The sequence below is a fragment of the Dendrobates tinctorius genome, unplaced genomic scaffold, assembly GCF_039654945.1.
Source record: "Dendrobates tinctorius isolate UK_male_01 unplaced genomic scaffold, ASM3965494v1 ptg000044l, whole genome shotgun sequence".
Classification (NCBI taxonomy): Eukaryota; Metazoa; Chordata; class Amphibia; order Anura; family Dendrobatidae; genus Dendrobates; species Dendrobates tinctorius.
The window spans coordinates 34,104,382-34,248,560 of record NW_027361712.1 but is presented as its reverse complement, the minus strand read 5'-3'; the positions used below and the strand labels follow the sequence as shown (position 1 = coordinate 34,248,560).

Sequence of the window (144,179 nt, the reverse complement as noted above, 5' to 3'; positions counted from 1 at the left end):
GTCACCCCCCATTCCTGTTGGATCAGCGCTCCCCTCGCCTATCCTACAGTGTAGTGAGAGAAGGATAGGAAACTTTCAATTTAAGTATATTAGAAAATATTTTATGTGACAGAGCAGGCAGAGCCAGCAGGTCGGTGAACAAATCAAAAGACCTTTATTGGGACTGTGGAAATATAACACCAAACATAGATCTGGTTCCCTAGAGTCTGCAATATGGCCACAACAAAAGGAAAAAATTTGGGGGAGGTGGGGTGCCACTCGGTAATCCGACGCCAAGGAAAATGCAACAATAGTCCTTAGACTAGTTCCTCAAATCCAGCAAGGTGGGCAAGACATCACAATCGCACTTGGCATTTGATCTCTGATCTACATTAGTCCATACAATGGCACCAGGAACTGGCCGCAGCAACAGATCCTAGCCCTTCACAAGACATATCGTCAACTACCAAACCAAACATGTGGCTTATTGTTCTACATCTCTTGTGATCAACCGCATGGTTTAGCAGAGGTACTTGCACCCACCCCCTTAAACATTTGAAACAGCAAGCTCAAATGATGAAGAAGGGTTCAATAAGCCTAGTCTCCAGCCTGTCTGCAGGGCTGTGTATCAGGGAAGTGTGGTGAGCACTTGGAACCCACAAGTGTTTTGCTAAAGTTTATAATGTCCAGGTGTGCAAATATAAAATCCTATTTTTTTTTTTTTTTTCTCACAAAAGCAATCCCCAATTTTTAACTTTCTCAAAGGGAACAGGAGAAATTGGACCCCAAAAGGTGTCCAATTTGTGGGGAAAAAACTGTTTAGGCACACGTCAGGGCTCGAAAGGGAAGTAATGACGTTTTGGAATGCAGACTTTGATAGAATGGTCTGCGAGCGTCATGTTCGGTTTGCAGAGCCCGTAATGTGCCTAAACAGTAAAAAAAAAACAAAAAAAAAAAAAAACCTACAAGTGACATCATTTTGAAAACTAGACACCCAAGGAACAAATCTAGATGTGCCCCCTTTTTGGAGCTAATCTATTTCCTGTAAAGTAAATTAGTAGTGCATGAAGGTGTGGTACAATTTGAAGCAATCCTTCATACACAGGCCAGGCTTTTCGAGGCCGCTGTCGCATTGATAAATGGTGTCCTTGCGTATTCCCCTTTTGTAACACACTCGGCACCTTTTTTGCGGCTCACCTTTTCTTCCAGTTGGTGGGACCACCCCCGGAAAATGCTGACCTGGTACGATACGAGCACCTTCAGTTCCGGAAGTACTGGGGCCCGCTCCTTCCGGAGTGCCAAATATCAGGGCTTTAACCACTACCTCCTGGAACTGAAGGTACGACGTATCGGTGAGGCGTGCACATCGTGACATCAGTAAAGCGTTGAGCATTGCCATTTGTACCACACCTTGGCCTTTCTCAAAGCACTGTACGGTTGGAGGAGTTGATCGGAGAGATCAATGCCCAGCATGTTTTCGTTGTACCCCAGTACACAGTCTGGTTTGCACACCTGTGTAGAGGTACCCCATATAGTGCTGAAGGCGCTGCCATCACAGTGTATGGTGGTCAAGAGAAGGACATCCCTCTTGTACTTGACCACCAGCAGGTGGTTGCTGCAATTGAGCTCTGCTGTCATCCCTTCTGAGCATCTGCCCAAGTAGTGTTTTTGGGAGGTCTCTCTGATTTTTTGCAGACAGTACCACAGGCTGCTTTACCTCACGCAGAGAGGGATTTGAAGAGTGGGATGCTGGTTTAAAAGTTATCAGTGTAGAGATGATAACCTTTATCCAGTAGTGGGTGCACCAAATCCCACACAATTTTCTCACTCACTCCCAGGACAGGGGGGCAGGTGGGTTCAGTAGATCACATAATAAAATGAATGGTGTCAATCAAAAGTCCAACTCGTCCCGCAAAAATTAAAGGGAATCTATCACCCCTTTTTTTTTCGACTATGAGCTGCCGGCACTGCCATCAGGCGCTTATCTACAACATTCTGTAATGCTGTAGATAAGCCCCCGATGTAACCTGAAAGATAAGAAAAAGGAGTTGGATTATACTCACCCCGACGTCCGGTCCGATGGGTGTCGCCGTCCGGTGCCTCCCATCTTCATACGTTGCTGTCCTCCTTTCTTTCCTGTCGTGGCTCTGGCGGCCTGTTGAGGACAGAGCAGTGTCCTGCAGTGCACAGGTGCCATGAGAGGTCCGGCGCCTGCGCACTTCAGTATTCTGCTCTGCCCTCAACAGGGCAGAGCAGTGCGCCAGAGCTGGAGCCTTGACAGGAAGGCAAGAAGAGGATGGCATCGTATGAAGATGGGAGGCGCCAGACCGGACCGCCCTCCAGTGAGTTTAATCTAAGTCCTTTTTCTTCTCTTTCAGGTTACATCGGACGCTTATGTACAGAATTACAGAATGCTGTAGATAAGTCCCTGATGTCGGTGCCGGCAGCTCATATTCGAAAAAAGGGGTGACAGATTCCCTTTAAACCCTCATATGGGGATGGAACAATAAAACCGTGGAAGGAGGAGAGGAAAAAACAGAGAATCGCATAGTCGGGAATGGATTAAAAGGCGTCTGTCAGCACAGACTGTTCATGTACAGGCTTTCTGTGCACCCTTTGGGTGGCCAAATATGTAAGTGCACCTTCCCATCTACTTGTTTTCTCTCTCTACTCCACATCTTCTTTGATGGACAGCTCAGGCATTTAAGATCCAGAGAAAGGTGAAGATGGAGTGATAACAAGTAAATAGGAAGGTAAGGCCCCGTTACACGCTTCAATGTCCCAGCGATCCCACCAAGGATCCGACGTGGATGGCATCACTGGGACATAGTTAGCTGATCGCTGGTGAGCTGTCACATAGGCATACTCGCCAGCGATCAGGACCAGCAAGCACACTGGTATCCAGGGTAAACAGCGGGTAAGTAAGCGACGCTTAGTTACCTGCTGCTTACCCTGGATACCAGCTGATCGTTGGTCTCTCGCTGTCACACACGGCGATGTGTGCTGCCCAGCGGGAGACCAACGATAGATTTATGGCCCAGACCATTAGGCAACGATTAACGATCAGCTAACTGTTCGTTGATCGTTGCTACGTGTCACACGCAACGATGTTGTTTTGACATCGCTGCAACATCACCAAACTGGTGACGTTGCAACGATATCATTCACAATATCGTTGCGTGTAACGGGGCCTGTACACTTGATTGTTTGTTTGGGCACCACAGGGGAGCACTGAGCACCTGTGCTTGGTTTGAGCAGTGATTCTGTGCTGACAGTCCTTTTAAAGGATTCTGCAGCTTATTTGCATCTGGAGACAAGGAATCGTGCCTTGAACATGTTCAACTGACGTTGTATATTGTAATAGAAAGTTTCATAACTGTTCAGTAAAGGACGGATGGCATTATCTACAATATAACAAAAAAAAAATCTTCAGCATATTAAAAAGAACATTTTCCATTTTTTGTCATGTTGATTACTGATCTTTTCTTTTTTGTATGATAGACAGATGTCTCCAAGAAGGGTTTACCACCATGTGATGCAGTTGTAAATCTCTCGGGAGAGAATGTGATGAACCCCCTGAAGAGGTAAGACATAAAACAGAGGATTCATATTTGATTCCATGATAAATTTCTCATAAGCCTACTATAAATGGTGCACATGGCTAAACAGTCATTACTTGAATGGGGCCACGATGCTATTCCCTGTATAGGAGAAAGCTGGTCCGCCATTGTGCAGTGGAAAGTCAGTGTAGTTGCTGCTGTGCTATCACAGTTGGAAAAATAATTAACAGAATTTATGGTGTAGTAATGAACCCAGAGTCGAAAATCTGTATATTGGGAGTTATACCAGATCTCCCTGAGGTGAATCCAGTGGCAATTGGTATGGCCAGAAAACTGTATATTACAAGAAAAACTGTTGCTGCTCCCTGGATACAACCTACTCTGCTATGAAATAGTGACTTTATTAACAGAGTAAATGGGTTTTATACATTTTAGTAAAAAGAATTTTTATAAACAAATTTGATATTTGGGGTCTTTGGATCAACACCACAGGTTTACCATACAGAATCCTACACTTGGAAAATACTTTTGCCTCTCTACGCTAAACTAACTTTCCCTTTCTAGGCTTGTAATAAACAGTCAAACACGTAAGAAAAAAACATAATGAGAAAATACCCTGCAGTAAATAAACAGCAATAGATCATGAAAATAATATAGGGTACTTAGTTAACATAATCTTGATTAAAAAGAAAAAAATGCAAACGTCATCCCTTTACATCACGGTGACCCTTACCATTTGTCAAGTGACGTGCATGTGGGTAAGGGCTGAGGAGGATAGACCCAGCTAGTGGACACTTAGCCATGAGGAACTAAATGAATGCAATGTCCAGCTCAAAAAAATAAAAAATAAAGCAGGCCACACCTTTTATATGCAAACAAACAAAAAAACCTAAAGAGATGAACTGGAATATCAGTTGGTGTGCATGCAGCATGTAAGTGCATGTTCACACTGGCCACTAAACAGACAAAAACCCAGGATAAAAGTGATAAACAAATGCCCTGCAGTAAATAAACAGCAATAGTGCATGAAAATAACATGGCGTGCTTAGTTAACATAACTGTTTAAAACAAAAATGCAAAAGCCATCCTACCACATCACAGTGACCCTTTTCGGGTCAGTCCTAACCTCTAATATTAAAAGCAAATATCAATTGAAGTGTGTGTGTGGATAAGGGCTGAGAAGGACAGACCTGGCTACTGTGCACTCAGTCCTTATCCACACGCAAATCATAGTGTACAGTAGCCAGGTCTGTCCTTCTAAGCCCTTATCCACACACACTTCACTTGGCAAATGGTAAGGTTTTGATATTAGAGGTCAGGTCCTTCCCGAATAGGGTCACCATGACGTGGTGGGATTGCTTTTGCATTTTCTTAATCAACATTAGGTTAACTAAGCCCCATATATTATATTTTCATGCACTGTTTTTTGTTTATTTACCTCAGGGTCTTTGCTTATGTTTATATCTTGGGTTTTTGTCTGTTTAGTGGCCAGTGTGAACATGTGCTTACATGCTGCATGCACCCCAACTTATATTCCAGTTCATCTATTTAAGTTTTTTGTAATAAACAGTGTGAATGCACACTTGCTGGACTGCAAATAACTTTTGTTCACATGTTGAATCAGAGAGATTACTTTTGGTCGTATTTGCACATAGATAAACGTCAATATAGTATACAGAAGATACTCTTTAATCCGATATAAGAACAGTTCCAGGACTTGTTTTTTTGGAAGGGAGGTTGTCTTTTCATGTGATTTATTCGGGGAGATGTTCCCCGAGGTTGTAATTATTTGAAGAATGTTTAATAAAAATAATCTGACTAAATTAATAAAAATAAATGCTCGGATAAAGGTAAAGTAATTAAGGCTAAAGTACAGATGAAATCAATAAATTAGCAGAGAATATAAGTAACAAAATAAAGCAATGGTTTAAGCAAAGGCTGTACAAACATAGAAAATACAAAATATAACCTGCAGGTGATACACCAATACAACCAATTAAAATCTGGATAATTACGAAAAAGAGGAAAGGTCAGCTCAGCCATCAATGCAATGTAATGCAGAGGAAACTTGCAGTGCTGCAAATCTTGAAAGAAGGGAGGAAAAAAAATTCCAGCATCTAGTTCTTCATAAAAAAAAAAACACTTTATTGTAAGTAAAATTAAAAAGTTGCAAGTCTAAAATCCAACAATTTACCAGCAAACGCGTTTGCAAAGCAATGTCTAAGGAGGGGGGTCCAAAACTCGTTTTCTTGTAAATTGTTGGCTGTTGGACTTCCGACTTTTTAATTTTACTTACAATAGTGGTGTTTAGTTGTTGTTGGGGGGTGTGTGTCTGTGTGTGTTTGTTTTTTGTTTGTTTTTTTTGAAGACCCAGATGCTGATATTTTTATTTTTTTTTTTCTCCCTTCCTGCAAATTGAAATCAGGGGAACAGGCAAAGATAAGTGCCTGATGGTAGGAGCCTCACACATATTGCTACCACAATGTAGCTTCTTATTTCAATTGACTGGATTGAAGCATCACCTGCTGGCTATCTTTTTTTATTTGCTATCTTTGTACAGTATTTGCTTAAATCATTGCTTTATTTCGTTACTTAGCAGAAGATATAAAATTATTGATTTTCATCTGTACTTTAGCCTTATTTACTTTACCTGTACCCGAGCCTTATCTTAATTATTTTTTAGTACAGATATTTTTGTTCAACTATGGGGATATTCTCGCTTATACCTACTTGTGCCTGATGTTTGGGGATTTCCCATCCCTTCCTGCATCTCCCCTGGCTCACTCCACATTTGATCCCATCACAGAAGAAGTCTCCAGACTCCTCTCGTCCGACCACATGCACTACCGACCCCATTCCCTCACATCTCCTTCAGTCTCTCCAGTCGTCACAACTCACCTAACTGCAATCTATAATCTCTCCCTCTCCTCTGGCATTTTCCCATCCCATTTTCCTTCAAACACGCCATCGTTACTCCATTACTAAAGAAACTTGCTCTCGACCCATCCTGCACAAACAACTACAGACCAGTCTCCAATCTCCCCTTCATCTCTAAACTTATGGAGCGCCTAGTTTACGCCCGCTTTAACCGTTATCTCTCCACTCACTCCCTTCTAGACCCTTCACAGTCCGGCTTCCGCCCCCTACATTCGACTGAAACGGCACTCATCAAAGTGACCAATGACCTTCTGACAGCAAAGCGTAACGGTGACCACTGTCTGCTCATTTTTCTCGACCTCTCTGCAGCTTTCGACACTGTTGACCACCATCTCCTACTCTCTAGGCTCCAGTCACTAGGCATTAAGGACACTGCTCTCTCCTGGTTCTCTTCCTATCTTTCTGGCCGCTCCTTCAGTGTTTTGTTCTCTGGCTCCACGTCCTCTCCTCTTCCTCTTGCTGTCGGGGTACCTCAGGGCTCAGTCCTTGTCCCCCTTCTCTTCTCTCTCTACGCAGCCCCAATTGGACAGTCCATCAGCATATTTGGCTTTCACTATCATCTTTATGCTGATGATATACAACTATATACGTCATTCCCCGACCTTACCCCCACTGTACTACAGAACGCCAGTGACTGTCTGTCCCCAGTCTCCAACATCATGTCCGCTCTCTGTCTGAAACTCAACCTCTCCAAAACTGAACTTCTTCTGCTCCTGCCGTCTACTAACCTCCCTAAATATGACATTTCCCTCTCTGTGGGTGGTGCCACAATAACACCCCGGCAGCAAGCCCGCTGTCTGGGTGTTATGTTTGACACCAATCTCTCCTTCACATCCCATATACAATCTCTTGCCCGCTTTTGCCACTTATACCTAAAGAACATCTCTAAAATCTGCCCTTTTCTCACCATGGAAACAACAAAAACCCTCACTGTAGCATTGACCCACTCCCGCCTGGATTACTGCAACGCTATTTTAATTGGCCTCCCCATTACTCGACTATCCCCTCTCCAGTCCATACTTAATGCAGCAGCCAGGGTCATCTATCTGGCTAATCGGTACTCGGACACGTCTGCTCTTCGCCAGTCCTTACATTGGCTGCCCATTCATTATAGGATCCAATTCAAAGTACTTGTTCTCACCCACAAAGCTCTCCACAGTGCAGCACCCCCCTACTACATCTCCCTCATTTCTGTCTATTGGCCTAACCGACCGCTGCGCTCTGCAAACGACTTTCGACTAACCTCTGCACTAATCCGTACCTTCCACTCCCGACTCCAAGACTTCTCCCGCGCTGCGCCAATCCTCTGGAATGCTCTACCCCAAGAAATTAGGACTATCCACAATTTGCATAGTTTCAGGCGCTCCCTCAAAACACATTTGTTCAGAACGGCCTATCACGTTCACTAATCAAAATCATTCTATGTGTAAGAGTGAATGGGTTACACATGCACAATCTCCATCCATACCTCACTCCCTCGAGATGGCTGGGCCATCATTGTAAATACACCATTGTAAATACACACCTGTACTTTGTATCTCCCCCACCCCATTGTAGATTGTAAGCTCTCACGAGCAGGGTCGTCTTATTTTGCTTTATTTATTGTATTGTTAACGTTGTTACTTATGACTTGTGTTTTGAAACTGTTAAACTGTAAAGCGCTGCGGAATATGTTGTCTATATAAAGATTATTATTTCTCTGGCTTATTATATCCATCCCATCCCTGTCTGTCATGTACAATTGCAGAAACTGCTGACTCCAAATTGTTGACCTATGCCAAACTACAGCTGCGATTAAAGACATAAATTTAATAGATGTACACTAGTAGGTTAAACAAAACATACCATGGAAACCTGTCCTGGACACTTGTCAAACTACAGTACTGGGCACCACTGCCGTAGGTGGCCCAATGGAGAACAGTTGCTATTGACAAGAGTGTGAGCTGTGGCATGGAATGGAGCTGCCAGGCATCAGGGGTGGCTTGTTGTACTAGGTCTGCATGTCCAGTCTGGTCTGTTGGTGGTTTCCATTCCACCCCACCCCCACCCCCAGAGGCGCGTGTGTGTGTGTATCCGATGGTGAGAGAACAAAGCGGTGCTTGAAAGTGAGTAGTAGGCATACAGTGATCGCTGAGAGACAGTGATTATTCTTTTTTTTTTTCCCCTCTTCGCTTTACAATATATTGAGATTGTTGTGTAAGGCTGGGTTCACGTCGCGTTATGGCACTGTTTTTAATGCATCCGTTACATAGCGACACTAACGCTATGTAACGGATGCATTAACGCATGCCAAATTCGGCATGCGTTAGCGATGATGCTTTACTTTGTGACGCACCCTCGAACGCGGTCTACCGCATTTTAGGGTGCGTTAGGTCTAACGCACAGAGAATGGACTCATTCGCTGTGCATAGATCTGTATGGCTAACGCATGGTGGTAAAATGCTACCATGCGTTAGCGCGTACGTTAGCGCTAGGGGTTAAAAAGATGTAAAAAATGACATCCGCGTTAGCACATCCGTATAACGGATTTGTTAAACAGATGCCTCTAATGCAATGTGAACCCAGCCTTTGAGCCTATGTATTGTCGGACTGTATTGTTCTTTTTTTTCCTATTTATATTAAAAATGAACTGTTAACATCACTTGCACTTGTCAGTGCCTCCCTTATAAGGATACCAAATTTATGTAGGGTTTTCTTTTTTTTTTTTTGGGGGGGGGGGGGTTTGATTTTGTGAAGGATAAGGAATACTGATGAGCGAATGTGCTTGGATAGCTTGTTATGCCCAAGTGTTATCTCTGTGTCTCTGATGTGCTTGAATAATATGTTCGAGTCCCAACGGCTGCATGATTCGCGGCCTCAACACATTTATTTTATTTATTTATTTTACTCATTTATATAGTGCCATTAATTCCACAGCACTCAACAGACATTATTGGCGCTGTCCTCGATGTCAAAATCTAAATTCAGTATGTCTTTGGAATGTGGGAGGAAAACGGAATACCCGGAGGAGACCCACGCAAGCATAGGGAGAACATAGTACAGTACATATGCATACCATACCATACGCATTTGTGTAATTTATATCCTGGCTGCTGCATTCACACACATCCACCGCCTTGGCATTAACTTTCTAACTCCATCCATATCGGCCCCTCACTCCTTTCCTCTCCTATGTATAGCACTCACGCTCTTTTCACATTGCTAAATTGCACAGATCCAGTCAGTCTGACCATTCAACATCAGAGACGCTTTCACAAATCACTTAACCATCTGCTCACTCTTTCTATCCTCCACCTAGTCGCAGGAGACATTGCTCCCAACCCTGGTCCCCCATGTTATAGAAAGCCAAACCCCCCCAACTGCTACACTCAGAAACCCCTCTAATCTTATTAATATTCCCTGCATGTCTTCTGTCTCTCTTAATTGTGCCCTTTGGAATTCTCGCTCAGTGTGTAACAAACTCTCCTTCATTCATGACTTCTTCCTTTCTAATTCTCTTAACCTTCTGGCTCTTACTGAAACCTGGATTCAGCAGTCAGACACTACCGCTGCTGCTGCTCTTTCATACGGGGGACTACACTTCTCTCATACCCCAAGATCAGACAATAGAGCAGGTGGAGGCGTTGGTTCTGCTCCCATCACCAAAATGTACCTTTCAGGTTATCCCTAAAGTACCCTCACTTGTCTTCCCTTCTTTTGAGGTCCATGCCGTCAGACTCTACACCCCCTTCTCCATGCGAGTGGCGGTGGTATATCGTCCTCCCGGCCCCTCCCATCAGTTCCTGGATCATTTTGCCACTTGGCTTCCACATTTTCTCTCCTGTGACATCCCTACCCTCATCATGGGTGATTTCAACATCCCCATTGTTCTTCCCCTCTCCCCATCTGCTACTCACCTTTTATCTCTAACCTCCTCGTTTGGCCTTTCGCAGCTTACTAATTCTCCAACGCATGAAGACGGAAAATCCTTCGACTTGGTCTTCTCTCGGCTTTGTGCAGTGGATGATTTTGCAAACTCCCCTCTCCCGCTGTCTGACCACAACCTTCTTTTATTCACTATCAAGAACTGCCAGGCCGCTCAGGTCACCCCCACTGTCCATACTTACAGAAACATACAGGCCATTAACACCCAGAAACTTATGAAGAACTTAGAACTTGCAGTCTTCATTGGCCCCTATCTCCTCCCTCTCATGTCCTGATTCTGCATTGAAGCATTACAATGAAACACTTCAAAGTGCCCTGGATGAATTTGCACCTCCTATACATAGAACACCACAACACAGAGGGCGACAACCCTGGTACAGCCTGCAAACACGTTTCCTACAGCGGTGTTCCAGGTGCGCCGAACGTCTGTGGAGAAAATCCAATCTACACGAAGATTTCATCCATTATAAGTTTATGCTTAGAACATACAACACTGCCCTTCACCTCTCAAAGCAAACCTATTTCAACACCCTTATCACCTCACTGTCCAATAACCCTAAACGTCTCTGACACTTTTCATTCTCTACTCAACCCAAGAGTACAGGCCCCAACCACGGAGCTTCGAGCTGACGATCTGGCCAATTACTGCAAAGAAAAAAATTGACCAGATCCGACAAGAAATTATCTCCCAATCACCTCATACCATGCACTGTCCTCCCCCACTGCATCTAGCTCACTCTCTGATTATGAACCAGTCAGAGAAGAAGTAGTAAGCAGGCTCCTTGCATCTTCTCGCCCAACCACTTGCACCAGTGACCCATTTCCATCACATCTCCTCCAGTCCCTTTCCCCTGCTGTCACCCCTCACCTAACTAAAATATTTAATCTCTCTCTCTCTCTCTCTCTCTCTCTCTCTCTCTCTCTCTCTCTCTCTCTCTCTCTCTCTCTCTCTCTCTCTCTCTCTCTCTCTCTCTCTCTCTCTCCTGGTTTCTTTCCCTCCTCATTTAAGCGTGCCATCATACATCCACTACTTAAAAACCATCCCTCGACCAAAACTGTGCCGCTAACTATAGACCTGTCTCTAATCTTCCCTTCATCTCTAAACTCCTGGAATGCCTGGTCCACTCCCGTCTTATCCGCTATCTCTTTGATAACTCTCTTCTCGACCCTCTCCAATCCGGTTTCCATTCTTTACACTCTACTGAAACTGCTTTCACTAAAGTCTCTAATGATCTACTAACAGCTAAATCAAATGGTCATTACTCCATGCTAATTCTCTTGGATCTCTCTGCAGCATTCGACACTGTGGATCACCAGCTCCTCCTCACTATGCTCCGTTCCATTGGCCTCAAGGACACCGTTCTCTCCTGGTTCTCCTTCTATCTCTCTGACCGCTCCTTTACTGTATCTTTTGCTGGTTCCTCCTCCTCTCATCTTCCCCTTACTGTTGGGGTTCCTCAAGGATCAGTCCTAGGCCCCCCTCCTCTTCTCTTTGTACACTGCCCCTATTGGTCAAACAATCAGTAGATTTGGTTTCCAGTACCATCTCTATGCTGACAACACCCAATTATACGCTTCCTCTCCTGACATCACGCCTGCCTTTCTAGAAAACACCATCGAATGTCTAAACACTGTCTAACATCATGTCCTCACTATATCTGAAACTGAACCTGTCAAAGACTGAACTCCTTGTGTTTCCTCCCGCTACTAATGTACCTATACCCAACATTGCCATTTCCGTGTGTGGTTCCACTATTACTCCCCATTACTCCCCAGCAACATGCCCGCTGTCTTGGGGTCATACTTGACTCCGAGCTTTCCTTTGCCCCCCACATCCGATCACTGGCTCGCTCTTGTTATCTGCATCTCAAAAACATTTTCTAGAATTCGACCTTTTCTTACTTTTGACTCTGCAAAAACTCTTACTGTTTCTCTTATTCATTCTCGTCTCGACTATTGTAACTCTCTTCTAATCAGTCTCCCTCTTACCAAACTCTTCCCCCTCCAATCTGTCTTGAATGCTGCAGCCAGGATCATATTCCTCGCCAATCGTTACACCGATGCCTCTACCTTGTGCCAGTCAGTACACTGGTTACCCATCCACTCCAGAATCCAGTACAAACTTATTCCCCTCACCCACAAAGCTCTCCATGGCTCAGCACCACCCTACATCTCCTCCTTTGTTTCAGTATACCGTTCTGCTGATGACCTGAGGTTAGCATCGTCAATAAGCAGAACCTCCCACTCCTGTCTCCAAGACTATACACGTGCTGCGCCAATTCTTTGGAATGCACTTCCCAGGTCAATACGATTAGTCCCCAATCCCCACAATTTTAAGCGTGCCCTGAAAACGCATTTATTCAGACTGGCCTACCGCCTCAACACATTAACCTAATCTATCCCTGTGTGGCACAGCCAAAAGTTTTACCATAACCAGGTTCCCCGTATCATGTTCCCACGTGCTTTATGAATCCATTAGCCCTCTGTAGTGTCTGTACTTTTACACACTTAACATTATGGCTGGTCCATACAATACAATCAGGGCAATTGTTACCACCCACCTTTCGTGTCTACCTTTTTCCTCATAGATTGTAAGCTTGCGAGCAGGGCCCCCATACCTCTTGGTATCTGTTATGATCTATGTGATTATTACGGAGAAAGAGAAAAAGCAGGATGACACTCACCGTTCATGTGAATCAAAAAGAGCCTGTTGAAGCGTATTGAGCGCGAAACGGCTGTTGTCCGTCTTCCAGCACATTGCTCCCGTGCCTATGCCTTGTGTATGTGAAATAAAGTGATTTGATTCACATGAACGGTGAGTGCCATCCTGCTTTTTCTCTTTCTCCACAACGAAATGTTCTGTTTTTTCAATATGGGATTGAGCACCCGTTCCAAGTGGGATTAAGGTGTTTTTTATTAATGTGAATAATATATGTGCAGATATTCAGAGTATTTTTCCACACAACGGTGCTGGATATCTATTTTCTCAATATGCGATTATTGTTATGCTGTAATGTCTATCGTCTGTACAAATCCCCTCTGAAATGTAAAGTTCTGCGGAATATGTCGGCGCTATAGAAATAAAATGTATTGTTGTATCTTGAAGACTAAAATAATAGTATTTTTGTACTAGATGGACAGAACAGTTCAAACAGGAAGTTATTGGCAGCAGGATTGAAACTACTCGCATTATTTCTCAAGCTATTAGCAAGTCTCCGAACCCTCCGCACACTTGGGTGGTACTAACTGGAGTTGGTAAGTTAAGGTGTTAAAACACTACAAACATTTTCCCACCTGAGAGCGATCATGCTTATTACTTTCTATCTACCTTTTTTGCTCTTCATCAAGGATATTATCCAAACAGTAATACCCAGCAATATTCTGAAGATAGCCCTGGTGGCAATGCAGACTTTTTGTCCCGCCTTGTGAGAGACTGGGAGGGTGCAGCCGAGCTGCGTGCTACGGAGGGCAAGTCAGTCACCCAGCTGGTAAAAGTACGTACAGGTAAGACAACTATTTTTTTTCAGATGAACTTTGAAAGCAATATAGCATATCGAATCCACAGGCAAATAGATTCTGCATACTTTTTACAGTGTTGCGAAGGTAGTTTGACTTTACTAATTTAAAGGGAATCTGTCAATAGGATTTCAATCCCCCTAACTATTTATATGTGCATGTAGCGCTTTTAACCCCTTAAGGACCAAGCCACTTTGTAGGTTAATGACAGTCTTTAATTTTGAAATCTGACCACTGTCACTTTATGTGGTTATAACTCTGGAACGCTTCAATGGATCCGGCTGATTCTGAGATTCTTTTTTTCGTGACATATTGTACTTGATGTTAGTGGTAAAATTTCTTCGATATAACTTGCGTTTATTTGTGAAAAAAAACGAAAATTTGGCGAAAATGTAGAAAATTTTGCAATTTCCAAACTTTTAATTTTTGTACCCTTAAATCAGTGATGTCACACAAAATAGTTAATAAATAGCATTTCACACATGTCAACTTTACATCAGCACAATTTTGGAGAAATTTTTTTTTGTTTTTTTTGTTAGGAAGTTAAGGGTTAAAAGTTGTCCAGCGATGTCTCATTTTTCCAACATTTGAGGTGTTTGGGGGGTCAATATAACAGAAAATACCCAAAAGTGACACCATTCTAAAAACTGCACCCCTCAAGGTGTTCAAAACCACATTCAATAAGTTTATTAACACTTTAGGTACTTCACAAAAATTGAAGCAATGTGGAAGGAATAAATGAACTTTTTTTTCCGAAAAATTTTTCTAGGGACACAATTTTTTCTATTTTGTTAAGGGTAGCAGGAGAAAATGAACCACAATATTTGTTGTGTAATTTCTCCTGAGTACACCAATACCCCATGTGTGAAGGAACACCAATCTTTAGGCGCACGGCAGTGCTCAGAAGGGAAGGCACATCATTTGAGATTTTGAATGTTAAATTGGCTGGAATCGAGAGGGGACGCCATGTCGCGTTTGCAGAGTCCCTGATGCTGACCATATTTTGGAAACTAGACCCTCCCAAGCAACTTATCTTAATGTGTGATGAGCACTTTGAACCCCCAAGGGCTTCACAGAAGGTTATAACGTAGAGCCATAAAATTAAAAAATCATATTTTTTCCACAAAAATGATCTTTTCACTCCCAATTTTTATTTTCCCAAGGGTAATAGGACCCCAAAAGTTATTGTGCAGTTTGTCCTGAGTACGCTGATACTCCATATGTGGGGGTAAACCACTGTTTGAGCGCATGGCAGAGCTCGGAAGGGAAGGAGCGCCGTTTTGGATTGCAGACTTTGATGGAATTGTCTGCGGGCATCATGTTGCGTTTGCAGAGCACCCGATGTGCCTAAACAGTAGAAACCCCCCCCCCCCCCCCCCCACGTGACCCCATTTTGGAAACTAGACCCCCAAAGGAGCTTATCTACATGTGTGGTGAGCACTTTGAACCCCTAAGTGCTTCACAGAAGTTTATAACGTAGAGCCATGAAAATAGTCATTTTTTTTTTTTCCAAAAAAATGATCTTTTTGCCCCCAAATTTTTATTTTCACAAGGATAACAGGATAAATTTGACTCCCAAACTTGGTGTGCAATTTGTCCTAAGTACTCTGATACCCCATATGTGGGGTGAGAACCACTGTGATCGCCTTACTGCGATCTTTGGGAGGCAGAATGAGCAAATCTAAAAGGTGAAGAATTGGTTTTATTTTTTACGCCGTTCCTCTTGCGGTATTAAAGAATTTTTTTTGTAAGAAATTTTTGCATCGCCGTATTTTGAGAGCTATAATTTTTCCATATTTCAGCCGACAGTCATGTGCGGGCTTGTTTTTTGTGGGACAAGCTGATGTTTTCATTCGTACCATTTTCGGGTGCACAACGTTTTTTGATCGCTTTCTATTCCTATTTTTGAGGAGGCAGAATGAACAAAGACCAGCAATTCAGGATTTTTTTTTTTCCCCCTCCGTTCTGCATGTGGTAAAATTGATAAGGCAGATTTAATCTTTGGGTCAGTATGATTACAGCGATACCTCATTTATATAGTTTTTTTATGTTTGGCGTTTTTTACACAATAAAAACTTTTATAGAAAAAATTATTATTTTTGCATCACTTTATTCTGAGAGCTATAACTTTATTTTTCCGGTAATGGAGCTGTATAGCGGCTTGTTTTTTGCGGGAAAAGATGGCGCATTAAGTAATACTATTTTTATTACCATTTTTTTTTTTATCGTGTTTTTTTCCAAGCGGTATGATACCATTTGGAAAAAGCATAATTTGCTACTTTTTTTTTTTTTTACGGCAGTTAACTAGGTTGACACTTTTATAGATGGGATTTTTACGGACGCGGCGATACCAAACGTGTATTTTTTTTTGTTCCCCTAAAAAATACACTTTTATTTTTTAATTGTTTTTTTTACATTTAAAAAAAAAAAAAAATTTACCTTGTCCCTTTATGGGACTCGCTTTTCACTGTCATTGCAGGTATAATATATTGCAGTGCATTATGCCTATGCAGAAAGCTGAGACCATGCTGTGAGCATGGTCTCAGAGGCTTTTCATAGCTGGATGACCCGGGGGTTGTCGTGACAACACTGGGTCATCATGGCTGAGATCGAGCCCCGTGATTATATCGCGGGGACGCCGATCTGAGGCAGAGGGAGCCCCCGACCCTCTGCCTCCCCACCAACCCCCCCCCCCCCACCCGAGAACACTGTGAGCGCAGCAATCAGGAGTTTAGCAGCCAGGGTCGGCACGGACGCCACTCCTGGCTGTAAGTGCAGGAAGCTCAGCGCACTAGCAGCGCTGAGCTCCTGCACTGACTGGGCAGGAGGAGCTGAAATTTCAGCCTCTCCTGCCCGCTCATGCTGTGATCGGTCAGTCAGATTGACAGATCGCAGCGTTCTGGGTGCAGGGACCGACTGCAAGGGTCCCTGCACCCCTTGCCGTGCCTCTCAGCTGTCGGCACTGAACTACCACTGCGTGTAACTACTGTCTACATTCAGTGGTAGTTCAAAGGCATGACGGGCATACCCGTCATGATGCGGGAACTGACATCCTGCCATGACGGGCTATGTCCGTCAGTGGACGCTAAGGGGTTAAAGAATCCAGCAGTACCTTTACATGACCAGTCTGTTCCATTACTGTGAGTTCAGCATTTGAATATATAGGCAAAAATCAGGGCTATGGTGATTTGAAGACTCTGCCAACTCCATCTTTATTCCCCACCCAGCACCACCTCCTCTTGCTTGATTGACTACTCCTTTGTCTGAGTTCACACAGCATAGAGGCTTTCATCAAGCAGAAGGAGGTGGTGCTGGAGTGACAGAGGCTTCAGATTTACAAAAAGTTCTTTCTGGACTTGTCTAACAAAGAGCTATATAAGCATATAAATAGTTTTTTGGGGGGGATAAATCCTGCTGACATTCCCTTTAACAAGTACCATGCACAATAATTTTTATGCTCTGGAATTAGGAGTGAAAACGACCTACAATGAACACAGGATGACATCTAACAATCATTTTCTGTTTACTAGGTGCAGTTTTGGGTCGAAATGGTGGTCCATTTCCAATAATGCTGTGGCCCTTCCGGTTCTGTCTTGGTGGTGTTCTTGGTTCTGGAAAGCAGCCATTTCCTTGGATTCACATTGAAGATCTCTGCAGACTCTTATGTTACACTATTGAACAGGAAGGAAAAGTTGGTAGTATCCTGAATGCCGTGTCACCCTCCGCAGTTACAGATACCAATGCTGACTTCACAAGAGTCCTTAGCAAAGCACTGGGACGCCCTGCTTTCCTATTCACTCCAGATTTTGTTGTGCATTTGCTGTTTGGGAGTGACAGAGCTCCAATGCTGCTTGAGGGTCCGCGAGTAGTTCCACAAAAGACCCTACAAAGTGGATTCTCCTTTCTGTATCCAAACCTTGACTCTGCACTTGCTCAACTTTTGAGCTAAAAATGTAAATAAAAATAAGTCAAAGTTGAAAAACCAGTGAGACATTGAGCATACTTTCTATTGTAAAGCCTTCTGACATATATAACAAGTATGTTTATTAAAAATCTAAATTAATAAACTAAGTGGATAATTATAGGCAGCATCAATTGGAATAATTATAAATATATTTACTTAGAAAATTGGTGTCTTTTTTTTTTTTTTTTTCAATACCTATTTCACCTGCTATGTAATTGTGGGGGGGTGCGGCAGTGTCGGAGGAGCCGGTCACAGGAAGCAGGTGCTGTCGGCTGTTGCTAACACTGTGCCCGCTGTTAAAGAAGATATTCACTGCTCCACATGCCCATAATCCCTCCCACCTCTATGCACTGAAGCCAGTGCTGAGAGGTGCGATAGACTATGGAAGTGGAGAGCAGTGAATATTCATTCTCTTTAATAGCGGACACACACGTGATCCCCCAGCCACTACAGGAAGAGGCTCCTGTGGTGCCAATTGCGCAGGTTTTTAGGGTGCCAACCTCCGCTGTTAAGTAAGGTCGATCTCTAGTGTAGAGTTTAATAGGGAAAGTATGCTAGATTTAGCACATCTTTCCAAAAATTCTTTGTCCTTATTTGGTCATTTTCCCTCTTGTTTATGGTCTGCTGCCCTTTCCTGGGTTGAATTTGTGCTGTTGTCTCTGGCATTTATATTTATAATTAAAATAATTTAATAGGGAGTTATTTTCTTTTGTGACACTTTCTTGATTACTACCTAATTCTGACCCCATTGCAGAAACTGAGTAATATTGAATCACTGCCATCCCTCTGGGTTTGGGAGCTCTATATGTTGCTGCATGAGACCCATTTATTAATATTGGACAGGTAGATTGTGTGCCTGTTATTTCTTAAATTTTGGGCAAATAAGGTGTCATTTTTTGCATGCTTTATAACCAATTGAGCTGCGATAATCGTCGTTTATATGGTCCAAACTGCAGGACCTTTGGTGATGTCAGCGTCACGTGATTAGTCATGTGACGTCGTTTGAACCGCAGATCCGTTCTCTTGTGCTTCAGAAACTGAAAGCGTGCGCTCCGAAGACCGGAATTGGTCATTTGAACCTCAGGAAGCGCGCAACTGAGAGGATACATGAGGTAATAGAAGCTGCACAGTGCAGTAAGCATACCACTGTTCCGTTTTGTGGCCTTGAGCCGTATCAGCGAGCAACAGTGCCTGAGGGGATATGTTGACCCCTACACATTGCCCTATACTCCCCTGAAAAATATAGGAAGAAACACGTCGGGAGTGGCGTTGCCTTCTGTGATGTCACCACCTGATGGATTTAGTGGTCCTTTGCAAGAAAATACGGGGTGAGATTATTCCTTTTATTGGGTCCTAATGTCTGCAATATATTTAATATGGGCCTATTTCCTATTGTATATATTTGGGTGCTGGTATATAGTTGTAATACTGTTGTAAATATGAAGTTTATTGTGGGCAGTTTTTCTATTAGGATGCTGGTTTGATGGCTTGGATATAATCAGTATGTTTGATGTTTTTGAAAAATTGAATGCCCTGAATTGAATATCTTCCCTAATATTGGGTATAATCGGTTGAATTGTGCTGCATATGCCATATAGGTTATATTATACAGTTAGGTCCATATATATTTGGACAGACAACATTTTTTTAATTTTGGTTCTAGACATTACCACAATGAATTTTAAACAAAACAATTTAGATGCAGTTGAAGTTCAGACTTTCTGCTTTCATTTGAGGGTATCCACATTAAAATTGGATTAAGGGTTTAGGAGTTTCAGCTCCTTAACTTGTGCCAACCTGTTTTTAAAGGGACCAAAAGTAATTGGACAGACTAAATAATTGTAAATAAAATGTTCATTTCTAGTACTTGGTTGAAAACCCTTTGTTGGCAATGACTGCCTGACGTCTTGAACTCATGGACATCACCAGACGCTGTGTTTCCTCCTTTTTGATGCTTGGCAATTCAAGAATATTATACTTCTTTGCTTTAATAAACTCTATGGTTGCTTTGGCTTTGTTTTGGGTCATTGTCCATCTGTAGTATGAAATGACGACCAATCAGTTTGGCTACATTTGGCTGGATCTGAGCACACAGTATAGCTCTGAATACCTCATAATTCATTTGGCTGTTTCTGTCCTGTGTCACATCATCAATAAACACTAGTAACCCAGTGCCACTGGCAGCCATGCATGCCTAAGCCATCACACTGCCTCCGCCGTGTTTTACAGATGATGTGGTATGCTTTGGATCATGAGTTGTACCACGCCTTCGCCATACTTTTCTCTTTCCATCATTCTGGTTGAGGTTGATCTTGGTTTCATCTGTCCAAAGAATGTTCTTCCAGAACTGTGCTGGCTTTTTTAGATGTTTTTTAGGAAAGTCCAGTCTAGCCTTTTTATTCTTGATGCTTATGAGTGGCTTGCACCGTGCAGTGAACCCTCTGTATTTACCGTATTTTTCCGACCATAAGACGCACTTTTTTCCCCCAAAATTTTTGGGGGAAAGTGGGGGGTGCGTCTTATGGTCGCAATATACTAACCTCCGCTGCGGTGGTGGCAGCAGGCTGTGCTCCAGTGCAGGGGCGGCGGCTCCGCCGGCATCTCCTCGCAGCACGGAGGACCCCGCACACCCCTTGCTGGCCGCCGCCATGTTGCCGTGGCCTCCGGGAACATGGCCGCCGGTCCGGGGACGGCGCATGCACGGGATCAGATCTCGTCCCGAGATCTCGTTGCCGAGATTTGAATCTCGTCCCCCGAGAACTCGGGACGAGATCTAATCCCGCGCATGCACCGTCCCCGGACCGGCGGCCATCTTTCCAGCGTCCATGTTCCCGGAGGCCACCGCAACATGGCGGCGGCCAGCAAGGGGTGTGCGGGGGCCTCCGGGCTGCGAGGAAATGCCGGTGGAGCCACCGCCCCTGCACCGGAGCACAGCCCGCCGCCACCCTCACCCCGCAGAGCCCACCTGCCCCAGCTCAGCACAGCCCACCTGCCCCAGCACAGCTGCCCCAGCACAGCTGCACAGCCCACCTGCCCCAGCACAGCTGCCCCAGCACAACCAACCTGCCCCAGCACAGAGCCGCCACTGCACGAGCCTGGACCACTGAATGACCCCTGTGACTACTCCTCCACCTGTGCCAGATCCCTTCCCAGGTAAGCTGAATTCGGACTGTAAGACCGACCCCCATTTGACACATTATTATTTTTTTCCCAATTTTCCTTATGAAAATTGGGGTGCGTCTTATGGTCCGGTGCGTCTTATAGTCCGAAAAATACGGTACTTTCATGCAGTCTTCCCTTTATGGTAGATTTTGATATTGATACGCCTACCTCCTGGAGAGTTGTTCACTTGGTTGGCTGTTGTGAAGGGGTTTCTCTTCACCATGGAGATTATTCTGCGATCATCCACAACTGTTGTCTTCCGTGGGCGCCCAGGTCTTTTTGCATTGATGAGTTCACCAGTGCTTGCTTTCTTTCTCAGGATGTACCAAACTGTAGATTTTGCCACTCCTAATGTTGTAGCAATTTCTCGGATGGGTTTTTTCTGTTTTTGCAGCTTAAGGATGGCTTGTTTCACCTGCATGGAGAGCTCCTTTGACCGCGTGTTTCCTTCACAGCAAAACCTTCCAAATGCAAGCACCACACCTCAAATCAACTCCAGGCCTTTTGTCTGCTTAATTGAGAATGACATAATGAAAAGATTGCCCACACCTGTCCATGAAATAGCCTTGGAGTCAATTGTCCAATTACTTTTGGTCCCTTTAAAAACAGGGTGGCACATGTTAAGGAGCTGAAACTCCTAAACCCTTCATCCAATTTTAATGTGGATACCCTCAAATGAAAGCTGAAAGTCTGAACTTCAACTGCATCTGAATTGTTTTGTTTAAAATTCATTGTGGTAATGTCTAGAACCAAAATTAGAAAAATGTTGTCTCTGTCCAAATATATATGGACCTAACTGTATATACCACTTTTGGCGCAAGATAGCGCAGTACAGTCATGGCCAAAAGTTTTGAGAATGACACAAATATATTTTCACATGATCTGCTGCCCTCTGGTTTTTATGTGTGTTTGTCAGATGTTTTTATCACATACAGAAATATAATTGCAATCATATTATGAGTAACAAAAGGTTATATTGACAGTTAGAATGAGTTAATGCAGCAAGTCATTATTTGCAGTGTTGACCCTTCTTCAGGACGTCAGCAATTCTCCCTGACATGCTCTCAATCAACTTCTGGATCAAATCCTGACTGATAGCAGTCCATTCTTGCAAAATCAATGCTTTTATTTTGTCTGAATTTGAAGGTTTTTGTTTGTCCACCCGTCTCTTGATGATTGACCACAAGTTCTCAATGGGATTAAGATCTGGGGAGTTTCCAGGCCATGGTCCCAAAATCTCTGTTTTGTTCCCTGAGCCATTTAGTTATCACCTTTGCTTTATGGCAAGGTGCTCCATCATGTTGAAAAAGGCATTGTTGATCGCCAAACTGCTATTGGACGGTTGGGAGAAGTTGCTCTTGGAGGACATTCTGGTACCATTCTTTATTCATGGCTGTGTTTTTAGGCAAGACTGAGAGAGAGCCCATTCCCTTGGCTGAGAAGCAACCCCACACATGAATGGTTTCAGGATGCTTGACAGTTGGCATGAGACAAGACTGGTGGTAGCGCTCACCTGGTATTCTCCGAATAAGCCGTTTTCCAGATGTCCCAAACAATCGAAAAGGGGATTCATCAGAGAAAATGACTTTACCCCAGTCCTCAGCAGTCCACTCCCTGTACCTCTTGCAGAATATCAGTCTGTCCATGATGTTTTTCCTGGAGAGAAGTGGCTTCTTTGCTGCCCTCTTTGAGACCAGGACTTGCTCCAAGAGTCTCCGCCTCACAGTGCGTGCAGATGCACTCACACCTGCCTGCTGCCATTCCTGAGCAAGCTCTGCACTGCTGGTGGCTGATCCCGCAGCTGAAACACTTTTAAGAGACGGTCCTGGCGCTTGCTGGTTGGTCTTGGGCGCCCTGGAGCCTTTTTGGCAACAAGGGAACCTCTCTCCTTGAAGTTCTTGATGATGCGATAGATTGTTGACTGAGGTGCAATCTTTCTAGCTGCGATACTCTTCCCTGTTAGGCCATTTTTGTGCAGTGCAATGATGACTGCACGTGTTTCTTTAGAGATAACCATGGTTAACAGAAGAGAAACAATGATGCCAAGCACCAGCCTCCTTTTAAAGTGTCCAGTGGTGTCATTCTTAATCATGACAGATTGATCTCCAGCCCTGTGCTCATCAACACCCACACCTGTGTTAATGGAGCAATCGCTGAAACGATGTTAGCTGGTCCTTTTAAGGCAGGGCTGCAATGATGTTGAAATGCGTTTTTGGGGATAAAGTTCATTTTCTAGGCAAATATTGACTTTGCAAGTAATTGCTGTTAAGCTGATCACCCTTTATAACATTCTGGAGTATATGCAAATTGCCATTAGAAAAAATAAAGCAGTAGACTTTGTAAAAATATTTGTGTCATTCTCAAAACTTTTGGCCATAACTGTACAGTTGTATGATTAAGCACTGGTTTGCACTTTACCTTGTTTGCATGTCACAATTTTTGTGTATTAGTGACACACTCATGAGTTTTTAAAGAAAAGGGAATTTTTTTAAAGAGTTTGATCAAAAGTTATATTTTACTTCCAATTTGCTATATTTTGTAATTCTAGTTTAGAGGATACACCCACTGCTTTTTTCCAGGTTCCACCTAATATTTTCTAATACCAGGTCTTGTCATAATATAGCATTCAAATTTTTTTCCTTCCAAATCTGCGTTTGTTTTTCTTTGTTTTTGTATTTTTCTCTTTTTTTTTTTTTTTTTTTTTTTTTTTTTCCCTTGTCTCAAACAAATTATGTGGTTTTATCCCTGCTTTGATGTCAGTGAGTGAGTCAAAGCATTACTTTGGTTAGGTAACCATAGCCTGTATACATACTTCTGCTATTCTATGTATGTTTATTTGGTTAATAATAATTTCCTTGATATATGGTAGAAACATTTTTGTGCCTTTCTGTGTTTTTCATGCTTTTGCTTAAGTCTTTCTGTCTCCTGGCCATTATAATTTGGATAATATGTGCACTTCACTGCATGCATTGCATTTATCCTATTACCATTATGTGTGTTCCTGTCTCCTCTCCAGCCACAGGTTCCAACTTATGGGTGATGATTTTATGTAGCCTATTTTGCCTATTGTAATTGTCCTTTTGTTTAGACAATGTATTTGTTGGATTGCTACACTTATGCCTCAGTTAGCCTATGATTAAGGGTGTGTATAGACCTGAAACTCGTCAGGTACGAGGCCTCGCCTTTTAATGTTTTAACTACGTTTAAAAAAAGAATCCATTTTATCCCTGGATGGTTGTGCTGGAATCTATCTCCATTTATGTCTATGACAAAGACAGATTTCACGCCTCATATTTTCAGCACTGTCCCAAATGGGACTATTCTCAACCTGCACAAATTCCTTATCCTACTTTTACCCTAATGCTGAGCTGCTGCCGTATGTGACCCTATTGCTGCACCTGCTGTGTGGTTCTCTGTGCCCTCTAAATTCTAAAGCAATGTTATAGAATATAGGAATGCCAGGTGCAAGTGCCCTAGAAAACATTGCCTACATTTTGTTCCCTAGAAAGTAATAAAACCCTCTGTGTGCCTCTTTGACAGTCACAGTAACAATAAGTGTCCATTTTACATTAAATAATGTCACCTATATAAGCAGACTCTATTATAATGCACCCCCATAGGCAGACTATAGTATAATGCACTGCCCATAGGCAGACTCTATATAGTAAAAATGCACTATCCCCTATATAGGCAGACTCTATATAATATAATGCACCCCCATAGGCAGACTAAATTGTATAATGCATTCCCCATAGGCAGACTCTATAGTATAATGCACTGCCCATAGGCAGACTCTATATAGTAAAAATGCACTATTATTTATTGTTATAGCGCCATTTATTCCATGGCGCTTTACATGTAAGGAGGGGTATACATAATAAAAACAAGTACAATAATGTTAAACAATACAAGTCATAACTGGTACAGGAGGAGAGAGGACCCTGCCCACGAAGGCTCACAATCTACAAGGGATGGGTGAGAATACAGTAGGCGAGGGTAGAGCTGGTCATGCAGTGGTCATGTACTATCCCCTATATAAGCAGACTCTATATAAAATAATGCACACCCATAGGTAGACTCTATATTGTATAATGCATTCCCCATAGGCAGACTCTATATAGTAAAAATGCACTATCCCCTATATAAGCAGACTCAATATAATATAAAGCACCCCCCAAAGGCAGACTCTTTAGTATAATGCACTGCCCATAGGCAGACTCTATATAGTAAAAATGCACTATCCCCTATATAAGCAGACTCTATATAATATAAAGCACCCCCCAAAGGCAGACTCTATAGTATAATGCAGCCCCCCAAAGGCAGACTCTATAGTGTATAATGCACCCCCATAGACAGACTATAGTATAAGGCAGGCCCCATAGGGAGACTGTATATAGTATAATGCACTCTCCATAGGGAGACTATATAGTATAATTTAGCCCCTTAAAAATAAATACATCCAATACTCACCTTTCTTCCTCTGCTCAAAACGCCTGCTCGTCTCCGGACAGCAGGCACCGTATAGAGACGTCAGACGCTGAGAGGGGGATGATGGGAGAGGGAGCGTAACGATCCCTCTCTCATCTATGTGGTCAGCTGTATTGGCATCTAGCCTCCTCTGCCCCCCCCCCCCCCCCCCCCGGTAGCTACGCTACTGTTCTGGGGAGAATACATGTTTGGACCAACTCTGATGACTTACTAGAGAAGGCCTCAGATAAGAAAAAATCTGTGTGAGCCAAAGAACTTTATAAAGTGAGATACTGTACTTTTGGCTTCCTCAAGAACAACACCTTCAAGACAAAGAGTATAGAAAATCAGGTCAATGGAGTTACCCAAAAGGAGGACGGGGCAAAAATATTTCTCTCCCAAAATCATCAACAGAACAAGCCATGACACCAGAATGGTAGGAGGTCGTTTATTTTAAAATTCTTCTACGTATGGCACATTTTTCTCAAACCTATGGATCCTGAAATGGGTCCAAGAGGAAGTAAAAGTGGAATTTTCCTTTTATCTTCCACAAAGGCTGAAGATAACTTACCTCTGTTCACCAAAACTATGAAACGCCCTGATGTCCGCTCAACAAGGCTTACTGTCTTCGGGAGTAATCTGCCCAGTTTCAGAAGCAGGGGTCATTACTCTCGGCTTTTCCTTATGAAAAAAAAGTGGTGTCCACATTGTGTACCGGAGGTTCAAGATGGAGTCCAGCAAGGTGACGGTACCCTTGATAGGACAAAACTTTGTCATAGCAACCATCAATTTAAAGGACTCTTATTATCATGTCCCCATCCATCCAACCTACTGGAATTTTCTAAGGTATGCGGTTACCCAGGGAAGATAAGTACTGCACTTCCAATTCAACGTCTTACCGTTCTGAATATCGTCGGCACCTCAAATCTTTACAAAGATCATGGCAGATCATAGCTTTCATCAGGAGAGAAAATATCTGTATAATTCTTATCTCAATGACTTCCTACGCGTGGCTCCATCCATACTAATACTCAGAGAACATCTACAAACAATCCAGATTCTGACATCCTTAGGATGGCTGGTGAACCATCAGAAATCAGACATGGTCCCATCCACTACAAAGACCTTAAAAGAAATTGTAATTGAATCCTGGACACAAACATCCTTCATAGCAAAAGATAAATAGATCCAATTAAGATCCATTATAACCTTCCTGCGAAGCCAAAAATTGGTATCAGTAAGATTTGCGATGTCAGCTCACGGCTCCATGACAGCATGCATCCTTATTGTCCCACCAATCAAAAATCTTCCCCAGGATCCAATCTGCCACCTGGACCCTGGAAGACTGTGTCTGGCTGCTTGGCTTCTTAGATAGCTATTTTAAAAACTAAAGGCCTCTCAGCCATTCCCAGCCTCCAGAACAGTATAAAGCTAGTGACAAATGCCATATATCATAAAATATGGAAGACCTTTGTGACTTTTGATGTGCACCTAATCCTCCAGACCCTTGTCACCCAGACATCACCCAGATCCTAGACTTCCCGCAAGAAGGTCTGGAAAAAAACCTGAAACCTAGCACCCTCATGGTTCAGTTTGCATCCCTAAGCTCATATTTTGACCAGAGCCTAGGTGAAAAGGTTCATGATGGCAGCTTACAGTCTACTTTCCGCATTGACCAATCTAATCCCATTCTGGGACCTAAATATCGTCCTTAAGGGTCTGACGCTACCGCCATTCAAACACTTGTACTCGATTGAACTGGACAGTAGATGAGCTTCAGGCCCTCTCAATCAATGAACCCTATCTGAGAATTCTGTATGAAAGACTTGTTCTCCTTCTTGCCCAAGGTGGTCTCAGAGTTCCACAGATCACAGGAAATAATTTTTCCCTCCTTCTGCCAAAATCCAGCAAATAATAGAGTAAGAGTTCCAGTAAGTGATACTTCATTTCCTCCAACAAACACAATCTTGGAGGATAGATCAGAATCTTTTTATCCAGCTCTATAGCAAGAATAAAAAAAAAAAACATTAAAAAGCACTATTGCTGACTAGATCAAGAGAGCAATTTGAGAGACATGTTAAAACCAGAACTTCTGGCCCCCAGAAAAACTTGCTGCTCACTCCACTAGGGCCATTTCTGGCTCTTGGGCGGAGAAGGCCAGCACTTCCATCGGAGCAGCTATCTGGTTCTCAGTCCAAATCTTCTCCAAACATTATAGGCTTCCTAAAGGTACTGTCACACTTAGCGATGCACCAGCGATTCCGCCCAGCGATATGACGCGGTCAGGATCGCTGGGCGGGGGTCGTTGCTTACCTGTCAGACGAGGCGATCTGACGTCCTCCCGCCCGCGTCCACTCGTCGGCGCCACAGGAAGCCCAGCAGGAAGCTGACGACGAGAAATGGTCCAGGACGTTCTCGCGCGATCAGCGATAATCAGCGGGGGAGCCGGTCGGAGGTAAGTATCAGACATAGCAATAGCGATATTGCTAACATCACAAAACCAGTGACGTTATAGCGATATTGCTAGCGATATTGCTTAGTGTGACAGGCCCTTAACATTAGTCGTTGGTATTCTTCCTGTGATGATATCGTGGAGGGTTATTGGAGAAAATATAGTTAGTCTTACTGGTAATTTGGTTTCTAATAACCCTCCACGACAGTATGGGTAACCCTCCCTTTTCTCGTTATCTCTTGTATTACTTTCATTCCGGTGATAATAAAAATATTTTTTGAAACATTCATACTCTTGTGGTCCTTTTAGAAAAACACAGGCGAAAGGATGAGGGAGGGGCTATTTGACCTCTTTGTGCTTCCTGTCTCTAAGGTGGGGTGACATCCTCCTCCTGTGGTCGTGGAGGGTTAGTCGAAACCAAATTACTGGTAAGGCTAGTTTCACACTAGCGTTAGGAGGCGTAGCGCACGGCCGCCGTGCAGCTCCGCCCCCTCTGGTCAGCTCCTCCTATGGGCGCATGGCGCTGCATGCGACCTGCGTACCCCATCGTTAGCATTGGGTACACAGGCCGTGCGCTGCGCCTCCTAACGCTAGTGTGAAACTAGCCTAAGTCTAATTCCATTTTCTCAGACGAGTGCTATCCATGATTTTCACGGATAGCACTGATATTCTATGTTGCTGTGCACATATCTGATTTTTTTTTTTTTTTTTTTATCAGACCAAGTAGCCCATGGATAAAATTGGATACATCACATTGCGGTCTAATTTTCACTAACTGGCAGAATAGGGAAGTTGAAGAAACTTCTTTATATTTTTTTTTTTCCTTCCACCTCTGAGGAAAAACTGATGCCACTGACCAAACTAATCAGACCGGTTTTCTCGAATGTGGAGAAAACGTTTGTGTGAAACTACCCTTACACTGAGGCTGAGTTATTTATATTATCAAAGGATTATATGATCAAGTCTGTTTGGGAGACTAATAATTATCCTAAAAGGAGATATTCAATTATTTTTTAAAGTGTTTCTGAAAATGTAAAAAGTAAACAAGTTTGCTGAATAAAAATGACTTCATTTGGGAATTGCCCCTCCTTTCACCCTATAAAAAATGGCATATATTTTTATAGTTCGGTATGTTTCAGATGCAACAATACTAAATATATTGTTTATCCTGCATGACAAATTTCATAAGAAAGTACAAAAATAATGCCAGAATTGCTGTTTTTGATTCTCACCAGACAAAAACTGAAATAGCGGTCAAAAAATCATATCCAAAAAGATACCAATAAAACTATGCTGCATATGCAAAAAACAAGATGTTATGTCTCTCAGAATATTACAGTAACAATTATTTAAAGGCCTCAGAAAATAGCAACAAAATCATTTTTCAAAAAAAGTGGATTTTTTGTTTAAAAATAATAAAATCTATAAATTTGGTGTCAGTATTTTAATTAGCCAATATTTTGTTGTTAAACATGATAAATGTAACATATCAAAATGAAACTATTTAATTGTGATTTTGCCTTAATTATGTAGATCCATAGAATAAAGTAATCACTATTATTATTATTTGCGCAGCATGATGAGTGGAGTGAAACCTAAGCCAAAAGCAGAATTGCTGTGTTTCTTCTATTTCTCGTCCTTAGGTAATTTTGTTATGTCTGCCATAAATGACACTCCTACTGCAAAAAACATGTTTTCATAAAAATATGTAGAAGAGAAAATATAAAAAATTATGGCTCCTGGCCATTAAGGGGTTAATAATGTGCTATCTAGTAACTGAATTCAGGCTGATGTAAGGTTATTTTTGGAGTGTTTTTGATGATAAAATATTTCTGCACCTATTATTTAATAGGTGCAGAATCGAGTGTGGGTGTCAGCTAGTGTGCAAGCTCTGATTGTGGTCATTTAACCCATCTGATGCCGCTGCCAGTAGTGACAACGACATAGAGGACCATCGCGCTTCCATCACGACAACGCAATGCGTTGGCCGCGAGGTCGTTCAGGGAATGTGGCTTCGCAGTGCGTGCAGAGAGCAGGGCCTGAGACGCCCCCTTCCCTGCCTGTCAGATGCTGCTCCGATATTCTGCATTGCAGAACATCAGATCAGCGATCTGATGATATACAGTAATATCCCATTCTGGGACAATGTAAAAAAGTTTAAAAAAAAATATTAAAAGTGTAAAAATATTTTTACAAAATTCCCCAAATAAAGAAAAAAAAAGAAACAAATTTATTTTCAATAAATGTATGTAATTAAAAAAAACAATAAAATTACACATATTTGGTATCGCTGAGTCCGTAACGGCCCGTTCTATAAAACTGTCAACGTCCCTTCAGTGAACACTGAAAAAAAAAATAAAGCATTGTTTTTTCTTTTTTTTTGTCATCATATCGCCGAACAAAAAGTGCAATAAAACACGATCAAAAAGACTATAAACATGGTACCACTGAAAACGTCATCTTGTCCCGCAAAAAAACAAGCTATCATACAACTCCATCAGCAGAAAAATAAGTTATAGCTCTCAGAATAAAGCAATGTAAAAATAATTATTTTTTCTATAAGATAGTTTTTATTGTGTAAAAGCGCCAGAACATAAAATAAATATATAAATTGGGTATCACTGTAATTGTGCTGATCCGAAGAACAAATCGTGGAACGGTATAAAAAGCAAAACAAAAAGCAATTCCTGAATTGCTGTTTTTTTGGTCATTTTGTCTCCCAAATATCGTAATTGGAAAGCAATCAGAAAATGTCATGTGCCCGAAAATGGTACCAATAAAAACGTCAGCCCGTCAAGCCATAATAAGACTCTGACAGCCAAAATAGGGAAAAATTATAGCTCTCAAAATATGGTGATGTAAAAACTAATTTTGCAATAAAAAGCGTCTTTTAATGTGTGACAGCAGCCAAACATAAAAACCAGATATAAATCTGATATCACAGTAATCGTTCCGACCGAAAGAATAAAGATGCCATTTCACTTCTACTGCAGGAGGAACGTTGTAAAAAATAAATAAAACCAATTCTTCACATGCTGCTGATTTTTTCATTCTGCCTCCCAAAGATCGCAGTAAGGCTGTTCGCACATTTATCCTGCGCTCTGCGCTGAGTGCTTACACCGGAGCATCTGTGTTAATCTCTAAAATATGTGATTCAGACAGAACCCTGGCTGAAGATTCCATATAATGAGGCACTGTAGACACCATGGGACCTTTGATCTGGCGGGGTCCATCTTTTTATAATTGTATCAAAGTACCGTTGGCAGGGCTGCCACTAGGAATTTCAGGGCCCCATACAGGCAAAATTTTTGGGGCCCCCTTCAAACTCCACCCCTCGAACCTTCCACAGTCCCACCACCCTCTCTTGGAAAAGCTCCACTTCTGCACCACATCCTCACCAATCACACATTTACAGTTGCCTTCACCACATACATAGCCAGCAGCTTTTTGTTTTGGCCAAAGGATTTTTTAATCCGCCACCACGACAAGGTAGACTCTTTCGGCTGGGTGCTACTCTACTGTAACTTACTAAACATTTGTTAAAATATCCGATACAATTTAGGTATATTATTTATTTTTCAATTTTTAAAATGACCAATAATATCACAAGGGTTGTACCACCGCTACATGACCAGACCGCATATAACCACTGTAATAGCCGTCAAATACCACATACAAGTAACAAAAACCTCCACACCATGACCAGACCCCATATTACCATCGCATGGTGAACAATAATAACACATACAAGTAACAAATACCATAACGCCATGACCAGATCACATATTACCCACCACAGTGACCAAATAATAGCACATACAAGGAACATATACCGCCACACCATGACCAGATCACATATTACCACCACATAGTGATGCTACAATACTGATCATTAATATAAAAAACAATACTAATGCCATTATACACAGGAGATCTGTACTTAGTATACAGTGTCTGTGTGCAGGTAATACAGTGATCACCGGTGACATTATACACAGGAGCTCTGTATATAGTGTCAGTGTACAGGTAATACAGGGATCACCAATGACATTATGCACACGAACTCTGTATATAGTGTACAGGTAATACAATGATCACCAGTGACATACACACGAACACTATATAGTGTACAGGTAATACAGTGATCATCAGTGACATTATACACAGGAGCTCTGTATACAGTATATAGTGTAAGTGTACAGGTAACACACTAACTTACCGGAGATGTCTCTGGTTGAAGTCCTTCATCTTCGCTTTTCTTCTTCATCTAGTTCAGACCACCATCACTTCTTCCAGTCAGGACTCGTCTCTGCAGGAAAGAACACAGTTATCTAGAGCACATTCCCCAATTTTTCCACAACATCTACACTACACCAAATTAACATAAAAGCGACTGTCGCCCTACACAGTAGCAGGACCTCTCCTCCCCACACTGAAGACAGTATCCTCAAAAAAAAAAATTCTTTAATTATTATTATTTATTATAGCGCAATTTATTCCATGGTGCTTTACATGTGAGGAGGGGTATACATAATAAATACAAGTACAGTAATCTTAAACAATACAAGTCACGACTGGTACAGGATGAGAGAGGACTCTGCCCATGAGAGCTCCCAGAAGGGATGGGTGAGGATACAGTAGGCGAGGGTAGAGCTGGTCGTGCAGCGGTTTTGTGGATTGGTGGTTGCTGCAGGTTGTAGGCTTGTTGGAAGAGGTAGGTCTTCAGGTTCTTTTTGAAGGTTTCCATGGTAGGCAAGATTCTGATATGTTGTGGTAGAGAGTTCCAGAGTTTGGGGATGCGCGGGAGAAATCTTGTATGCCATTGTGGGAAGCGGAGATAAGAGGGGAGTAGAGAAGGAGATCTTGTGAGGATCGGAGGTTGCATGCAGGTAAGTACCGGGAGACAAGGTCACAGTTGTATGGAGGACTCAGGTTGTAGAAGGCTTTGTATGTCATGGTTAGGGTTTTAAACTGGAGTCTTTGGGTAATGAGGAGCCAGTGCAGGGATTGACAGAGGCCGGGGAATAGCGGGGGGACAGGTGGATTAGTCGGGCAGCAGATTTTAGAATAGATTGGAGGGGTGCAAGAGTGTTAGAGGGGAGGCCACAGAGCAGGAGGTTGCAGTAGTCAAGGTGGGAGATGATGAGGGCATGGAGTAGGGTTTTTGCAGATTCTTGGTTGAGGAATGTACGGATCCATGAAATGTTTTTGAGTTGAAGACGGCAGGAAGTGAAAAGGGCTTGGATTTGTGGTTTGAAAGAGAGATCAGTGTCAAGGATCACCCCGAGGCAGCGAGCTTGTGGGACTGGAGAGAGTGGGCAGCCGTTTACTTTAATGGATAGGTACGTTGGGGGGGGTCACGTGAGATGGGGGAAAGATGATGAATTCTGTTTTGTCCATTTTAAGTTTTAGAAATCTAGCGGAGAAGAAGGATGAAATAGCAGACACACTGAGGGATTCTGTTTAGTAGGGAGGTAATATCTGGTCCAGAGATGTAGATCTGTGTGTCATCAGCATAGAGGTGATACTGATAGCCATGAGATTCAATAAGCTGTCCGAGGCTGAAGGTGTAAATGGAGAAGAGCAGGGGCCCTAGGACTGAACCTTGTGGGACTCCGACAGAGGGGCGTGGTGAGGAGGTGGTGTGCAAGTGGGAGATGCTGAATGTCCGGTCTGTTAGGTATGACGTGATCCAAGATAGGGCCAAGTCTGTGATACCAAGAGATGAGAGGGTCTGTAGTAATAGGGAATGGTCCACTGTATCAAAAGCAGAGGACAGGTCCAGGAGGAGGACAGAGTATTGTCACTTGGCCTTGGTGGTTAATAGGTCATTGGTGACCTTAGTTAGGGCAGTTTCAGTGGAGTCGTGTGGCTGGAAGCCAGAATGTAAGCGGCCAAGGAGGGAGCAAGAAGAGAGATGGGAGGACAGTTCAAGATGTATGTGTTGTTCCAGTAGTTTTGAAGCATAGGGGAGAAGTGATATAGGGCGATAGCTAGATACAGAGGATGGGTCAAGAGAGGGCTTTTTGAGGATCGGTGTGATTGAGGCATGTTTAAAGCTTGAGGGGAAAACACCAGTTGTTAGTGATAGGTTTAAGAGATGGGTTAGGGTTGGGATGAAGACTGGTGAGGTTTGGGATAAGATAATCCTTTAATTGAAGTGGGATGGGATTGGGTCAAGTGCACAGGTAGTGAGATGTGATCTTGAGAGTACAGTGGAAAGTCGAACTACTGTAATAGGGCAGGGCAGTTAGGAGGAAGGCCTCTGGAGGTTGTTGACCAAAGCTGTGTCTCATATCAATCTCCTTGAAAAATGAGGCAAAGTCTTCAGCTGAGATGAGTGGGGAGGGAGGAGGTGCTGGGGGGCAGAGGCGAGAATTGAAGGTGTTGAATAACTGTTTAGGGTTGTGAGACAGGGACGATATGAGAGATGAGAAGTAGGTTTGTTTTGCTACAGCAAGTGTGGTCTTGAAAGTAGTGAGGGACTGCTTGAATGCGATGAAGTCCTCATTGGAGTCGGATCTTTTCCATCTCCGCTCAGCAGCCCTGGAAGCTCGCCTCAGTTCTTTCATCAGGCTGGTGTGCCAGGGCTGTCTGTTGATTTTGCAAGCTTTGGTATGTGTGAGAGGGGCAATTGATTCCAAAGCTACAGCTATTGTGTTATATAGAGCGGCAGCGGCATCTGCATTGCTTAGGGAACTTAAGTCTTTAAGAGAAAGAAGGGATTCAGACAGTAAGTGTATATCAAGGTGTTCAAGATTTCTGCGAGGGTGTGCAAGTTTGTGGGGTGGGGATTGTGGACCTGGAGAGGAGAGGGAAGAGAATGTAAGCAGGTTGTGGTCAGAAAGAGGAAGAGGTGAGTTAGGCTAGATAGGGAGCAGAGGCGGGTGAAGATGAGGTCTAGTGTGTGGCCATCTTTGAGTAGCTGCAGAAGACCATTGAGTGAGGCTGAAGGAAGAAGGAAGGGATAGAAGTTTAGTGGCAGCTGAGAGGGAAGTGTCAATGCGGATGTTGAAGTCACCCATGATAATAGTGGGGATGTCAGTGGAAAGGAAATGAAGTAGCCAGGTGGTGAAGTGGTCAAAGAAGGTGGTGACTGGCCCTGGGTGGCGGTAAATGACAGCTGGTTGGAGGGGGAGTAGATGCACACAGAGTGCACCTCAAAGGAAGTGAGGGTAGCAGAGGGTGGCAGTGGGATTGGGGTGAAGGAGCAGTAATCTGACAGGAGAAAACCAAATCCTCCACCATGCTTGCTGCTGGGGCGGGGGTTGTGGGAAAGGTGGAATCCACCATATGAGAGTGCAGAAGGAGAGGCTGTGTCAGAGGGGGTGAGCCAGGTTTCGGTGATGGCGAGGAAGGAAAGTTTGTTAGTAATAAAAAGATCATGGATAAAGGAAAGTTTGTTGCAGACAGAGCGAGCATTCCACAGAGCTCCTGTAAGTGGGACTGGGGAAGCTGGGGCCGGGCAAATGGGTATAAGGTTGGCGAGGTTACGGAAAGTGATTGAGCGTGGATGGGAGGTCGAAATGACTGTGGGAATGTGGTGAGGAGGGCCAGGATTTGGAGAGATATCACTGGCAGTGAGGAGCAGCAGAGAGAGTGTTAGCAGGTCGGAGCAGGAGAGTGCATGAGGGGGCTGTCTGTGTTTGGAGACAGGATTGTATGTTGAGAAACAGATCTGAAGAAGAGGTGAGATGGATGCGGAGGATTGAAGATGAGATGAACAGTTCCTTGCTTGGTGTAGGAATCAGGGGGTTAGTGGAAAGTGAAGGATTATCACTTTCAGAGTGAAAACAAACATTGTTTACAGTGACTATCCAGTTACCTTCAGTTCCCTTCTGGTTCAATTCTGGATTAATTCATATCATCTCACACTTTTAAGATACACGCTTATAGGATGCACACTGCAGACTAAAGTCTTGGCAGACTTGTGCTATGCAATATATGTGCTACAAAGTGCAGAGAGGAGTGGTCTGTGCTCATCTTGGTCAGACAATTAAGAGTGGACCAGTTGCATATGATCAAGCCAAAGTAAACAAGGTCATAAATAACACTGGGGTAAAGCAGGGGGTTAGTTGAAAGACATACCGAGTGAATATTAGGAGCAGAGGTAAGAAGTCTGTGTGGAAAGCCGAGTGACGTACCTGTAGGGAGAACAGATAAATGACATGTAGGTTAGAGTGTGATGGTGGCAGATGGCAGGGCACAGTCTGGATACATCGTTCTGGATTAATTCATATCATCTCACACTTTTAAGATACACACTGCAGACTAAAGCCCCTACAGTAGTAATATCCCACATCCTGGGCCCCACATGTCCTCCCATTCTGGACCGCACGTGTCGACCCATTCTCATGTTTCTCCATTTTGCCCCATAGTCATCCATAATAATGTAGTGCAGCCCCATAATATAGTGCACCCCCATAGTATAGCGCATCCCATAATATAATGCACCCCTATAGCAGTATAATGCACTCCATAGTATAGTGCACTCACATAGTATTATGCACCCACATAGTATAATACACCCACATAATATAATGCACACCCATAGAAGTATAATGCAACACCATAGCAATATAATACACCCCATAATATAATGCACCCCCATAGTATAATGCAGCCTTATAGTATTATAATGCACTCCCATAGTATAATGCAGCCCCATAGCAGTGTAATGCACCCCATACTATAATGCACTCCCATACTATAATGCACTCTCATGCCAGTATTATGCACCCCCATACCATGAATGCACCCCCACACCATGCCTTTATAAAAAAAAATGTTTCTCCTCACCTGGTGAGCTCCAGTGGGGTCCTCCAGTCAATGCATCTGAGGCATGCAGGGTTGTTCTGGCATATGACAGTGATGTCATACGCCGGCGATGTGCCCGCTGACGTTAGCTACCGGCCTGTGATTGGCCAGCGGCTGTTATAAACTTTAACTGCCCGTGCCTCTGAGGACGCACGGTGTTATGATTAGGCCACCGAGGAGGATAGCTGGGGAATAAGCTAGGCAACCAGAAAGGTTGGTAACTTAGCGGATTGCAGGCCCCTAAAACTAACAAAACAACTAGAATTAGCCGTGGGACATACCTACGATGCCATAGACGCCTCGGCACAGCTAAAGAATTAACTAGGCCTAAAACAAGAAAGGGAAAAGCTGCCCTGGAGTAGAACCCCAAAGGAATAGATAGCCCCCAAACATATATTGCCGGTGAGACAAGATGAGGCACAAACACAGGCAGAAAATAGAGTAAGCAAATGATGGGGCCCAAACTGTCTAGATAGGACAGGAAAGATACTGTCTGCAATCATGCAAAAAACCCTAAGAAAAATCCAACACGTTTGATATGCAAAAATACTGAGGCCACACGACCTCTCCCCCACTAGATCAGAATTCTGGTGTGAACTGGAAGCAAAACAAAAGATACTGATATAACATGGGATTAGCAATACTGAACAGACTGACATAAGCTGTGGCATATGGAACGGGGTCCAGCACCGGTCACAGCAGGGAACAACTTCATTGTGCATACACATTAACTTACTTTCTCAGTTCAGACTCCAGTTTTTTTATTCATTTCATTGTGCATTCTGTGCATATATGGGTGTGACCGCCCTCTTTCTGAGCTGGGAAAACCATATTGTCTGGCCTATGCTTTTACTAGTGGTTCAGTCCCTCGATCCTTGTTCACATTCATGTCACTTGGCAAGTGGAAAGGGTTTAAATACTAGTGTTAGAACTGTCCCACAAGGGTTGCCTTGATGTGGCGGGATGGCTTGTACATTATTTTGATCAAAATTATGTTTACTAAATACCCTTATTATTACCTTTATGCATTATTTGCAGTTTATTTTTTAATTTAGGATATTTGTGTTTTTTGTTTTTGTTTTCCACACAGCAAAGCAGAAAGCAGAGAAAGGCAAAAACTGAATCAAATGCAAAAAGATTCCAGCAAACAAATAACTTATCTGAATGATGCAGGACCAAGCAGGGGGCAAGCGGACTTCAAAATGCACAGGAAGAAAACCAAATCACCAGCAACCACTGAGGGAAACTTGCTCACTTAAATCCTCCCAGTCTGTAACACCTGACCTCCAATTATTCTCTTCAGGTGATTGACTTCTGTCAACCCGACCAGCTCCATTACTCACAGCAACCACCAGAGGGAGCCCAAATTCAGAAGTCAGGTCCAAAGTGTTCACAACAGCACGGGCAGTTACTTGGCAGAATCCTGCTGCTGGGGCCCAATGAGCAGAACAGAGGGGTCCCGTTGCAGGCCCCCTCTGCTCATCGGGCCCCATACGCCAGTAAGGGCAGTGCACTTCTGAAAAGGACACCACTGAATAGAGGCCAGATCAGGTCCAGAGTAACTTTGCTGCCTCTTTATAGTCAATGGATCCATCGGGGGTTTCAGTTGTCACGTCACTCTGAGATTTAGATGCAAATTCCAATGTAAGTGCTTAGCGTAGATCATCGGACAAATGTGATCATGAATGTTATGTAACATGTCCCCAATACAAGCTTAAACTCAATCCACAAAAAAGCCAATCCCTCACTCAGGTCCATCATCTGTTAACGGAAAAATAGAGGCTTCCATGTTACTGGTAGCACAAAGGCTCTAGAAAAGCGAAATTGCTCCTCGTCCCCCAAAAGAAATTCGGCAAATTTTCCACTCCCAAATCCAAATGCCCCCACCTCCCTTCTGAACCCCAGTGTGCCTAAACCACATTTAGCGCCCACATGTTTGGCATTTCTGTAGTGATGAGAGCTCGCCTAATTTACAGGTCACTACAAGAGCAGTTTGCAATTTTTACTGCTGCTTGGTTCTGGAAAACACCAATGAAGTAAAAATTGTCACTACATCTGTAGATAAATTCCCAAAGGGTTATAATTTCCAAAATGGGGTCACTTGAGGGGGAATTCTGCTTTTCTAGCACTTTGCGGATTCCGTATAAAGAGCCGCTAACTATTCTAGGAAAATCTGCGTTCCAGGAGACAAATAGCGCTCCTTCCCTCTTGAGTCTCTCCGCATGGCTAAGTTGTACTATACAGCCACATATGGGGTATTGCCATGTTCATTAGAAATTATGGAACAAATATTGGTGCTATTTTTACCCATTTCTCAGTATGAAAATGTGAAACTTGGGGCTAACACACAATCTTGGTGGTAAAAATTTAAATTATTTTATCTTCACGGCTCAATGGTATAAAAGTGTGTGACACACCTGTTGTGTCAATATAATCACTGCACAACTAGACAAATTCATTGAGAGGTTTAGTTTGTAAAATGGAGTCACTTATGGGAGATTCTGCTGTTCTGGCACCTCAGGGGCTCTACCCATGTAACATGGCACCCTCAAACAAGTGTAGCAAAATCTTCACTGTTAGGCTAAGTGCACACGTACCGGAACTCTCGCGGAAATTACCGCGAGAATTCCAGAATTCCAGTCCGCGGAAAAATCGCATTTTAAATTCCCGCGATTTTCCCGCGGAAAAACTAGCATTTTGCAAGCGTATTTAGCTTGCAAAATGCTAGCGTTCTCCAAGCGATCTGTAGCATCGCTTGGAGAACTGATTGACAGGTTGGTCACACTTGTCAAACATAGTGTTTGACAAGTGTGACCAACTTTTTACTACTGAGGCCGCCTATGCAGCATCAATAGTAAAAGATAGAATGTAAAAAAAAAAAAAAAAAAAATGGTGTTATTCTTACCCTCCGACGTCCCGCGCAGGCGTTCCCAGTAATCCTTTGCAAAAATGCCCGCGATGACGTCAGTTCTCGCGGGATCGCGACGTCTCGCGGTTATTCGCGATGACGTCACGCGAATGACCGCGAGACTTCGCGATCCCGCGAGAACGGACGCCATCGCGGGCATTTTCGCAAAGGACTACTGGGAACGAGAGCGTGAAGAGAAGCAGGAAGACTGCGCGGGACGTCGGAGGGTGAGAATAACAATATTTTTTATTTTAAATTCTATTTTTTACAGGGATATGGTACCCAAAGCCCGGAGGACAGTCTCCTCTCCTCCGGACCGTGGGTACCATCCGCAAATGTTCTGCTTACTTTCCGCATGGTGGGCACAGCCACATGCGGAAAGTAAGCGGAACAATGCATTCCTATGGGTGCGGAATCACCGCGATTCCGCAAATTAATGAGCATGCTGCGGTTTTTACCGCGAAGCGATTCCGCCGCGGTAAAAACCGCAGCATTAGTACAGCATTGCGGAATCCCATAGGAATGCATGGGATGCTTATTTTTCGCGTTTTCGCGGCAAAATCGCGCGGTTAAAACTGCCGCGGAAACGCGAAAAAAACGCCACGTGTGAACTCAGCCTAATATAGCGTTTCTTCCCTTCTGAGCTTTGCACTGTGCCTCAAAAGTAGTTTTCGATGACATATGGGGTATCGGTGAACTCAGGAGAAATTGCAAAACAAATGTTGTGGTCCATTTTCTCCTGTTACCCTTATGAAAATTCAAAATTTGTACGTAAAAAAGTTTTTTGCTGGAAAAGTGATTTTTTTTTTTTATTTTCACGGTTTAACATTATAAATTTCTGTGAAGCACGTTGTGTTTCAAGGTGTTCAAAACACATCTAGATAAGTTCCCAAAGGGGTCTAGTTTCTAAAATAGTGTCACTTGTTGGGGGGTTCCATTGTTTAGGCACATCAGGGGCTCTCCAAACATGACATGACGTTCGCTAATTATGCCAGCAAATTTTACATTCAAAAAGTAAAATGGTGCTCCTTCCCTTCCGAGCCCTGCCGTGTGCCCAAACAGTAGATTTCCCCCATATACGGGGTATTGGCATGCTGAGTAGAAATTTCGCGACAAATTGTTGGTCCATTTTCTCCTGTTACCCATGCGAAAGTAAAAAAAAAAAAAAAAATAGGTCTAAAGGAAAATTCTTGTGAATCTGTTCCAGCCAAAACTGCGCTCCAGAATTCAGCTGATATTCCTTCCCTTCCGAACACTGGCATATACCAAAACAGTAGTTTCCCACCATATATGGGGTATTGATGTACGTAGGTCAAATTGCATAACAAATTGTATGGTCCATTGTCTCCTGTTACCCAAGTGAAAATTAAAAATATTTTTTAATTTTCACAACTCAACGTTCTAAAATTGTGAAGCACCTGTGGGTTTAAGGTGCTCACAATATCTCTAGATAAATTCCTTGAGGGGTGTGGTTCCAAAATGTCACTTGTGGGGAGTTTCAATTGTTTAGGTACATCAGGAGCTCTGCAAACACGACATGGCATCCACTGTCTATTCCAGCAAATTTTGAGATCCAAAAGTTAACAGGTACTCCTTCCCTTCCAAGCACTGCAGTGCATACAAACAGTAGTTCCCCCCCCACATATGGGGTATTGGCATGCGCAAGAGAAATTCTACAACAAATTTTGGGGTCCATTTTCTCTTGTTACCCTTGTGAAAATTAAGTATTTGAAGCTAAAGCAACATTATTGTGGGAAAAATGTATTTTTTCAATTTCACAGCTGAACATTATAAAATTCTGTGAATCACCTGTGGGTTCAAGATGCTAGATGAATTCCTTGAGGTGTATAGTTTACAAAATGTGGTCAGTTGTGGGGGTTTTCCACTGTTGAGGTACATCAGGGGCTCTCCAAATGCGACATGGTGTCCTCTATACAGTTGTGTGAAAAAGTGTTTCACAATCCAAACATACAGGGCCCTGTGTAAAAAAAAAAAAAGTGACCCCCCCCCCCCCCAAAACATACATTGACTGTGGTTTATCACATCTTTGGGAAGCTGAGTTCAAATTCCCTAGCCAAACCTTCACGGGAGTGGCTGGCCGACCAAAATTGCCCCAAGAGCGCAGCGAGGCCTAATCTAAGAGGTCACAAAAGAATCCACAACAACAACCAAAGAACTGCAGGCCTCATAAAGGCTCATCTCAGTTTTGCCAGAAAACATCTTGATTGATCCTTAAGACTTTTGGGAGAATACTCAATGGACTGACAAGACTAAAGTTGAACTTTTTGGTAGGTGTATGTCCCATTACATCTGGCGTAGAAGAAACACGGCATTTCAGAAAAGGAACATCATGCCAACAGTAAAATATGGTGGTTGTAGTGTGATGATCTTGGGCTGTTTTGCTGCTTCAGGACCTGGTGCTGTGGTAAATGGAATCATTAATTCTGCTGTCTATCAAAAAAATCCTGAAGGAGATTGTCCGGCCATCTGTTTGTGACCTCAAGCTGAAGCGCACTTCGGTTATGCAGCAGTACAATGATAAAAAACACACTAGCAAGTCCACTTCTGAATTGCTTAGAAAAAACAAAATTAAAAGTCCTGACCTTAATCCGATTGAGCTGCTGTAGCATGACCTTAAAAAGGCGGTTCATGATTGGAAACCTTCCAATGTGGCGGATGTACAACAATTCTGCAAAGATGAGTGGGCCAAAATTCGTCCAGAGCGTTGTAAAAGACTCATTGCCAGTTATCACAAATGCTTGATTACAGTTGTGGGATTTTTCAAAGCGGATTTGAGTGATGTCGGCGCAAACCACGGGAACATCATTCAAATTACATGGGTGGCGACAACTGTGACTGAATGAAATGAAGCACACCCCTATGACCAAATGAACAGGTATAATCTAACTATATAAAGTGTTTTTTAAACATTTTTAGACATCCGTTTTTAATGAAAAAGCGTGTTCGTGATGCACATTGCATCACTAACAACGCACTGGGGACAATATACATGCTAAAAAGGACATGACAGGTTCCTTTTAAGAGTAATCTTTAGAAAACCTAAAAAGGTTATTTTCAAAGAAGGAATTCTCTTGTACCAACAAAAATGTGTGACAGTGAATATAATTAGGTGGATATGAAATAATGAAAATAAAAAACAACTGAGAAGCTGAACTGAAACAAAAGATAGACTGTAAGGAAATGAATTGCTAGGTGTGGAGATGCCAAGAAACAAATCTAGTAGATAGCATACTGGGAGTTTTGCAATCTTCTGGAATAAACATAATGTTGCGAAATACTGTTTTTACCTTCATGACCAGACCAAATTTTACTGAACACTGTCACTTTATGTGGTAATAACCCTTGAATGCTTCAACAGATCCCACTGATTCTGAGATTATTTTTTCGAGACATATTGTACTTCATGGTAGTAGAAAAAAAATTCTTCGATATAACTTGTGTTTATTTGTGAAAAATTCAGAAATTTGGTAAAGATTTTGAAAATATTGTAATTTTCAAACTTTTAATTTTTATGTACATTTAGTCCTTCCTGAAGAAGAATATCAACATTTTTTGGAAAAAATATGGATATGGTCAATTTGAGGAGCGCTAAGGCTATAAGGTAGATTTACCACCTGGAGAAGGTAGCGGTCTGCTACCGAAATGCGTAGTGGTTTAATAAAAGGTTTGTTCACAACTAATCTATTGCAGTGTGCTTTATAGCCTTAGCGCTCCTCAAATTGACCACATCCATATTTTTTCCAAAAAATCGTTAATATTCCCCTTGTGGGAATGTGGGTGGAGCAGCTTGGGGCCATAGAGACCTGTAGTGATGTCACATCCTGTGAAGTGGTATCACGTGACCGGATCTTGGACCCACATGACCAGACCAGGAAGCAAGCACAGCACAGGAGCGGTCCCGGAGCAACTCAGCAGGGGTGCACGGAGACGCCCGCTACCGAGGTTGTGCAGTGGTGCACAACCCTTCCAGGTGAGAGGCTAATCTCCCCACCTTTCATTGAAATATCCCCACTAGATCACCAGGTACTTTTCATGCTGCGATCTTCCATGTTCATTGTCTTCCTGAAGATGAAGTAATTATATACTTCAAAACGTGCCGAAATAAACCACCTCATTTTACCTGGGATATACGTCTCAATTTTGTCGGTAGTGCGGAATCTGTCCACCCACTCCTTTACACGATAGTTAAAAAATAAAGCAGCCTCTTCCAGGTAGACAAAGGTATAACAGGACAAAACAGAAACTAACAAGTCCATTTAACACACGGGCTCAGCAGTTTAAACATGAGTCTTTTCATCTCAGACTCCAGCAGTTTTGTTAATTCTAGATTCTTTTAAGTTAGTTCCATAACAAAAAATGCTAACCCCCCCAAAAAACAAACAAACATACAAACAACACAAACAGTGTTGGATTACTCCTCCTGGCCTCTTTCTCCTACATCGCCACGTCCACCTCCTCCTCCACTTGGACCTACATCTCCTGGCTCTAGATTGCTAGTTTTAGTTTTGTTAATAGGTTGTTTTAAGTCAGTTCCATTTAAAAAAAAACAAACAAACAAACAAACACTAATAAAGGAGAAAAAAAAAATGCAAAAACAGTGTTGGACTACTCCCTTGACTCTTCCACCCACTGCACTTGGACCTCTTCCTCCTGCTTCAAGATTAATATTTATTTCTGCTCTACTTAGCGTAGGGACAGGACACAGCTGTAGTGAGGGACAGTATTAGGTTTTGTGAGCGCGCAAAAGGCTCTCTGTGTGTACTCTGTACCAGTGTCTGTGATAGTGCTGTCATACCCAACATTTTCCTAATCTGCAACTGTCTGTGGGAGTCATGTGAATCAAAACTAATTTTTCTACTCTTATGCACTTGTGTCTGTCATAATACTGTGCGTACCCAGAAGTTTTTATAATCTCTAACCATGTCAGTGGGAGTCATGTGTGTCAAAATACATTTTTCGACTCTTGTGCACCCATGTCTGTGATAGTACTGTGCTTAAAAACAGTTTTCTAATCTGCAACTGTGTTTATGGGAGGACTTTCCATAAAAAATACACTTAAAAACACGAGAGCATCAAAGAATGGTTGTAAACATCAAGTTCTTGCTTTTTACCATCTTGTGTTTCTTATTGTTTCAGATCGGTATCATCTGCTGACAATTAGTGCTCACTCTGTTCACCTACATACCTTCCACAGTCCACAATATACTAGCTACTTTTCATACATTCCTATACAGGTTTAGAATTTTACGGCGATCAGTAGGCCAAAATAAAAAAAAACTGCAATCCAAACTGCCTGATTTGACCATTCTCAGGGTCCCGTTTCACTTAACGACGCACCAGCGATCCCGACAACGATACGACCTGGTAGGGATCGTTGGTGCGTCGCTAAATGATCGCTAGTAAGCTGCCAAACAGGCAGATCTCTTCAGCGATTCAGCAACGATCCAGCGATCAAACACAGTGATGCACGCTGGCCAGCGGGACACCGACAAAGAAAAAATGGCCCAGGACATTCGAGCACGATCAGCGATATCCAGTGTGGGGGGGAGAGCGGTCGCTGCTGAGTGTCACATGTAGCGAGATCGCTGTTGCGTCACAAAATCGGTGACGCATCAGCGATCTCGCTATTTGAGACGGGGCCTTCAGTTTCACTGTACCTTCAGTGTGTACCCGGCAGTCCGTGGTACAGGGCCTTATTTTCAATTTTTTTTAATCCAATCCACAAACTTTAATTCATCCCAAAATTTGAAGAATTTTAAGAATGAGAAATCTGCATGACTGCTGCCTTCCTTGGATGTGCTACCTGTTTTTTTTTTTTTCAGGCTCACTCTCCAGATTCAAACCCTGATTCACTGTACTCCAATGACAACATGTAAAGGAACCCATATGGCATGAGAGCATGAAGGGGTGGTAGGAAGGGAAAGCGGCTAGCTGTGCGGGCAGGTCCAGAAGCAGCAGTCATAGAGAAAAAAAACTCTTGCACGCCAAGGATGAGGTGAATGGCCTCCAGAAGACACCACGGCCGTCCTGTCTCGTCAATCAATGCACCCAAGGCAATGCACAGGGTTGTTCGGGAGAGGGGCAAGGGCGTGGGGCCCTATGCGGTGCCTCTGTCAGGCTTAGACCTGCCTCCCATGCAGGGGTCCTTTTTTTGGGATTCTATATTAAGTCATTTCCCTATCCAACTTTGTTTACAGGCCACTTGTCCTGCTCTTACCCCCATTTTGCTTACTTTTGTAGTCCCCTAGCTACAACCATTTTATAGCCATTTTAAAGAACCAAAGTTCAGGTCACCATTGATTTCTATGGGGTTCAGGTTTGGGGTCAAGTTCAGATACTGAACTTAACTTCGTCCTCCAATTCGTCCGAACCCGAACATCCAAGGGTTCGCTCATCCCTACTGCTAAAACTACATTTCCCAGCAGTTTCTTTCAGTGCTGCCGACTACCTCCCCTGTGTGTTCCTGACAAGAACCACTTCTCTGATTTATCATTAAGCTAATTTCATTGTAGAATTCACCTTATGCTTCTGTGCACATTTTGGTTGTCTACAGTAGCCTGCCTGACAGATTTTATTTTCTGGCATCTTCAACAGTATAGCTGCCTGTGTTTTTGTTAGCTGGTATACAGCAGAGCTAATCTCTCCTGCATTTCTCTGCAATGGGGCTGGTTGTTATTAGTCAGTGCAGAGCTGTGTTTGTTGAATACTGTTGACAGATCCGTAATGTGAAACTCCTCTAAGCCTCTCTATAAATAGCCCGATGTTGCACTATATCACTCCTTTCAGGTCTATCACTCTTCTCTGCTCCTTTATGTACCACTCCATCCCTCAGTACATAAATTCTCCCAGCACCTATATACACAGCCCCATCTTGCAGTATATTACTCCTCTAAGCCTCTGTATAAATAGCCCGATCTTGCAGTATATCACTCCTTTCCGTCCCATACTGCAATATATCACTCTTCTCTGCCCCTCTACATCCAATACATCACTCTTCTTAGTTAATAGCACACCATACACACCGCTGCTTCCTGGTATGATATCACATGAGCAACTATGTTGTAGACATGACCCAGTGCAGAGCTATGTTGGCAGCAAGTCAGAGACTGGACTACGCATGATCAACAGGGAGCACTGGAACTACAGCAGGACAGTTGGAGGGTAAATGGAGCTTGGAAGACATCCTTCTGGGGGTTATATATGCAATATGGGGCAGATTTAATACTGAGCTTTATTGGCACAAATTAATAAATACAGTGGGGAAAAAAGTATTTAGTCAGCCATCAATTGTGTAAGTTCTCCCACATAAAAAGATGTGAGAGGCCTGTAATTGACATCTTAGGTAGACCACAACTATGAGAGTCAAAATGAGAAAACAAATCCAGAAAATCACCTTGTCTGATTTGGCAAGATTTATTTTGCAAATTATGGTGGAAAATAAGTATTTGATCATTAACAAAAGTTCATCTCAATATTTTGTTATATATCCTTTGCTGACAATGACAGAGGTCAAATGTTTTCTGTAAGTCTTCACAAGGTTGCCACACACTGTTGTTGGTATGTTGGCCCATTCCTCCATGCAGATCTCCTCTAGAGCAGTGATGTTTTGGACCTGCCACTTGGCAACACAGACTTTCAACTCCCTCCAAAGGTTTTCTATGGGGTTGAGATCTGGAGACTGGCTAGGCCACTCCAGGACCTTCATATGCTTCTTACGAAGCCACTCCTTTGTTACCCTGGCGGTGTGCTTGGCATCATTATCATGCTGAAAGACCCATCCACGTTTCATCTTCAATGCCAGAAATCTTGCATGTTTTTAGGTGACGTAATACTTATTTTCCATTATAATTTGAAACCTAAATATTGCATATCAGACAAGGTGATTTTCTGGATTTGTTTTCTCAATTTTGACTCTCAGGCCGGGGTCAGACTTGCGAGAAACTCGCACGAGTCTTGCTTCTTAATACCCGGCACTGCCGCCGGCACTCGGGACCGGAGTGTGCAGCTGCATGTATTTCTATTCAGCTGAGCGCTCCGCTCCCGAGTGCAGGCGGCAGTGCCCAGTATTAAGATGCGAGACTCGTGTGAGTTTCTCGCAAGTCTGATCACGGCCTCATACTTGTGGCCTACCAATGATGTCAATTATAGACCTCTCTCATCTCTTTAAGTGGGAGAACTTGCACAATTGGTGGCTGACTAAATACTTTTTTCCCCACTGTATATGAGTACATTACTATAAGATCACATTGTGATTTGGGGAATAACCCTTTAATAGCACACTTTGTTACTGAACTGTAGACTATAGTCAAGGAAATGAATATAAAAACTTAATATAATTTAGAAAGATTATTACTTTGGAAAATCTTACACTACAAAAGTTTTCCTTTTAGGGTATGTGCAGAGGATCAGTAAACGCTGTGGGTTGGATACTGCATACTTATGCAGCAGCCAGATGTTACAGCATAGTGGATGAAATTTCAAGAAATCCCTTGCCCACTATGCTTCCAGAGATGCCCACAAGAGAAATTTCATACATACAATGTATTGGACGCGGTTCAGTGAACACATGCGGATTCACCTGCGTTCAATAGACGGCACCGCTTTGGACTTAGCAAACAGGTGCTGCGTCCAAAGCGCTGCTATTACCGGATTATGTACACCCCGCCTTATACAGTGCCTACAAGTAGTATTCAACCCCCTGCAGATTTAGCAGGTTTGATAAGATGCAAATAAGTTAGAGCCTTCAAACTTCACACAAGAGCAGGATTTATTAACAGATGCATAAATCTTACAAACCAAAAAGTTATGTTGCTCAGTTAAATTTTAATAAATTTTAAACATAAAAGTGTGGGTCAATTATTATTCAACCCCTAGGTTTAATATTTTGTGGAATAACCCTTGTTTGCAATTACAGCTAATAATCGTGTTTTATAAGACCTGATCAGGCCGGCACAGGTCTCTGGAGTTATCTTGGCCCACTCCTCCATGCAGATCTTCTCCAAGTTATCTAGGTTCTTTGGGTGTCTCATGTGGACTTTAATCTTGAGCTCCTTCCACAAGTTTTCAATTGGGTTAAGGTCAGGAGACTGACTAGGCCACTCCAACACCTTGATTTTTTGCCTCTTGAACCAGGCTTTGGTTTTGTTGGCTGTGTGCTTTGGGTCGTTGTCTTGTTGGAAGATGAAATGAAGACCCATCTTAAGATCCTTGATGGAGGAGCGGAGGTTCTTGGCCAAAATCTCCAGGTAGGCCGTGCTATCCATCTTCCCATGGATGCGGACCAAATGGCCAGGCCCCTTGGCTGAGAAACAGCCCCACAGCATGATGCTGCCACCACCATGCTTGACTGTAGGGATGGTATTCTTGGGGTTGTATGCAGTGCTATCCAGTCTCCAAACGTCACGTGTGTGGTTGGCACCAAAGATCTCGATCTTGGTCTCTTGGTGCACGCTGGCCAGCGGGACACCGACAAAGAAAAAATGGCCCAGGACATTCGAGCACGATCAGCGATATCCAGTGTGGGGGGGAGAGCGGTCGCTGCTGAGTGTCACATGTAGCGAGATCGCTGTTGCGTCACAAAATCGGTGACGCATCAGCGATCTCGCTATTTGAGACGGGGCCTTCAGTTTCACTGTACCTTCAGTGTGTACCCGGCAGTCCGTGGTACAGGGCCTTATTTTCAATTTTTTTTAATCCAATCCACAAACTTTAATTCATCCCAAAATTTGAAGAATTTTAAGAATGAGAAATCTGCATGACTGCTGCCTTCCTTGGATGTGCTACCTGTTTTTTTTTTTTTCAGGCTCACTCTCCAGATTCAAACCCTGATTCACTGTACTCCAATGACAACATGTAAAGGAACCCATATGGCATGAGAGCATGAAGGGGTGGTAGGAAGGGAAAGCGGCTAGCTGTGCGGGCAGGTCCAGAAGCAGCAGTCATAGAGAAAAAAAACTCTTGCACGCCAAGGATGAGGTGAATGGCCTCCAGAAGACACCACGGCCGTCCTGTCTCGTCAATCAATGCACCCAAGGCAATGCACAGGGTTGTTCGGGAGAGGGGCAAGGGCGTGGGGCCCTATGCGGTGCCTCTGTCAGGCTTAGACCTGCCTCCCATGCAGGGGTCCTTTTTTTGGGATTCTATATTAAGTCATTTCCCTATCCAACTTTGTTTACAGGCCACTTGTCCTGCTCTTACCCCCATTTTGCTTACTTTTGTAGTCCCCTAGCTACAACCATTTTATAGCCATTTTAAAGAACCAAAGTTCAGGTCACCATTGATTTCTATGGGGTTCAGGTTTGGGGTCAAGTTCAGATACTGAACTTAACTTCGTCCTCCAATTCGTCCGAACCCGAACATCCAAGGGTTCGCTCATCCCTACTGCTAAAACTACATTTCCCAGCAGTTTCTTTCAGTGCTGCCGACTACCTCCCCTGTGTGTTCCTGACAAGAACCACTTCTCTGATTTATCATTAAGCTAATTTCATTGTAGAATTCACCTTATGCTTCTGTGCACATTTTGGTTGTCTACAGTAGCCTGCCTGACAGATTTTATTTTCTGGCATCTTCAACAGTATAGCTGCCTGTGTTTTTGTTAGCTGGTATACAGCAGAGCTAATCTCTCCTGCATTTCTCTGCAATGGGGCTGGTTGTTATTAGTCAGTGCAGAGCTGTGTTTGTTGAATACTGTTGACAGATCCGTAATGTGAAACTCCTCTAAGCCTCTCTATAAATAGCCCGATGTTGCACTATATCACTCCTTTCAGGTCTATCACTCTTCTCTGCTCCTTTATGTACCACTCCATCCCTCAGTACATAAATTCTCCCAGCACCTATATACACAGCCCCATCTTGCAGTATATTACTCCTCTAAGCCTCTGTATAAATAGCCCGATCTTGCAGTATATCACTCCTTTCCGTCCCATACTGCAATATATCACTCTTCTCTGCCCCTCTACATCCAATACATCACTCTTCTTAGTTAATAGCACACCATACACACCGCTGCTTCCTGGTATGATATCACATGAGCAACTATGTTGTAGACATGACCCAGTGCAGAGCTATGTTGGCAGCAAGTCAGAGACTGGACTACGCATGATCAACAGGGAGCACTGGAACTACAGCAGGACAGTTGGAGGGTAAATGGAGCTTGGAAGACATCCTTCTGGGGGTTATATATGCAATATGGGGCAGATTTAATACTGAGCTTTATTGGCACAAATTAATAAATACAGTGGGGAAAAAAGTATTTAGTCAGCCATCAATTGTGTAAGTTCTCCCACATAAAAAGATGTGAGAGGCCTGTAATTGACATCTTAGGTAGACCACAACTATGAGAGTCAAAATGAGAAAACAAATCCAGAAAATCACCTTGTCTGATTTGGCAAGATTTATTTTGCAAATTATGGTGGAAAATAAGTATTTGATCATTAACAAAAGTTCATCTCAATATTTTGTTATATATCCTTTGCTGACAATGACAGAGGTCAAATGTTTTCTGTAAGTCTTCACAAGGTTGCCACACACTGTTGTTGGTATGTTGGCCCATTCCTCCATGCAGATCTCCTCTAGAGCAGTGATGTTTTGGACCTGCCACTTGGCAACACAGACTTTCAACTCCCTCCAAAGGTTTTCTATGGGGTTGAGATCTGGAGACTGGCTAGGCCACTCCAGGACCTTCATATGCTTCTTACGAAGCCACTCCTTTGTTACCCTGGCGGTGTGCTTGGCATCATTATCATGCTGAAAGACCCATCCACGTTTCATCTTCAATGCCAGAAATCTTGCATGTTTTTAGGTGACGTAATACTTATTTTCCATTATAATTTGAAACCTAAATATTGCATATCAGACAAGGTGATTTTCTGGATTTGTTTTCTCAATTTTGACTCTCAGGCCGGGGTCAGACTTGCGAGAAACTCGCACGAGTCTTGCTTCTTAATACCCGGCACTGCCGCCGGCACTCGGGACCGGAGTGTGCAGCTGCATGTATTTCTATTCAGCTGAGCGCTCCGCTCCCGAGTGCAGGCGGCAGTGCCCAGTATTAAGATGCGAGACTCGTGTGAGTTTCTCGCAAGTCTGATCACGGCCTCATACTTGTGGCCTACCAATGATGTCAATTACAGACCTCTCTCATCTCTTTAAGTGGGAGAACTTGCACAATTGGTGGCTGACTAAATACTTTTTTCCCCCACTGTATATGAGTACATTACTATAAGATCACATTGTGATTTGGGGAATAACCCTTTAATAGCACACTTTGTTACTGAACTGTAGACTATAGTCAAGGAAATGAATATAAAAACTTAATATAATTTAGAAAGATTATTACTTTGGAAAATCTTACACTACAAAAGTTTTCCTTTTAGGGTATGTGCAGAGGATCAGTAAACGCTGTGGGTTGGATACTGCATACTTATGCAGCAGCCAGATGTTACAGCATAGTGGATGAAATTTCAAGAAATCCCTTGCCCACTATGCTTCCAGAGATGCCCACAAGAGAAATTTCATACATACAATGTATTGGACGCGGTTCAGTGAACACATGCGGATTCACCTGCGTTCAATAGACGGCACCGCTTTGGACTTAGCAAACAGGTGCTGCGTCCAAAGCGCTGCTATTACCGGATTATGTACACCCCGCCTTATACAGTGCCTACAAGTAGTATTCAACCCCCTGCAGATTTAGCAGGTTTGATAAGATGCAAATAAGTTAGAGCCTTCAAACTTCACACAAGAGCAGGATTTATTAACAGATGCATAAATCTTACAAACCAAAAAGTTATGTTGCTCAGTTAAATTTTAATAAATTTTAAACATAAAAGTGTGGGTCAATTATTATTCAACCCCTAGGTTTAATATTTTGTGGAATAACCCTTGTTTGCAATTACAGCTAATAATCGTGTTTTATAAGACCTGATCAGGCCGGCACAGGTCTCTGGAGTTATCTTGGCCCACTCCTCCATGCAGATCTTCTCCAAGTTATCTAGGTTCTTTGGGTGTCTCATGTGGACTTTAATCTTGAGCTCCTTCCACAAGTTTTCAATTGGGTTAAGGTCAGGAGACTGACTAGGCCACTCCAACACCTTGATTTTTTGCCTCTTGAACCAGGCTTTGGTTTTGTTGGCTGTGTGCTTTGGGTCGTTGTCTTGTTGGAAGATGAAATGAAGACCCATCTTAAGATCCTTGATGGAGGAGCGGAGGTTCTTGGCCAAAATCTCCAGGTAGGCCGTGCTATCCATCTTCCCATGGATGCGGACCAAATGGCCAGGCCCCTTGGCTGAGAAACAGCCCCACAGCATGATGCTGCCACCACCATGCTTGACTGTAGGGATGGTATTCTTGGGGTTGTATGCAGTGCTATCCAGTCTCCAAACGTCACGTGTGTGGTTGGCACCAAAGATCTCGATCTTGGTCTCATCAGACCAGAGAACCTTGAACCAGTCTGTCTCAGAGTCCTCCAAGTGATCATGAGCAAACTGTAGACGAGCCTTGACATGACGCTTTGAAAGTAAAGGTACCTTACGGGCTCGTCTGGAACGGAGACCATTGCGGTGGAGTACGTTACTTATGGTATTGACTGAAACCAATGTCCCCACTGCCATGAGATCTTCCCGGAGCTCCTTCCTTGTTGTCCTTGGGTTAGCCTTGACTCTTCGGACAAGCCTGGCCTCGGCACGGGAGGAAACTTTCAAAGGCTGTCCAGGCCGTGGAAGGCTAACAGTAGTTCCATAAGCCTTCCACTTCCGGATGATGCTCCCAACAGTGGAGACAGGTAGGCCCAACTCCTTGGAAAGGGTTTTGTACCCCTTGCCAGCCTTGTGACCCTCCACGATCTTGTCTCTGATGGCCTTGGAATGCTCCTTTGTCTTTCCCATGTTGACCATGTATGAGTGCTGTTCACAAGTTTGGGGAGGGTCTTAAATAGTCAGAAAAGGCTGGAAAAAGAGATAATTAATCCAAACATGTGAAGCTCATTGTTCTTTGTGCCTGAAATACTTCTTAATACTTTAGGGGAACCAAACAGAATTCTGGTGGTTTGAGGGGTTGAATAATAAATGACCCTCTGAATAAACTTTTCACAATTTAAAAAAAAATTAAACAAAGAAATAACATTCTTTTTTGCTGCAGTGCATTTCACACTTCCAGGCTGATCTACAGTCCAAATGTCACAATGCCAAGTTAATTCCGAATGTGTAAACCTGCTAAATCTGCAGGGGGTTGAATACTACTTGTAGGCACTGTAACTGGAGTTACAGTTTAGATTGTTTCACTTATAACAATTTGGCACATGTTCTGTGGGTAAACCACTTTACTACTGGATATGATTCTACTACTTAGTAGATAAAATTTAGATTGGTAATGGTCCAAGTGAACTTGCCTTTTTTTAAGAAAACCTTTTGCAGCTTCACCTATGGCTGGCAACACATTTTAAAAATATATCTTTTATTCGGATATGAAAATGTACAACAAAAGTAAAAGTCACAAAGAAAGGATATGGAAATGATATCTGTACATTTTTATATTATATTCCAAACATAGATAAAAAAGGAAGAAAACGAGCAACTCATCCAGCGCGAGACGTCCACTGCAGCCACGTTACACGGTTCATTATTTATTGATTTTTGAAAACATACACTATCATTTGTACATTTTAATTTTTCCGCATTTGATATTGTTACAAAATTATTACAATTTCTGGCCTCAAAAGCTTTTTTTTTTAAGGAATGCTCTGAAAGGTCAATAAGTTTTTCATACAGTAAATATTAATAGCTGAGGTCTTTTAAAGAGTAATAAATAATCCAGAACAGATGTTCTTAGTGGCTGTCGGTCAAAATTAAGCCACATTAATTTTGGTGTCTGTAGTTCAAAACTTGAGATTCATGAAGAGTTCTGATAGCTTGTTCAGATCATTCAGACACGGCTCCTTTTGGAGTATAAAATCCACTTTTATGTCCTGACGAGGAAATATACTTAAAAGCTGAGATCTTAGCCTCTCGGTTTCTGTGTGGGAACGAACACCAGTATCTTCTCTCTCCTTATATCCAAATGGTTTTCTGTCTCGAAGGTTGAGGACCTCTGTCTGAGAAGATGGTTTTGGTTGAGCATAAGGAGCTCTTCGCCCAGCGAATGTATGACCTTTAGATTTGGCCCTACATAAGTAAAGTATTGTTAGCATCAATGTACTTAGCACAAAGTACTACAAGCTGCTGAAAATAATAACTTACTTAGGTGAAGAACTCTTTGTAAGGAACTTGTCCAAAGGTGGTCCATTTCTGCCTAGAGGGTCATCTGGAATCATAAAGATGTCTCCAGCAAAGGTGTACTGCAGCAATCTGGAGATTCCCAAAATATGAAATCATAAAGAATAGAATGTAAATACAATGGAATATACACAGTAACATACATGGTAACATAGTAAGGCCGAAAAAAGACATTAGTCCATCCAGTTCAGCCTATAAAATTCTGTCAGAATAAATCCCCAGATCTACATCCTTCTAAAGAACCTAACAATAACTGTAAGATACAATATTGTTACGCTCCAGGAAGACATCCAGGCCTCTCTTGAACCCTTCGACTGAGTTCACCATCACCACCTCCTTAGGCAGGGAATTCCAGATTCTCACTGCCCTAACTGTACAGAATCCTCTTCTATGTTGGTGGAAAAACCTTTTCTCCTCCAGACGCAGAGAATGCCCCCTTGTGACTGTCACCTTCCTTGGTATAAACAGATCCTTGGAGAGATATTTGTATTGTCCCCTTATACTTATACATGGTTATTAGATCGCCCCACAGTCGTATTTTTTCTAGACTAAATAATCCTAATTTTGCTAATCTCTCTGGGTATTGTAGTTCCCCTATCCCCTTTATTAATTTTGTTGCCCTCCTTTGTACCCGCTCTAGTTCCATTATATCCTTCCTGAGCACCAGTGCCCAAAACTGTACACAGTACTCCATGTGCGGTCTAACCAGAGATTTGTACAGAGGCAGTATAATGCTCTCATCATGTGTATCCAGACCTCTTTTAATGCACCCCATGATCCTGTTTGCCTTGGCAGCCTCTGCCTGGCACTGGCTGCTCCAGGTAAGTTTATCATTAACTAGGATCCCCAAGTCCTTCTCCAGGTCTGATTTACCCAGTGGTTTACCATTCAGTGTGTAATGGTGATATTGATTCCTCCTTCCCATGCGTATAACCTTACATTTACCATTGTTAAACTGCATCTGCCACCTTTCGGCCCAAGCTCCCAACTTATCCAGATCCATCTGTAGCAGAATACTATCTTCTCTTGTATTGACTGCTTTACATAGTTTTGTATCATCTGCAAATATCGATATTTTACTGTGCAAACCTTCTACCAGATCGTTAATAAATATGTTGAAGAGAATAGGTCCCAACACTGACCACTGCGGTACCCCAGGGGAGAAAACTTTGAGTTGTCTTTATATGTACCTGAACTTTATGATATTCTGCCAAGCAGGAGACTCAGCATAAATGTCCCGTAGAAAATCATTTGTCACTATTACACCATCTGTCTCCTCTGCGAGAGTCAGCATAAACCTTTGTCGGATTAAAAAGTAAACACATCTGTTTAATTTTTTTTTACCCCAAAAAGCATAAAGTAAGTTAAACATGAATAATAATAATAATAGATCAACATTTAAGGCTCTGTTCACATCACGTTTAGGCCAAACATTTGAGGTATACAGGAAAATCCTTAACCTCTGGTTTACACTGATTTATCAGGCTGCACAAATCAGCATTACCTGTCATCATAAGGTGTAATTCTTTTGCCTTCGACTGTTCTTGATGGGGTAAAGGACAGAAGTCCAAGTTCATTCAGCTCAGTGAGGAAGTCCTGCTCTATGAGGAGACTCAGGGTTAGTCGTGGATGAATAGGTATTAAAGTGAAATTCACACAAATTGTATCTGACAAAGCACAGTATAACTATTGATAATACAGTGAAGGAAATAATTATTTGATCCCTTGCTGATTTTGAAAGTTTGCCCACTGACAAAGACATGAACAGTCTATAATTTTAAGGGAAGGTTAATTTTAACATAGAAAGATAAAATATCAAAATTAAAATCCAGAAAATCACATAATTATTTAAATTTATTTGCATTTTTCAGTGAGAAATACAGTGGGGAAAAAAGTATTTAGTCAGTCAGCAATAGTGCAAGTTCCACCACTTAAAAAGATGAGAGGCGTCTGTAATTTACATCATAGATAGACCTCAACTATGGGAGACAAACTGAGAAAAAAAAATCCAGAAAATCACATTGTCTGTTTTTTTTCATTTTATTTGCATATTATGGTGGAAAATAAGTATTTGGTCAGAAACAAGCAATCAAGATTTCTGGCTCTCACAGACCTGTAACTTCTTCTTTAAGAGTCTCCTCTTTCCTCCACTCATTACCTGTAGTAATGGCACCTGTTTAAACTTGTTATCAGTATAAAAAGACACCTGTGCACACCCTCAAACAGTCTGACTCCAAACTCCACTATGGTGAAGACCAAAGAGCTGTCAAAGGACACCAGAAACAAAATTGTAGCCCTGCACCAGGCTGGGAAGACTGAATCTGCAATAGCCAACCAGCTTGGAGTGAAGAAATCAACTGTGGGAGCAATAATTAGAAAATGGAAGACATACAAGACCACTGATAATCTCCCTCGATCTGGTGCTCCACGCAAAATCCCACCCCGTGGGGTCAGAATGATCACAAGAACGGTGAGCAAAAATCCCAGAACCACGCGGGGGGACCTAGTGAATGAACTGCAGAGAGCTGGGACCAATGTAACAAGGCCTACCATAAGTAACACACTACGCCACCATGGACTCAGATCCTGCAGTGCCAGACGTGTCCCACTGCTTAAGCCTGTACATGTCCGGGCCCGTCTGAAGTTTGCTAGAGAGCATTTGGATGATCCAGAGGAGTTTTGGGAGAATGTCCTATGGTCTGATGAAACCAAACTGGAACTGTTTGGTAGAAACACAACTTGTCGTGTTTGGAGGAAAAAGAATACTGAGTTGCATCCATCAAACACCATACCTACTGTAAAGCATGGTGGTGGAAACATCATGCTTTGGGGCTGTTTCTCTGCTAAGGGGCCAGGACGACTGATCCGGGTACATGAAAGAATGAATGGGGCCATGTATCGTGAGATTTTGAGTGCAAACCTCCTTCCATCAGCAAGGGCATTGAAGATGAAACGTGGCTGGGTCTTTCAACATGACAATGATCCAAAGCACACCGCCAGGGCAACGAAGGAGTGGCTTCGTAAGAAGCATTTCAAGGTCCTGAAGTGGCCTAGCCAGTCTCCAGATCTCAACCCTATAGAAAACCTTTGGAGGGAGTTGAAAGTCCGTGTTGCCAAGCGAAAAGCCAAAAACATCACTGCTCTAGAGGAGATCTGCATGGAGGAATGGGCCAACATACCAACAACAGTGTGTGGCAACCTTGTGAAGACTTACAGAAAACGTTTGACCTCTGTCATTACCAACAAAGGATATATCACAAAGTATTGAGATGAAATTTTGTTTCTGACCAAATACTTATTTTCCACCATAATATGCAAATAAAATGAAACAAAAACAGACAATGTGATTTTCTGGATTTTTTTTTCTCAGTTTGTCTCCCATAGTTGAGGTCTACCTATGATGTAAATTACAGACGCCTCTCATCTTTTTAAGTGGTGGAACTTGCACTATTGCTGAATGACTAAATACTTTTTTGCCCCACTGTAAGTATTTGATCCCTCTGGCAAAGAAAACATAATACTTGGTGGCAAAACCATTGTTGGCAAGCACAGCAGTCAGATGTTTTTTGCAGCTGATGATGAGGTTTGCGCACATGTCAGGAGGAATTTTGGTCCACTCCTCTTTGCAGATCATCTCTAAATCATTAAGATTTTGAGGCTGTCGCTTAGCAACTCAGAACTTCAACTCCCTCCATAAGTTTTCTATAGGATCAAGGTCTGGTGACTGGCTAGGCCACTCCATGACCTTAATATGCTTCTTTTTGAGCCACTCCTTTATTGCCTTGGCTGTGTATTTTGGGTCATTGTCTTGCTGGAAGACCCAGCCACGACCCATTTTTAATGTCCTGGTGGAGGGAAGCAGGTTGTCACTCAGGTTTTTACGGTACATGTCTCCATTCATTCTCCCATTGATGCAGTGAAGAAGTCCTGTGACCTTAGCAGAGAAACACCCCTAACACATAATGTTTCTACCTTCATGCATGACAGTGGGGACAGTGCTCTTTATGTCATAGGCTGCATTTCTCTTCCTCCAAACATGGCAAGTTGAGTTAATGCCAAAGACCTCAATTTTTGTCTCATCTGACCAGGGCACCTTCTCCCAATCACTCACAGAATCATCAAGGTGTTCACTGGCAAACTTCAGATGGGCCTGCACATGTGCCTTCTTGACCAGGGAGACCTCGCTGACACTGCAGGATTTTAAACCTGTATGACGTAATGTGTTACCAATGGTTTACTTGGTGACTGTGGTCCCAGCTGTCTTGAGATCATTAACAAGTTCCCCCCGTGTAGTTTTAGGCTGATCTCTCACCTTCCTCATGATCAATAATACTCCACGAGGTGAGATTTTGCATGGTGCCCAGATCGATGTCGATTGACAGTCATTTTGTATTTCTTCCATTTTCTTACTATTGCACCAACATTTGTCTCCTTCTCTCCCAGCATCTTACGTATGGTTTTGTAGCCCATTCCAGCTTTGTGTAGGTCTATGATCTTGTCCCTGACATCCTTATAAAGCTCTTTAGTCTTGCCCATGTTGTAGAGGTTAGTCTAACTGATTAATTGAATCTGTGGACAGGAGTCTTTTAAAAGGTGACTATGTAAGACAGTTGTCTTTAATGCAGGTAACGAGTTGATTAGGAGCGTCTAACTGGTCTGTAGGAGCCAGAACTCTTAATGGTTGGTAGGGTATCAAATACTTATTTCTCCCTGCAAAATGCAAATAAATTTATATAATTTATACAATGTGATTTTCTGGATTTTATTTTTGATATTCTATCTCTCAATGTTAAAATTAACCTACCCTTAAAAATTATAGACTGTTCATATCTTTGTCAGTGAGCAAACTTACAAAATCAGCAAGGGATCAAATACTTATTTCCCTCACTGTGTACACACTAAGTCTAACATTACTTAATCAGAAAAAATGCGGAACTCACTCTTAAGGCCCCGTCACACATAGCGAGATTGTTAGCGAGATCGCTGACATGTCACAGGTTTTGTGACGCAACAGCGACCTCGCCGGCGATCTCGCTACGTGTGACACATAGCGGCGACCGGCCCCCCGCTGCGATATCGCTGATCGTGCTCGAATGTCCTAGACCATTTTTTGATTGTTGGTGTCCCGCTGGCCAGCATGCATCGCTGTGTTTGACGCCATAACAACGACAAGCGACCTCGTTGGCGACGCTGAAGCACGCCTATCGAGGTCTGAGTCGTCACAATAGCTGCTGTGTGACAAGGTCCCAAAGACCGCCGAGGTCTTTATACGGATCGCTGTTTCGTTGCTGAATCGTTGAATAGATCTGCCTGTTTGACAGCTTACTAGCGAACATGTAGCGATGTACCAGTGATCCTTACCAGGTCGTATCGTTGTCAGGATTGCTGGAGCGTCGCTATGTGAAACGGTACCCTTAAGCTGTAATAAAATGCAGTCCTTTATTCAACCAGACACGGTATATTGGACACACTTCATGGGACAAACAGGTAAAAAAGATGACAGCGGGGAAAGAAGTGGACAACGATCGTTTCGCGTCAAGAAACGCTTCTACGTGTCCAGGTGTTGAATAAAGGACTGCATTTTATTACAGCTTTATTCCTAACTTTGAAGATTTTTAAAATACTTATATTGGAACATTTTAATAAAAAAGTTGAACACTTGTATGAAAACTATGTAAGAAATTGGAAACAACCCTTTAAAGCATGTGGCCCGTGAGGCTATATCATGTGAGCCACAACTACTGGAGATCTCCGTGACAATCGAGACCTGGTCCAGGGGCTGCCGACACCAGCGTTTTGTTTCAGCTGAATGTGCGTCCCTGTATTCACATTCAACTAAAATGTATTGTGGAGCAGAGACAAGCTCCCTGCACTGCAATACCAATAACAGCCATCAGCCAATCAGAGGTCAGCAGCTGATGTTGGCGTGCCGTTAGGGGCAGCATATAATGTCTCAGCGCTGCACTACCCCGGCTGAGCAGGATGAAGAGGTCGCTGTTATGGGTATGTAAAGAGCCGCAACACTAGGGACATTTGCTACGAGAAGGTAACCAGGATGGGGGGCATTTGCGACATGAAGGTGACCAGGATAGGAACATTTGCTAAAACAAGGTGACCAATATGGGGACATTTGCTACGAGAAGGTGACCAGGATGGAGACATTTGCTACGAGAAAGTGACCAGGATGGGGACATTTTTTACATGAAGGTGACCAGGATGGGGGCATTTGCTACATGAAGGTGACCAGGATGGGGACATTTGCTACAACAAGGTGACCAGGAAGGGGAGATGTGAAAGTATTCACCCTCCTTGGCATTTTTTTTCTGGATTTTGCTAACTCACAACCAGGATGGGGACATTTGCTACAACAAGGTGACCATGATGGAGATTTTGCTATATGAAGCTGACCAGGATGGGGACATTTTCTACGAGAAGGTGACCAGAATGGGTACCTTTGCTATGAGAAGGTGAACAGGATGTGGACATTTTCTACGAGAAGGTGACCAGAATGGGTACATTTGCTATGAGAAGGTAACCAGGATGGGGATATTTGCTACATGAAGGTGACCACGATGGGTACATTTGCTACATGAAGATGACCAGGACTCAGACATTTGCTACAACAAGGTGACCAGGATGGAGACATTTGCTACAACAAAGTAACAAGGTGAACAGGATGGGGATATGTGAAAGTATTCAACTTCCCATTGGCATTTTTTCTATTCTGCTATCTCACAACCAGGAAGGGGACATTTGCTACAACAAGGTGACCAGGAAGGGGACATTGCAATACGAAGGTGACCAGCTATAAAACTGAACCATAACCTATTCATAATAATGAATGGCATTTAAAATTTTTTTTCAAAAATGACATTTGCTACATGAAGGTGACCAAGATGAGGATATTTGCTACAAAAAAGTGGCCACCATGTGTTAAGTCCATTTATGGCGGATGCCAGGCAAGTGTTATGGGCAGGGTGAGTTATACACATGATATTCCAGAGCAATGTAGCAAAACAGCTTGTTCCATGAAATCTTAAGGATTCCTGTAGATACTCACCAGTAATTTTGCTATCCTTCTTCTGCCTCCACTCGGGCACAAAAACAGTGATGTTGCGATGCCCTCTGTCCCAGAAGTACTGTACAGCTAGTGCAATGCCACGGCAGGAAAAGTAACGGTGGAGGCCATGTCTACAATGAAAGCAATGAAATGTCTTGTGAATTTCACCCATAAACAGTCATTGCCATGCCCTATGCCTTAGTTCACTAAGGTACACATGATTCCTAACCAGAACTGATAACACAGGAAATCAAAATGAAAGCAGTGGCTGATGCAAGTGAAATGAAAATGAAATTCTGCAAATAATAAAGCAATGCAATAATAGTAACTATTGCACTCACATAAGGCTAGTTTCACATTAGCGTTTTTTTGCGCAGCGCATCGGGCGCATAAAAAAACCGCAAAGAAAAACGCAAAACAAACGCGCGTTTTTTTAACGTCATGCGCACGCTGATGCGTCAAAAAAACGCAGCGTTGCTTGCGTTTTACATGCGTTTTTGCATGCGTTTGCGTTTTTTTATGCACATGCATTTTTAGGTGTGACATTTTTTCCATTGTCTAGAGAACATTCTAGACTTGTTTCACTCAAAAACGCATGCGCAAAAAAACGCAACATGTTGCGTCTGGCGCGCCTGGCGCAAAAGACAAAAAAACGCATGCGCACGAAAACGCAAGTGTGCGCAAGACCATGCGCACGTCATGTTAAACATAGGTGCGCAGTGTGCATGCGCACGGGTGCGCACGATGTGCTGCGCACAAAAGCGCAAATGTGAAACCAGCCTAACACAACTATGCGATAGGCCATTCGGAAAGTCTGTGTCAGTATGTGTAAAAAATATATAATCACCGCGCTATATGAGATAACAGCAGAGTATAAGGATCTAGCGTGCCCACAAATCTTGTCAAACCTTTTTAGGTTGTACTTACGTGTACTACCATAGGTCAATATGTGCCAAACATGATCAGCACAAAGAGTGACGAGGGAAGTGGGCAGGATTGTATTGTGGCAAATCGTGGGAAAATGATGTCATTTAGTTTGGTGGTATTTTTAGGGCTTGTATTATGTTCTGTTTTTTTTTTTTACTATCAGTTATTACTAAGCAGTTATGAGACCTCAGGATTTTTTGTCAAAGTCGCTTCTCCGGGATACGGATATTGTATTCAAAACGAGTAGCTGCCAATCTGCAGCATCCACTAAACTATGTGATGGATCTGTGATATTCCGCTCCATACGCCCTTTACATCCAGCCGCCGGCGATCAGTAGGAGTGCTGGTGTCAGATTCCAATTGATCTGATATCGAGGACCTATCCTAACTGTAGTTTCACACAACAGCATAAAAAAAAAAAATCGATCAGAGTTGCATCCAGAAAAGTGGGACGATTTTTTTCTCACTTGTCATTCCGTGTTGCAATCCATTTTTTACTCAGCAGCTATTAATCATTTACAAGATCTTATGTTATAGAATTGCAATGTATCCGTAAAAATTGGATGCCATACTGTGGCTCCATATAGCATCCATTTTTTTCTCTCACCCATAGTCTTCCATGGTCCCGAGTGTGATTCATAGCACTTGGACCGAAAGTAGTGTCGTATGCACGAGCCCTAAGGAAAGGTCAGCAGTGTTACTGTAGAGGACAACTCCTTTGAATAAGAAAATCACTGTGTTGTGAGCAACATATATTGTCATGTACAGTACAATAGTATCAGATGAACACGCATTATAGGTAATGAGTTGTTGAATGAGTCATGGAAAGTATCGGGTTGACATTTCAAAGCGAATACAAGAAAGTGAAGGGAACAACGGGCAAAAGCAGAAATCACCGGTTATTTAAATAATGAGAGTATTTAAAAATATATTTAGAAACGTTGCCTGTACTATTTAGACAAAGCTCCTACGATGGAACTGCTATCTTACTACTACTGTAACAGTAATTACCAATAGTGAAAGATAATTGTCACAAAGAGTTAAAGGGGAAATCCAAGTTTCCATCTTTAGATACAACATGTCAGATATCAGCTCGTTACAGATTCCCATAGCCCTAGATATGATCGCTCAAGTCTCTTCAACCATAGCCATATATATGTAACTGGAAATTTCCGACCGAGTCGGACTCATCTGCTCCATTGATTTAATTGAGATTTATCATGAGAATCCTGTTTGACATGAAAAGTCACAACATGCTGCACTGAATAGTGTTGCAGAATTCTGGCACCTAAATATTTGCCAGACTCAGATGATTGCCTTATGTGTAATGTAATAAAACAGACAAGTGAATTAACAGATCATGTTCATCCAACGTTTCTACCAGTTTGGTCTTTGTCATGGTCATATGTACAATGGTAACAACTGTGACCCAAAAAGTGACAGGTAGGAGATGAGATCAGGGGACAAGCTATATCCAAGGCCCGGTCATAAAGTGTAGATATGGCACACAGTAATAAATAGATGTAGTATTCCTATAAAGTAAACGTAACAGTAATAAGTTGTAATGAAACTATAACACCCAGATGGGGGTCAAGGGTGGCTCCCGGGAGAGAGCAGTAAGGACAGTATGAAACATGGAGTCAATGGAGTTTAGGTGTAAAGGTGATTACTAAGTGGTGAAATAACCAGATCTGGAGGACAGTCCTGAATATGAATAGAATCCTTTTGACTTGACCCTTCATACCTTCGCCATAGACTGTGTTTTGGTGCATATAATAGGGGTTGTTTTTTCAGCATACATCTTCCTGTTCCTCAGGTCTGGTATTTCTATCATTTTCTCTGAGAACTTACATTCAGATGGATCCGTAACTGTGTCCTTATTACTTTACCAATGCCATAATTATACAACCCTTGTTTTGGCCATACTCTGGTACTATCCAAGAGAGACTCGGTACACTTTATTCTTTATCAGTTCTCCTTCCTATATACAGCTCTGGCAAAAAATTAAGAGACCACTGTAAAATTTTCAGTTTGTCTGATTTTTCTCTTTTCAGGAAGAGTTCAGAAATCTATATTTTGTGGAATAACCATGATTTTTAATCACAGCTTTCATGCGTCTTGGCATGCTTTCCACCACTCTTTCACACTGCTTTTGGGTGACCTTATGCCACTCCTGGTACAAAAATTTAAGCAGTTCTTTGTTTGATGGCTTGTGACTATACATCTTCCTTTTGATTACATTCCAGAGGTTTTCAATGGGGTTCAGGTCTGGAGATTGGGCTGGCCATGACAGGGATTTGATGTGGTGGTCCTTCATCCACACATTGATTGATGTAGCTGTGTGGCATGGTGCATTATCCTGCTGGAAAAAACCAGTCCTCAGAGTTGGGGAACATTGCCTGTGTAGAAGGAATCAACTGTTTTTCCTGGATAACCTTGTATGCAGCTTGATTCATATGTCTTTCGCAAAGATTACCCTGCCCAATTCCAGCTTTGCTGAAGCATCCCCAGATCATCACCAATCCTCCATCAAATTTCACAGTGGGTGCAAGACACTGTGTCTTGTACGCCTCTACAGGTCTCCGTCTAACCATTATATGACCAGGTGTTGGGCAAAGCTGAAAATTAGACTCATCAGAGATTACCTTACTCCAGTCCTCTATGGTCCAATCCTTATGGTCTTTGGCAAACTTCAGCCTGGCTCTCCTTTGCTTCTCATTGCAGAAAGGCTTTTTTCTACCTTTACATGACTTGATCCCTGCCTCTAGGAACCTGTCAAGAACTGTTCTTGCCATGCACTTCACCCCAGCTGCCATTTGTCATTCCTTTTGTAGGCCACTTGATGTCATCCTGCGGTTGCTGAGAGATATTCGAATAAGATTACGGTCATCCTGGTCAGTGGCGAGTCATTTTCACCCTCTGCCGGTCTGTAGCTTTGTTGTCCCCAATGTCTGCTGCTTAACCTTGTTGTAATGGATTGCCATCTTAGAAATTTTAAGGATGGAGGCAGCATGATGCTCACTGTATCCCTCTGCTAGTAAAGCCAGAATTGAGCCCTTCTTTTCCTCACTGAAGACTTTTCTTTTCAACTCCTTTGGCATGGTTAAGTTATTTTTTCATTACTATTACTTTTGGGATATTACTAGCACTTGTTTTGCCATCCATCTTGTCCTATGGCAAGAGGATTGTGAAAACCACAGCAGGGTTTTTTATACTTTCCTTCGTTTAAATAAGGTTTGGTTCAGGTGATCACCTAATCAGAAGCACATTAAGTAGAATGAGGTGTACTCTGGTTGGAATTCAACGGACACTGGAATGGAATGGCTGTCAGACATGTAGAAAAGCTGATTTTTATAAAACTATGCAGTGGTCTCTTAATTTTTACCAGAGCTGTATCTATTCTTACTTCTTTCTCTGGCATCTTCTCGTCTTGTCTATATATTTTTTTTACTTTTTGACCAATATCTTGGACTTCTATTACCTCACGTACTCACTTATTTCCAGTGTGCTTACACTCGCTCAATGCAAATGAATTGAGAGAGGCTAACACGTCTAGTCCGAATGTGGCCTGGTCTATGCATATCAAAAACTTGCAATAACATGACCACTCGGTCTTGAACGTAGAGTGACTGTAGTGAAAAACTTGGAGAAATTCTTTAAACCATGCTCAGCATGAAAGACCGTTTACTTGCCACAGTTATGATCGATAGATTGTACAGACAACCTTAACAAAGATAAAACTATTAGAATGACCATTATATCTGTTAATTTACTTGTCGAATTTATTAAAACACACTTGAGGAAGAAATCATGAGTCTTGCAACACTTATCAAGACGATACAAAATTCTTCCCTGTAATGTTTAGCATTGGCATGACATAGCAGAACTAGAGACATAGTGCAATAAATGGGAGTCATAGGAACATCATTTGCCTTTGTATTGAGACTTTATACTGCACTATACCTGGTACCTATGGCACATGATGGAGAATAAGGACATATTCTATAGCTCTGTACATTAAGGCTCCTTAGACTTCTATGGGTTTTACAGAGCTGTAATAAGTTGAAGCCTTCAATCATTTTTTCCACATCCCATGATGGCTGGGAAAAAAGTTAAGCTATTTTCAGCCATCTAACCTACGGAACACAAACTGCTGGTGTATAGTAACAAATACATATCAAATGTTGCAAAATGTTTTCATGTTGCAGCAATAAAAAATATTTCTCATGGGCACAAATTTCAATGATGTCTAGCAGCCACAGAGGAGGACACAGATAGCAAAGGGCACAGGAGGGGTTTTCTTCTGATGACTCTTCCATGAAGCCTCATTTGTGCAGGAGTCTCTGAACAATTGAACAATGTACCACAATGCCAGAGTCTGCTGAATCTTTCTGTACTTCTTTTGCAGTCAAGTGGGGATTCTGATTTGCCTCTGTAGCAATCCTACAAGCAGCTCACACTGAAATTTTGCTTTGTCTTCCAGAACTTATCTTGACCTCCACCGTTCCTGTTCATTTCTATTTTTTAATTACATTTTGAACTGAGGAAAGGGCAACTTGAAAATGCTATGTTGTCTTCTTATAGTCTTCTGCTTTATGGGCCTCCACCATTTTCATTTTTGGAGTGCTTGGCAGCTGCTTAGAAGAACCCATGGCCGTTTTTTGTCACAAATTTAGAGGAGGCTGGTTAAGGCTGGTTTTACACTTGCAGTGTTTTTTCGGCCCGTTCTTGCGGCCCAATGCATTTCTATGTGGCTGCAAAACTAGTAGGAGGGCCGTGCTCCGTATGGCCGTATTTGCGGCCGTGAAAAAATATCGAGCTTGACAGATTCCCTTTAATATATAAATTCTGATTATTTATAGACTAGAAGCAGCGTCGGATTGGAGCACCTTGGGCCCACTGGAGAAAATCATTCTTAGAGCCCACCATGTAGTTACATAGAAATAAAGACAAGACCATGAATTGTGAGGTAAAACGTGCTAATATCCGGGTATAATATAAGGTAGTACACGTCTTAATTATGTAGCAGGAATCGGGGTAGCCCCCTTATAGAATATAATGTAGCTCCCTCATAGAATATAATGTAGTCTCTCATATAGTATAATGCAGCCCCCTCATAGAATATCATGTAGCTTTCTCATAGAATATAATGCAGCCCCTCAGAATATAATGTAGCCTCCTCATAGAGTATAATGTAGTCCCCTTATAGAATAAATATAATGTAGCCCCCTCATATAGTATAATGCAGCCCCCTCATAGAACATAATGTAGCCCCCTCACATTATATTCTGAACAGGCTGTGGAGAGGACTATACACCAGATTTATGATTTTATATTTTTTAAAAGTCACTTTTCATTGTGGCATTCATTGCCGTTTTTTAACACCGAATTCATCAAAATGGCACACACATATTGTGAATTTAAAAAAAAAAAAAAAATGAAAACATACTGCTCCAGTTTTAAAGCTTTTGACATCTTAACAAAATAAAAAACATTTTACAGATGGTGCTAATGTAAAGCAGACATGAGATAGATGTTATTTAAAAACTATTCTGTGTGATATGACTATCTGGGTTAAAGGGATAATCACTCAAAGTTTGAAAATTCATAATTTTTGGAAATTTTGATCAAATTTCTGATATATTTTTATAAATAAAAGCAAAACATATTGACCTAAATTTACCAGTGTCATGAGAAAACTCAAATTCACTAGGATATGTTGTATCTGTTCTTGATATGTATGTAGTGTGATACATCGCTAAATAGATATAGGTTAGATAGCTAGTTATATAGATATCTGTGAGATATACAAGTGCCTTTCGTGTAGCTTACTGTACATGTATTAACCTAATAAATACATTTTAAATTACGTGGGGTTCCTCTCATTTTTGGTAACCAGCGGAGGTAACGCAGACAGATGTGAGCTGATATTATAAGGCTGGGAAGGTCCATGGTTATTGGGCCCTTCCTTGCACTATATCGCACTATATACATATTAAGAACAGACAATAGTGTAAATTCAGCCATATCCAGAAATCATAAAAAATATGCAATAAGTTTTATAGGTTATCTATCATCTATTTACCTCATATCTAACTATCTCTATCTTTGCACATCTCTAAACACATAAAAATCTGTAATTTCTATTCCTGTACGTGTCACAATGACAGCACACAGATGTCACACATCCGTGTGTGGCACGTATTGTCATCCGTGCTGCCGGAAAAAAAGCACGTATTGTCATCCGTGCTGCCGGAAAAAAAGGGTCATATGAGCAACCCCTCAGATAATGGGTTTGCGTGTGTACATGTCTCAAATACATGAGAAAACGGATGCCACACATACCGGAAACACGGACAGGAGAAGGGGACCTCTTTCACACATCCGTTTTGCGCCGTCAGGCGAGATCCGGCTTTTTTTTTTGTAAAACCGGATCCGGCAAAATGCAATGCTGGATCCGGGTTTTCCCCATTGACTTGCATTATCGCCGGATCGCGCCGGATGGCATTGCGGTTCGTCCGTTTTTTGCCGGATCCGGCTATTTGTCTCATTCCGGCGTCTGGAAAAAAACGGCTACTGTAACGTTTTTTGTCTCCTGCGAAAAAGCCGGAAGCGCCGGATTCGACGCTTCCGGCTTTTTGCCACAATGAAAGTCTATGGGCGCCGGAATGCGCCGGATCCAGAAAAAGACGGATCCAGCCACCGGATCCATTTTTTTAAGTCTGCGCATGCTCAGATCCAATTGGCCAGCCCCCAGGAAACAGATATAACCTGCTAGACGGATCCGGCAGAAAAACGGATCCGTTTCTACAGTTCTGCAAAATTTACGCCGGATCCGTTTTTTCTAAAAATAGCCGGATCCTGCCTGACGGCAAAAAACTGATGTGTGAAAGTAGCCTAACATAGAAAATAACAGCTTAACGGTCAGTCAGTCATGCCAAGAGATTAAGAAGTTTGTGACATCCAGATCTGATAAAATGCCAAGTCGTGTAAGTGCATGTATATCTGTGTGTGGTGCTCATACTTGATATTGCATAAATCAAGATGTTTTGAAAATGGCATTTAAATTTTCTCATCATTTGCATATCATTTATATGTCTATCGATCCTGTGATTTCCATAACTACACAATGTTTCCATCTTGCTGTAATTTCAATGCTGAAGAGTGTAGATAAAAAAAACATTAGTGGCAAGCATTATATTTAATAGGTGTTGGGAGTATGGTATCACTCAGCGATTGCAGATCTGAATTTGTGTTCAATTTTTAGATCTCGTGACACTAGATGGTCAGTGGTTTCTCCTCCAGTTTTTTTTTTACTCTGGTAACACTGGTGCTGCATTGATTTGTTTCTGCAGTGAACGCAAAGATTGGAGAGGGACATCGGGAAACTGTTAGCACAGAAGCCTCTGCTAGTACAAAAGGCAAGTACGACTTAGTTTTGAAAATAAAACTTTTTGCGGGCTGGAAAAAACAAAAAATACTATTTGCCCTTATAGCTGAATTCATATCATTTTACTGTCCGAGATTAGCCCACAATGTCTTACATGAGGTTGTTAGTTCAGGTCAGGAGAGATCGGAGCTTGAACACAGAGCACAAAATACACACATGTGAATGTACCCCAAAACAGAGGTAAAGTCAATTTTAAAATGCCTCTTTTGGTAGTAGAGTCCCCCAGACTGAACAATGGTAATAGGCTAAGTGCACACGTACTTTTTTGCCCTGCGGATTTTTCCGCGCAGAATTGAAGAAATCCGCAGGTCAAGTGACCTGCATTTTTCCTGCGGATTTCTTCCTTTTTTCTTGCAGTTTTTGTGCGGTTTTCCCCTGCAGATTTCCCCCTGCGGATTTGGAGAATGGAGCAGGTGGAAAACCGCACAAAAGAAGTCACATGCTGCATATTTTGAACCACAAGAAAACCGCGCGGAAAAATCCGCAGCGTCTGCACAGCGTTTTTTTTTTCCAATTGACTAACATGCTACTGTACATCACAATGCGGATATGCAGCGTTTCTGCGCGATAAAATCCGCTGCAGATCCGCTGGAAATCTGCATCGTGTGCACATGGCCTTAATGTGACCTATGAATCCAGCATTACTGTAATTACTAACCTTAAAGCAAATGTTTGGTAACCATGTTACAGTCACAATACAAAGCAAGACATGTATAAGCCAAGTAAGTCCTCCTTAGCGAGAAGTATTTAGAGCAGCTCTCCACTAAGACGACAAACTGGATCTCCAGCAATTGAAGGGAACCTATGAGGAGCTTTAGGGTCACCAAACTAATTACACTTCTGCTTGGGTTGGAAAATTACAAATCCTGACAGACCCTTGAGGCCAGATTGAGCCATGGCTAGCACATCTATTCTCTGAATTACTCCACGCCTATTACCACCTTCATGGGTTTGATTGACAACTCTTTTGACAACAACTAGGTCATATGCGGCATAGAAGACACATCAAACAAGCCCATAGGGGTGGCAACTGTTGAAATAATGCATAGAAGACACATCAATCAAGCCGATAGGGGTGGCAACTGTTGAAATAATGCAGTGTATGTGAATCAGCACGACCTTGTTGTGCATCATTTAAAGGGAACCTGTCAGCAGGATTGTGCTCAGTAATCTACAGACAGTGTCAGGTTGGCGCCGTTATACTGATTAAAATGATACCTTGGTTGATGAAATCCATCTTGTGGTTGTTGTGTAATCTTTATTTTCAGTTAATGAGATTCTCATGCTCCGGGGCGGCCTGTGGGTGGTCTTTATGTTGTGTTCTGCTTACTTATACACCTGTATGGCATCTGACAGGTCACTGATCCCTCAGTGACTTGCCCCCTATTTTACATAGTGAATATAATATATATTGAAAAAAAAAAATTCACATTAAGCAGGCAGGGGCCGGTGCTGCAGCATGATCAGATCTATGATATACATTAAATCATTTTATTTATTGATATACGTTTATTCTGAAAAAAAAAAAAAAAGGTCCCAAAATGGAGCTGGATGATCCTGCGCAGTAGCAGCTATCAGCGTTCCGATAGATGCTACTGTGCAGGTGCCGCCGGCGCCAATTCGCTAGAGGAAAGAATAAATTGCCTTCACCAACATGGCACCTGCGCAGTAACATCTATTGGATTGCAGATAGATGCTACTTCATGGGCGCGACCGATGCCATTTTGAGACAGAATTTAAATTTTTTTTTACACAATAAATGTATATCACTAAATAAAATAACTAATGCATATCATTACCTGAAAATAAAAATTAAACAAGATCCACAAGACGGATTTCATCAAACAAGGTATAATTGTAATCAGTATAATGGCGCCAACCTAACACTGTCTGTAGGTTACTCAGCACAATCATGCTGACAGGTTCCCTTTAACTAAAGATTTTAAGATTTTTTTCAGTTACATGATATCTATTTGCACCCATGAAGGTATACTTAAGGCCCCGTTACACATAACGATGTCCCAGCGATCCCACCAATGATCCGACATGGTGGGATCGCTGGGACATCGTTAGTCTGATCGCTGGAGAGCTGTCACATAGCCAGCCCCTCCAGAGATCAGGACCAGCGAGCAAGCTGGTTTCCAATGTAAACATCGGGTATCTAAGAGCCGCGCGGCTCTTAGATACCCGATGTTTACATTGGAAACCAACGTCCAGCATCGCTGATCGCTGGTCTCTCGCTGCCACACGCAGCGATGCGCGCTGGCCAGCGGGAGACCAGCGATCAAAAAACGGCCCAGGACGATGGAGCACGATCAGCGATACCCGGCAGGGGGGCCGGTCGCTGATCCCCGTCACACACAGCGATCTAGCTGGCGAGATCGCTGTGTGTGACGGGGCCTTTACTGTCCTACCCAGCAATGTAATTAATTTGATGAATTTAAAACTACGGACAGGTTCCTTGAATTTCTTCTTTAATTTCAGTTAACCCATCTAACAAGAGATTGTACTAAAGATTTTATTTTACAAGCAGTGATAATATGTATTATGAACTCAGAACATTGTTACTTACATTTTAGCAACATTACTTCCATCTATAATAATATGCCTCAGTTGGTCATTTCCTTTTTCATTTCTTAAATTTAGAGTAAAAGGCTTCTTCTGTATTGCTTCTTTGAATCTCTGTGCTCCCGTCACCACAGGGACATTGTGTTTTTCTTTATCCTCTCTTTTTATTACCTCTTCAATAACCTCAGGTACGTCTTGGGCTCCACCATTAAAAATATCATCTTCTGGAAAGTTACTCTTGAATGTTTTGTGTTTTCCAGCATTGAACTGTACCATCGTAGGGTCTGAAGTGATTAATGCAGGATGTGATTGAGCAGCGTTTTGCTGAAGCCACAAGTCCTCTTCTTCTTCCTCTTTCCCTTCAGCTTTAGAAGTAAGCGGAAAATCCCCAGAATTTGTTTTTTCATTTAATTTCCTAAGCAGTCCTGTCACAGAACCATCCCCAATGTCTACAATTTCACTAGGAGAATAGCCACAATTCTTGGCCGCTGACTTCATTACTTCTAGAAGGTAACTGTCGTCATTAGAGCTGGAAACAGAATGTGATACTCCTCTTAATGTTGAAGGCCTGTTTTTTTCACCCAAGGTTTGATCATGGCTAGACTGCTCCATGTTAACTTTGTCAAGTATCTCTGATGGTTCCTGGATCCCATTCTCATGCAGAACTTTAAGAACAACAGATTCCTGATAACCCATTGTCTTAAAAAAGTCCAAGAGCATTTTAAACTCCTTTTGCGTTCCCAAAGAAAACTGAGTTTGAGAGCCTGGTTCTCTCTCATCCTTCCCCATTATTGTATCAAGCAATCCAGAAATCTGCTTAAACTCATCTTCCTCCTCATCATGTGATGGCTCCACCTTTTCACACGCTGTAGTCCTCTCTTCATGTTTACTAGAGGTGTAATGCAGATTTTCCTCTACTGTGGGTCTCTTGGTATAACTTGGGTGCATGGGCTGTCTACTGTTGTCCCATGCTTCAGTAATAAGATCACGTGGCTCAGAGGCCCTATGGCGCAAAACTCCGTTAGCTGACTTTGATTTGGATATGGTCATTGGCTGAGATGTTGTAGGCGCAGTAAAGAAAGGCTGATTGCTCATTGCTGCGTCAGACGTTTGCATTGGTAGCTTCTCCTGGATAATTGGGTGTTTCACCCCAAGATCTTTGTCTTCCTCTACTAGGAATAACAACTGTTCCTTTATAGAAGTTGGGAGAATTAGAAGATCTAGGGAGTGCTGATCATCGTGTTTCTCCACAAGATCCTTAAAATTCCTTTTGATGGAAGCTTCTTGGTCATCCGCTTTGGATATTTTTTCATCTAAAAAAGTATGAATCCGACTCTGGGCCATAACTACTTCTTCTACTAGGCCTGATATTTTGATACGACCAGGAGTTTGGGGTTTCACACATGCTGAAGTGGCTCGAATTAAGCAGTCAAGAAAAAGACCTCTTGCCCCTACAAAAATGCAATGCATCTCACGTGGGTAGTCTAAATCTTCAATTAACTCTGGGGTGCAGAATCCTTTAATATAATCCTGAAGAAAGAAAGAAAAGAATGTTCGGTTTTCTTATAAGGTCCACGCACATAATATTTAATTTCAATCAATGATATAACTATAAAATGGGAGTTGCTAATAATTCCATGAAGATACATCAGAGAAAGCCAGATGACAATCAGTCTCACACAGATACTCCAAACTTCACAAAAGAAGCTTCATACTTTAAGGGTTATTCTCATGATAAGCATTTAACGCTTATCCAGGTGATGCTGTATCAGTGGGGGTTCAATCATGAAGTCTACATATTAGTTGAGAGCGGCCAATACACAGTGTATTGAGTCAAGCTGTTCTGGCTGCAAACAGCTGATCTGTGGGGGGCTGGGTGTCCGACCTCCACTGATGATATTGATGATCTATCATAAAGGTTCGTGCAAACAGCCATATAATCGGTCCGAGTGTGATCCGAGAAAATATCCTTTCACACTAGGACCAATGTTATGCTATAGGGCAGTGTTCCCCAACTCCGGTCCTCATGAGCCACCAACAGGTCATGTTTTCAGGATTTCCCTAGTATTGCTCAGGTGATGGAATTCTTGCCTGTTCAGGTGATGCAATTATCACCTGTGCAATACTATGGAAATCCTGAAAACATGACCAGTTGGTGGCTCTTGAGGACTGGAGTCGGGGAACACTGCTATACGGCCATGTACATGTCCAATTTTTTCTTTGTCCAAAAAAAATAAAAAATAAAATCGCTGCATGCCTGAGTTTTATCCGATATTCAGATCGCACTCAGCCATGCAAGTCAATGAGTGCGTGGAAAATATGGGACTGCACTCGGATGACACCTTAGTGTAGTCTGATTTCTGCACGCTGACACAATAGAGAAATTTTGTTGGCTCATCCGAGAGAATGGAATCACACTAAGCCGACAGTCTGATTAGTTTGCAAATTTGACCCGATTCTCTTGGATGAGAGAATTCATGGCTGTCTACATGAGCCCTAAGGATAAGTCATCAATTTCTAAGTAGTGCAGAACTCCTTCAAAGGCCGGGGTCACACTAACTGACGAGAAATACGGTCCGTATTTTCCATGCGTAATACGGAGAAATGTCCCCTAAATAGTGATTCATATGTCATCCGTAATCAAGGTGTGGTCGCGTATTTTGCACATGTAAGCATCTGTATGTAATCCGTATGGCATCCGTATGCCGAGATTTTCTCGCAGGCTTGCAAAATGGACATATAAAGGATCCCTATGATAGGTTAAAACCCAAACAAAAGGATATATACACATAGAATACATATATACACACACACCTCATTGAGACATATATATATATATATATATATATATATATATATATATATATATATATATATACAGTGTATGATATATATATTTTACATTTCATAGAGTTCTACATAGCAGAATAGCCGCTAATACAATTGTCTGCTTCTGTAAAATCATTCCCAATTCTGATATGAAATGACACATGGTTTACATACAGTAAACCATTTCATTTCATGTAATTTTTTTTATATGTCCCTGACTAATAATTAAATTAGGGTTTGTGTGTAAAATTTGGGACGTCTACTTGTTAAATTAAGGGGTTAATTCGTTGGAAAAAAATGCGTGGGCTCCCGTGGCAAAATCGCAACCGGAGAGGTAGAGCAGGTGAGTGAGGGCAGCTTTTAATATCCTTGAGAGAGACCATTGTTTTTGCCCCCCCCCCGGCTACAAAAATCTGACCCCAGAAAAGGCGCATCTATAAGATGCGCCTTTTCTGGCACTTATCCTCTCTATTCCCATTGCCCTGTAGAGGTGGTTAATATTAATGGCTTAACGTCACCTTGCAATTGGAAGGAGACATTAAGCCGATTAATAATGGACACGTGTCAATTAGACACTTATCCATTATTAAGCCTAGACTATTAGCGGCTATTCTACTATGTAGAACTCTATGAAATATAAATATACAGTGGGGCAAAAAAGTATTTAGTCAGTCAGCAATAGTGCAAGTTCCACCACTTAAAAAGATGAGAGGCGTCTGTAATTTACATCATAGGTAGACCTCAACTATGGGAGACAAACTGAGAAAAAAAAAATCCAGAAAATCACATTGTCTGGTTTTTTTTTTCATTTTATTTGCATATTATGGTGGAAAATAAGTATTTGGTCAGAAACAAGCAATCAAGATTTCTGGCTCTCACAGACCTGTAACTTCTTCTTTAAGAGTCTCCTCTTTCCTCCACTCATTACCTGTAGTAATGGCAGCTGTTTAAACTTGTTATCAGTATAAAAAGACACCTGTGCACACCCTCAAACAGTCTGACTCCAAACTCCACTATGGTGAAGACCAAAGAGCTGTCAAAGGACACCAGAAACAAAATTGTAGCCCTGCACCAGGCTGGGAAGACTGAATCTGCAATAGCCAACCAGCTTGGAGTGAAGAAATCAACTGTGGGAGCAATAATTAGAAAATGGAAGACATACAAGACCACTGATAATCTCCCTCGATCTGGTGCTCCACGCAAAATCCCACCCCGTGGGGTCAGAATGATAACAAGAACGGTGAGCAAAAATCCCAGAACCACGCGGGGGGACCTAGTGAATGAACTGCAGAGAGCTGGGACCAATGTAACAAGGCCTACCATAAGTAACACACTACGCCACCATGGACTCAGATCCTGCAGTGCCAGACGTGTCCCACTGCTTAAGCCTGTACATGTCCGGGCCCGTCTGAAGTTTGCTAGAGAGCATTTGGATGATCCAGAGGAGTTTTGGGAGAATGTCCTATGGTCTCATGAAACCAAACTGGAACTGTTTGGTAGAAACACAACTTGTGTTTGGAGGAAAAAGAATACTGAGTTGCATCCATCAAACACCATACCTACTGTAAAGCATGGTGGTGGAAACATCATGCTTTGGGGCTGTTTCTCTGCAAAGGGGCCAGGACGACTGATTCGGGTACATGAAAGAATGAATGGGGCCATGTATCGTGAGATTTTGAGTGCAAACCTCCTTCCATCAGCAAGAGCATTGAGGATGAAACGTGGCTGGGTCTTTCAACATGGCAATGATCCAAAGCACACCGCCAGGGCAACGAAGGAGTGGCTTCGTAAGAAGCATTTCAAGGTCCTGGAGTGGCCTAGCCAGTCTCCAGATCTCAACCCTATAGAAAACCTTTGGAGGGAGTTGAAAGTCCGTGTTGCCAAGCGAAAAGCCAAAAACATCACTGCTCTAGAGGAGATCTGCATGGAGGAATGGGCCAACATACCAACAACAGTGTGTGGCAACCTTGTGAAGACTTACAGAAAACGTTTGACCTCTGTCATTGCCAACAAAGGATATATCACAAAGTATTGAGATGAAATTTTGTTTCTGACCAAATACTTATTTTCCACCATAATATGCAAATAAAATGAAAAAAAAACAGACAATGTGATTTTCTGGATTTTTTTTTCTCAGTTTGTCTCCCATAGTTGAGGTCTACCTATGATGTAAATTACAGACGCCTCTCATCTTTTTAAGTGGTGGAACTTGCACTATTGCTGACTGACTAAATACTTTTTTGCCCCACTGTATATATATTTATTATATATGTCTCAATGACGTGTGTATATATATATATTCATGAATTGGCCAATTTATGCGCTAAGTATCTTTGCCTTTTCCTATTTTGCAGTAATGCAATTCTAATGTCATGTGTTCATGCTACAGCCTTAGGCTATGTGCACACGTAGTGAACGGTGCTGCAGATTTTTCCGCGCGATTTGGAAAAATTCACAGGTAAATCCACAGTTCAAAAGACCTGCGGTTTACCTGTGGATTAGCCTGCGGTTTCACACCTCTACAATATGGAGAAGGTGTGAAACCGCTGCGGATTCCGCACAAAGAAGTGACATGCTGCGGATTTGAATCCGCGGAAAAATCCGCAGCATGTGCACAGTGTTTTTCATTTTACCATTGAAAACAATGGTACTTTACAACACAGCTAAATCTGCTGCGGTTCCGCAGAGCCAAAAACGCTGCGGATCCGCAACGTGTGCACATAGCCTTAGAGTGCAACTTTATTTGTTATATATGGAGAGGTCTACTCTTAGTCTGCACCTGTTCACAGTAGTTTTCTGTTTGGAAGTGACAGTCAGTCTTTGAGATTAATATTTTACCCATAGAAATCCCCTATAAGTAAATGGGGTCCTTTGTGCACTGATGGTATTCGTCATTGCGTTGCAGGTTCTGTTATAAACAGGGTAAATGTAAACTAAGCTTTAGCTAAATTTTTTATTTTTTTTTTGCAAATTACTTTTAAAATTCAGTTTTGAAGTCCACGTTAATCCCAGATTAATCCCCTGTCCATTCTTACCTTAGCCTTTACAATGTTCCTTTTGTCACCTCGAAGCTGAACCCACATCTGCTGCTCTGCACTTGATTGCAGGGATAACTGATCTTGAGCAAGAACTCCCAAAATATTCATTGTGATTCCAAATATTCTCTCGATGTTGGGATGTTGGTCTCTAAGCTTTTTTTCAGGTCCTCGAGGCACAGCAAATTCATCCATGCTGCCGCTGTTGTGCGCTGCATCATATTCCCCTACAGCCATCAGCATTTTACGTTGCACAGCTTACGCCTGGTGTGAACGATACAATGATTAAAGGGCTGAAAAATTACCCTGGACAATTGGCATCCTCTTTTTGGATCTGATGTAATCATGAATGTGATTGTGCAGAGACTCGTTGACCGGACCTAGGAGCATCTTCATCTGCAGCAATCTTAGAACATTACAGTCACTAGGTACTTCCTGCTAGAACAAGATTTGAATTGTGTTTTCTATTTTCTCCCCTGAATGTTTAGCACTGGTATCTCCTTCCTCATTCTGTAATGTCCGTGACACCTCCTCCCCTTACGCCTGCCCACGTGCTCTGAATGATCTTGCTGCTTATACCCCTTACTGGACACTTATTGTATATGCATGTTCTTCTCCTATCACTAACCAGTTTATTATGTGCAGATTCATAATAGCTCTACACCATACCCTGCCCTAGCACTGGCAATAACCAGCACTACTACCCTAGCACTGGCAATAACCTACACTACAACCCTAGCAATAACCTACACTACAACCCTAGCACCGGCAATAACCAGCACTAATACCCTAGCAATAACCAGCACTACAACCCTAGCACCGGCAATAACCAGCACTACTACCCTAGCACCGGCAATAACCAGCACTACTACCCTAGCACTGACAATAACCACCACTAATACCCTAGCACTGGCAATAACCACCACTAATACCCTAGCACTGGCAATAACCAGCACTAATACCCTAGCACCGACAATAACCAGCACTAATACCCTAGCACTGGCAATAACCAGCACTACTACCCTAGCACTGACAATAACCAGCACTACTACCCTAGCACTGGCAATAACCAGCACTAATACCCTAGCACTGGCAATAACCAGCACTAATACCCTAGCACTGGCAATAACCTACACTACAACCCTAGCACCGGCAATAACCAGCACTACAACCCTAGCACCGGCAATAACCAGCACTACAACCCTAGCACCGGCAATAACCAGCACTAATACCCTAGCACCGGCAATAACCTACACTACTACCCTAGCACCGGCAATAACCAGCACTAATACCCTAGCAATAACCAGCACTACTACCCTAGCACCGGCAATAACCAGCACTACTACCCTAGCACTGGCAATAACCAGCACTACTACCCTAGCACTGGCAATAACCAGCACTACTACCCTAGCACTGGCAATAACCAGCACTACTACCCTAGCACTGGCAATAACCAGCACTAATACCCTAGCACCGGCAATAACCTACACTACTACCCTAGCACCGGCAATAACCAGCACTAATACCCTAGCAATAACCAGCACTACTACCCTAGCACTGGCAATAACCAGCACTACTACCCTAGCACTGACAATAACCAGCACTACTACCCTAGCACTGACAATAACCAGCACTAATACCCTAGCACTGGCAATAACCAGCACTACAACCCTAGCACCGGCAATAACCAGCACTACTACCCTAGCACTGGCAATAACCAGCACTACTACCCTAGCAATAACCTACACTACAACCCTAGCACTGACAATAACCAGCACTAATACCCTAGCACTGGCAATAACCAGCACTACTACCCTAGCACTGACAATAACCAGCACTACTACCCTAGCACTGACAATAACCAGCACTAATACCCTAGCACTGGCAATAACCAGCACTACAACCCTAGCACCGGCAATAACCAGCACTACTACCCTAGCACTGGCAATAACCTACACTACAACCCTAGCACTGGCAATAACCAGCACTAATACCCTAGCACTGACAATAACCACCACTAATACCCTAGCACTGGCAATAACCAGCACTACAACCCTAGCACCGGCAATAACCAGCACTACAACCCTAGCACTGACAATAACCAGCACTACTACCCTAGCACTGACAATAACCAGCACTACTACCCTAGCACTGGCAATAACCAGCACTAATACCCTAGCACTGGCAACCAGCACTAATACCCTAGCACTGACAATAACCAGCACTACAACCCTAGCACTGGCAATAACCAGCACTACTACCCTAGCACTGACAATAACCAGCACTACTACCCTAGCACTGACAATAACCAGCACTAATACCCTAGCACTGGCAATAACCAGCACTACTACCCTAGCACTGGCAACCAGCACTAATACCCTAGCACTGGCAATAACCAGCACTACAACCCTAGCACCGGCAATAACCAGCACTACTACCCTAGCACTGGCAATAACCAGCACTACTACCCTAGCAATAACCTACACTACAACCCTAGCACTGACAATAACCAGCACTAATACCCTAGCACTGGCAATAACCAGCACTACTACCCTAGCACTGACAATAACCAGCACTACTACCCTAGCACTGACAATAACCAGCACTAATACCCTAGCACTGGCAATAACCTACACTACAACCCTAGCACCGGCAATAACCAGCACTACTACCCTAGCACTGGCAATAACCTACACTACAACCCTAGCACTGGCAATAACCAGCACTAATACCCTAGCACTGACAATAACCACCACTAATACCCTAGCACTGGCAATAACCAGCACTAATACCCTAGCACTGACAATAACCACCACTAATACCCTAGCACTGGCAATAACCAGCACTACTACCCTAGCACTGGCAATAACCAGCACTAATACCCTAGCACTGACAATAACCACCACTAATACCCTAGCACTGGCAATAACCAGCACTACAACCCTAGCACCGGCAATAACCAGCACTACAACCCTAGCACTGACAATAACCAGCACTACTACCCTAGCACTGACAATAACCAGCACTAATACCCTAGCACTGACAATAACCACCACTAATACCCTAGCACTGGCAATAACCAGCACTACAACCCTAGCACCGGCAATAACCAGCACTACAACCCTAGCACTGACAATAACCAGCACTACTACCCTAGCACTGGCAATAACCAGCACTAATACCCTAGCACTGGCAACCAGCACTAATACCCTAGCACTGACAATAACCAGCACTACAACCCTAGCACTGGCAATAACCAGCACTACTACCCTAGCACTGACAATAACCAGCACTACTACCCTAGCACTGACAATAACCAGCACTAATACCCTAGCACTGGCAATAACCAGCACTACTACCCTAGCACTGGCAACCAGCACTAATACCCTAGCACTGACAATAACCAGCACTACTACCCTAGCACTGACAATAACCAGCACTAATACCCTAGCACTGGCAATAACCAGCACTACTACCCTAGCACTGGCAATAACCAGCACTACTACCCTAGCACTGACAATAACCAGCACTACTACCCTAGCACTGGCAATAACCAGCACTACTACCCTAGCACTGACAATAACCAGCACTACTACCCTAGCACTGGCAACCAGCACTACTACCCTAGCACTAGCAATAACCAGCACTACTACCCTAGCACTAGCAATAACCAGCACTGCTGCCCCCTGTACCTACCATTAGGATATTTCTGGCTTGCTCTGTAGAAACTTCCTGACCCTGTTTCCACCTCCCTATCATGGTGACTGATGGGAAGTTCCTATATGTCAGTCTGGGGAATTCCACTTTTAGATCACACGGTGGGAGGAGTAAAGTCAATGTGGTGTCTACTTTAGTCAGAAGAGCTCAGACCTGTTTTGCTTCCTCTGTCTGCAAGCGAAGAACCATGCTTGCAGAGACTGAGCGTGCTACAGGCGGACTCTGCTGGTTATTTGCATGAAAAGCAAAACAAAAACCATTCCAGCAACCAGAATATAAGAGCTCCCTCTGTTGACATCTTACTCTTACTACAACCAAAATGTTGAGACATGCAAGTCCTAGGAAATCGAATCCTAGTTATTTCCATATAACAACTATTTATCCTGCCTCGTTGCTCAAGTCCTCGTGCTTAAGGTCACGGTTTCCAAATTTTACACTCACAAGGATAATAAACCAAAAACAGCCGCAGGCAAGCTACAAGAATCAGCTCTGTCTGACTGCGTACAGGGTCATGGGGTAAAGGAAGGATTCACACGTATCCTAATATCCCAATGTGATGAGTGTGCCTCTTGCTGTAAATTGTGGAAAATCTGCTGATCTTGTTAAGACATCACATTTGTGGAGAGGATTTTTTAAAAACTGTGACAGGTATTTACAGCTAGTGTTTTTTAATAGTCATTGCAAACATAAAACGCAATGAAACGCACCTGGGGGAACATATAGCTTTGTGCACTACATAAACCGATGCATAAAGGAAGTTAAAAACTCCAGATCAGTTATTTCTGATGACACCCGCTGCCGATGGCTCGAGCGCAACGCTGTACATTTATGTCAGGGTTTGAAAATGCCCCTTCAGACAGGACCCGACCTTCATTCAGATGTCCATGAGTAACATATGTGTTTTTCATGGATAAAAACACACCCATTCTACTCTATTGGTTCTGTTCACATGTCCGCATTTTTTTTTTTTTTTTTTTTTTCATTTCTTTTGCCGAATGAGCGGTCCTCAAAAAAGTCATGGAGACGCCACTTTTCCATCTGAGTCATGGATCGAAATTACAAGTCTGTGGGTCTGTTAAAATCCCAGACAAGACATGGTATCAGTTCATGGTCCATTTGCCGACCGTGATCAACATTGTAATTCATTTATTCTTTTCATACATGAAAACTACTGATGAAGCACTGATGGTAAAAACTTACACTGCCAAACACTGATGAAACTCGGATCTAAAACATTGATGAAAAATGGTCCGCGTTTTTACATATGAGAAAAATCAGAGACATCGAAAATGAGGCCTTGTTAGGATATGTGGGGAAGGAGTTGACGGTTCCTTACCGGATTTTGTAATAATCAGAAAAGGGATATCCTGTTTCTTTCAATGTAACTCTTTGAAAATTGACCCATTAAGCTAGTTTTAATTAGAAACCCCTATATTAACCAGAGTAGGGTCTCTGTCTTTAGAGGACCCAAAACATCTATGGATTACACAGGCAAATTATTCTTTTCAGTGCCTACATGAGGATAAGCTCAAATAGATTCCCTTACTCAGAACATACATGGTGAGGGGTCCCAATGTTAAGACTAGTCATCTTCACTTACTGTCAGGGAACCATTTCAGCAATGTAAAAAACAATATTTTGGAACTGCTCCATTTGCCATCAACACTGTGGTAATTTTGTAAAGCCGAGACCCCCTTTTCACTGGCATTCATAAACAGTCAGGCCAATACAGAGGCATTTCCAGAAACTTTAAATCTGTGAGTGACCCACTGAAAGAGGCTATAAGGGCTCATACTCACTTGCGAAAGACTCGCACGAGAATCGTGCGAGTCTCTCACATGAAAACCCGGCACTGCCACCGGCACTCGGACCGGAGCGTCTGGCTACATGTATTTATATGCAGCCATACACTCCGGTCCCAGTGCCGGGTTTTCATGTGAGAGACTAGCACGAGAACCATGCGAGTATGAGCCCTTATACAGAGGACGGGGTATGACATCAATTTCATGACAAAATGGGCAGTAGAGGTCTTCACGCTGTAGAAATTAGGTCCTTGCTTTATTAGTAAAGGCAAATGAACATGGGTGTGTTGGTGTGTGGGATTAATTATTACAGGGTTCCCCAACTCCAGTCCTCAAGGCCCACCAACAGATCATGTTTTCAGGATTTCCTTTGTATTGCACAGGTGAAGCAATTATCACCTGAGCAATACTAAGGAAATCCTGAAAACATGATCTGTTGGTGTGCCTTGAGGACTGGAGTTGGGAAACCCTGAATTGTTGAACTGTACAAGGAAGGAATATTATAGCAGGAAGATTAGACTCAACATAGTGGAAACATGCTCCATACATGTAAAAAATATATTTAATTGCAGAAATTATTCACCATCTGATAAAATGTCATTGTCACAATAAAGAGAATAAAAAAAAAACTGGGAGCCAGCCCGAAATTTTTGCAAACATCACCTAGTAAAAAGTAAGCTATAGTTTTAAATTGCAGATTGGATTAAATTGCTAAAGAAGGCGGTGAAAGAAATATTACAGAAAACTTTCTCTGAACTCTTCCAGAAGTCAAACAAGGAGCCTCATTTGTACAGACTTAGGTCAGGGCTGTAATACAGACACATGTAAGCGTCACAGAGTAGCCGTCGGGCATATGTTGGCATGCTTTTTGGGTCCTCTTGCTGTAGTTCCTCAGCCGTCATTTCTAAGTATTCAGTCACTTCTGGGCAAGGAGTTACACGGGGGATGTTAAATCCATTCTGTCCACCTAAAAAGTTCAAGAAAATAAATAAACCTCACTGAAAATAATCAATTAATAAGACAAAAAGTCAGAAATTCTAGAACAGCTGGAAACTGTATTGGTGATGAAGGGTTTACTAATTTTATAGGAAGTGTCTACGGTACAATGACAATTCACAAACTGCAAGAAAAAGCTGGACCCCAGCACTGAACTCACCTTCCCGGTCAGCCATGCTATCGAAGAAGGCCCAAAGAGGCCTGCGGTGAGAGTGAATTCTAATAAATGCCACATAATGACTTGTTTCTATGCATAAAACGGCGTACAGCTGCAAATTCTGTCTTTGTAACACAGCTTGGCGGTTGAGATTCTCAGGCACACAGAGATCTCTTGGTTGGTGGCCTGCTCTCTGCTTGTGAAGGTGAACCTGTCCATAAGGAAAAGTTAATTAAGCTCCCATACAGATCACCAAAAGAATGTTATTTTAGTCTGATTTATCACACAGAAAGGATGTACCTGCTTGTTGCAGATTCCACAGTACTGTTTTGTGTGTCCTGGAGTGATCCCCAGATCCTCGTAGCAGTCAAGACATTCCACAACTGCTAGAGACTGACATATTGAACATTGACGTGGGGCTGCAAGAAACAACATAAAGAATCTTAGTATATGTATGCACTGTATACAGTATCTCACAAAAGTGAGTACACCCCTCACATCTTTGTATCTATTTTATTCTATATTTTCATGGGACAACAGTGAAGATATGACACTTGGATACAATGTAAAAGTAGTCAGTGTGCAGCTTGTATAACAGTGTAAATTTGATGTGCCCTCTAAGTAACTCAACGCACATCCATTAATGTGTAAACAGATGGCAACAAAAGTGAGTACACCCCCAAGTACAAATGTCCAAATTGTGCCCAAAGTGAAAATATTATGTAGCCACCATTATTCCCAAGCACTGCCTTAACTCTCTTGGGTGTGCCATTCACTAGAGTTTCATAGGTTGCCAATGGTATCCTCTTCCACTGGGTATCCATGATATCACGGAGCTCATGGCTGTTGACCATGAGCCCCTCCACCTTCTATTTGAGGATGCCCCACAGATGCTCAATATGGTTTAGGTCTGCAGACCTGCTTGGCCAGTCCAGCACCTTTATTCTCAGTTTTTTTTTAGCAAGGCAGTGGTCATCTTGGAGTGGTGTGTTTGGGGTCTTTATCATGGGTGAAATACTGCTCTGCGGCCCAGTTTCCAAAGGGAGGGGGATTATGCTCTGTTTCAGTTTGTGTCAGTACATGTTGTCATTCATGGTTCCCACAATGAACTGTAGCTCCCCACTGCAGACAGCAATCATTCAGCTCCAAAAAAGTGACACTCCCACCACAATGCTTGACTGTAGGCAAGCCACACTGGTCTTTGTATTCTTGAATCAAATAAGCTTATCTTGGTCTCATCAGACCACAGGACATTGTTCCAGTAATCCATGTCCTAAGGGTACCGTTACACATAGCGATGCACCAGCGATCCCGACAACGATATGGATCGCTGGTGCATCGCTAAGTGGTCGCTAGTGAGCTGCCACACAGGCAGATCTCACCAGCGATATCGCTGGGGACGGGGGTCGCTACTTACCTGTCAGAAGCGGAGATCCTGACGTCCTCCCGCCCGCGTCCACGCGTCGCTCGTCGTCACAGCAGGAAGCCCAGCAGTAAGTGGCCGACGAGAAATGATCCAGGACCTTCTCGCGCGACCAACGATGAGCAGCGGGGGAGCCGGTCGGAGGTAAGTATCACATGCAGCGATATCGCTAACAATATCACTGCAACGTCACAAAATCGGTGACTTTGCAGGCTATCAGACTAAAGCCCCCGTTACACACTGCAATATCGCTGTAAATAGTTTGAAGACATTCTTGCGAAGCTTCCTTCTGGGATGACAGCCATGCAGACCAATTTGATGCAGTGTGCAGCGTATGGTCCGAGCACTGACAGGCTGACCCCGGACCCTTTAATATCTGCAGCAATGCTGGCAGCACTCATATGGCCATTTTGAAGATACAACAATGATTGACCATGACGAGGCCAGTTCTAAGTGGAACCTGTTCTTTTTAAACCACTGTATGGTCTTGGTAACTATGCTGCAGCTCAATTTCAGGGTGTTGGCCTGGGCTACAAGAAGATTGCCATCTTTATGTAGAGCAAAAATTATTTTTTTCAGTTCCTCAGAGTTCTTGGCCATGAGGTGCCATGTTGAGCTTCCAGTGATCAATATGAGAGAGTAAGAGCGAGAACACCAAATTTTACACCAACTCCCATGTAACACTAGTGAGTCACATGGCACCGGGGAGGGAAAATGGCTAATTGGGCACAATTTGGCCATTTTCACTTAGGTGTGTACTCACTTTTGTTGCCAGCGATTTAGACATTGGTGGCTGTGTGTTCAGTTATTTAGAGGGCACATCAAATTTACACTGCTATACAAGCTGTACACTGACTACTTTACATTGTATCGTATCTTTAGTGTTATCCCATGAAAAGATAATAAAATATTTACAAAAATGGTGAGGGGTGTACTCACTTTTGTGAGATACTATACATCAGGTAACTAACCATCTCCTTCACACTGGATTCCCTGACCATAGCAGTATTCTCAAACCATGGCTTGGTTGACTACATCATGGAGACTTTTACAAAGATTTAGGCCACAGAAGTCGACGGGACTTTCTCTTTATCATAAGTAGAATCAAAGACTTCTAAACGTCGGCATTCCCCAGCAGTGCAAGCCTCAGAAAAGGTGAACTCTTAACCAAGTTTTCCCCTGTGGTATTTTCTGTTCTTATCCAACATTACTTCCTGCCTCTGAACAGTAGCATTTCACACCTTCATTTTCCTATATGGGTATGAACACAGCATCTTTAAGGTGACTACTATAAAAAAAAAAAGAAAAAAAAAAAAAAGCCATCAGTATTTTTCCTGAAGCGGCTTTGCAGATTTTGTGATGCCTTCACTGCTGGCACTGTTTTTTCTGTACTTTATCCCCTTAACGACTGCCAATACACCTTTTAGCAGTGGCAGTTAAGGGTACTTATTCCTCAGCGCCGCTTTTTATCGGCGCTGAGGAAATAAGGTTATGGTGCCCCCCCAGTGTCGGAAATTCTCCGGGGTTTCGCCCACTGGGGGTAGCTGAGACCCCGGAGAACATGATTCGGGTCAACCCAGACCCCAGTGTCACGATCACCTTTATTCCTGGAATAACGGTGACTGCAAAATAAAAAGTCTGATTTCCCATTTAATTTCTCTCCTCTGATATGGTCTAGCATATCAGAGGAGAGAGGAATGGGGGTCCTCCGAGCCCCCTCCGGTATCCCTGGACCCTCCTGCCTCCCCCAGGCCTGTCCCCTGGCGTCTTCTTCGGGAAAGAAAATGGTGGGCGCATGTGCAGTGCATCCACAAAGATCTACCAGCCAGCACCTGGCAACAATAGGAAATTTTTCCTATTGGTTCATTTTGATCAAAGTGATAGACCCTATCAGTGATCAAAATTAGGGTTAGGGATGGGATTACGGTTGGGAGGATTAGTGGTGTGTTGGGGTTAGGATTGGAGTTACATTTGGGGGGCTTTCCACTGTTTAGGTACGTCAGGGGGGGGGTCTCCAAATGCGACGTAGCGCCACCATTGATTCCAGCCAATTTTGCGTTCAAAAGGTACTCCCTCCCTTCTGAGCCCTGCCATGCACCCAAACAGTTGCTTCCCCCCCCCCCCCCACATACGGGGTATCGGCGCACTCAGGAGAAAATGGACCACAAACAAAATATGTTCTGCAATTTCTACTGATACCATTGTGAAAATAAAAAAAAAATTGGTTTCAAAGTAATTTTTTTGTGAAAAAAGTAAAATGTACATTTTTTCCTTCCACATTGCTTTAGCTCTCGTGGCGCACCTGAAGGGTTAATAAACTTCTTGAATGTGGTTTTGAGCACCTTGAAGGTTGCAGTTTTTAAAATGGTGTCACTTTTGGGTATTTTCTGTTATATTGACCCCCCCAAACTCACTTCAAATTGATGTAGTCCCTAAAAAAAAATAAAAAAATAAAAAAATGGTGTTGTAAAAAATGAGAAATCGCTTGTCAACTTTTAACCCTTATACCGTCCAAACAAAAAAAAAAAAATATCAATCGATGTTTCCAAAATTGTGTTGATGTAAAGATGACATGTGGGAAATGTTATTTACTAACTATTTTGTGTGACACTCTGATTTAAGTGTACAAAAATTTTAATTTTGAAAATTGCTAAATTTTCGCCAAATTTCCGGGTTTTTTTCATATATAAACGCAAGCCATGTCGAAGAAATTGTATCAATAACATGAAATACAATATGTCACGAAAAAAAAACAAACAGTCTCAGAATCACTGGGATCCGATGAAGCGTTCCAGAGCTATAACCTTATAAAGTGACAGTGGTCAGAACTGTAAAAATTGGCTTGGTCATTAACCCCTTTCTGACATATGACGTAGTATCCCGTCCATGTGCCCTGGGACTTAATTCCCAAGGACGGGATAGTACGTCATAGCGATCAGCGGCGCTCCCGGGGGGGGGGGGGGGGGTGGCGCCGCTGATCACGGCCGGGTGTCAGACGATTATCAGAGCTGACACCCGGCACTATGTGTCAGGGGCGGTCACAGACAGCCCCCGGCACGTTAACCCCTGGCACACTGCGATCAAACACGATCACAGTGTATCAGGGGTTTAGGGAAGCATCGACAGGGAGGGGGCTCCCTCTGTGCTTCCCTGAGACCCCCGCAGCAGCGCAATGTGCAGCATCCCTGCAGGTCCCCGGATCCAATATGGCGGCGGGGACCTTCGGGGGCCTGCAGGGAGCCGGCTTCCTCATTGCCTGCGGAGCGCAGGCATGAGGAAGCCTGTGCAGCACCTGTGTCAGATCGCTGATCTGTCACAGCGATCTGTGATGTGTCAGATCAACGATCTCACACATGACAGTGGTGTCCCCCCTGGGACAGTGTAATAAAGTTAAAACATTTTTTAAAAAAAAGTGTAAAAATTTATAGAAAAAATTCAGGGCTGATCCTGTGGAGTATACATTAGGCACATATACATTTTTTCTTAATAGACACTTGTCTGGATACTGTGCTTACAGTTGTGGCCAAAAGTATTGACACCCCTGCAATTCTGTCAGATAATACTCAGTTTCTTTCTGAAAATGATTGCAAACAGAAATTCTTTGGTGTTATTATCTTTATTTAATTTGTCTTAAATGAAAAAACACAAAAAGAATTGTCCTAAAGCCAAATTGGATATAATTCCACACCAAACATAAAAAAGAGGGTGGACAAAAGTATTGGCACTGTTCGAAAAATCATGTGATGCTTCTCTAATTTGTGTAATTAACAGCACCTGTAACTTACCTGTGGCACCTAACAGGTGCTGGCAATAACTAAATCACACTTGCAGCCAGTTGACATGGATTAAAGTTGACTCAACCTCTGTCCTGTATCCTTGTGTGTACCACATTGAGCATGGAGAAAAGAAAGAAGACCAAAGAACTGTCTGAGGACTTGAGAAACCAAATTGTGAGGAAGCATGAGCAATCTCAAGGCTACAAGTCCATCTCCAAAGACCTGAATGTTCCTGTGTCTACCGTGGGCAGTGTCATCAAGAAGTTTAAAGCCCATGGCACTGTGGCTAACCTCCCTAGATGTGGACGGAAAAGAAAAATGGACAAGAGATTTCAACGCAAAATTGTGCGGATGTTGGATAAAGAACCTCGACTTACATCCAAACAAGTTCAAGCTGCCCTGCAGTCCAAGGGTACAACAGTGTCAACCCGTACTATCAGTCAGCATCTGAATGAAAAGTGTTATGAATGAGTCACCGGAGGAGGAAGAAACAAAAATACAAGCTAAGTCCAGAAAACTGGAGAGGTTGGTAGCTGGCGGATTGCAGACCCCTGATCCTATTCACAACAACTAACAGTAGCCGTGGGATGTTCCTACGGTGGTCCTAGACACCTCGTTCACAGCCGGAGAACTAAATAAACCTAAAGAAAGAAAGGGGAAATCTAAACTGCCCCAGAGCAGACCCCAAAGCAATAGACAGCCCCCAACATGTATTGACGGTGAAAACAGATGAAAACACAAACAGACAGAAAGACAGGCCAAGCAAACGATGGGGCCCTCACTAACCAGACAGGACAGGAAAGAAAAGCAACCATCTGCAATCACGCAAAAACCCTGCCAAAAATAATGTTAAACACGTCTGATAGAAAAGGCCCTGAAGTCACTAGACTTCAAAATCACTATATCAGCACTCAGGTATATTCTGAAAACAGAGCAAAGAGATCAACTGATCAGAGACAAAAATGGAGTTCAGCCAGTCCCAACCAGGGCTGGCTGAACACAAACACTAAGTAAACCAGACAAAATCTCATGGAACAATAGCAGAGCAAAAACTTAGCTTTAGTAGACAGGACTAAACTGGAGGCCAGAGCTCAGAGCAGAGAGGATCACCAGCAACCCAGCAGGGCGTCGGCATCCTTATATCCACTCAGTTTCCGGATGTCCAATCACACTCCACCTGTTCAGATGACAGGTTTTTCCCATCCAAATCAATTTCACTACCTCCTTTCACCAGCAGAGGGAGTTCATCGGACATCAAAGGTGAAGGAGAAAATGAGCTCATAACAGAAAAGGGACTGTATGGTAGGAGACCCAGGAAGACCCCACTTCTTACCCCGAGACATAAAAAAGCCAGGCTGGAGTTTGCCAAAACTTACCTGAAAAAGCCTAAAACGTTTTGGAAGTATGTTCTCTGGTCAGATGAGACAAAAGTAGAGCTTTTTGGGCAAAGGCATCAACATAGAGTTTACAGGAGAAAAAGAGAGGCATTCAAAGAAAAGAACACGGTCCCTACAGTCAAACATGGCGGAGGTTCCCTGATGTTTTGGGGTTGCTTTGCTGCCTCTGGCACTTGACTGCTTGACCGTGTGTATGGCATTATGAAGTCTGAAGACTACCAACAAATTTTGCAGCATAATGTAGGGCCCAGTGTGAGAAAGCTGGGTCTCCCTCAGAGGTCATGGGTCTTCCAGCAGGACAATGACCCAAAACACACTTCAAAAAGCACTAGAAAATGGTTTGAGAGAAAGCACTGGAGACTTCTAAGGTGGCCAGCAATGAGTCCAGACCTGAATCCCATAGAACACCTGTGGAGAGATCTAAAAATGGCAGTTTGGAGAAGGCACCCTTCAAATATCAGGGACCTGGAGCAGTTTGCCAAAGAAGAATGGTCTAAAATTCCAGCAGAGCATTGTAAGAAACTCATTGATGGTTACCGGAAGCGGTTGGTCGCAGTTATTTTGGCTAAAGGTTGTGCAACCAAGTATTAGGCTGAGGATGCCAATACTTTTTTCTGGCCCATTTTTGGAGTTTTGTGTGAAATGATCAATGTTTTGCTTTTTACTTCATTCTCTTTTGTGTTTTTTCATTTAAGACAAATTAAATGAAGATAATAATACCAAAGAATTTGTGTTTGCAATCATTTTCAGGAGGAAACTGAGCATTATCTGACAGAATTGCAGGGGTGTCAATACTTTTGGCCACAACTGTATATGCCTCATCACTATATGGGCATTTCTTATTATTTCTGTATAGGTACTATATGTACTCATGTATATCTATATTTGCGTACGTACCTTGTGTAAGCATATTGGACATACATCTCCTTTTATGTATTTTTAAATGTTTTGTTATTATACTCTAATAAAGGCTATTCATTTTATGGCTATGTACTTCCTGAGTCTTGTTTGATGTTGTGCTTGCTGATGAGGTAGCAAATTCCTACTGACAGGTTCCCTTTAATGCACTGCAACAAGACTTAAGATAGCCAAACACCTCAGACAGCTGAAATCCAGATTGCTTGTTGTTTAGCAATCAGATCTTGCTCTCACCCGCATAGACATGCATGCTCAGCCTAGTGTGCTAGTGGTTTCAGTTGGGTGTGAGGAAAGAGTTGCTGTCAGATACATCTGGCAGCAGCTTACTTGTGAAAATAAAGGAAAAGCTAAAATCCTAAATGCCGGATCCTTTTCCCCCCTCTGATATGTGCTATTAGGACAATAGCCATGCATATTATGGTCAGCTGGTCCCACCAGCATTGACTTCTTGTGAATTGCTACATTAACACTTTTAATAACAAAAAAAATAAATAAATAAAATACATCAATAAATAGAAGATCACTAACAAGCTAAGTCATTTTGGGATTCACTTCCGTTATACACACACATCTTACTATATCCGATTATGTATGTGTTATTTCACTTCTTGAATCTTGTCAGCTATACTCCCATGATAATGGCTCACTTCTCCAATGACAAGGCTGTCCCTCAGACATTTACAACTGATGACTCACATCCTATTACATTCTTTCTTAACACTTACCGTCTTCTAGAAGATCGGTTATATCGAGCTGTTGGGTTGGGATAATGGTGTTAAACATCTTGAAGTTTTTTCCGTTCCTTGGCATTTGAATGATAAGGCAAGAGGGAACCTAAGAGGGCATTTATTAGGTAAGACTACAGGATATGGCAAATTATTAGTAATAAAGACTACATGACACTTCTCTGAACACTCATTCTTACAAGTTAATAATCTATTTAATTTAGCCAACATGAGCATATAATTGTGTTAGTGTAAAAATAATATCTAAACACGACCTAAAAGGGAATCTGTCATAAGGTTTTTGCTATTTAATCTGAAAACCGTATAATATAGGACAAGAGAGCCTGATTCCAAGCATGTGTCACTTACTTGGCTATGTGCTGTAGTTTCATTACAAAGCAGTGGTTTATCAGCAGGAGATCATCATTAGAGGACTAGGTCTAATGTGCAAGAGTCCAGTTAATCTGTGTAACCCCTCCCTCAGCAATGATTAGCAGCTTGCTGACAATGCACAAAGTACACAGTAAGCTCTCAATCAGGGGTGAGGGCAGGTTTATATACAGCAGATAAAACAAGGATTCTATCAAAGAAACACCAAGCAGTCCAGCATGATGTAGGAGCAGAATGTCACTGGAATCATGCTGTTCTCAGATTACATAACAAAACCTGCTGACAGATTCCCTTTTAAAATTACAGTTTACCTTTATTTATCCAATGTATAATAAATGTGTTGTCTATAGGTACAGTTGTGCTCAAAAGTTTACATACCCTGGCAGAATTTTTTGCTTTCTTGGCTTTTTTTTCCCAGAGAATATGAATGATAACACCAAACCTTTTAATCCACTCATGTTTAGTGGTCGGGTGAAGCCATTTATTGTCAAACTACTGTGTTTTATCTTTCCTTACCTGTGACCTGTTAGCTTTTATGCACACACACTGATTACAAGCAGAGTGAGTTTCTGGGATCCAGACAGACTCCTGCATCTTTCATCCAGCCACTGACGTTTCTGTATTGTGAGTCATGGGGAAAGCAAAAGAATTGTCAACGGCTCTACGGGAAAAGGTAGTTGAATTGTATAAAACAGGAAAGGGATACAAAAAGATATCCAAGGAATTGATAATGCCAGTGAGCAGCGTTCAAACTGTGATTAACAAATGGAAAATCAGGGGCTCTGTAAAAATAAAACCACGGTCAGGTAGACAAACAAAAATTTTAGCCAGGAAAATTGTTCAGGATACAAATAAAACCCCACAAACAACATCAGCTGAAATACTGGACTCTCTGAAAACTAGCGGTGTGGCTGTTTCAAGATGCACAATAAGGAGGCACTTGACTAAATATGGGCTGCATGGTCGAGTCCCCAGAAGAAAGCCCTTACTGCGCACATGCCACAAAGTATCTTGCCTACAATATGCAAAAACAGCACAGAGACAAGACTCAAAACTTTTGGAACAAGGTAATTTGGAGTGATGAGACCAAAATTTAACTTTTTGGCCACAACCATAAATGTTACATTTGGAGAGAGGTCAACAAGGCCTATGATGAAAGGAACATCATTCCTATTGTAAAACACGGAGGTGGATTGCTGATGTTTTGGGGATGTGCGAGCTACAAAGGTACAGGAAACTTGATCAAAGTTGAAGGAAATGAATGCAGCATGTCATCAGCAAATACTGCAGGCAAATTTCCGATCGGCCCGGAAGCTCCAAATGGGAGGTACTTTTACATTCCAACATGATAACGATCCAAGACACAAGGCCAAGTCGACCTGTCACTGTCATTGGCTACAGAACAAAGTGAAGGTTCTAGAGTGGCTATCTCAGTCTCCTGACCTCAATATTATTGAGCCACTCTGAGGAGATCTCAAGCACACAGTTCATGCTAGACCTCCCTGGAATTTATAGGAACTGGAGGCTTTTTGCCAAGAAGAGTGGGCAGCTTTACCATCTGAGAAAATAAAGAACCTCATCCACAACTGCCACAAAAGACTTCAAGCTGTCATTGATGTTAGATGGGGCAATACAAGATATTAAGAAATGGGGTATATGAACTTTTGATCAGGGTCATTTGGATGTTTTGGGTTGTCATTATGATTTAAAAAGAGAAAACAGAGTAGTTTGACAATAAATGGCTTCACCCAACCACTAACCATGAATGGAGAAAAAGGTTTGGTGTTATTCAGATTCTCTGAAAAAAGGCCAATAAGGCAAAAATTCTGCCAGGGTATGTAAACTTTTGAGCACAACTGTACATGTCACATTACTGAAGAGCACCATAGGGGGCATCAATATGGATCAAATGTCTATCTATAAAACTATGCCAACAAATAACCCACACTCACAATGTAAAACAGATGATATGATTGGTTAGTGTAAAGGACACTCCACCCACTTCAAAGCAAAAAAGCTCATGAGTAAATGAAAGTGTTAAAAGAAAAAAAATTAAAAAAAAAAAAAAAAATTCACAAGCTGATCAATCACGATTTCGAAAACGTTTGTCATACCATTCTGTTGCATCTACTTGGCCTTTTGTTACATTAGTGACAATGCATTGATGGTTTTACACTGTATAAAATAAGGCACTGTAAATGTTCCTTTATGCTAAGACCTCAGATTCAACAAAAACTAGACTTTACAGTGATTGGATGATATCTTACTTCCGTGAACTTGAGATCACCAGTAACCATTGACCATTCAAGCAGCTGCTGAACAGAAGGTATATCCACCGACTGCTTCTTCTCCATGAAAATTTGATAAAATATACAACCTTGAGGTTTCTTTTTTGGTGTTCTGTTGAGCCAAAAGACAAATTTAAAAGAAGCCATCACCCATAGGCTGCTTTTGTACAAATAAAAAAAAAACAAAAAAAACGATCCTAATGAATGCTGCCATTAAGAGGATATTTTGAGGAAATCAATATCTCCAGTTTAGTATACAAACTGGGCTCATTATGACATTTTGGAATAAACACCATCTGTTACTGGCAGATGGAATAGCTTTGGTGCAGATAATAGTTCTCCCCCAGCTCCAGTACCAACTACTTAATTACTCAACAGTGATCAGGGATAAAACATCCAAGCTCCTAGACAATCTCACAAGAGGTTGTTTATCAGGGCAAAAAGGCACCCATGAGAGGGAACCAGTCAGCAATTTTTTAGATCCTAAACGAATATCAACTATGCAAAACATCTGAAATGTAGAATAAGTTTATATACAGTGGCATGTAAGAGTTTAGGCACCCCTGATCAAAAAGAAGATTTTGGTTACTCACCGTAAAATCTTTTTCTCGGAGCCTTCATTGGGGGACACAGGAAACCATGGGTGCATGCTTCTGCCACTAGAAGGCTGACACCAGGCAGAAAAAAAAAAAAAAAAAGTCAACTCCTCTACAGCAAGCTACTCCCACTGACTGGCAGAGAGATAACCAGTTTGTAAGAAAGCAGTAGGAAAGGAGATTATGCCAAGATAGACCAAAAATGGCACAATTATGGGTCCGATGCTGTGTCCCCCAATGAAGGCTCCGAGAAAAAGATTTTACTTAGGATCATGACTCTCCCTACATGACAGTGGGAGCTTCATGGGCTATTCGCTCTTGGACCTGCTAAGCTGACTGGACCGTCCTGTCTGTTGCGAAGGGAGGATGGAATGGCTTCCAACGTCACCCCAATTTGCTCAACACACTCATGAATAGAGGGGGAAGAAGGGAGGAGGAGAGAGCAGGTCACCGAAGAAACTCTCTCAAGGAGGACAGAGAACATGGGAGGAAATATCTTGGCACCAAGGGAGACAAAACAGGAGGAATAGGCATGATAACACCTACAAAGCAGCCTTAATGACCGCTCATATGAAGGGAAGGCGCTCATGAGAAGATCCTTAGCCGTCTCTGGAAATAGAAAATGACCGACTGGTCTTGTGCCAAGCAGGATAGAGACGGTGTGAGAAATGGCCCTCATGTCCTGATAAACGCAAGTTCTCTCAGCGAATGAGAGAGTTTGGCTGGAGCTTGCCTGCTTCCTGGACTAATGTATGGTCTGTCATGGCTGCATGCTTTTGACTCATGTAGGGAAATGATCAGAGCTGCAGTCAGTTGCGAGGGGACGATGCAGGGACTAATTCCATTAAGACACTAAGGGTCTCCTCATTCCAAGACTAATAAACTCTGGTTTTGGAATGGGATGTCCCACAAACTATGGTTTTGGAAACACATGTCCTACAAACTCTATGGTTTTGGAGTGAGGTGTCTTATAAACTCTATGGCTTTGAAATGAGCTGTCCCACAAATTTTATGGATTTGGAATGGGATGTCCCCCAAACTCTATGGGAGAGATGGCCAGGAGTCCACTTTTGGTCATATGGTGATCTAGATCATATTCACACCATGTCCTGGCCTTGCAGGGAAGAGATTATAAGGAAGAGGGGAAGAGAAGCAAGACACCCTAGGGTTAGATCTGGGAAATCTCTGGTATAGTGGACCAAAGCCTGAAGGCCAGACAGAGCCTACCTTGTCCTGTGTGGAGGTCCCGGTGTTGAGAGGAAGATCGCACGGAGGCTGCGGCTGGAACTGTGTGAGTAATAGCGCATGCAGGAGGAGGTGGTGGGACCAGAAAGAGCACACAGTGAGCCCGCGCTGGAGAGAGTAAAAAACGCCAGGGATTAGCCCCAAAAGACACGAGAGAACTCTCTGCAGCTCTGATTGATAAAGGAGTGGTGATTGACATAGCCGCATTCTCCAATTAGGCTAAGTCAATGATGGGGCCTAATTTTGGAAAGAGCAGAGAGTGAGGGACGGAAATAAACAGTTGCTATCTAGCTGGAGGGCACCTGTATAACCTCTTCCTGATAAGAATTCCCCTTGATCCAGTGGCGTCCTTGCCGTCTTGGAGAGGGACTGCTGAAGGGAGGGATACCCGTTTCCAGATGTTTTAACGACTCCTTCACAGTTCTGCAGGCAACATTAAGCGTCCCAGGGTGAGGGAGGGGTGGTGTCACTGGAATAGGTACACCTTCCTTCCTGCACCATCATCCCAGACGCATCGTGTTGCATTTTGGTGTGGCCGGCGCACCATCAAAAGAACACATGCGCCGGCAAAAGCATACAGGTGCACGGCCTCCGTACCCAATGCTAAAGATAGGGTACGCAGGTCGCATGCAGCGCCATGCACCCATAGACAGAGCTGACCGTAGGAAGCGCGGCAGGGGGCGGAGCTTCATGGCGAGCATGCACTGCACCTCAAAACGCTAGTGTGAAACTAGCCTTGGAGATGTGGTTCAGATAACTCTGACCAGAGTTTCAACCTTAGTCTGTTAGGGTTATAGCTTGTTCACGATCATCATTTCCAAGCTTTATAAAAACCCAGCCTCCTCTAAACTTGTGCCAAAAAACAGCAGCCATGAGTTCTTCCAAGAAGCGGCCTAGCACTCTGAAAATGAAGAGAGTGGCGCTCCACAAAGCAGGAGAAGGTTATAAGATAGCAAAGTGTTTTCAAGTTGCCCTTTCCTCAGTTCTTTAAGAAATAGCAGTTAACAGGAACAGTGGAGGTCAAGATAAAGTCTGGAAGACCAAGCAAAATTTCAGAACCCCAGCTTGACTGTAAAAGACCTTCAGAAAGATTTAGCCTACTATGGAGTTGTCGTACATTGTTCTACTGTTTAGAAACACCTGCAGAAATATGGCCTTCATGGAAGAGTCATCAGAACAAAACCTCTCCTGCGTCCTCACCATAAAATTCAGAGTCAGAAGTATGCAAAAGAACATCTAAAAAAAGCCTGATGCATTTTGGAACTCTTTGGACACAGATCAAAAGGAATGTGTGGAGAAAAAAGGGCACAGAATTTCATAAAAACAACATCTATCCAACCATTATGCATGGCCTTGATCAATCATGCATTGGGGTTGTGTGCCAATGGCACAGAGAACATTTCACTGGCAGAGGGAAAAAAGGATTCAATGAAATTTCAAATTTTTTTTAATGGAAACATAACACCATCTGAAAAAGCTGAATTTGAAAAGAGGATAGCTTCTACAAATGCATAATGATCCTAAACAAACACCAAAATCCACAATAGATTACCTCAAAAGGCACAATCTGAATCTTTACAATGGCCCTCACAGTCTCCTTATCTGAACATCATTGAAAATCTGTTGCTAGATATCAAAATAGCAATGTATGCAAGACGACCCAGGGATAACTGGAAGAATTTTCCAAGGAAGAATGAATGAAATGAAAATCCCTCATGCAAGAATTGAAAGACTCTTGACTGGCTACAAAAAGCGTTTACAAGCTGTGATACTTTCAAAAGTGGGTGCTACTAGGTACTAGTCATGCAGGGTGCCCAAACTTTTGCCTCAGCCCATTTTCCTTTTTGTAATTTGTAAAAGATGAAAATAGATATATTTTTGCCTAAAATACAAAGGAAATGTGTCATCTTTAACATTACAGTCATGGCCAAAAGTTTTGAGAATGACACAAATATTAATTTTTTACAAAGTCTACTGCTTCATTTTTTTTCTAATGGCAATTTGCATATACTCCAGAATGTTATAAAGAGTGATCAGCTTAACAGCAATTACTTGCAAAGTCAATATTTGCCTAGAAAATGAACTTTATCCCCCAAAACACATTTCAACATCATTGCAGCCCTGCCTTAAAAGGACCAGCTAACATCGTTTCAGTGATTGCTCCATTAACACAGGTGTGGGTGTTGATGAGGACAGGGCTGGAGATCAATCTGTCATGATTAAGTAAGAATGACACCACTGGACACTTTAAAAGGAGGCTGCTGCTTGGCATCATTGTTTCTCTTCTGTTTACCATGGTTATCTCTAAAGAAACACGTGCAGTCATCATTGCACTGCACAAAAATGGCCTAACAGGGAAGAGTATCGCAGCTAGAAAGATTGCACCTCAGTCAACAATCTATCGCATCATCAAGAACTTCAAGGAGAGAGGTTCCCTTGTTGCCAAAAAGGCTCCAGGGCGCCCAAGAAAGACCAGCAAGCGCCAGGACCGTCTCTTAAAAGTGTTTCAGCTGCGAGATCGGGCTACCAGCAGTGCAGAGCTTGCTCAGGAATGGCAGCAGGCAGGTATGAGTGCATCTGCACGCACTGTGAGGCGGAGACTCTTGGAGCAAGGCCTGGTCTCATGGAGGGCAGCAAAGAAGCCACTTCTCTCCAGAAAAAACATCATGGACAGACTGATATTCTGCAAGAGGTACAGGGAGTGGACTGCTGAGGACTGGGGTAAAGTCATTTTCTCTGATGAATCCCCTTTTCCATTGTTTGGGACATCTGGAAAACGGCTTATTCGGAGAAGACGAGGTGAGCGCTACCACCAGTCTTGTCTCATGCCAACTGTCAAGCATCCTGAAACCATTCATGTGTGGGGTTGCTTCTCAGCCAAGGGAATGGGCTCTCAGTCTTGCCTAAAAACACAGCCATGAAAAAAGAATGGTAATAGAATGTCCTCCGAGAGCAACTTCTCCCAACCGTCCAAGGGCAGTTTGGCAATCAACAATGCCTTTTTCAACATGATGGAGCACCTTGCCATAAAGCAAAGGTGATAACTAAATGGCTCAGGGAACAAAACAGATTTTTGGACCATGGCCTGGAAACTCCCCAGATCTTAATCCCATTGAGAACTTGTGGTCAATCAAGAGACGGGTGGACAAACAAAAACCTTCAAATTCAGACAAAATAAAAGCATTGATTTTGCAAGAATGGACTGCTATCAGTCAGGAATTGATCCAGAAGTTGATTGAGAGCATGCCAGGTAGAATTGCAGAGGTCCTGAAGAAGGGTCAACACTGCAAATATTGACTTGCTGCAGTAACTCATTCTAACTGTCAATATAACCTTTTGTTACTCATAATATGATTGCAATTATATTTCCGTATGTGATAAAAACATCTGACAAACACACATAAAAACCAGAGCAGCAGATCATGTGAAAATATAATATTTGTGTCATTCTCAAAACTTTTGGCCATGACTGTAGGCCTTTTAGAGATCATTTTATCTTCAATTTGATTAACGGATCACAATGACCGAAATTTTGAGCCGGGATGCACAAACTTTTAGTCTGACTGCAACAACTAAGTAATGCATTCACTTGTACAGTCTTCAGTGGCATGATGTGTGACCCTCAGAACACCCTCACCACTGTTCATTTCTTGATAGGAGCCAGTGTTGGCCTGGGGTGGCAAGGACCCACCATTAACATTGACTCTGGGGGCTCACTGTTCAGCTACAGGAAAATATTACATTACCTTCATTTACAAATGTACCTAGTATTCCATATAATGATATGCTGGATAGTTTGATGAATTATTGAGGAGATGCTGCTTTGGTCTGACCATAGCGAATCAAGTGTATTGTGCCAACTACTACTCATGTTGGGAGATAAGTGATTTATTTCTGCTCACAGGCCCAACGGGGGATTCACCTGTTCCACGGCGGGCTAGTCCAAGCCTGGTAAGAGTTGTAGTTTTATATAGCATAAACTTATTTAGCAGGGTTCATCCTGAATTATGAACTGGATTAGTTATTTTATGGGTATTAATAATTTTCCCTGGAACACTACAGGTGAGGCAGTCTACATGCAAAGTAGGCATGCTGTTAAAAATGTCAGTTTTGACCAGGGCTGCCCAAACTTTTTACATGCCACTGTATTTGTTTTATAAGTCAGTTTCTCTGTTTTTTAGAAATCCAACAGTGCATGTTTATGCAAATGAGCTCGCCAGTGCAGGGGGCTGGGCCTGTACTTGCAGCCCTCTGGCCTCTCTACCTCTTTTTGATACCACCGCCAGCGTCCTGTCGTAGGTTGACAGGTTACTCTTTTCTGTGACCTGCTCCCCCAACCAGAGAGCATGAGCAGTCAGTCCCACAGGAGGCACACACGCAGTAAGGTCATGATGACATTGCAAGAACTGGGCTATTGATTTGCGCATGCATTTCTCCAGGAATGAGGACAGCATACCAGCGGCAGGAAGAGAAAGAGGCCGGAGAGCTGTAAGTGCAATCTAAGGCCCCTGTACTTGCGACCTTATTTGCATAAACATTTGCCAACGGATTTCTAGAAAACAAAGATTAATTTATAATACAAAAGGTATAGACGTAATCAACCTTTAAGATGCTTTACATAGTTGATGTTAATTTAGCATCTAAAATCTTGCATTTAAGCTACCTTTGCTGATTAGCAGGGCTGTGGGTCGCTGTCCATTTTGGTGGAGTCGGAATAAAATGGTCACCAACTGACTCCTAAAATGTGTAATAATTGGTTCAGTAGTGCAGTGCAGATGTGCTGTAAATGTTTCCATAAGAATTTGGGAAAGTTATAAAATGTCCAATAAAGGTCTGTTCTGTTCCTGATCCAAGGATCTCTGCTTTTAGTTGAGATGAATCTGTGCTGCACTTTATGTACATGCTCAGTAGTGAGGCAGTGCTGTGGGGTCGGAGGTTTAGGTGAGATGAATCTGTGCTGCACTTTATGTACATGCTCAGTAGTGAGGCAGTGCTGTGGGGTCAGAAAGTTTAGGTGAGATGAATCTGTGCTGCACTTTATGTACATGCTCAGTAGTGACCAGTGCTGTGGAGTCGGAGGTTTAGGCGAGATGAATCTGTGCTGCACTTTATGTACATGCTCAGTAGTGAGGCAGTGCTGTGGGGTCAGAAAGTTTAGGTGAGATGAATCTGTGCTGCACTTTATGTACATGCTCAGTAGTGACCAGTGCTGTGGAGTCGGAGGTTTAGGTGAGATGAATCTGTGCTGCCCTTCATGTACATGCTCAGTAGTGAGGCAGTGCTGTGGGGTCAGAAAGTTTAGTTGAGATGAATCTGTGCTGCACTTTATGTACATGCTCAGTAGTGACCAGTGCTGTGGAGTCAGAGGTTTAGGTGAGATGAATCTGTGCTGCCCTTTATGTACATGCTCAGTAGTGAGGCAGTGCTGTGGAGATGGAGGTTTAGGTGAGATTAATCTGTGCTGCACTTTATGTACATGCTCAGTAGTGAGGCAGTGCTGTGGAGATGGAGGTTTAGGTGAGATTAATCTGTGCTGCACTTTATGTACATGCTCAGTAGTGAGGCAGTGCTGTGGGGTCGGAGGTGAGATGAATCTGTGCTGCACTGTATGTACATGCTCAGTAGTGAGGCAGTGCTGTGGGATCGGAGGTTTAGGTGAGATGAATCTGTGATGCACTTTATGTACATGCTCAGTAGTGACCAGTGCTGTGGAGATGGAGGTTTAGGTGAGATGAATCTGTGCTGCACTTTATGTACATGCTCAGTAGTGAGGCAGTGCTGTGGGGTCGGAGGTGAGATGAATCTGTGCTGCACTTTATGTACATGGTCAGTAGTGACCAGTGCTGTGGGGTCGGAGGTTTAGGTGAGATGAATCTGTGCTGCTCTTTATGTACATGCTCAGTAGTGACCAGTGCTGTGGAGTCGGAGGTTTAGGTGAGATGAATCTGTGCTGCCCTTTATATACATGCTCAGTAGTGACCAGTGCTGTGGGGTCGGAGGTTTAGGTGAGATGAATCTGTGCTGCCCTTTATATACATGCTCAGTAGTGACCAGTGCTGTGGGGTCGGAGGTTTAGGTGAGATGAATCTGTGCTGCCCTTTATATACATGCTCAGTAGTGACCAGTGCTGTGGGGTCGGAGGTTTAGGTGAGATGAATCTGTGCTGCACTGTATGTACATGCTCAGTAGTGACCAGTGCTGTGGGGTCAGAGGTTTAGGTGAGATGAATCTGTGCTGCTCTTTATGTACATGCTCAGTAGTGAGGCAGTGCTGTGGGATCGGAGGTTTAGGTGAGATGAATCTGTGCTGCACTTTATGTACATGCTCAGTAGTGAGGCAGTGCTGTGGGGTCGGAGGTGAGATGAATCTGTGCTGCACTTTATGTACATGGTCAGTAGTGACCAGTGCTGTGGGGTCGGAGGTTTAGGTGAGATGAATCTGTGCTGCACTTTCTGTACATGCTCAGTAGTGAGGCAGTGCTGTGGAGTCGGAGGTTTAGGTGAGATGAATCTGTGCTGCCCTTTATGTACATGCTCAGTAGTGAGGCAGTGCTCTGGGGTCGGAGGTTTAGGTGAGATGAATCTGTGCTGCACTTTATGTACATGCTCAGTAGTGACCAGTGCTGTGGAGATGGAGGTTTAGGTGAGATGAATCTGTGCTGCACTTTATGTACATGCTCAGTAGTGACCAGTGCTGTGAAGTCGGAGGTTTAGGTGAGATGAATCTGTGCTGCACTTTATGTACATGCTCAGTAGTGAGGCAGTGCTGTGGGGTCAGAGATGAGATGAATCTGTGCTGCACTGTATGTACATGCTCAGTAGTGACCAGTGCTGTGGGGTCGGAGGTTTAGGTGAGATGAATCTGTGCTGCTCTTTATGTACATGCTCAGTAGTGACCAGTGCTGTGGAGTCGGAGGTTTAGGTGAGATGAATCTGTGCTGTACTTTATGTACATGCTCAGTAGTGATCAGTGCTGTGGGGTTGGAGGTTTAGGTGAGATGAATCTGTGCTGCACTTTACGTACATGCTCAGTAGTGAGGCAGTGCAGTGGGGTCGGAGGTTTAGGTGAGATGAATCTGTGCTGCACTTTATGTACATGCTCAGTAGTGAGGCAGTGCAGTGGGGTCGGAGGTTTAGGCGAGATGAATCTGTGCTGCACTTTATGTACATGCTCAGAAGGGGGAAGTGCTGTGGGGTCGGAAGTCAGGGAAATTGAAGCACTGGAGTCTTTGGTTTGGCTTACAGACTCCACAGCCCTGTTGCTTAGATAGGAAAAATGGATCATTTATTTTCTCTCTCTCATCAAATGACATACTTCATGAAATGTAAACATATCTGAAGGAATCTTTTATTAGTCTTATTTTAATTTTTGCTTTATAGAGTTGGGACAATTGGGGGCGATGGGGACATAATACTAAGCCAATTATACACATTTTTGGAGGAAATAAAGAGGGTCCGTGGGATAAACTAATGGAAAGAAACAACATTGTTTTATAATTTGAATACACAAAATGTGAATAAACTGGAATTAGTGTGGTAAATATAATATAAAGGGAACCTGTCAGTAGGACTGTACACAGTAACCTACAGACAGTGTCAGGTCGGCGCCTTATACTGATTAAAATGTAACCTGGATTGATGAAATCAGTCTTGTGGTTGTTGTGTAATCTTTATTTTCTGTCAATGATATGCTCGTGCTCCAGGGCAGCCTGTGGGGGGGGGGGGGGGTCTTCATGTGGTACTCTGCTTGGGTATTCATCAGTATAGTTTATGACAGGTCACTGATCCCTCACTGACCTGCCCCCTAGTTTACATAATGAAAATTATAGGTACATACTTCAAAAAATCCTTCTGTGAGCAGGTGCCAGCCATGTACATAACTGCATGTGTACTGTGCTTGAGGTTATCCTGAGGAGTATAAAAAAAATCCATTTGAAAATTGTGCCCGACGCGCCCACGCAGTAGCAGCTATCAGTGTATATAGAGGTGATCCGATAGGCACTACTCCTCAGGAAAACATCAAGCACATTTGTTAACTGCACATTAAACATGAGGCCCGCACCTGCCTGCAGAAGGGGATTTTTTTCCTTTTTATTCAGTATGTACATATTCATTATGTAAACTAGGGGGCAGGTCAGTGAGGGATCAGTGCCCTGTCAGTCTGCAAATACCTAAATGCAAATTGTCTCTTCAGAGAGGAAGAAGACTAGAAGTCTAGTACCACCTATTAGAAGTAGCAATCCTAAAAGTCAATGTCGACCCTTTAACGAGCCTTGTTACATGCCTTAGGATAAAAGCCAAACCAGAATCTCAATTTGCAGACCCTGTGTTTCGGGGTACTGCCCCTCGTCAGTGCAAAGTGTGTGATCTGGTTTGGCTGTGTGAGGGGCGTCTGACCGATATCCACGAAGTATAATTTGAATGACATGCTAAGCATGCCGCGATGAGGAGACTTAAAGCAAATACCTAAGCAGGGCACCAAATGAAGGCCCCCTCTCCCCACAGGCCACCCCGGAGGACGAGCATATCATTAACTGAAAGCTGAAAATAAAGATTAAACAACAACCACAAGACAGATTTCATCACCCAAGATATCATTTCAATCAGTATAACGGCACTAACCTGACACTGTCTGTAGGTTAGTGTGCATAATCCTGCTGATGGGTTCCCTTTAAGTAATGTACATCAAGATGAGGATGGCACACTTGTGAGTTCTGAACAATTACAATATATATTACTAATTACCATGTACTTTAGGTATAGACGATTACACAATCAAAAATGTACAGTGAGTTGGTTTGGATTTAAACACTTAGGACAAAACAGGAAGAAGAAGATATGGATGAATAGGACAGAATTGTGAAATTCACATCTAGGATAGCATGTACCAATAAAACAGATGATTGCACGGTTATTTTGAAATCAACCGGTTATATTACACCCGTAAATTGTGAGCAAGAGTAAATGTGAAAAACAGCTATTAACCTGCAGCTATGGGGTTTATGTGCAGGTTATTAGCGTTGCATAGAATTATTTTTATTCCTCCTGGCAGTCTCAGCCTTTCAGTAGGAAGTGTAGCGCCGGTTGTAAGCACACCCATGCACTGACTGACAGCAGTACACAGCTGGCTGTCAGTCAGTGCGTGCCCGGGTGTGGCTACAGCTGCCGCCCATTATGTACTGCGCCGTGAATGAACCCAAAGCTGGCTGCGCCTCTACAATTGAAAGCCTGAGGCTGACGGGAGGAATAAAGTTAGTTGCCGCCCAGTAGACCCCATTTCCGAAGGTTAGCAGCATTTTTTTTTTTAAATGACAGTTCCCTTTAAAAGGAGAAAATGGATACATTTGGCAGAAATGTAATAGGAAATCAGCAGGGTTCACCCAAACGAATTAGTTATTTGAGGGAATAAAGACGTTTTGGATAGAGGTACGAAACAGATTGAAACGGCCGTCAAATGCACGACTCCCTTAAGTACAAAGATGCGTCTACTGGGAGACGTGGAATCGCTTCAAGGTTTTAATGCAGGACAGAAAAGCTGGTGGGTAGATTTGGTTTTAGTGCCAGTTTATAAACAAGTAAGTGGCTGGCATAGGAAGAGTCAACAATTCCCGAATGGAAAAACAAAATAAAAGTCATACGCATGAAATATGCACAAACAAAAAAGAGAATGAAAGTAAGTAAACCCTGGCAACTATGGATGCCCTGGATTCAGGCTACGAAACAGAAACAAGTTGGCACCTCATTTCACTTTAACAGGAAGCAGACTCCAGATTTTAGCTACCCCATCTGAGAGCTGCGTGATGTAGAGGTAGACATCCTGATTCCAGGGATGAGTAACTTACTGGGCTGCTTGCTACAGTTTCGATATAATCACCGTTTTATCTGCTGCAGATCTAACGGTTCTCTAATGCGGAGCTCTGCATAACCCTCACCCACACCACTGATTGGTAGCTTCTTGTGCACGCTGTGTATTTGCATAAAACTGCCAAGCAATCGTGGGAGTGAAGTTGGACTAAATGGCAGCAGGTTTCTAGTCCCCTAGCGATAATCTCCTGCTGAGAATAGTGATATTATCAAACCTACAGCAAGCATCCCAATAACTGGCAATCACTGCAATCAGGGTCTGTGTCTACATGATGTTTCTCTCAGATTAGGTGGCACAAAACTGTACTTACTGTCATATCAGTGGTGGGTGAAGGATTGGGCAAGGCGAGAGGATATAAAGGGCTATTTTTGGAGAAAAAATATACTTATATGGCCCACTGTATCTGCATACTGGAACATCAACAGTTATATTACTGGAGTGGACGGTGAATAAGACAGAAAGAATAAAGTACAGAAGAAATGCAGCCAGCAAGTGGGAAATAGAAGATCAGGCTCAAAACTAGTGAAGAATGAACCACGAGTGGGAAATCAAAGCACAAGAAGGTAGTTTCAAAATGCTTAATTGTCAGCACCATATGGCACGGACACACAATTATAAATCCCAAAAATACCTAATATAAAAGAGAGGTTCTACCCTAAGGACTTGGAACAAGCGATTTAGAAATTCTTCAGGATCTATAAAGGAAGAACAGAGGTTAGATCACATCAGATGTCATTATTTTGCATAATGTATTATAATTAATCCCCAATGGACTTCAATATAATGCCAAACTTCCAGCAGACCTAGGATCAGACTGTATAGGATTCGGACATGAGCAATATAATCTTCAATGATTTGTCAACGCTGAACATGTTACATCTCCAGTAAGCTCAACTGATATTTTACCCACAGACATATTGCATCCTGTAAAAGCACGTCATACTTCCCAATATCATTTATGGGCAGCATCTAGATATAGACTGTTAGGCAGGTTATCCACGTACCTTTTTCCTCATCGGTAAAGCCAGTGCTCTTTCCTGCTGCTTCCAAAATCTTCCTCAAGGCCATCACCTTGGTGGCACAAACATAGCCATTTCTACATTTATATATAAGAGCAGAGCGTGAGACATAGGAGCAGTGATGACAATAAAATATGTTTTTTTTATACTAAAGTGTACAGATATAATATTTCTGGGTAAAAGCAGTTGCTGTTAATCTCCAATAACCTCTCACTCGGCACTATTCACACTGAATAGCCCATTGAACTAATTCCTTTCAGTTGTTAGGGTCATATGGGTATGTAACTTTTTATTTTTCTGTTTAAGGTAATTTTTTTTTGTTATTTCCTTATTATTTTGATTTATAAATGTTACATAATAATTTCCCTAAAAGGTAATTTTAAAGTTTGAGGGGAATGCTATTTTTTCTTTTATCATGTAGTTTTTCACTGTAAGGGCATGTTCACACATGGCAGTTTTGCTGCATTTTTTTCCTGCTCTCATGGCAGTAAAGAAGCCGCAGAAAAAAAAGCAGTTTTTAGTGACAAATAATAAAAAAAAAAAAAAAATCAATCATTCTATTTTATAAAGGTTTTGGCGCAGAAGAAGCAGCAAAACCTGATCCTAACAAACATCAAAAGGAGGTCATGTTATAGATAAAACCGCCCTTGCCATGGGGGCTGTTTATCAGGAATTTGGTAATACCCAGCAGCTCTGCTATACCGGGAAGACATCCAGCTGGACCAGTAAAAGCATCAGCACCACAGAAGGAGTAAAAGCATCAGCACTACAAAAGGAGTAAAAGCATAAAAGCATCAGAACTACAAAAAGGAGTAAAAGCATCAGAACTACAAAAAGGAGTAAAAGCATCAGAACTACAAAAAGGAGTAAAAGCATCAGCACTACAAAAAGGAGTAAAAGCATCAGCACTACAAAAAGGAGTAAAAGCATAAAAGCATCAGAACTACAAAAAGGAGTAAAAGCATCAGCACTACAAAAAGGAGTAAAAGCATAAAAGCATCAGAACTACAAAAAGGAGTAAAAGCATCAGCACTACAAAAGGAGTAAAAGCATCAGCACTACAAAAAGGAGTAAAAGCATCAGAACTACAACAAGGAGTAAAAGCATCAGAACTACAAAAAGGAGTAAAAGCATCAGAACTACAAAAAGGAGTAAAAGCATCAGAACTACAAAAAGGAGTAAAAGCATCAGAACTACAAAAAGGAGTAAAAGCATCAGAACTACAAAAAGGAGTAAAAGCATCAGAACTACAAAAAGGAGTAAAAGCATCAGAACTACAAAAAGGAGTAAAAGGATCAGCATTACAAAAGAGCTAAAGTGATTAGCCTACAGATAAAAAAAAAAAAAAAAAAAAAAATCTTTGATGTAATGCACACCATTAAACATGTAAGAGCAAAAACACCACTCAAATAATATTTTTTGGGGGATAACATTTAATGCAGAGACTTCAAAAGATGTTGCTGCAGAATGGCGAGCCGCATCATCCACTGTCAAAGAAGAGTGGGCGGTCTGGGATGAGTTTACGTGCAAGTATCTGATTAAATGTTCACTGCCTGAATAAAAACACGTCTGAATCTGTTTAAACACATTTTTGTCTTCAGCACAATACAGCCAATTTCTACAGTCTGGTCTGGATTTTTACACTTCTCTTGCCAACAGTGACTCACTCATAGAACACACATCGTCACTCTCCAGTTATTAATGCTTCCAAGAGAATTTTTTTTTTTTTCATTTCTGTATGAAGTAAAAAATAAAAGAAAAAGAACATTGGCACATACACTTTCCTCACACTTAAATTGCAACACAAGGAGGATAAGTTGTGGAATTATGGAGGTTACAAGATCAATAGACATGTTAATGATCTGAAAATGTGTTTCCATTTTTCTTTTCATCATTCGCACAACATCTCAATTTATGCAGTATGAGCACCACACGCAGAAATGTACACGACTTGTCATTAGTGATATTAACGGTTGTTTGAGGCATATTCTGTCATGCTGAATGCACTTGGGCAAATCATCAAGATCCACTGCTGGCAGCTTCCTTTGCAATTGACATCCAATGAGGTCCTAGATGTGCTCAATGGGAGACAAGTCCGGAGATGCTGCAAGCCTTAGTAGTATGTTTAGACCATGCAGACTGCTTACGATTGCACGACCAACATGCGGCCTGGCGTTGTTCTGAAAAATGATTTGTGTGCTTAAGTGCAGTTAGTATGGCTGAACATTCGTCAGACAACCATCAATAACCTCATTGATGGCATACGAAGTGCATGTATTTCTATGCATGGTTGACACTCATACTGACTAAATCAAGAGGCTTTTAAAACATGGATTTTTGTGAGTACTCACCGTAAAATCCTTTTCTCCGAGACGCTCATTGGGGGACACAGACTGTGGGTGTGTGCTACTGCCGTCTGGAGGCTGACACTAGGCATACAAAAAAGAAGTTAGCTCCTCCTCCGCCGCATACACCCTCGCCCCGATAGCGGGCGGAAACCAGTTTAGTGCAAAAGCAGTAGGAGAACATAAAAGCGAATTAGCCTTACCGCAGAAAATCATATGTCTGAAAAAGGACCACCCTACATTAAATAAGGAATTATATTAATTAAACAAGAGCCAACTGGCTATCAGGGTGGGTGCTGTGTCCCCCAATGAGCGTCTCGGAGAAAAGGATTTTACGGTGAGTACTCACAAAAATCCATGTTTCTCCTTCGTCTCATTGGGGGACACAGAGACTGTGGGACGTCCTAAAGCAGTCCCTGGGTGGGAGGACAATTCACCGATCCAAGCCGCATGCCCTCCTGTCTAAAGGTGTGCCACTGCTGCTTGGAGAATCTTCCTACCCAGGCTCGCATCCGACGAGGCCTGAGTATGCACATTGTAATGCTTACAAAAAAAAGTGTGCAGGCTGGACCAGGTTGCTGCTTTGCATACCTGCTCTGCCGAAGCCTGGTGCCGAGGCGCCCACTGCCCGAGTAGAGTGCGCCCCTATCCCTGTTGGAATCAGTGCGCCTCTAATACGGTAAGCCTCCTGAATAGTTAGGTGAATCCATCTGGCTATGGTTGATCGTGAGGCTGCGAGACCCTTCCTGCGCCCTTCCGGAATCACAAACAACGAGTCCGTCTGGCGAAAAGGTGCTGTCCTTGACACGTACCTCCTGAGAGCTCTTACCAGATCTAAAGAGTGGAGCGCCCTTTCCACTCTGTGTACTGGCGATGGACAAAACGAAAGCAGAACAATGTCCTCATTAATATGGAAAGAGGACACGACCTTCGGCAGAAAAGGCGGCGGTGGTCTAAGGACTACTTTATCCTTAAAAAAAAAAAAAAAGTCAGAAAAGGAGCTCTGCAAGATAATGCTCCTAACTCCGAGACCCGCCTAATGGAAGTTATGGCTACCAAGAATACAACCTTCCTGGAGAGATACGACAATGAAATTTCCTGTAATGGTTCAAACGGGGCTTCCTGTAGGGACACCCAGGACCAGGTTAAGGTCCCAGGCGTCTATGGGTGCTCTATAGGGGGGCACCAAATGAGACCCCCTGAATGAACATCCTGACCTGCATATTGGTAGCGATCTTTCGCTGAAAAAAGGATCGACAAGGCCGAAATCTGCCTCCTAAGAGAACTTGGCGCCAACCCTGCGTCCAGGCCGGACTGCAGAAAAACCAGGATGTTGGGGACCGAAAAGGATAATGGCGCAACCCCGTGTTCTCGACACCAATGAAAGAAAACCTTCCAAGTGTTAGATAAATTTTCGCCGAGGCAGGCTTCCGGGCGCTAACCATTGTTGCAACCACTTCACGCCCAAATCCCGCCTGGGTCAGAATCCAAGATTCAACGGCCATGCCGTCAAACACAGGGCTCCCAAGTTCGGGTGGCAGATCGGCCCCTGAGACAGTAAGTCTGGCCGTTCCGGTAGACGCCAAGGCACGTCTGCGAGGAGCTGCACTAGATCCGCGTACCATACTCGACGGGGCCAGCAGAATTGCCGGGACCCCCACTGTCCTGATCTTTCTGATGACCCTTGGGAGAAGCGGCAGTGGGGGAAACAGGTATGGGAGCCGAAACTGGCTCCACGGTAGGAACAACGCATCCACAGCGATCGCTCGCGGGTCCTGAGACCGAGCGACAAACGTGCTCACCTTGGCGTTCTCCCTGGACACCATCAGATCCACGTCTGGAGTCCCCCACCGTTGGCAAATCTGCTGGAAGACCTCAGGGTGAAGGGACCATTCCCCGGCTGCGACGCCCTGTCGGCTTAGGAAATCTGCTGCCCAATTTTCCACACCTGGTATGTGAACTGCTGAGATTACCGAGTGGTGCCTCTCGGCCCAACGGAGCACATGCTCTATCTCGCGCATGGTTGCCTTGCTGCGCGTGCCTCCCTGGTGATTCACGTACGCCACTACCATGGCGTTGTCTGACTGAACTCGGACTGGGCATCCTGCTAGCAAGTGCTGAAAACGCTGCAGCGCCAACTGCACCGCTCGAATCTCCAACAGGTTGATCGGAAGACGAGCCTCCTGAGGCGACCATTGCCCCTGGGCCGTGTGATGCCGTAAGATTGCCCCACAGCCGAAAAGACTTGCATCGGTCGTGATCACCAACCAATGATCTGGGGGAAAAGGCTTCCCCTGACGAAGAGAGGAGTCATGTGTCCACCACTGAAGCGCCCGTCGAACCTGAGAGGGCAACCTGCACTGATGATCGAGGGAGAACGGACTCCCGTCCCAAGCCGCTAAGAGAGCATGCTGCAGGGGACGGAGATGAAATTGAGCAAACGGAATTGCTTCCATCGCCACCACCATCCTTCCTAGAACCCTCATCCCGAACCGGATAGTGTGAGGGCCCGGTTGTTGAAGACTTCGGACTCCCTGCCCAAGCCTTGTCCTGAGGGAGAATTACCAACCCTCGGGAAGTGTCGAAAATCATCCCCAGGAAATAAAATCCTCTGAGCTGGGGTAAGGGAAGATTTCTTCCCGTTGATCAACCATCCTAGGCGAGATAGGGTATCCAGTGTGATGCTCACATTCTGCTCGCATGCCTGAAAGGACGGCCCCTTTACTAAGAGGTCGTCTAAGTACGGCAAAACCACTATGCCCCGAGAATGTAGAAGGGCCATGACGACCGCCATCACTTCCGTGAATATCCCGGGGGCCGTGGCCAACCCGAAAGGTAGGGCCACAAACTGAAAATGCCGGCCCTCGATTGCAAACCGAAGGAACCTTTGATGCGGGGGAAAAATAGGGATGTGCAAGTAGGCATCCTGGACATCGATCGAGGCCAAATATTCTCTGTGCTCCATGGACGATATGACCGACCGGAGAGATTCCATGCGAAAACGCCTGACCCTGATGAACCTGTTCAGGAGCTTTAAGCCCAGAACCGGCCTTACTGTTCCATCCTTCTTGGGGACTGCGAACAGATTGGAATAAATTCCTTGGGTCTTCTCGCACTCTGGTACAGGGACAATGACCCCGTTGCGCCGCAACACCTCGATGGCCCCTAGCAATGCCTCTGCCCGGGATTCCGTTTTGGGAAGCCGGGAAAGAAAAAAAAAAAAATCGTTTTGGCGGATCCTTGACAAACTCTATTTTGTACCCGGGACACACTAATTCTGCCACCCATGCGTCGCGCGCCACCGCGACCCAGACGCGGCAGAACCTGCGCAGACGTCCACCTACTCTGCTGTCCTCGGGTACTGGATGCCTCGAGTCATTTCGCTGAGGGCTTCTGGGACCTGGCCCCCCTTGATCTGGGCGGGCGGCCCCGCATCCTACAAAGCGGGTTGGTTCTATACGTGACCTGACGCTCCTTGTCTTGGTTATAGCGAGCTGGGGTGGAGGTACTGGCTGCTGCCATCCACCCGGGGGCCGCGCCATTAGCCGCATCCAAGGATGCATTAATAGTTACCCGCCATCGCGATCTGACTTGCTATCTCCGCCACTTCCGTCGGCAAATCTCTATCCTGTAGGACCTTGTTTAAAGAATCTGACCATGACATCATGGCTTTGGCTACCCATGTTGCCGCAAAAGAAGGAAAGAGCGCTGATCCCGATGCTTCATACACCGAGCGAGCTAAACCTTCTATGAGTCGATCCGTGGGGTCCTTAATGGAAGAACCGCTAGGTACTGACAACAAGGACCTTGAAGCTAGGCGTGACACTGGGGGATCCACTACCGGAGATTCCGCCCATTTTTTACAAAGTTCCGATGCGAACGGATATCTCGTTTCCAGCGTTCTTTGTCCTGAAAAACGTTTGTCTGGACGTTCCCTATGCCGCTGCACTATATCCTCGAACTCAGGATGAGTGCAAAATACTCTATGTGGTCTCCTTAAAGGATACCTTATGACCTGCGGTTAGGGAGACATCATCGTCAATACCCAGAGTCTGATTGACTGCTTCAATAAGACTGTCTACCGTCTCCCGGTACCCCGGGGTATCCAGGTCCAAGGACTCTTCCCAGTCATCACCTTAACTCTGCTCGCTCCCAGAAAATGGTGACGGTGAGCGAGATGCCGCACTCACGGATGCTGAGGCTCCGGAGGGGTCAGGAGACGCAGTACGGGCTCTTTTCCTGTGCGTCTGCCTAGAGAGTGTGCGGCCCCTGCAGGTCGGAGGCTCTTGTGAGGTGGATGACCCCTCCCAAACAGGCGAGCCGTCATCTCTACCCCTATCCGGGGCCTGAAGGGTATCAATCGCCTTCGTGAGCGAAACCATGGACCGAGAGAGTGATAACGCCCATTCTGGGGGATCCAGACCCCTGGGCTCTGTCGCAGGGGAGGGCTCCTGGGCGCGTTCGGAGTCGCAGTCTCCACATAACTTAATAGTTTGCGCTCGTGGGAACATCACCCCACAGGAAACGCATGCAGGATAAAGGAACGTGTGCGTTTCCCTTTCCCAGAAATACTGCTGGCGTCGGCCCACACACAAAAAATCCCTTAAAGGTTCGGGGGGGGTTAGTGCCCTAGTATGGCTCCGGGACGGGGGGGGGTCGCACTTACCCGCTCCTGCGCATCTCTCCCCGTGCTTCAGTTCGCGCCTCACTCCTGGTAGGCTGCGATTCCTCTGTGATCGCGGCCTACCCTGCCTTGCCGCCAGGGCCTCAATTTAATCCGGCACCCGCAATGACGTCACGCGCAGGGCGGCGCTTCCGCCCCAGGCCGAAGCCGTGGGCTAAATTTAGAAGCGGTCCACCCGACCGCTACCCCGGCCGCCCGCCTCCCCATGCCCGGCTGACGGGGGCGGCGCCGGAAATGGCGTGCGCCCAGGGCAGCGCTTCCGCCCGCGGCCCAGGCCGAAGCCGCGGGCTAAATTTAGAAGCGGTCCGCCCGACCGCTACCCCGGCCGCCCGCCTCCGGAGATGACATGCGCCCAGTGTGGCGCTTCCGCCCGCGGCCCAGACGGAAGCCGCGGGCTAAATTAGAGCCGGTCCGCCCGCCTGGGACGCCGGCAGACCGCCATCCGGATGCAGCTCCCCACAGTCTCCCGGACCGCGCCAATACCTGGAGGGAGGCGAACCAGGTTAGAGGAGCGGAGGGAAAGGTGGGGGTGGGGTGGTGGGGGGGGGAGGGGAAGGGGAAAGCGTGCCTTTCCGAAAACACTGCCCAGGGCCCTCCACTCGCTCCAGCACATACCTGAGGTACTCTGTTTAAGACGGTGCAGGCACCCTAGCTCCGACCGCCTTGCCGGGGCGAGGAGAGGGACCGTCTGCCGCCCTGCAGCACCGCCGTCATGCGTTGGTGGAGTCATGGGGGCCGCACAGACTAGTCTTGTGCCTCTGTGCAAGCCCATGGTTTCACTACCTAGGGGTGGACAGGGCTAAGTCTGGCCTAATGTCCCACGTCGCGGGAGAGGAAACGTGGAGGGACACTCGCACGTGGTCGCCCGTTGCTGGTTTGGGGAAATCGGATCCTTTCAATAGGATGCGTTGCCCCTGTCTTATCTTCATAAAAAAAAAAAAAATAAAAATAGATGTCTGGGGAAAAGTCCCAGATATGTCCCTCGGTGCGGGAAAGGATATGCGGAGGCGATACTCAACGCGTGCTCGCCCGTTGTTGGTTTGGGGAGATCGGACCCTTTCTATAGGATCCGTCGCCCCTGTCTCATCTTCATGGTAAACTAGAGAAAAATAGTCTGGAGAGATCCAGACTGCGTGTGCCTCCACAAGACACTAAGCAAAAACTGGTTTCCGCCCGCTATCGGGGCGAGGGTGTATGCGGCGGAGGAGGAGCTAACTTGTTTTTTGTATGCCTAGTGTCAGCCTCCAGACGGCAGTAGCACACACCCACAGTCTCTGTGTTCCCCAATGAGACGAAGGAGAAAATTCTACGACTTTTCCTTCTTGGCGTTGCAATTACAATGTTGCCTGTAAATGGCACCTCCAAAGAAATAAATTAACCAACATTTATTGAGAAAACGCAAAATTATCAATATAAAGACAAACATGATTAAAAACAAAAACACAAACTGTGTATACCTCTGCTATTGTAGGGGTTAAATTAAAGGAATAGAAATTATTCCAGGCTTGCTCAGCTTTAAAAAAACGGAATACGTCGCTGGACAGCGACGGATCCTGTGCCCATAGGCTTCCATTATAGCCAATGACGGACGGCGCTGGATCCATCGCTGTTTAACTTTTCGACATACACAAAAAAAGTTCCTTTGTCCGTTGTCGCCGGCCGACAGACAAAGATTTTACGACGGATCCGTGGAACGACGGATGAAATGTGCGGCCATCCGTCACAATCCTTCGCTAATACAAGTCTATGAGGAAAAAAAAAAAAAAAAAAAAAAAAAAAAGGATCCAGCAGCATCAGTTGCTGGATCCTTTTTTTTTTTTTTTTTTTTTTTTTTAAAAACTACGGATTGCGTCTGATGGCAAAAATCTGGTGTGAAAGAGGCCATTATCACTACAGTACTTTGCAGAGCAATCTTTATTGAATTATTGCTGTGAACTCTCCGTGCCCTTTTGATATCGCTCTGACTACCACAGCTTTACTGCCATCAGTCTTCTCTGTGGCAATTCACTGCACTGTCGTCTTGTGACACGCAAGTTTTCACCCTGGAACTCTCCAACATGCAAAATGGCATAAACCTCTCCCCAAAAAACAATTCCTGAATTGCTGGTTTTGTGCATACTGCCTCCCAAAAATTGAAATAGAAAGCGATCAAAAAACGTCATGCGACTGAAAATGGTATTAATAAAATCATCAACACGTCCTGCAAAATCAAACCCTCACATTACTCTGCCTACCGAAATATGAAAAAAATAATAGCTATCAAAATATGGGGATGCAAAAACTTGTTTTTGCAATGAAAATCGTCTTTTTAAATCTGGTATCGCTGTAATAGCACTGACCTAAAAAATAAAGTCACCTAATCACATATGCTGCATGAGGAAAAAATAAAATAGAACAAATTCTTGACCTGCTACTGATTTTTTTATTTTCATTCTGTCTCCCAAAGATCGCAGTAAGGCTCGCCTCACATTTATCCTGTGCTGTACGCTGACTGCTTAATCCCGCAGAAGATTCCCTATAATGAGGTAGATGGAGGCTCTCTGGATGCTGCCTTGCCTGTGATCTTTTGGTGTCTATCTTTTTAAGCGTGCATAAGAGCGTGGTTGATCACAGTTTTGTGCACTTCTGAAAAGGACATCACTGAACAGATGCTAGATGGAGTCCAGAGTAACTCGGTTGACACCTTATAATGAATGAATCCCTCGGGGGTTTTTATCTGAATCACGTCACTTAAGAGATTTCGATGAAAACCCCAAAGTAAGTGCTCAACACAGAGCGCAGGATAAATGCGATTCTGAAATTTATGTAAAATGCTCCCAATAAAAGTTTTAAACTAAATAAAAAACAAGCCCCCACCCCGCTCCATCATCTGTTAATAGAAATATAGGGGGATTCCATGTTCCTGATAGCACAAAGGCTCTGGAAAAGCACTATGGCGCCTCGACCGTCCCCCAGAAAATTCTGAGCTCCCAAATCCAAATGCCTCTTTCCCTTCTGAGCCCCATTGTGCCTAAACCACATTTAGCATCCAAAGTTTTGGCATTTCTGAAGCAATAAGAGTCAGCCTAATTTGTGGGTGCGCATCTCCAGAAGCATGAGCTGGGCATAACGTACTGGTGACTACAATGGCAGTTTGCAATTTTCACTCGGCAACATACACTGCTGCTTCTTTCTGGAAAACCACCATGGAGTTCAAATCGTCACTACACATGTAGATAAATTCCCAAAGGGGCATAATTACCAAAATGGGTTTACTTGAGGGGAAATTCTGCTCTTCTAGTACTTAGGGGCTCTGTATATGGAGTCAGCAAACTATTCTAGGAAAGTATGTGCTCTAGAAGGCAAACAGCGCTCTGTCCCTCCTAAGTCTCGCCATATGGCTAAGCAGTACCATACAGCACATATGGGGTACTTCTACATTCAGCAGAAATGTGGTGCCATTTTTACCCATTTCCCAGTGTGAAAATATAAAAATCTGGGGCCAAAACGAAATTTGTGGTATTTTTTTTCTTCTCTAATGGTATAAAATGCTGTCACACACCTGTAGTGTTAATATGATGACTGCACCTCTAGAGCAGTTCATTGAGAGGTGTAGTTTGCAAAATTGGGTCACTTATGGGTGGAGGGGGTTGATTCTACTGTTCTGACACCTCAGGGGCTCTGCCAATGTGACATGGTAACCTTAAACTACTCCAGCAAAATCCCTTCTTCCCTTCTGAGTTTTGCACTATGCCTCAAAAGTAGTTTTCAACCACACATGGGGTATCAATGTAATCAGGAGAAATTGCACAACAAATTTTGGGGTCCATTTTCTCCTATCCTTGTGAAAATGAAAAACATGGGGCTAAAAACAAGATTTGTGTGGGAAAAATATTTCTCATTTTCCCAGATCAACGTTGTAAAATTCTATGAAGCAACTGTAGATTTGAGATGCTCACTACACGTCTAAATACATTCCTTGAGGGGTCTAGTTTCCAAAATGGGGTTACTTGTGGGGGGGGGGGGGTTCCACTGTTTAGGCACATCTGGAGCTGTGGAAAACAACATAACTGCAGACCATTCCATCAAAGTCTGCATACCAAACCTTCTTCCTTTCTGAGCCCTGCCATGCACCCAAACAGTAGTTTTACCCACATATGGGGTATCGATATACTCAGGAGAAACTGCACAACAGATGTTGGAGTCCATTTTCTCCTGTTAGATAAGTTCTTTGAAGAGTCTAGTTTTCAAAATGGTGTCACTTGGGGGGGGGGGGGGGTTCGACTGTTTAGTCACATTAGGGGTTCTCCAAATGCAACAGGGTATCCAGTAATGATTCATACAAATTTTACATTCAAAAAGTCAAATGGCACTCCTTCCCTCCAGAGCTCTGCCATGCACCCAAACAGTGGTTTCCCCCTACATATGGGGTATTAGCGTGTTCAGGAGATATTGCACAACACATTCTGGGATCCAATTTTTTTTCCATTTTGAGAGATGCAGTTTTTGGAATGGTGTCACAGTTGGGTATTTCCTGTCATATAGGCTCCTCAAAGTGACTTCAAATGTGAGGTGGTCCCTAAAAAAATTGGTTTTGAAAATTTTGTTGTACAAATGAGAAATCACTGGTCAACTTTTAACCCTTCTAACTTCCTAAAAAAATATGTTTCAAAAATTGTGCTGACATAAAGTAGACATGTGGGAAATGTTATTTATTAAGTATTTTGTGTGACATAACCCTCTGATTTAAGGGCATAAGAATTAAGTTTGAAAATTGCAAAATGTATGCCCCTACATTATGCTGCTCTCGGATTACATAGCAAAAAAAAAAAATCTGCTTTAGGCTGTGTGCCCACGTAGAGATTTTTAAGCGTTTTTGCCGCAAAAACGGTTAAAAATCATGTACAGAACACCCCCAATGCATTCCTATGGCATTCCGCACATGCTGTGCTAATGCTGCGCTTTTTTACGCGGCGGAATTGCATCGCGGAAAAAAATCGCAGCATGCTCATTCTTTTGTGCGAAATCGCAAAGAATTGCCGCGATTCCGCACCCATAGGAATGCATGAGAATCGCTTACTTCCCGCATGTGGCTATGCCCACCATGCGGGAAGTTAAGCGTCTCATGTGCGGTTGGTACCCACGGTGTGGAGGAGAGGAGACTGTCCTCCAGGCCCTGGGTACCATACCCCTGTAAAAAAAAGAAAAGAAAAAAAAAAATCGGGGTATATTTACCTTCCGAAGTCCCGCGCTGCATTCCCGACCTAGCGTTCCCAGTAATGCCTTGCGGCAAGGTCCTGTGATGACGTGGTCTCGCGAGATCGCTATAGCAACGCGAGACTACGTCATCACAGGTCTCGCAAGGCATTACTGGGAACGCTGTGGCCCGGGAATGCAGCGCGGGACGCCGGAAGGTAAATATACCCCGATTTTTTTATTTTTTTAAGCATTTTAACATTCTATCTTTTACTATTGATGCCGCATAGGCGGTCTCAATAGTAAAAACCTGCTCACACTCGTCAAACACTATGTTTGACGAGTGACCAACCTGTCAATCACTTTCCAAGCGATGCTTCAAATCGCTTGGAAAGTGCTTGAATATCGCAAGCGAAAATCGCGATCATAATCGCGCGGAAAAAACCACGTGATTTCTGGGAAGGAGTCCGGTTTTTGGTGTGCGTTTTAACACGCACCGTGGGCACATAGCCTAAGGATTCCCTTCAAGCTGGATTCAAACGGGATTTTGCAGGCAGGCTCCCTCCCAATGCTCATGTATTTCTGACCTTTTCAACAGTATTTTTTTTTTTTCTTAAAAACAGGCTGCAGCCAGGTTTTACTTTATTATCTAATATTACAAACACAGCATTTATGTTTGTGGTATTTCCAAAATGCAGCATGCTCAGGGTATAGGGTGTTGTCAGTCTTAATTCCTAACAACCTTTTCTACATGACTTAAACACAAAAATGCAAACAGAAATAGTAACTCCTGAAAAACCATTTGAAAGGCAAAAAAAAAAAAAAAAAAAAAGTTGTGTATGAAGTGTACTCACTTGCGTAAAGGGTTGACAATTTGAGTGCGCAGCAAATCTCGTGTTTCAGTGTACGAATCGTTGTCATTCTTGTCTGGGGGACGGAGTAGTATGGTGTCCAGAGCAGAAGAACATGCAAACATGCTAGAACACAATACAACACTAGCTATTCAGTACGGTAAAGGGCTGTTAAATGCATCAGCTCAACACTACATACAAAACTGCATCAAAAATTATTAGGTTATGAACAACTACAGAAGAGATTTTTTTTTTTGTGGAAAATAAAACAAAAAACCCCACAAAACTAAGGTGTGAATGGGTCCTAACAACAAGTACAAAAGCATAAAGCTAGAGCTAGATGGTGACGTTCCAACATCGCATCTCATGAGTTCCTCTGGTGTCGCAGGTTTCCAAAGGTTTTGGATTTTCTGTCACTTGCCATAGGCTTCAAGGAAAGTCACATAATTGTTAATTTCATCGGTTAAGCTCTTTTTTTCTCATTCAAAAATGTTTTATTGTTTTTATAATACACAAAAAAAAAAAAACATGGTTATGTTCTTTTGTTATCTGTGCATGACCGTTTCTATGAACTGATAAATTCATTTCTAATAGAATAGCACCAGGGCTGTGGAGTCGGAGTCTGAGTCGTGGAGTCGGTGCTCATTTTGGTGGAGTCGGAGTTGGAGTCGGTATAAAATGGACCGACTCCGACTCCTAAAATATATAATAAATTGGGTACAGTAATTCAATGCAGGATGTGCTGAATATTTTTTCATAGGAGTTTGGGAAAGTTATGAAATGTCCTATAAATGGCTGTTATATTCCTGATCTAAGGCTACATTCACACACAGCGTTTTTCCTGTGTTTTTTGAGGATACGTTTTTCAGCTGCAAAAGTTGATCATCTTTTTAAAAAACTGCATCACCTGAAAGGTTTTTGAGCTCATAGATAATGTTACTCAATAGCAAAAGCAGACTAGAAATCTGCTCTATCTATCCATATCTGTCTATCCATATCGTATCTGTACCAAAAAGAATGAAAACCGGGTAGTACACCAATATATATTCTGTTCTATCTAAATATCTTGATTATTGGATCATAAAAATGATTAAATGTCTGAGGTTCACATTGTACTACAATACATTTTTCACTTAAATATAAGCAATATGTGTGGGAGTCGGAGTCGGAGTCGTGGAGTCGGTGTAAGGGAAATTGAGGAGTCGGAGTCGGAGTCGCAGGTTTGGCTTACCGACTCCACAGCCCTGAATAGCACATTCAATTCATTAGGATAAAGAGTCCCAGTCAGTCCATTTAGGAAAATATAGCAGCAGTGTATAAAAATGTAAATACTATTAAAAGCAAAGTCACCACGGAATGTAAAAATAATTTATAGTTTGTCTAAGGCCGGGGTCACACTAGCGAGGAATACGGGCGAGTGAGAGGCGCTGCTAAAAGCACACATTACACACGGACCAATGATTCTCTATGGGGTCCCTCGCACCAGGCGTATATTTCTCATCCGTATTCTACTGTCCGTGCCAATCGCAGCATGCTGCGATTGTCAGCGTACTACGGCCGTAGTACGCCAATGCAAGTCTATGGGTGAGCAAAAAATACGGATTACACACGGACCACACATGTGACTTGCGAGAAATACGCACCAGGTGTCTTTTAGCAAAGCCGGCAATTCAGTGCGCTATACAGTAAACTCACACTGACAGGTTTAATAAAGAAACGAAAGAATATATATATACATACACACACACGCATTCTATGTGTCTATATCTATTCTTTCATTTCTTTATTAAAACTGTCATAGGGCTCCATTATATGTCCATTTTGCAAGCCTGCGAGAAAATCTCACCATACGGATGCCATACGGATTACATACGCGACCACACCTTGATTACGGATGACATACGGAGCACTGTTTAGGGGTCTGTCATCCGTATTACGCGTGTAAAATACTGACCGTATTTTGCTCAGGTTAGTGTGACTCCAGCCTTAACCTGAGTTATTGATAAAGGCCTTAGCGATGATCTAAAGTCCATCTTTGTTGTAAGCACACTCGTTCTGTGCACCGTCGGCGTGGCTAAGCAATTCAGTGCACCTTCCCACCCATTGGTTTTCCCATCTACCTTAAGCCCCTATGGCTTGATGGACAGCTGTGATTTTACAAGAGCGAGATAGATGGGGAACAAGTAGGCTGGAAGTTGCAGTGAACTATTTGGCTATAGCAAAGGTGTACGGAGTGCCTGTGCTTGGCTTGAACAGTCATTCAGTGAGCATGGATTCTGATCTGGGGCACACTAGAAGAGAAATGTTGTGGACAGGACACAATGTTCATAGATTTCAACATAAAACTACTCCAGGTATAGTAGTTGTACAGCACTATACTTAGCAAACATCCAAAAATAATCATGGATATTATAAAGCACGACATTACACTAGTATAGTCAGCGCAGCAACTGAATGTTAAGCATGGTGTGAAGAGATACGGTCTGTAATACAAGATCAAGATGTATGGGAACATCATTCCTTACCAAAAAAGTGTTGCGTCTAGATAGCAGGAATTGCAGTGTCCTTGTATCCCTTTTTTCCAACCAGTCAGACGTTCTATTGCTTCCCTGTCCATGACCGGTGGAGTGTTTTCTTCGACACATTTACTGGTGTAGGCGCGAAATGCTAAGATGGATAAATTAAATGAAACTACCAGCCAAAACTCCACTCCCCTTCTTTGGTATAAGACTATAACCCAGCACAACACTTACCAATAGAGTCACACGTTTGGATACGATTGGTTGGTCCATGTAAAGAGTAGAAGCGGGAATCTGGGCGGCAGTTACGTAACTTCACAAACAAAGCCTTATTGGGTCCACACTGAAAATAGCGGCTTCCACGGAATGTCCCATCTGTGTACGCAGAAGAACGCTCTTCATCCTGAAGGGAAAATTATGGGAATTTACGTTGCATGTAATGTTTTTGATGTTCCTGGAAGCAATGGTACTTATACCGTCACAGTTATGTAAAAAGTCAATAAATCTATTAATGAAGCATTCAAATGTGTACAAATTCCAAATTTCTGAGATTTTGTACAGTAGGTTAGGAAAGAATATCACCGGGGCTTCAATCTGAGAACATATGGATTGGAAGGATCAAAAGTGCTCCTTTAGCCCTTGCTGGCCTTAACTGCTGTACCTTTGACAGAATGCCGCTAATATGTCAATATTCGGGGCTTTTTATATGCATCACGTAGAAAATTGTTTACCAACTCTGGCTCTCAAGGCCCACCAACTGATCAGGTTTTCAGAATTTCCATAGTATTGCTCAGGTCACCTTTGCAATATTAAGAAAATCCAAAATACATCTGTTGGTGGGCCTTAATTACTGGTGTTGAAGAACACAGGTCTAAAATGTTTGATTACTATGGTCCATAAATATTAGCTACCCATATTATTTACAGAAGCAAGAGAAATAATTAGGTTAAACATCAACTCAGCCAGAAATCACCCTCAATAACCAATAGGCATCTGTCAGCCGAACAATGGTTTGGGTAATCATTTGACTAGCAGCTACTATATCCTCCATATACAGGAGCATTCAGTTCTGCCCTGCTGCTGTGTTCTGTTAGGTAATCCCTGCCAGCTTCATCATCTGTCGGAGGAAGAGTTTGGACAGACCCAAACAGATGAGACTGTTGGCCGCTCTCGTTTGATCAATGTCAGTATAATGTTTATCTGGGCCTAAATTACTCCTTTCTTGTGTGACATTGATGAGTCTTATCCACAGTCCAGTAGATAAAAGGTGAGGCCTTAAATTGGGAGGTAAAGACTCTCATACACATTAGACCAATGTCAGCCAAACCCACCGATATCAACAGGCTCGGCAGATAGTCTAATGTGCATAGGGGCCCCAGACAAGCTTCTTTTGGCCAATATCCATCTCAAGTGTGTAACCGGCTTAAAATAGGTTTAACACCCTTGTCCCAAACAGTTTCAAGATTGAATGTGATCAGTGCAAAGTCCACATGAAGCTTAAACATTCTCATTGAGCTTGTACAGTTTTCTCCTATAATCCACAATCAGTATTTTTCCAGTAGGCTTCCTATTTGATGTAAGAATATCTCACACGCATTGAAAGTTCACTGGACATAATGACAACAGCCTTCTTGGCACTTTGAGGTGACATTTTGATGATCTATATGAAAGATCTAATCTCTTTACAACCACACAATTAGTAAGTTATACATTTTTTTTTACCATTTCAAGTCCTGCAATAAGTTCTGGACAGTCTGGAATACGTCCGATCCACCGGATAACGCCATATATTGGAGGATCATTTACTTCAACCATGGAATTGAGCTCAAGCCCTTTACTTAGTGGCTCATCTTCAATAGATGGACTAGAGGGGCTACAACTCCTGGGAGGACAGTAAAGACTAGATGGTGGATGATCTTCTCCAGGCTGATTCAGGCTTTGTGCCTCCTCTTGTTCCCGAGGGTTTGTCAAGGGTTGTGGGTCATCCTGAGCTGAAAAGAAATATTTAGTTCACTGTCTACTTGATCAAATTATTGTAGGTGGGTCGTATCAGAGTAAATAAACATTTCTGATGTACGTTTTTCTGTGTACTGCCTGTGGATAGATCTCGGGGCTGTCGATATTCTATACAATCTCAGTGTGGATGCCATTTCAGTCTTAAAGCATCATTCATGTGAAATATATACATCATAATGTATGTGGGATATTTTTCCACATGTGACAGCTATTTGTTGTAGAAAATTTCTGCCAGTATTATGAACTTGAAATGGCACTGACTATTTTATGTGTGAGTTGTGCAGATGCTATCAGATATTTAAAAACAAGCAACTTTGCAATTTGTCCCTTAGCAAAATTCCTGTTTTCCGGATGAAAATGATCTTTAATTCTATAGTTTATTGCTCAATGCCCAGGTTACCAACCAACCTTGAAGTCTATTAAAGGTGGCCGATTACCTAGGCATGAAGATCACTCTTGCAAGCCCTTTGGTTTAGCAGGAATGTCAAACTCAAATACACAGGGCCGAAATAATTAAAAACTTGGACAAAGTGGCATGCAGATCTTGACATTTATTATAAAAAAAAAAAAAAAAAAAAAAAAAGTCAACAATTGAGGAGGAAAGAACAAGAAGAAGAAGACACTACCACAGCTCCAAGGACTTCCATGTGAAGCGTCTTCAGCGCCTGAGACAGACACCAAGTAAGTGACACCCCCACTCACCAGAGCCCTTCCACAACTCTATAGGACTCCCCACCTGTGGGACATTGTTGACTTTTATGTAAGGCGCCAAGCGCGGTCCTCACCCCCCGCTACTGGCCTGCCGCTAATACCTTCGCTGGACCCATGCAGCCCCTGCTGCAACCCATAGAAGGCTTAGTAAGAGCCCTGCAAAACCGCAACGCCGCCTGCTCATCTGGCACAGCGGCAGCGGCACCCGCAGCAGATAAATTCAAATCTCCCGCCTGCATCCTCCACACCGCTGAGGAGGGGATTTCCCCACACCGCCGGAGCAGCTCCTTCTCATCCCTGCAGCCTGGTCACGCTCCTCAGTGGCACCGATCACACAGCGACTGAAAATGTCATAACACTGTGGACTTCCATCTGAGTCTCCAGCAACATCCGCAGTGAGTAGCAGTCGGTAATCTCTACCCTGTGCCACCGGAGCCTCTCCTCCTTCAGGACACAGATCATAATACAAGCCACTCCAGCTGCCTTTGATTCAACCACAGTAGCTTACTGACTCAGCCCCACTGACTTCTATGTGAAGTGGCTACGACCAGGAATAGCTCCTAAAATCGGCACCTCTTTATTTCTTTTATCTCTATATTATATCAGAGACCCCCCTGGGGTTCTCTTCTGCACCCACTGCCTGATAGCCTTTTGATTGGCCTGTAGCAGCAGACCTCACTGTGTCAGCTCAATAACCTTTTGTCTCCAATGTTCATCACTACCTGCTCTATGCTACACATACATAGGCCTCACTTGGTAAGGGAAGTCCCACTATAAAGACATATAAGGCCAACTTGAGGCCCTATTCTACTACCTTAGGCAGAAATTATCACTGTTACTGTTAAGTTTTAAAACTTAAGAGCTACATTATCTCTCAGTATAAATGTCTACCAGAGTTTGTCTCTTGGCACAAAAGGTGTGAATCTCCCTCTGTAACAATCAGCCTTTACCAGGCTCTGTCTTTCAACTGTTCTCACCTTACCTACAACCTACTAGTGGGGGTTGGAGCTCCTGTGCCTGCCGTATCCGGGCTACTGGTGCGGCCGGTGCTGGAGATCACCTCCCCACATTATAGACTTAAGTGTCTGTGGTCATAAGAGGTGAGAACCTCCTCCTATAGCAGCTAATGGCTCACTCCTACTGAACACCGTCTCATAAGTACCCTCACCCTATCTACTACCTACATAAGGGGGTCGGTGCTTCTGTACCTGCCAGGTCCAGGCTACTGGCGTGGCGGATGCCAGAGAACACTTCCCCATAATATATACCTCGGTACTTCCATTGTACCCACTTTGTAATAGTCTTGACTACTTAAGGTACACATCAGAGCTGTTCTGCAACAGTGCTGTTTAACACCTGCGACTAGGTTGGATAATAAATATCACTGAGAATCTTTGTTCATCTCTTACAACTGATATTGCCTTAACCTTGTCTTTAATTCTAATTACTGATACCTGTCCTACCCGCTTCTCCGTGAACCGCCTGGAAGGACCTCCAGAAGACGACAACCCGAGACTGTGAACATCGTTATCGTCACCTGTTCTGCTTATTCCCTACATAAGGATCACGTGAGACTCTATCTGACCCTTTTGGTGTTTTTATACCATCACATTGGCACTATATCAGTGCCCTCTGCTTTGTAATCCTTTCAACAGGTGTCACATTGTAAACCCTCCTTCACAATGAGCAACATAAGCAATTCTACCAAAACAAAAACCAACACTATCATCACCCAAACAACACAAGAGTCATAAACCTAACGAGAAAATAGGGGGGGAAGCCAGCACTGCTTAAGGTTAGAACGCATAAATAGAAGTGCATATGCACATAATATCCAGCTGTATTCAAAAATGAGATATTTGGTAAAAAAATTGATCAATTCAATTGAGCCACCCCGCCGCGCCAAGGCAATCTCATGTGGGGGGTCCTACTCTACATTTATAATAAATACTGTGCCATTACGGCCTCCTAAGAGCATGACCACATCAAGTGCAATCTGTACCTGAACATTGCTGGATCGCTCCCATGAAGCAAGTGCAGATGAAGGCCAACCAGGTCTGAACACAGACATATCAGGATTGACCTCCACACATTGCCCAACCAGCAAACATAGATGAAGGGCGATATTGGCCCGGACACAGGTGCACAATTAAATAAAGCTTGTGCGCGCGCGTGTGCGAGGCGTGCGGAGCGGAGCCGCGCGTGTGCGAGGCGTGCGGAGCGGAGCCGCGCGCGTGCGAGGCGTGCGGAGCGGAGCCGCGCGCGAGGCGTACGGAGCGGAGCCGCGCGCGAGGCGTACGGAGCGGAGCCGCGCGCGTGCGAGGCGGACGGAGCGGAGCCGCGCGCGTGCGAGGCGGACGGAGCGGAGCCGCGCGCGTGCGAGGCGGACGGAGCGGAGCCGCGCGCGTGCGAGGCGGACGGAGCGGAGCCGCGCGCGTGCGAGGCGGACGGAGCGGAGCCGCGCGCGTGCGAGGCGGACGGAGCGGAGCCGCGCGCGTGCGAGGCGGACGGAGCGGAGCCGCGCGCGTGCGAGGCGGACGGAGCGGAGCCGCGCGCGTGCGAGGCGGACGGAGCGGAGCCGCGCGCGTGCGAGGCGGACGGAGAGGAGCCGCGCGCGTGCGAGGCGGACGGAGAGGAGCCGCGCGCGTGCGAGGCGGACGGAGAGGAGCCGCGCGCGTGCGAGGCGGACGGAGAGGAGCCGCGCGCGTGCGAGGCGGACGGAGAGGAGCCGCGCGCGTACGAGGCGGACGGAGAGGAGCCGCGCGCGTACGAGGCGGACGGAGAGGAGCCGCGCGCGTACGAGGCGGACGGAGAGGAGCCGCGCGCGTACGAGGCGGACGGAGAGGAGCCGCGCGCGTACGAGGCGGACGGAGAGGAGCCGCGCGCGTACGAGGCGGACGGAGAGGAGCCGCGCGCGTACGAGGCGGACGGAGAGGAGCCGCGCGTGTACGAGGCGGACGGAGAGGAGCCGTGTGTGTATGGAGTGGAGCCATATGTGTACGGGATGTACGGAGCGGAGCCGCGTGTACGAAGCGGAGCCGTGTGTACGGAGCGGAGCCATATGTGTACAGGATGCGCGGAGACAAGTGTGTACGAAGCATACAAAGCGGGCTTTTCCCACGGACACAGGATTACACGGCGGAGCCCCGAGGAGCATTTTAAAACACACACATGACGTTCCACCTGAAGTGACGTGCTGGAAGCTGACCGGAAATGAGATAATTTCTTGAGGAGATTGTGATGGAACCAGGAATGCTTCAGATCCATCACCCTGTCCTCCTCCGACAGCGCAGACAGCAGGATCGCCATGGAATCGGGGATGCCGGCCACGTGAGCGGATCATGATAGGTCCTGCACCGGGAGGCTCAGGTGGGCACTACAATGGGAGCCGGGCTGCTATAGTATCTTTGTAGAATCTTTCTTTATTTCTTTCTCTCTTTTTCTTTCTCTGTTCTTTCATTCTCTCTCTGTTCTTTCTTTCTCTCTCTGTTCTCTGTCTCACTCTGTCTCTCACTGTTCTTTCTTTATCTCTCACTGTTCTTTCTCTCTCTGTTTTCTCTCTTCCTTAGTGCCTGTCAGTGTGCCCATAATGCTAGCCACTGTGCCCTCAGTACCAGTCAGTGGGATCAGCAGTGCTAAATGGGTGCGATTAGGTGTGGACATGGGTGTGACTAGTTGTGAAATGGGTGTGGCTGGGCGTGGCCAAAACTTGCAGTGGCGCGCTGCGCGCACCGCAGTCTTTGTCCATCTTTCCCTTCTTCAAAAGTTGGGAGGTATGATAGGGGCGGCTATGACCAGGGGGTCTGGTTGCCCAATAGAGAGCAGTTCTGCCAGGAATTCTGTAATCATGCATACAAAAGGGGACAGAGATTTGGGAGGAGTACTGTACCTAAAAGCAATAAATAGGACTGAGCTGAAATACTGGGCACAGCTCTGACTACATGTTATATAGTCGTGTTAATCTCCTCTCACCTTCTTGTAAACTACAAGTGTACAGAGATGTTATATAGTCACCATGTGACTAGTGGGCCTGTGTAACTTCAAATGCCAGGGCTGAATTTTAGTCCCAGTCCGGCCCTGCCAGGCCCCGATGGATTTGGCAAGGAATACTATAAAAATTTTCAATAAACTTCTCACACCCCACCTCTCTCAAATGTTTAACTATGCATCTTCCACTGCCTCATTTCCTAAAGAGATGTTAGAGGCCACTATCGTCCTAATTCCAAAACCTAAGGGCGATCCTGAATCCATACCCAACTACAGACCCAGATCACTCAAACACAACCCACCATACTGGCCTCGTTAGACGCAGAAAAAGCGTTCGATCGTCTCGATTGGGACTTCCTCAAACAAACCCTGACCAAATTCGGATTTAATAACCTTATTACAACTATATTTGCTCTCTACTCCAACCCTAGCGCTAAAATTTATGCTAGCAATCACTCCTCAACCCCCTTTTCAATAAAAAAAAATGGCACCAGACAGGGGTGTCCCCTGTCCCCTCTCCTTTTTATACTGGCTATGGAGCCACTTGCCCAAAAAATAAGACAAGACAAATTAATCAAGGGCCTTACCACATCATTACGCCATCACAAACTAGGTTTGTTTGCCGATGACGTATTAATCGTTATGTCTGACCCTGTTAACTCGGTCAAAGAGCTTCATACCATTCTGGAGACCTTTTCAAACTTCAAAATTAACGAAACAAAATCAAACTTCCTACCTTTTAACCTGTCCAAAGACCAGATCTCCCAGATCAAATCCTTTTCACCCAGCTGCTGGGTCAATAAAGAATTAACCTATCTCGGAATCACGATGACAAAAAAATCCAAGAAACCTTGTACCAACCAACTTCAGCAACCTATTGAATACCATCAATAAAGACGCAATCATCTATGGTGAGAATGACCTAACATGGTGGGGCAGAATTCTCACCCTTCCAAAAATTCTCTATATTCTAGATTCCCTGCCCTTAACCCTTCTCAACTGACATCCATTCAAACAACTATTAAGAACTTCATTTGGAACAATAGGAAACCCAGAACCCTTTAATCTACCACCTTCAAAAAAAAATCCCATGGAGGCCTAGGGATCCCAACATCACAGCTCACTATCCCACATCCTTGATCAAAAATAGTAAACACTGGCTTCTATCCAGTAATCCCCCAGCATGGCCAGAAATAGAGACATTCATAAACAATGATACAAATCCCCGAAACCTAATCATCAACACCCTATCAAAACGTTTCCCAAACTCCATAGCTCACCCCATCTTTATTGCCACTACATACGCTTGGAAAAAACTAGCAAGTAGGAAAAAAGGATCTCACAACCTAACAACCCTGAAAAAACTACCTTTGAACATCCTGTTATCCATAATCAACCAAGAATTACACAATTCTTGGGATGACTATGGGGTTAAAAAACTGGGAGATATCTTTGACGGATCATCATTCCAAAAATTTAGCGAACTAAAAATAAAATATAAACTTCCCTCATCGATGTTTCTTCGGTTCATAATTCTAAAACAGGTCCAATCTTTTCTTGAGAAAAAAAAAAAAAACACAGTTCTCAGAAGCAACTTTAAACCTTTTCTGTAATGCAGAACATAGGACTTTCTGGAGTCATGGCTACGTCTACGATTGGCTCAACAGTGACACTGATTTCACAAAGAATACAACCATTAAAAAATGGGAAAACAACCTAAAAATCAACATAACATGTGAGGACTGGGAAGATGCGCTAAATGGTACGTATGCCTCCACAATATCTATGGCTCTTCAAGAATCACATTATAAAGTTATACCCAGATGGTACTACACCCCAGCATGAATGGCACACTTTGATCAGGAATCCTCCCCCTTATGCTGGAGAGGATGCGGCTCCCATGGAAACCTTCTACACATGTCTTGGAACTGTCCTACTCTGTGTCCCCACTGTGGTCACAAATTTCTGATACCATCAATAAAATATTAGGTAAGCCTATTACTCTCTCCCCTCAACTCGCACTACTGTCACTTGGCCTCTCTAATGTCAGTCCTGATAAAAAATCCCTTATCATTCATACCCTACTTAAGGTCAAAAACTCGATCGCATTCAATTGGAAAAATAAAAATCCTCCTGCTTTTCAAGATATAAAAGATAGGATTTATGGAGAAGGATTCTATGAAGAAAAATTCGCTCTAGTTAATAATCAACTAACCAAAAGCTAAAAAAAAAAAAAAGAAAAGGGTCTCACTGGGACTACCTGACCCCCCTAAACCTCTGACATTACACCTACCTTATTATACCACACCACATATAATACTTCTTTTTTTATACAAACTTTGATGCTCATATTTTTGACCTATTGCAACTTCGCTTTGAACAATGTACCTAACCTATCCTGTGTATCAGCATTCCAGTTGTTAATGTTACATATATTGTACAACTGTACAGTTTCTATTGTTCTATTATTTGACTTATGTCACTCCACTCAACTTATACACCTAACAAACTTTGAAGCAATTGTCTGTTTGTTTAATAGTCATGTTACTTGACTTACCTACAAATGCACTTGATTTATTGTTCCAAAATTTAAATAAAAATACAGAAAAAGAAAATGGAATTAAAAAAAAGAAAAGAAAATACTATCAGTACTTGGGTAATCGTTTAGTAATTTGTGTTGCAAATCTGTAGTGTTGAATATATGATGTGAAATGTTTTTATGTGCAATATAATCATTATAATTTGTTATAACTAACCCCAGTTGGTTACTATGCCCAGGCAACGCCGGGCTCTTCAGCTAGTAAAGGATAAAAACCTTGAATAATACAGATAGAATGGCCCTGCATAGTCCTCCTTACAGAATAATGGGCCCTGTATTACTTCCCATATGGTATAATAGCCTCATAGACCTCCATACAGTATAATGGGCCCTGCATTGCTTTCCATATGGTATAATAGCCTCACAGTCCTCCATACATTATCATGGGCTCCACATCTCCGGTCTTGCCAGCTAGCAATCAACCTCTGCACTGCTTGGCACAGCAGGCACGTTGAAGTGATATCATCGCGTCCGCTGAGACGTCACCTGCAGACGGAGAAGGATGTCAGAGGGAGTGTCAGCTGACGCTCCCTCTTTCACCATTGCTTTCCACTGTATCGCCATCCACACACTGACGTGTGCTTTAGAACCTGCAAGCACTGCCCTGAAGCGCCCTGGATCACAGGCCTCATTGTTTCGGCACTCCTTTGATGCTGCAGAGAAAAAAAACTAAGCGTTTAGGACGGCAGTGCAATGATGTCGGTAGCTCCAACTGTCAATCTTTAGGTGCACATTGCCCCACTGGCAAGCAAGAAGCCGGGAGGCAGGAGAGCGGGTTGCTCTTAGGGAACGATAACCCCTTAGGCGCACCAGTGTATATCCCTTACTACATACCTGGTATGCAAATTGCCTCTTCAGAGAAAAAGAGGACTTGAACTCTTGCATATTATTTTCCCAGAGGAGCATTGCACGGCGAATAAGCCTCCTTACCTTGACAAGCCACAGCTGGCATGTCACTCTCCACAAGGAGAAACCTTACCCTTAGACCTCAGTCCAGAGCCTCTCACCTAGCTAAATCAGTTCTCATACTTTGCACTGACGAGGGCCAATAGCCTGAAACACCGTGTCTGCAAATTGAGATTCTGATTTGGCTTTTATCCCAAGTCATATTACAAGACTCGTTAAAGGGTTGATTGTGACTTGTAGGATAGCTGCTACCAACAGGTGGCGCTATAGGGTTCAAGTCCTCTTTTTCTCTGAAGAGGCAATTTGCATATTATTTTCCCAGAGTAGCATTGCACGGCGAATAAGCCTCCTTACCTTGACAAGCCAGAGCTGGTACATGTCATTCTCCACAAGGAGAAACCTTACCCCTTAGACCTACATACCTGGTAAAGTGTGTTCTTCTGGCGCACAACACTTCACATTCCTTTCCTCTCCAGATGGCAGCACATCTGCTGAAATAAGGCCATACGTCAGCCATGCATTACTGGCTGCGTGAGTCTGCTAATCAATCATTTCACATTATCTCTATGGATGCCATGATATTATGGGGTGCACATATCTACATAGAGAGATAAATGGAATGGCAGTCCTCTCTGTAGACTGCACACCTTGGATGACGCAGTCTATTTCTATCGTGCTGTGTTTGCATTGATTTGCCTATTTTTGTAGTGTCATTTATCTGCTCTTCCAAATAATGAAAGCAAAAAAGGTGCATAATGAGGGTATTTTACAATTCAAATCCCAATCTAGACACCGAGCTGTAGACTCTAATCACCGCATAATTCATAGCATGAGAATAAATCGCTGATTACCAATTACATAAGCAATAACCGGATGAAATGTAATCCTGGTGGTGCAGGAACATTTTCATTAGAAGTACAAAGAACAAACATTGCCTAGAAGCCTGGTCTTCAGGAGCGGATTTCCATTTTAAAATGCGGTCCTGTACAACAACCTAGAAGAGGAACCTCTTGTATTAAAAAAAATGCATTTAGATTTTATAACATACATCCAGGTAAATGCCGGGAGCGAGACGTTTCCAGCAGGACATAACCCAGAGTATCACTGGCCCAGCTTTCCTTCTTCCCCAGGTAAGCAGAGTACAGTGAACAAGCCATATGCGTGACGGAAAAGAAAACTGGACTCAGACAAGACCAACTTCTTCCATCAGCTCATGGTCCAGTTATGATACACACATGACCATTATTGTCATTTTCAGCTGTGGACAGGGGTGAGCATGGGCACTCCGAGTGATCATTATCTATGCATCCCCATATACAGCAATCTTTCTTATTATTAGTGCATAATAGCAATGGGCTACTGTTTCTTCATCTTCTAAAGCTGGGGTACAGAATGTAGCCTTCCTGCAGACACGTATTACTCCCCTCCAGGCCAACTCTAAAGGATGTGGACAGCTTTGGAAGCAATTTTACTTATTTCAGGTAATGTGGGCTGGAAGGCATTTTCTTGCAGTAGGGTTTCTTTTTGTAGTTGTCCATCTGTCTTCTATGCATCACAGACAACTGCAGAATGAATTAGATGTGAAATCCACCAGTTTGTCTGTAGCAGGTTTGGCCAGCGGCACTTATCTCTCCTATTCTGAACAATCTTCAAAACGGATTTATAACCAATAAGTCAGCTTAGCGGCTTTCATGGTTATCTCATTCTGCAGTTTGCATTGTGATATATGGAAGCTGAGATCCCAAGATGTCCATAATGTTCATGGTGATCCTACTGCAATAATACTTTACAGCAAAAAAACCCTAAAAATCACCATACAATTTAAAGGCAGAAATCAATCGCAGAAATGTAAAGCATATCTACGGGACATACCCCAAACGTCTACTAGATGGGCATTTCTTAACCCTCATTTTGCAAGCCAACGCTGCTACTTACAAGGGGGAACACAAAAAGAAAGACGGCCGTCAAAGCTATATCGGGTCTATGTATAGGCGTCGAGAATAGTCGGTCACGTGATCGCAAAAATGTGATTAGCATTTATGTGGTCACGAGTCGACTCAACATGCTTAATTCGCTTGTATTGAGCGAAGCCGCGCATGTTTAGTATGCAAATCGCATACAATTGGGCACGTGACTGCCCTCACTGCCGACACCGGAGAATCCTGACAGTGTGTGGTGTGCACAATGAGGATTCAGAAGTCTACAGTCAACCCTTTAATGTCTGAGATGGAAGCACTATTTAAGGTAAGGCACTAAAATAGTGTAAAATAACAACTGGTTACCCTTTTCTTGATCCTTCTCTTCATTTCTCTGTGGACTTTCCTGCCTCACTCCACGGGACATAAATATTAATGGCTTCGTGCGTGGCTCTTGATTATTTCTGGCTTTGGTTCTTAAAACTGACTCTTCTTGTCCTCCAGGAGTCTTCTCTTCTATTTTTCCTGAGTGCCTTACAGCGTGTTCTGTCCAGTCCTTCTCCAACCTGCTTCCTGACACAAAGACCCCGCAGTTCTCTTCACAACGAAAGAATCTCTGACCACGGAATGATCCGTCCGTGAAGCCTTTCCCCACTGCAGAGCCCTGATATGCAAAATAAATCAACAAATTAAGGATGGACAAAGACCATGAAAAACAGAAGAACGTACCAAATTTATTGCACAACTGAGAAGAAGGACCCCCAATCTCACAGCCTCAGAGATTGACCGCCGCTCTGCCACGCCATTTTATAACGAGAATAAAGGCTCCCCATTGGAGATGAAAACGTCAGTTGTTCGTCAGTGAAGGTCCTAGCAGTTGTCACCGATTCTGTGGATGGGTTCCAACTAGTGATGAGCGAGCATACTCGTTGCTCGGGTTTTCCAGAGCATGCCCGGGTGGTCTCCGGATGTGCTCGGAGATTTAGCTTCTGTCGCCGCAGCAGCACGATTTGTGGCTGCTAGACAGCCCGAATACATGTGGGGATTCCCTGTTCGTTAGGCAAACACTGCATGTGCTGCGACTGTCGGGCATCTCAAGCTCATATTATTCGAGCACACAAAGTCACTGTATTAGCACACATGCATGCTCAGATAACACCTTATCCGAGGACATTCGCTCATCACTAGTTATAGCTCAATTCCACCAGACAACCCCTTTAACATAGGATAATTGGTTACTGTGTTATGGATTTTTTGCTTACCATAAGCTGCACTCCAAAAAAGATCTCTTGCTCATTATTGACAGATCCTTTGTAACAAAGTACACCTCTTTCTTTGCGGCCACTGGAGGATTTGACTTGGACCCAGACATAATCACCAGTTTTTAGGAGCATCACTTCCTTCAGTCTTTTATGGTCCATATAAAAGGCATACCTCTCTTCCGTGTCAGTGACCGCCAGTAACGTCCTCCATGACATGGCTCCGATCTCTTGCACCGACCCTGGATCTACACTAACCACTTTATCAGTTTCGTACACTCTGAGCCATAGAATGGGGGCATGGAAGCGAGCGTTATCTGTCCTGGGGGGATTGGAGGGAGGGACTGCCGTCAACGTTAACAGACGCCCTCTCTCCACTCGGTCTCTTTTCCCATCTGGAGTTTGGAGAACCGATGAGAAGTTACAGACAGCAATGTAGAAGTTTGCCGATGACATTTCACTTCAGCTTCTTGAAGAGGTGAATCAGAAAGAACAGGAAACCTGAAAGAGAAAAGAAAGATGAAGCTCTGAGCAATGGGGGAGCCGGTTCCATCTGAACGGGCATCATACGTATGCATGGCATTACATTCGTGCATTCAGGGTCTTTCCATACGCATCCCATATACCCACTTTATGTATATGAGCCCTGCGGGTACGAAACAGAAGCGCCCATACTGATGTTATACAGCGTCGGACTGAATACCAAGGGCTCACAGTAACACTGGTTCAGGGGGTCCACGCTTCAGCTACATGAAAAGATTATTTGCCAGGGATAAAGGATACTATGGGGTTTTATGCAAGTTCAGCCTGTGCTTACAGAAAATGGGTGGTTTGGTAAATGAACAAGATACACTTCATGTAGATAAAGACAGCAGAAAGTATCAAGTGTACTGTGCCAGGCACAGTGCTTGTGGGGGGCCCACCGGGGAATTCACCAGTCCATACCTAGGATTACACATAACACGGGTATTCTGGTGTTCAGATGGGAAACATGAAGGAATCCGCAAGGTCACTGCATGCAGAGCATCAGGACAACACATCCCAAACATGGATAATTGCCCATGTTCCTCACACTCCGGCTCCATATGGCACTTCTCAGCGCCGCCAGAGGCTAGTCTTCGGCACGTGGGTAGCGGGAAAGGTCTGCATTGACCATCATGCATTGCTATTCATTACTTCTCCTCCCTGCAGTCGGCATTTCATGTCGTGCTCCTTTATTTCATAATTTACCCCCGCCTATAACTCCTAGTGCTGAAACAGTGTGCTCAACCAGCTAGCTGCAGTTTAACTACTGGTTGTCACCCTCATCACATCTAAGGGCTCGCTCACACGAGCGAATAAATCAAACAAGTGCCATCTGATTATAATATATATATATATATATTTTGATTGCACTTGGCCCAGTGCTGGTCTACGGGGCAGCTGCTAACCTTCTCTCATACCAAAGGATGTGAGCACAGAACACTGACACTTGGTCGCAGCTGAGGGTCATTAGCATGCCACATCAGATACTACACGCTGGTGGGACTCCGGCCTAACAAGTACATGGAGAATAATTATGAGAACTACAGAAGAGATCTCAGTTTTCAGGAGATTTTTCCTCTGCAGCACATGCTTTCAATAGGACTCAAGTTAGGCTATGATCACACGCATTCCAAGCCCCCATGATAGTGACGGCCTCCGGAACGAAAACCAAACGAACCCCCGCTATAGTGAATGTGGTCTGTCCGGTGCAGTTTGAAGCACTCATAGGACAGAAGTGGGTTTTGAACAAAATCTATTTTCATGCTCTTTTCATGAATCACGAAGTGAATCTAGACTTATCAGAATTCCCTTCTGAGCTGCCCAAAATAGATGTATTGCTGAATCTACACGTGTATGGCATGGTTGGCCTAACATGGCGACTTGTCATTTTGTGCAAGCCCATCCAATAAATTGTGATTGGTTTGATCAGCTGCACTTCTGTTTCTGGCCGGGGGACCCGTTGGTGGCACCCACACAGCAATACAGGCCAATACTCTGGTAACGGTGCCATTCTGCTGCCATGCAGGTCTGCTCCACTGTCTTCGGAGGTTGCACTTGGCGACCCTACAACCCCCTGCTATGGGGCTACGCCATGTAACCATTACAGACTATGCACTACTTGGACAGCCCCTAGGTTTGCCCCATTAACACTTATACTCCCCTCCGGTACCAGTACTGTCCAGCATTGTCGGCACTGGCTCTCCGGGGATTGCGGGACATTAGGAATCAGTGCTGGCTTCACTCTTCCCGTATCCCCATATATCCGGATGAAATGGGAGTGCAGCAGCTCCGAGAGGTACAAATGTGTGCGTTATCCGCATGCGGAGAGTGAAGCCAGCGCTGATTGGGCACAGGGAGCATTGTTATGTCACGTGATCCCCGGGAGAGTCAGTGCGACACTGCTGGAGCGGCACTGACACCGGAGGCAAGTACAAGTGTTATCAGCTAATATCTGGATTAAGGATTGTCTCCAACAGCCAGGTACGGACTGGGACACAAATTCAGCCCTGGCATATGAAATCACACAGGTCTATGTTGTCCCCGTCCCCAAGCACCTGATGGGATATATTACTAATATTACCCTGGATGGAGGAAAGCAAGATTTACTACAAAACCAATGTTTCTAATGATCCCCATGGCCAGCTGGGGTGAGTCCAGCTACTATGTGCTCCGTCACAACTCTTAACAGTATGGGTGTCGTTAGACATGGATTAACAACGGAGCAGACAAGTTGGCCCACAACCAGACAGGCCCTTCTGACATTTGCCAGAATTGCCAGATGACCAGTCCGGCCCTGCCTACAGCGATGTAGTTTATTAATTTTTCCTTATGTGAAAAATCACTGATGAAACAGACGGTGGAATATAAGACGGACCAAATACTGATGTAAGTCACATCCACAATACTGATGTTGCAGGGGAAAAAAAAAAAAAAAAAAAAAAAAAAAAAAAATCAGTGATGTGTGAACGAGGCATATTGTTAGCGCGCTGCCTTCCATGGTGCTGTACATGTGAGCTAGGGGAGAACACCAGCTGCAGAGCCAGGAATGAGACATGAGAGGGGAAGCACTGCCCTTACCGACAGCTGCTGTCCTCTGTACTTCAGCATACTGCTGTGTGACTACAACTCCCAGCGTGCCCTGCAAGTCGCTGGAGGGCCACAGACCACCACTGTGTGCACTCCTCACCCTGACAGGGCAGCAGCCATGACTGCCCACTACTCACCTTCAAGTGGGGTCTCCGGCACATTCCCCGCAGTCAGTGCAGCACTGGAGAAAACTTCTCACACTGCGCTCCAAGATGGGACTTTACAACAAGGAAGTGTGCAAGGAAGAAGCTGGCAGCCAATCAGGGACAAGCAGGACGTTCGCGAACCAATCACTTACCAGAGAGGGCGGGATAGGAAAGTCCCAATTTGGGTCAAACAACAGAAGGTAGAAGTGTGGACTTTCCTGAGTGGGCTGTGCGTGGAGTGTATACACCAGTCCTGAGTGGGCTGTGCGTGGAGTGTATACACCAGTCCTGAGTGGCCTGTGCGTGGAGTGTATACACCAGTCCTGAGTGGGCTGTGCGTGGAGTGTATACACCAGTCCTGAGTGGCCTGTGCGTGGAGTGTATACACCAGTCCTGAGTGGCCTGTGCGTGGAGTGTTATACACCTGTCCTGAGTGGCCTGTGCGTGGAGTGTATACACCTGTCCTGAGTGGCCTGTGCGTGGAGTGTATACACCTGTCCTGAGTGGCCTGTGCGTGGAGTGTATACACCTGTCCTGAGTGGCCTGTATACACCTGTCCTGAGTGGCCTGTGCGTGGAGTGTATACACCTGTCCTGAGTGGCCTGTGCGTGGAGTGTATACACCTGTCCTGAGTGGCCTGTGCGTGGAGTGTTATACATCTGTCCTGAGTGGCCTGTGCGTGGAGTGTTATACACCTGTCCTGAGTGGCCTGTGCGTGGAGTGTATACACCTGTCCTGAGTGGCCTGTGCGTGGAGTGTATACACCTGTCCTGAGTGGCCTGTGCGTGGAGTGTATACACCTGTCCTGAGTGGCCTGTGCGTGGAGTGTATACACCTGTCCTGAGTGGCCTGTGCGTGGAGTGTTATACATCTGTCCTGAGTGGCCTGTATACACCTGTCCTGAGTGGCCTGTGCGTGGAGTGTTATACATCTGTCCTGAGTGGCCTGTGCGTGGAGTGTTATACATCTGTCCTGAGTGGCCTGTGCGTGGAGTGTTATACACCTGTCCTGAGTGGCCTGTGCGTGGAGTGTATACACTTGTCCTGAGTGGCCTGTGCGTGGAGTGTATACACCTGTCCTGAGTGGCCTGTGCGTGGAGTGTATACACCTGTCCTGAGTGGCCTGTGCGTGGAGTGTATACACCTGTCCTGAGTGGCCTGTGTGTGGAGTGTATACACCTGTCCTGAGTGGCCTGTGTGTGGAGTGTATACACCTGTCCTGAGTGGCCTGTGCGTGGAGTGTATACACTTGTCCTGAGTGGCCTGTGCGTGGAGTGTATACACTTGTCCTGAGTGGCCTGTGCGTGGAGTGTATACACTTGTCCTGAGTGGCCTGTGCGTGGAGTGTTATACACCTGTCCTGAGTGGCCTGTGCGTGGAGTGTTATACACCTGTCCTGAGTGGCCTGTGCGTGGAGTGTTATACACCTGTCCTGAGTGGCCTGTGCGTGGAGTGTTATACACCTGTCCTGAGTGGCCTGTGCGTGGAGTGTTATACACCTGTCCTGAGTGGCCTGTGCGTGGAGTGTTATACACCTGTCCTGAGTGGCCTGTGCGTGGAGTGTTATACACCTGTCCTGAGTGGCCTGTGCGTGGAGTGTTATACACCTGTCCTGAGTGGCCTGTGCGTGGAGTGTATACACCTGTCCTGAGTGGCCTGTGCGTGGAGTGTATACACCTGTCCTGAGTGGCCTGTGCGTGGAGTGTATACACTTGTCCTGAGTGGCCTGTGCGTGGAGTGTATACACCTGTCCTGAGTGGCCTGTGCGTGGAGTGTATACACCTGTCCTGAGTGGCCTGTGCGTGGAGTGTATACACCTGTCCTGAGTGGCCTGTGCGTGGAGTGTATACACCTGTCCTGAGTGGCCTGTGCGTGGAGTGTATACACCTGTCCTGAGTGGCCTGTGCGTGGAGTGTATACACCTGTCCTGAGTGGCCTGTGCGTGGAGTGTATACACTTGTCCTGAGTGGCCTGTGTGTGGAGTGTATACACCTGTCCTGAGTGGGCTGTGCGTGGAGTGTATACACTTGTCCTGAGTGGCCTGTGTGTGGAGTGTATACACCTGTCCTGAGTGTGGGATCCGGAGGACAAGACGCAAGCATAGTCAGAGGTGAGCCATGGGTCAGATGCCAAACGGGAGCGTAAAGCCAGAGGACAAGACCGGAGCATAGGCAGGGAACCAGAGAGGACTGAACGATACCAAAATGGAAGCACAAGTCAGGGAACAAACAGGGTCATACACAGTAAGAATCACACATACAGAGAAACAACAATTATAGCAGAGTAACCTGGGTCAGCTGCTCTAGCCGATCGAACAGAAGTATCACCAACACCGAACCCTGGAAGTACCGTCACTAAATAGCTGCCCCTGAACCAGAGAGAGGCAAATTAAATTAACTCTGACCTGACCAGGACAGAAAAGGAACAACCCTGTCCTGGATCATGACATAGATTATATAGGATATGTATTCATTCTCCTATTATCTACATATATTTCATGTTCATTCCCCACCTATAAAGCTCAGGGAATATAATATACCCCTGTTTATATGGGATATGTGTTCATTGCCCTATTATCTACATATATTTCATGTTCATTCCCCAACTATAAAGCTCAGGGAATATAATATACACCTGTTTATATGGGATATGTGTTCATTCCTCTATTATCTACACATATTTCATGTTCATTCCCCACCTATAAAGCACAGGGAATATACTATACTCCTGTTTATATGGGATATGTGTTCATTCCTCTATTATCTACACATATTTCATGTTCATTCCCCACCTACAGTTG

The 144,179-nt window shown here is 43.7% G+C and overlaps 3 protein-coding genes across 9 annotated transcripts in view; 1 reads left to right on the top strand and 2 right to left on the bottom strand.

The window, feature by feature from the left end:
* SDR39U1 (short chain dehydrogenase/reductase family 39U member 1) overlaps nucleotides 1–17,998 on the top strand; it is a 20,945-nt gene extending 2,947 nt beyond the window's left edge. For 2 of the 3 annotated variants that reach the window (XM_073575515.1, XM_073575516.1), the window contains exons 3-6: nucleotides 3,485–3,563; nucleotides 13,534–13,655; nucleotides 13,749–13,904; nucleotides 17,447–17,998. In XM_073575515.1, coding sequence (XP_073431616.1) covers nucleotides 3,485–3,563; nucleotides 13,534–13,655; nucleotides 13,749–13,904; nucleotides 17,447–17,865 — 776 coding nt within the window. In that variant the 3' untranslated portion in view covers nucleotides 17,866–17,998. Of the gene's footprint in view, nucleotides 1–3,480; nucleotides 3,564–13,533; nucleotides 13,656–13,748; nucleotides 13,905–17,446 lie in introns of all 3 variants that reach the window. The other variant, XM_073575514.1, reaches the window with a different exon arrangement.
* Nucleotides 17,999–54,138: 36,140 nt separating this feature from the next.
* LOC141089183 (protein KHNYN-like) lies at nucleotides 54,139–82,652 on the bottom strand. Of its 2 annotated transcripts, XM_073575512.1 has the most exons (8): nucleotides 82,539–82,652; nucleotides 78,843–79,106; nucleotides 72,983–74,508; nucleotides 62,034–62,164; nucleotides 56,478–56,574; nucleotides 56,164–56,271; nucleotides 54,938–55,045; nucleotides 54,139–54,862 (listed from the first exon to the last, which is right to left on the bottom strand). In XM_073575512.1, exons 2-8 carry the CDS (start codon nucleotides 79,083–79,085, stop codon nucleotides 54,577–54,579), a joined length of 2,499 nt encoding a protein of 832 aa, XP_073431613.1. In that variant the 5' UTR covers nucleotides 79,086–79,106; nucleotides 82,539–82,652; the 3' UTR covers nucleotides 54,139–54,576. The 2 variants fall into 2 exon arrangements, with proteins under 2 accessions (XP_073431613.1, XP_073431614.1); XM_073575513.1 differs by lacking the exon at nucleotides 82,539–82,652 and having other exon boundaries at nucleotides 78,843–79,751.
* A 2,253-nt stretch (nucleotides 82,653–84,905) lies between these two features.
* LOC141089182 (ubiquitin carboxyl-terminal hydrolase CYLD-like) lies at nucleotides 84,906–143,783 on the bottom strand. 4 transcript variants are annotated; one of them, XM_073575509.1, is made up of 15 exons: nucleotides 143,668–143,783; nucleotides 138,127–138,624; nucleotides 137,231–137,528; nucleotides 135,371–135,439; nucleotides 126,452–126,720; nucleotides 124,964–125,132; nucleotides 124,736–124,877; nucleotides 122,214–122,336; nucleotides 109,141–109,232; nucleotides 108,768–108,831; nucleotides 96,411–96,543; nucleotides 93,754–93,862; nucleotides 85,815–85,933; nucleotides 85,518–85,725; nucleotides 84,906–85,328 (listed from the first exon to the last, which is right to left on the bottom strand). In XM_073575509.1, exons 2-15 carry the CDS (start codon nucleotides 138,577–138,579, stop codon nucleotides 85,144–85,146), a joined length of 2,433 nt encoding a protein of 810 aa, XP_073431610.1. In that variant the 5' UTR covers nucleotides 138,580–138,624; nucleotides 143,668–143,783; the 3' UTR covers nucleotides 84,906–85,143. The 4 variants fall into 4 exon arrangements, with proteins under 4 accessions (XP_073431610.1, XP_073431609.1, XP_073431611.1 ...); XM_073575508.1 differs by lacking the exon at nucleotides 143,668–143,783 and adding an exon at nucleotides 141,372–141,499; XM_073575510.1 differs by lacking the exon at nucleotides 143,668–143,783 and adding an exon at nucleotides 141,372–141,499 and having other exon boundaries at nucleotides 135,371–135,436.
* Between the last annotated feature and the right edge of the window lie 396 nt (nucleotides 143,784–144,179).

Excerpts from the sequence above, each read along its gene's own strand:
- LOC141089183 (XM_073575512.1), bottom strand. The coding sequence starts at position 79,085 with ATGCTGATGGCTGTAGGGGAATATGATGCAGCGCACAACAGCGGCAGC. Across the intron at positions 62,165-72,982 it reads GGAAGTAATGTTGCTAAAAT|ACATGGCCTCCACCGTTACT; the intron begins GTAAGTAACAAT and ends CTTTCATTGTAG. Across the intron at positions 56,575-62,033 it reads GAAGGATAGCAAAATTACTG|AGCAGGACTTCCTCACTGAG; the intron begins GTGAGTATCTAC and ends GTCTCCTCATAG.
- LOC141089182 (XM_073575509.1), bottom strand. The coding sequence starts at position 138,579 with ATGTCATCGGCAAACTTCTACATTGCTGTCTGTAACTTCTCATCGGTT. Across the intron at positions 135,440-137,230 it reads AGAGAAGGATCAAGAAAAGG|CAGATGTGCTGCCATCTGGA; the intron begins GTAACCAGTTGT and ends GCCTTATTTCAG. Across the intron at positions 96,544-108,767 it reads GAACCTCTCTTTTATATTAG|AACACCAAAAAAGAAACCTC; the intron begins GTATTTTTGGGA and ends TTGGCTCAACAG.